General features: G+C 41.2%; 2 protein-coding genes across 2 annotated transcripts; both read left to right on the top strand.

Annotated features, from left to right (window-relative positions):
• Nucleotides 1-6,799: 6,799 nt before the first annotated feature.
• On the top strand, nt 6,800-11,781 carry dusp6 (dual specificity phosphatase 6). The gene is made up of 3 exons (XM_037107812.1): nt 6,800-7,821; nt 8,169-8,606; nt 10,117-11,781. The coding sequence occupies exons 1-3, from the start codon at nt 7,419-7,421 to the stop codon at nt 10,428-10,430; spliced, it is 1,155 nt and encodes a 384-aa protein (XP_036963707.1). The 5' UTR covers nt 6,800-7,418; the 3' UTR covers nt 10,431-11,781.
• A 62,621-nt stretch (nt 11,782-74,402) lies between these two features.
• Nucleotides 74,403-120,414, top strand: si:dkey-106n21.1 (solute carrier family 23 member 1). Its single transcript, XM_037105796.1, has 14 exons — nt 74,403-74,947; nt 83,878-83,930; nt 84,076-84,257; nt 91,981-92,133; nt 97,884-98,041; nt 99,639-99,822; nt 100,782-100,963; nt 103,875-103,992; nt 106,011-106,167; nt 107,418-107,671; nt 110,670-110,834; nt 112,767-112,875; nt 117,801-117,896; nt 117,983-120,414. Exons 1-14 carry the CDS (start codon nt 74,877-74,879, stop codon nt 118,165-118,167), a joined length of 2,067 nt encoding a protein of 688 aa, XP_036961691.1. The 5' UTR covers nt 74,403-74,876; the 3' UTR covers nt 118,168-120,414.
• The last annotated feature ends 23,765 nt before the right edge of the window (nt 120,415-144,179 follow it).

The raw sequence follows: 144,179 nt of genomic DNA, 5'->3' as shown, positions 1-144,179 counted from the left end.
GGTGGGACGTGGGGGGCGGGGGGGTGAAAAAAGATGGAGTTTAACAGCATCAAATGGCTTCGGCTCCTGGCTTCACGATCCTCCGTCTGATCTGAGTTTGAAAGCAAGTTGGGTCCCGCTAACATTCTTTGGGACAGCAATTCTACTGAATACAGTGTTACAGATGTTTTAGCGTGCACACCGGAGTACTCAAACACAGAAACCTCAGTGTTTTTTGGTTCCATGTAGACACAGTTTCTATGAACAAGCAGGTTTCAACCAGAGCTAATGGAAAAAGTGGCTGTGACCTTTAAACTCCCTGCTTTTGGTCATCTGGTAATTGAAGCTCATTCTGCTCACTCATCTTCAATCACTCAGTCAATCATTAGGTCTGTCAATAGGGAAATGTGGACCGATTGAAATGTAAATGTATGCAAAGAAGGGTGAGACAGGGGGGAAAATGAAACGGTGAATCTTTCAGAAGCTGAGGAATCACAGGAGGAAGTTTTTGTTATTGTCCTTTAAACCAACCACCCACACACACACACACACACACACACACACACACATTCAGGTGACATCTCCAACTTTTTTGGTAATAAAAATATCACAATACAGAAAAAGAAAAAAAAAACATCAGCAACACCAAGAACAGCAACACAACAAAAATGGATGTGACATCCATACGGCTGTATGGCTGTGAGGTATGTATGGAGGGAAAACAAAGAGAGGAAGAAAGTCAGGGGTTTTCCAGGAGGAGGATACAAAGACGCTGAGACCAAACAAGGCAATAGCAAACATGTCAACAGACGATGGGACCAGAGAAGTTAACAAAAGGTTTTGGTGACGTGCTCGGACTGGTTTGTGAAACTTTTTAAAAAAGTTTTGACAACAGCCATATGAAGTCGCTGTGTTGTCAGTGAAATATGTGAAGTCGGTCGTGTCTGAGGCCTTCCAGTCACTTTTTTCTCACAATACTGAAATTGTCATCCACCTACAGAAACAGTCCCGATGGAAACTCCATAACTGTGTCATCGACTATGCTGTCACACGACACAAACGATCGCAGGGAGGGTCAGAGGTGACATCTCTGCTATGTAGAAGTGCGTCAGCCATGTTTTGTGAGACGCTGACAATTTAACCATTGGGGGAAAAGTGATGAATGACTGGCTGGAACGCACTCCTTTCACATATTTTGCTGAAAATGTCAACATCTCAGAAACATGGCTGACGCACTTCAGTATAGCAGTGATGTCACCTCTGACCCTCCCTGTGATCGTTTGAGTTGTACATCAGCTAGTTAATCAGAATAAAGAATTGGCTTCATTGACAAAGTACACATAGAATACATTTTACTCTGGTTTAGACAGAAATAGACCTACAGCTTGAAACAAGGTCAGCAAACAAATTTGACCAGATGAGGTAAAAGATGATCAAATAAAGTAAAGAATAAGGCCTGCGAGTGCTCAGCACTGTACAGTACAGTAAGTAAATAATGATGGGCAATAGATTGTTCTATTGTTCAGCCATTTCAGAGCGGACCAGAGTTTTTCTGAAAGTGACCGGGAGGATGCAGGTCGTTCTCAGGCGTGAACTTTGTTTTCAGATTCATGCGGACACATTAGGGCCCTTGACGCCTCCGTCGGCCTGATCGGAGCAGATTTCGCACCGGCATGTCGGGACATGCGGCGATTCCATGCGAACAAATGATTTTCTGACTTGTTTTAATGCATGGACACTGATCGCAGATTTCATGAGAGAATGGGACAAAGAGAAAGAATGAAGCCGAAAGGGTGAGAGAGGAGGGGAAAGAGGGGGCCAAAGGCAAAGGGGGGGGGGAGAGAGGCAGAAGAAAAGCTTGAGCAGCAGGGAGGGAGGGAGGGTGGCGTTTGCTGGTGAAAGAGAGCAGAATTCATTTGAAGGTGAATAGAAACAGCTTGGCTCCTTTCACAGGGACTTCTGTCACGCTGGGGGGGGGGGGGCGTTCCACAGGGGCCAGAGGGCCAGTGTTAACACCGGGGCCGCCACACACTTCATATGCTAACAGAGCACAGAGACACACAGACATGCAGGTAGTAACTGATGACACTGGCTGCCGGGTGGGAGGGAGTCGTCTGTTGAGAGCGAGGTGGAGATAAATGCAGACATGTTTATATTTGGTAGACAGCGAAACAGCCTAATATTTCAAAGTAATTCACAGACCTCGAGGTAAAACTGGTTGACAACTGCGCGGTGATGGCACCATGATGATTTCCTTCCCGATCACAACGACATAAAAAAAAACCCAACTGCTGTCGACACTATCAAATGATCTGTTTCATTAAAGGGTAGTCATGTGCAACATTTTGCAAAGTTGCACATGAGTTTATAGTCGACTTTTACCCTGTCTATTCTCTTGGCGTGAGAATGGGAAATTTTAAGATGGGTGTGTTCTACGTTAGTGAAATGAGACGACTCTGCTCAAAGTGTTTTTGAGAACGTCCTCAGTTCCCTGATAAACTCCTTCTGCATGCCGATCCTATCTGGTTACAGAGCTGCTGGTGTCCGAGGTGTGAGCCAGACGTCATCTTGACTGCAGAACAATCGAGAGGTTTAACAAGAAATCCACACCCAGTCATCGCAGTGTATATTGTTTACAGGAAGCTACTACGGAATCTAAGCTTGCTGTCAATGAAGGGTGTGGGCTTGAGCTACCTTGGGAAACCACGCATGACTCATTCAGAAATTTGAATAATTTGAGTGTAAATGTTCTTAATGTTGAAAAACAGAACATTTAGAACCTTAAAGTAGCCTACTTTATTGTGCTTTTTTCTCCATTTTTACAAGAATATTATACAAAAGTAGATTTTCTGTGCGTTCATGTCTTTCTTTCGGGCATTGTACTAAATTAGAAATGTGAGTCACCATAGGCTACTTGTCAGTGGTGACATAAGTAAACAAGTATTTTACTTGTAACAAGCAATACTACGGTTCAAAAACAAGATGACGATTTAACCCCTTCATGCATATGAGTTAGTCGGACCTGAACTGGCCTCAGGATTCTGTGCGTGCACTGCAGTCCCCACGCTGGAAGCTGTTCATGGCCTAAATCTGTAGCAGGAAGCCGGGAAAAACAGAAGAAGAAGATGACGACGAGGGTATCAACACGAGGGATAGAGTGAATCTCATTTTTACTTAAAGTGTGCGTATGAAATGTACAGTGCCGAAAAATCATCCATGTTTCCCCCGTTCGCTGTGTGGCCCATTTCCAGTGTCTTAACTTGTTTGGCATGTGGCGTAATGGCTCAACCGGATGAATGTCAAGTAGCAAATAGCTGAAATATGCATATCACCACCTACCGTGGTGAAGTCGGACATACTTCCGTCAATAAATCGATTCTCCCCTGGTCCTTGCATACAGGGACTAATAGCAGTAGCTGAAATAAATGGCCTATGGACATGGAAACGTGCAAGTGTTGAGCACAATACAAGTAGACGGAGCCTAGTTTTAAAATGGGAACATTCAACCTTAAAAACGTTTTCTGGACTGAGGAACTGTTACTTAATCTCTGTTGTCATGTGGATGAAGATATAATGAATGGATGATTTTTTCGTTCTTGGTTGAACTGTTCCTTTAAGTTAAAATACAGAAGAATCAGCACACTTAAAGTAACTGTAGCACTGTTGTACTTAGTTACATCCAATTACTGCTTCTTAATTTTTTTTTTTTTTTGCGTTTTTGGCACATTTTCTACTTCTACAGGCTATTTCAGGGTTAAACTGACTCATGGTGTCTTACTTACACACACGTTAGATCATGAAACAGGCCTAATAAACATATTAAAACACTCTCATTTGACATTATTACCCTTTTCCATGATGTAACACCTGTGATGTGCCATTAAGCACCAACTTCCACCTCATGATCACAGCCAATGCTTGGCTCTAATCTGATGAAGGTGTTTACAGCTGTCCTACAGTCTGGAGCTAATTACACCTCCTGAGTCTGGACATATTAAATCAACAGGTCACCAATTTAAAAAAAAAAAGCCTTTGTATGCGTTTGGCTGTGATTAAAAAAAAAACACAACCACTGGAGAAAACGCTCCTCTTGTTTACTGTGCAAACACATTTAGTTTGGGCGTGGAGGCCATTAACGGGGCCGATGGGAAGCAATCAGCGGCCCGTGATCACTCCGTCCGGTCCGTCCATGTTAAAAGGGCGTGAAAGACGCAGAGATGCCGGAGATCCGGGTGACTCATGTGAAATGATCCTGACACTCTGTTCGTGTACATGTCCTAATGAGAAAGTACATGAGAGTTATAGAAATGTATCTCAACGCCACAGAGGCATCAGCTGCAGATGTTGGAGTGAGAAACTGAAGGTGATCTCTCCTGCAGTTCTTCTGAAGGTTTGTCTAGTTATTACTGAGAGAGAGAGAGACAGATAGAGAGGGAGAAAGAGAGGGTGACACATTGATATATACCACCACCCACACAAACGACCCTCTTCAGTCCACTGAAGGCTGCACAGACAGAAATAGCTCTGCTGCTGCTGCTGCTGCTGCTGTCTGCTCTCAATGTCACACAGCAGTGTTATTCAGCTGGGTTTATTTCTGATGGTGTGGATTAGAAAGGTGAACAAAAAACACTGAACACACACAGAGGGACATGAAATAACACCGTAATATGATCCATGATGTGTACACAGTCTGTTTGGAGTATGAAGTTTTTGAGAATCAGGGCGTGCGATTTCACAATGAGCTCTGAATTGAGCTTGTTTTGCTCAGAAAGCGCAGTCAAGCGTGCACCAAAAGGCACTATAGCCCGCAGCGATGGAGTGTGACTGAGTACATTTACTCCAGTACTGTACTTTTGTCAAATATTGAGGCACTTGCACTTGAGTTTTTTCAGAGTATGTGCTGCATCTGAGCCGAATGAGTGTGGGTTAATTGTTTTTGATACCATTTATATGAGACACTTGAAAGTTTTTACTTCAGTGCTATTTGGTAAAAGTGAAAGTCACTGATACAAAGCAATATTCTAACATGATATCTTTACTTTTAATCGTGTATGACTATTAGTCCATTACTCCATACAACACTGCTAGGTAGTAAAAGTGCCTCTTGGAGGGTTGAGTACTGACATGTATATAATACAAATCCAGTGTCTGATGTCAGAATGACTGGTACAAGTGAAAGTCTATTGAGAGTGCTTGAGTAGAAATCTGATCTTTTATTATTAAATACATTTATGAAATATTAAATTATAATACTTTGGCAGTATACATTACTAGAGTAACTAGTAACTAGAGTTATTAAATAAGTGTATTGTAAAAAGTATGATATCTGCCTCCAAAATGTAGTGGAGTGGAAGTATGAAGTAGCAAAAGATGAAATACTCAAGTAAAGTACAAATACCTTGAAACTGTACTCAAGTACAGTAACTGAGTAACAGTACTCAGTTATGTTCCATCACAGATAAACGTGCAGTATAGCGTGTGTGACAGTCTCTATATATGTAATCCTAATCCATGCAGGGCCAGATCAGATGGACTGATCTGTGGGGCCCCCTATATACATATGTTTTATTATATTGGTAAACAAACAAAATTAACTGAATACCAAATGATTAATATTATATTTGGTTAGGCATATATTTTAACTGATCTCTTCATGTTTTGGTATTCATATGAAAATCGCTCGCTCACATAAGAAAAGTAGAGCTAACATGCATCTTCAAAAATAAACAAACACATGAAAAAATACAAAAATATAGCGTTTTTTTTTTTATCTTTACATCTCTGAAATATTTTGACGTTCAATGTGTATGTAAACAAGTGTGTTACACATTATTTAAGGTGGGCAGACCTTCTCTCCTCTGACTGGGCCCCCTAGTGGCAATAAGGCATGTGTCCCCCGATCCTGTCCAGCAAGAGTCTCATAACAACAGGAAGTTATGGGGACAAAATGACAGGAAGGTGTTATTGCTTGACTTTAACGACAGGCAGATGAAATGATAATACGTACGTCCTATTGAGAGACGGAGTCTGAGCACTGATCGGCACCTGTTGTTGCTTGTCTGACGTCTGACCTTCCAAGTGGAAGGAGGGTTTCGCCATCGGCAGGGTGTCAGCTTTTTGAATGTCGTGAAGATGTCCGTCTCCTTCATGCACTGTTGTTTCCAGCAAAGAAACCGGTCACACGTACTGATTTATTTTTATTTGGTCAGCATAAGATTGATAAGAAGTCACAAATCTTCATTGTTTGATTTTCATCGTTGAAAATACATTTTCATGTTGTTATTTTGTTAGGATCTGTGGGATCCTTCTCAGTAGCCACTTTTCTCGCTTGAAACAGTGTTCTTATCACTTATCCCCCCCAATCCCAGGCTAGTTTATCCACTTATTATGAAATTAAAAAAAATATTTTTTTTTTCTTTTCAAAACTGCACAGTGCACCTTTTAACTTTCTGAAAGTTCAGACAAACTGAAGAATGTAAAGCGCGTTATTCCAGGCCTGTATCAGTATTATTATTATTATCATCTTTTTTTTTTTTTTTTTATTGCCCAACATCTCCTCTTTCCCCTTTTCTCTCTCAGTCTGAGTGGAGGCCTCTCTCCCTCCCCCTGCCTCCCTCTCTTCCTTCCTTCTCCCCGCAGTCCTTCTGTTTGTTTGCACTCACTTGATCCGGAGCGGAAATTCCTCTCCGTTTTTGTGAATGACAAACTCATTAACAATTCATCAACACGGGCCGCTCCATCCGGCCCCCGTTTCCAAGGCGACCGCCGCTGGGCCTCCTCTGATTGGTCGGCCGACATAATGTATCCAATGAAACGCCTCCCGAGTGTAGCCATTCAGCAGCCTGGCGCCGCAGAGAGCACGTCGAGCCAGAGCCTGCAGAGCGTCTATTCACACCGCAGAGCAGGACGAGGGAGCAGGACAGGCGGCATCCGCAGGCACGAGTACACGCGCTTGACACCCACTGACACCCCGTTTTCACTCCACCTGCCTGCTGTGCAGCGGCACGAAGGGAAGACCGACGAGGGAGAGGAGCTGCGCTTTCGGAGCCGTGGAGTTATATAAGAGCAGAGGAAGCGCCAGCCGCGTCGCAGGGCCGGTGTGACTCATTGATAAATAACACGGGCTCTCCGGACAGATGCATGAATGACTGCCTGTGTGAGCGACCCGCAGTCAAGGAAATCTGTGAAGGATCTCCGATCCGGCTCGTCCTAAAGCGCACGGGACTCTGACGCACATTTGGAGCGAGAATTTACTGTCTGTTTTTGCATTTTTGATCATTTTTATTCTTTTTTTGCCGACGGCCCTCCGAGCGGCGGACTGAAACAGAGAGATTTTTATTATCTCTCTCTCTATATATATATTTTTGGTTGCAGCCAGAAAAGTCTCCAGCTGCCCGACAACCTCGCTTTCTTCACACAACTTTAACTCCTGCCTATAAATGCTCGACAAGCTCAAGCCCGTCGTCCAGCTCGACTCGGTAATGGCGATCAGCAAGACGGTGGGCTGGCTCCGGGAGCAGCTGGAGACGCGCAGGGACGGCCTGCTTGTGATGGACTGCCGGGCCCAGGAGCTCTACGAGTCGTCGCACGTCGACACGGCCATCAACGTGGCCATACCGAGCCTCATGCTCCGCCGGCTCAAGAAGGGCAACCTGCCCGTGCGGTCGCTGCTCTCCGACGGCGAGGACCGGGAGAAGTTCGTGCGCCGCTGCAAGACGGACACCATCGTGCTGTACGACGAGTACAGCCGCGAGTGGAACGAGAACGTGGACGGGGGCTCCGTGCTGGGTTTACTGCTGAGGAGGATGAAGGACGAGGGCTACAAGGCCTACTATCTGGAGGGTGAGTGCGGTTCATTCACATTTCAGGGCCCCCGCTGCCGTTCATTCACAGCCGCACATTATTGCGCAGGGACGGAAGGGAGGCGCTTTAGCGAGAGTCTGATGTGAAGTCATATTTATAACCATGTTGGCTTTGAATGTTAAAAGGCAGCATCGTCAGAATGATTACGTTGCTGTAGGATGGTATTGTGGAAATGTAATCTAAGGCGTTGTTTGCAGATGTTTTTTTTTTTTTTTTTTTTGTCAAATAGAAAACGCTGCCAGATGTGTCTGAGTTCCAAGTTGAGATATTGCTCTGCAGTGTGCCTGCGGCCTTGTGTTCATTAGACTGTCTGTCACATCCTCCAGGTGGCTTCAGTAAATTCCAAGCCGAGTATCCTGCTCTGTGCGAAACCAACCTGGACGGCTCCTCCAACAGCAGCAGCTCCCCCACCGCCCAGGTGCTGGGCCTCGGCGGGCTGCGCATCAGCTCCGACTCCTCGGACATCGAGTCCGACATCGACCGGGACCCGAGCAGCGCCACGGACTCGGACGGCAGCCCGCTGTCCAACCCGCAGCCCTCCTTCCCGGTGGAGATCCTGCCGCACCTCTACCTGGGCTGCGCCAAGGACTCCACCAACCTGGACGTGCTGGAGGAGTACGGCATCAAGTACATCCTCAACGTGACTCCCAACCTGCCCAACCTCTTCGAGAACGCGGGGGAGTTCAAGTACAAGCAGATCCCCATCTCGGACCACTGGAGCCAGAATCTCTCGCAGTTCTTCCCCGAGGCCATCAGCTTCATTGGTGAGTAGAGCTGTAGAGCCGACACCACGCTGCAGCTTCACTCAGGTCTCTGAGTTCATTGTGCGCTCACTCATGCTGCAAATAACAATCACTGAAATTATGAAATAGACTTTGTTTCTTTTCATTTATGAGTAATTTATTTGTACATCAGTGAAAATGACCCAGTCTGACTTCATAAACGTCTTGTTTTGTCTGACAGACAGCCCACAACTCAAACACTGGAGGTTACAGTGACACTTCCAAGAGAAAGGCAGATAATTCTCACATTTGAAAAACACAGGAAACCGACTTGTAAATTGATTATCCGACTAATCATTTCACCGCTCTTCGCTTACATCCTTCGCTTGACGACCTTATGTGATTGTTTTGGGTACATGTGAAGCACAGCGAAGGGGCAGGAGCAGATAGTCGAGGGGGCCGTAATCTTGTTAATATGATATGTCTTATCACTGCCAGGAAGTTCTTATTGTGAAATTGAGATTAGATGAGGTGTCCCTGGCTGTGATCTTATCAGTCAATCAGGCGGGGACACGCAGAGCGGGCAGATTAAGGCCATTGTGTTGAGGCAGAGGAATACAAGTCTGCCTCTAATGGCGCACAGGCTAAAATGCACCGCGTACAAAGGATTTGACTTCAATGGAGGACATCCTGGCCTATCTCTTGTCCCGGGGCTTGTGTAATTGCAGCACAAAGGGCGACGTTGAAACGGGAGAATGGGGAGAGTGAACAAGGGGAGGGCAGTAATTCGAGCGCAACAGGAAGGAAGTGGCATTGAAAGTAATCTAGGACATGGCGTTGCCCCCTCCCTCCTCCTCCACCTCCCATCTCCCCCCCAACATCACAAAAGGAGCCATTTACAGGCCCTGTTGACATCCTGTTCGCCTTGACAGGGTGCCCTCATGACTCCTACGTTTACACGCCCAAATGGCACCATTGTCGGAGTAACCCTGGCGAGCGGAAGAATGGTTTAATAGACCGTAATAGTCAATTTCCCAGCCGGCTACTCTAGGCCAAAAAAACCAAAGAATGTCGCCTCTGTTTAGGCGCGCTGCCGCCGCAGCCCCCGTTTGTTGACTGACACGCCTGGGAGAAAGCCGGGATAATAACTTCCGCCGCTCTCGCTCTCCCTGGACCGGCTCCAACTTCCAGCACAGCTCGACTTAAATGTCACAGATGTTTATCACAAGTTTTGTCCTGTCCACAGAGAAACGGGCTGCTCTTTAGTCCTCGTACAAAGACGAGTGCGCCCGATATGTGCAAATAATGCCCCCCTAACCTGCTGAAAATGCACCGTTTCCACATGGACGCAGCTTTTCTTTTCGGTGTCATTGTACATTTTGGGGGTTTGGACTGTTGGTTGGACAAAGCAGGCAAAATTAAGATGGAGTTTTCTTAACATTTAGCACACATGTTACTTAATCTAGTCTTTGCTACATTCCACATGTTGCTCTCAACCTGTTTACATCTGGAAGAGGTCTGTAACGGTCCCAACCTTTTCTCTTTCTACCAGATGAAGCCCGAGGCCAGAAGTGTGGCGTCCTGGTCCACTGCCTGGCCGGCATCAGCCGCTCAGTGACGGTGACGGTGGCCTACCTGATGCAGAAGCTCAACCTGTCCATGAACGACGCCTACGACATCGTCAAGATGAAGAAGTCAAACATCTCGCCCAACTTCAACTTCATGGGCCAGCTCCTGGACTTTGAGCGCACCCTGGGCCTGAAGAGCCCGTGTGACAATCGCATCGCGCCGCCGAGCCAGCAGCTCTACTTCACCACCCCGACCAACCACAACGTCTTCCAGCTGGACCCCCTGCAGTCCACGTGAGGGCTGCTGTTGCCACGCCTCTCCTTGCTGGGGGTTTAACGGGCCTCCTGTTGGAAACGCTGCAAAAAGCTTCTCTTTTTTCCGTCGCCTGGCGTGGGACAGTCGACTGCTGCTGGACGTGGTTACCGGAGGGCCAAAGCTGTATGGCCAAGACGCAGCTGCTGCTGACTTGAATGAGGAGAGACAGTAAAAGAGACGGACAAGAGAGTCATTTAAAGAGTGCAGATTCTTACTTCAATCTTATATCACTGTTGGACTCCTGAGGTCTTTCTCTCTCTTTGTGTCATTGTGTCTGAGGCAACAGCTGTTCGTTATGCTTCAAAGCTCCTGGGCTGGTGTGCCAAAGAGACGTGATTGTTCGGACTGGACAGATCTATGAAAGAAACCCTTTTTTTAAATGTTTGTTTTGGGGTCCAGCGCTGGTTCCCCCGAGACGCCAAGGCGCATTGTCTCCTCCGTCTTCTATGAAGACTTGCCTGTGTGGGGTTGAAGCACCCCAGCTTTAAAATGGCACACTATATACTGGACTCGATTTTACATTTGTGGAGTCTTTTCAAACATTTATACATTGTGTATATATCTTAATATAAGAGACAATACAGTAAAAAGCCTTGCTCTAGTATATACCCTTTGCAACAAGTGGGTACTGAAGATTCTTCGTTTCATATTCTACTTTTGTGTAAGCAGACAAATTGCATATTGATCAGTATGTTAAAGTTGATTATGCCAAAAATCAAGTAGGCTTTCTAAGAATTGTGCAAAAATGTGTACATGTGTAATATATTTGATAATCGCTTTACGTGTGAATACAGCCAACCGGCCTTGTTTTTGCACCCACCCACTCACAAATCAAAGTCACCTTGGTTGTTTGCCTTACTTTTGCGCTCAGAGGGTTCTTATTGCGCATTGGCCTTCAGAGAAATTCATCAATTTTTCTCAACTCTGCAGCATCCCAGAGATTTGCTTTTAATTTTGCACAAATGAAAATCGACTATTCATCAGATTTTTATCTAATTTGGCACCACGTAAAAGATGGAGTCAGGATGGCCAGCGTGTGTCTCTGAAGGTGAATGTGGGTAATCCTGGTCTGTGCACAACGGTTAAAAAGTCTCTGACGTGTGGACAAAGTAGGAGGCTTTGTTCACCTCGCCTCTTCAGGGAAAAACTCTGTGAAATGCAGTTTTTATTTGTCAAGATGAGAGAAAAAGTGTTGTGTTGCCCCCCTCCACAGAGAAGGCCTCTTTCCAGAGGAAGCCATCTTGGCAACCCTCTGCCAACCCCCTCCACACTCCTCTCTTACGAATGTAAAGAAAAGATAAGTTATTAATAAATTGCTATTTTGTCTACACTCTTTGCTCTCCATGCCTGTTTTTCCGTCGACATACTTGTTGTGTCTGCGTCCACTGTAACACGTTTATGTAAGTGTCTCCTCACCCGCAGTACAGTCGAGTGTTGACCAGCAGGACAAGTCACGACAACCAAAACAGACGCCGTGAATCATGAGGCTCTCCACAAAGCTCTCGCTATTCATTAACTGCGGCCCTCGACACATCTCCCACTCCAGTTTCCAGTTCAGAATTAGCGTGTCCTGTCACATGATGCTTGTGTAACAAAGCGCCGCGCACACTGTGTTCCCTTTGACAATCATTCACAAACTGCAAAACGCCATCCGACAGGTACAAAGTGATTCCAGTCACGCTGTAAACAGCCCGACTGGTTTTTCCAGGTGCTGCTTTGTGGTGAGGGCTTTGGGTTCACATAAACACTCCCCTCTGGCGCTTCCTGAAGGCGGGGCCTCTGCGCTGAGCCATCAAAGGTAGCTGAAAGCACCTGAATGTGTTATTTGATAGCGAGCTCAGCGGCGTGTACCTGTAAAGACCCGGAGAAGACGATCCCCACGGCGAGGGAGAGGGAGGGGGGAGCGCTGTGTTCTCACGCGAGCAGCAACTCGCCTCACGGCTCAGCGGAGCTCTGCGGAGAAAGGAGCCAGCAATGCGCCTCCTTGCATCAAAGTTAACAGACAAATGGGAATCAGCTGATTCTAATGAGGGGCTTTCCAGGACTGACTACCATCCAGCCTCTTTGCGTCCGCTAAGCCCTCGATGTGTGCAGCATGTGCGTGCCTGTCAAGGAGCAAAGTCCTCAAATCGAATCTAAGAGTTTGTCGCCTCAAACAGCACCGTCACTGTGATTAACTGCTTTAAAGATTTGCTTTAACCGGAGTAGATGGGGACAAAAAATAAAAAAGGAACTCTATAAAAAAATAAATAAATAAAAATGAATCGTCTTTTCCCACGTAATCCAGGCCTCGGAGCTTCACTGTAGCTGCTAAGCTAAAACTGTTAACATGCACCCTGTCTGTGGGGTTGCACATAATATTATTTTTAAATCAATTTGTAATCTTGGGGCTTCAAGAGACTTAGATTATGCCTGATGAGCTGTTTAGCCAACATCTACTGTTTTGCTGTGAATTTCCAGAGGTGTTATGTTTCATTTGAATCTGTGGGCAACACTGACACAACAACTTCAGAGTTCAGTGTAGGATTTTGATAAAACATGAGTGAGACATGACCAACAGTAGTTCACTTATATCAATGTAGACAATGTAAAATATAAGTGAACAGTACTTTTATTGATTGATTGATTTTTATTTATTATTATTAAGAAAACTATCTGAAGAGAAAATGAGATGTAGTCGACAAGTTGAAATTTTGCATGAAAATGTCCCACAACTGCTGAGATAATAAAATAATGTCCTTCCCAACATGTCTTTTTTAGGTTTATACAGGAAATATCTGGCACGCTGTCGAACAAAGTGAGTGAATCATTGGCTACGTAACAAAGGACCAAACCTGCACACTCATGTCCTGACGTAAATGATTTATAAAAAGACCGCTGCATTTCAGGAGGTGCCAGCACTCTCCCCTTTGCCCACTTTCCAATGCAAGTGATATTTTCCATTTCCTGGGCAATCATTTTTATAATAATACAACTCCTCCAGTCCGACTCTGACAGGAAAGTACACACAGTAATAAGCGACATGTGCTCTAACTCACTGGGTGAACTTTTGTCAGGGATCTTAATTTTCCATGTTGCCCGCAACGCGTAACCAAGGGCGAACAAACAGAAACAGACAGTAGTGTGGCGTTGCTAGAAATCCCCATTTATGTTAACAGTACAGTTTAACCAAGGTTTATGATGTGTACAGTGGTACTCATTGTCCCCATCCATACTAAGTATTTCTCCAGGCTGATTCCTCTGAGATTGTTGCACTGATATTTATTTAGTTTAATCATCATTCATTCCTATTTTCTTCCCGTCTAAACTGTTTTTAGGGTCATGGGGTCTGCTTAATGCATGAAGTTTATCACAGGGCTAATGCAGATATACTGTGAAGGCAATGAGTGATGACATTCCTACTGTCCTCGGTCTAATCCGGTATCCAGTCCCTCTAAATGGTAGAAGGGAAGCTCTGGGGAGCACATGCAAACTCCACGTTGAAAGGATCTTGGCTGGGAATCAAACCTGGGTTTTGCATCGTGCTATGCTCTGAGTCACCAGCCACATTTACCAGTGACCACCATCATCCTCTGGGGACCATGAACATCTTTACACAAACACAATCCATCCATTAATCATTCATATTTGACTTGGTACGCACCTCATTGCAGAAAAAATGGTCTCTGTGACCGTTACCTCACCTTTAGATTAACAGAACTCCTGCATAATTTTATAGGACTGAAACAAATGTATTTTCATTCTGGACTAAGTGGCTGATTACTGTCTTAATTAATCAGCTGTTTTGTCCAACCAATGTACAAACCACAATTTGAAATTCAATGATTAAATGGAAAAAAAAAACAAAAACTTGTATGTACCACTGAGAGACAGATGAGTAACGATGACAGGATAAATTTCCCAAGATGTTAAATTTCATTAGTTTCATGGAATCGTGAACAGAGGTGTGACACCTGATAAAACCTCAAAACTGGATTATATTTCACCTCCTCAGCTCTACCTGCAGCAGCACCTGAATGCAGAGTCTTACTTTTTTTTTTTTTTTCTTTAATGCGGTGCTATTTTTAGCATGAACGCCTGCTTATCTCCTCACTACTGTACATTTCACTCTGGGCATATCAGTCATCCGACCACATGTTCACATGCCGACCCCCCTTGACGGCACTCACTATGACCCAGCCATACGTGTTTTCCAGATCCCTGTAAGGCCTGCCCTGTCGCAGCCGCTATGCTGTTGTGATGAAGGTGCTGACGGGGTCTGCCAAGCCCATCTACATGCCAGTCTAAAATTAGGTCTGGTAGTTTCCTGTGCCCTTTAATCCTGGGCTTTAAAACCACTAAAGGCCAAGCTGCAGACAGGAAGAGCGGCCATGAGAGCCCCGGGGGGCGCTTGGCATGCCACGCATACCCCCCGACCCTATCAGTCAAGCCCGGCGCTGCCATGACATCACAGCGGCCCGTTCTAAGAATAAGAGCTTCCCAGGCCTGGCTATAGTTGGGTTAAGGTTTGATGGACGATATCCGGGTGGCTGTAAGGACCTGTACCTTCGTCCGCAGGTTCACAGGTTTGATCCCCCGCAGCAGCCAGTCCGTCCAGTATCTGTTACAGTGTCCTTGAGCAAGACATTAAATTTCATGCTGTGCAGAGGGCACCACTCCTTCAAGTGCATCTACTCAAGTGCTGCCACTTTGTATTCCTGCTCAGCTGCACTTCAGGGGGAAGAGATATTGCACTTTTTAATTCACTCCATTTACCTGACAGCTTCAGTGACAAGTTATTTTATTTTTATTTTTTGCATAGAACACATGAAGTGGTTGGCTGATTCATAGATTAAAAGAAAAACGACTGGAAACTAATTTAATCACGTACATTTATATACAATTTCATGGTTGCAGCTTCTTAACTGTGCGGATTTGCTGATGTTACTGTAACAGACTGCAATAAAACAGCATTTTTAGGGTTTAAGATCGTCATCTGTGAAGTGCTGTGAGCTAAATGTCATAGATGAAGCTTTCTAACACTCTGATTAATGTATGGGAACTGCAGTCACAGATGGCTGCATGCGAAGGAAGACATGAACCCTGAGCATGAGTGCCGTTCGGTTCCTCAGATGATTCATATTAGAAAGACATCTTGTCCCCGAATTTTCAAGCTAATAAAAGACATGACAGACGGAAAAGTCATGCAAAGAAACTAATTACAGCTGCAGTGGAATATACACTATAGTGATTAATAAGTGACGCATTACTTCTCTGAGCTGATAACACAAGTAAATTCAACTCTGACCTTTTTTGTTACAAGTAGGAGTTGCGGCAACATTGATAGAACTTTTTTTTTTCCCTCCCACACACACACACATTGTTTCACAGTTGATTAGAATAAAACAGCCAATTACAAGTGAGATCCAGATATTGTCATGCTAAATACTGGAATAATAACAGCTCAGCTGCTATTTTGGTTGGAGAATGAGATTGTTCAGTTTTTTTCACAGAGATGGCTCACGACTCCAGGTGCTTGGTAATAACGCCATCCTCCAGTTGGAGCAAAGAAGTTGCCAAAGCGTGGGGAGCCTCAGTTCCAAAAAACAGAACAAGGGCCAAAAAGTAACTTTTTGAAAGTCTGGAATCAGCACCTGGATGAGTAATTGCTAAGTTCCTGGCACCGATCAAAGACCGAATCAATCAACTTTGTGCCAAAGAGTATCAAAAGCCGTGTTTATTTATCCTAACGCATGCTGCAAAGTAACATCCTGAAGTGTTGAAAATGCCACATCCGTTTTGTGATTGAGTATGGATATGACATCCAGCTGTGGGCCCGGCTGCCCCAGTTCCCACTGGCCTTTTTGGCCATGAAAATAAAGGCAAGAGGTTTCAGGGCTAAACTTGGCGCGCCTGCTAATCCTCTGCTAACGGTTCCTGTCCCTCTTACCCTCGAGCGACAGCGTGTTGACAGCAACCTCCACCCCCTTCATCTCTTCCCTCCGCCATCCATCCCTCCATCAGCTCCCCCCTCTGCGCCCCCCACCCACCTGTCTCATGTCACATTGCTTCCCCCTCATCCACTCCAGCAATTTCCTGTTGCCCTCACAGATCGAGTTACAAGTTCCAAAATTGCAAAGGCAGACAGACACACACATAGACGCGCGCAGGCACGCATGCACGCACACACACACGCCTACGGACTCACTCTCATCACACACAGACTTAAAGGGCCGCAAACACTCTCTCACCCACAAACACGCACACACTTGCTCTTGCATGCCAGCTATGCTATCATTTTCACTGCCAATCCTCACGATCTCATCACTTACACCATCACACTTTCCAACTCTCTCTCTCTCTCTCTCTCCCTCTCTCTCTCACACACACACACACACACACACACACACACACACACACACACACACACACACTGTCTCTCTCCAACCAGATTATTAATCCGGTTTAGGGAACGGGCTGTGACCAAAACCTCGTCGGAAGCAACAGATGGACCAGCTCGCGAAAAAAAACAACAAAAAAAAACCCAACAAAAACCCCAAAACACTTCCTGTCGGCGGATTTGCACACATGCAGCTCACACACACCCTCACACATGGCGACACACGAACCTGTCAGCCCATAACGCTGCTCATGAATGGGGTTGCTGAGGTTAAGATTAGCAAATGTGTGATTGTGTGTGTGTGAAACCTACTCCTCCAACAAAGATGGCACTTTTTTGGTGCGTTACAAGGGTTTTTCTTTTTATGAGAGATTTGGTGCAGTCGGAATCGTGTGTTGAGATGTCTGTGCCTGTGTCTCTGTGATTTTGAGGACATTTGAGGGGTGTGGTATTGGTGTGTGTGTGTGTGTGTGTGTGTGTGTGTGTGTGTTTGTGTGTGAGAGAGAGTGTGGCTGTGGTGTGTGTCTGTCAGAGAGGAATCATTTTCAAGGATGTGAGCTGGCAAGTTGTACATTTTCTTCTAACTGAGCAGCAGGCAGTTTGCTAATTAAAAGTCACGTTAGAGCTGCTTTCCACAGATGAGAGCAGCCCGTGTGCGGCATATTAAACACAAGTGTATCAAAAAGTGCCTGATATCTGTTAGGAAATCACATGTGTTTATTATTTTGGTCCACATGTGTCAGAAATAGGTGTGTGACGGTCTAGTCATTAGTTGGACTGAAACATCAGGAGGTACTATGTATGTAAAAGACAGTAAATAATAATCTATATAAAATATGCAGTCATGCCAGTCAGTAAACCTCAGGAAGGGACCATACTCAGCCACAGACATTCTTCCCTTTAAGTTAAAGATATAATATGTAACATTTCTGCATTAAAGTGTCTGAAAATGAGAACTTTGTTGTATATCTAGTATCCCGAATGTTTCCAACGGCGTTCAGACCAAAGAAATTTGTCATTTTATTCGAGGTAATGGTGCGTCTCGTGTCTTCGCCTGTCGCCATAACTTCCTGCAGAGTGACAAAGGAGGTTCAAGTGTGACTGAATAACTTTATTAACACTTGAGAACCTTGTCTTGATTGGACCGACGGTGGTTTTCTCTGCACTCCTTCAGCTTCCCGCTCAGGTGTTTCCTGATTGACACCTGGTTACCTGTTGCCAGCTCGTTTATGTGATGCTCTCTGCCTGTTATTTCCTGCCTTCATCTTCATCTGCCAAAATTCTCTTATCCGTTTATTGACCACATGCCACGCCGTTTGCCAGCATGTTTTTTTTTTGTTGCTGTTTTTGTTTGGGTCCAGTCTTGCTGCCAGTTATTCAAGCTAAAACTGAAATGGGGCCTAATCATATATTAGTTGAGCAGATTTGTCTGAGCAGCTCTCTGAACGCTCACTGGAGCTGTATGTCTGTCGAAGGATGCCGAACGCCAGATGGAGGTGCGCAGGTCAACAATGACACTTGGTATCTTTATAGTCTCGGGACTCATAAAGGCACGCTTCCTCTGACAGCGTCAGCGAGTCGAGCCTGTGGCAGCAGCGTGGCGTCTCAGGCAGGACTGCTGTCACACTCAGCTATCATCACCATCACCTCTCCTTCACTCCAAACCTCCCACATCTGCAGCCCAACACTCCCATCACTGACAGCTGATGTCCTCCCCTCCCACTTTTGGGTCCCACTTTTATTGCATTATCTCAGTAGCTTGATACGTATTGAATAAGAAAGTTGAAAGATGAACCCTGCATTTCTGTCAGTTTTACAAAAAGATATTTACACTTTCAAATACTTGAGTAAAACAGCTGTTTTAAGACTTGGTAGTGGGTTTAGATTTAGCTGAAGGTTGGGCTCAGGGGCCGGAGAGTGCTTCACGTCACTGAGGGGTCCTCACAAGTGCACGAGTACAAACATGTGTGTGGGTTTCATTAACACGCTTCCCCACTGTTAAAATCATCACTTGGGTCACTGGGACCTCTGACCCCGCCCACGCCCTCTGGAATGCTGGGAAGGAATGTCTGGAGTGTGTGTGTGTGTGTGTGTGTGTGTGTGTGTGTGTGTGTGTGTGTGTGTGTGTGGCACATACAATGTTCTCTGTCACGGCCATTCAGCCCATGCTATTCCACAGTAAGACAGTGTGATCACAACTCTACCTAGGCTTTGCTACACGACAGTCAGACATGTAAGTGTATTTAACCTTGTCCAGCTCAACTGTGACACTTGTTCTTAAAGCTTTCATCCACGCTCTCTTTGTGAGTATAGTGAAGCTTGTTATGGTCTGGTCCTTTCGATGACACACACTGAACCACAGACACTTTCCCTGTTCCGACTACCACCAACACTGAACACATGACCTTCAGCTCCTCACATTTTGTACAAATATACTCAATCTTCATTGAGTTCCTCCTCTTGGCCACTTCTAAACTTAGGATAATTATTTAACCATTTCTTTTATGGATTGAAATACTATGTCAACTAACATGTAAAACAGGTTCTTTCAGTATATTTTGTCCTGTGTCCCTGGGGAAACTGCTTTTCAATTGCATCAACAGGACCAACAGTAACATCCAAGTCAGCCAGTGTCTGCACTGCTGCACATAATGAAGCTGTGCTTGGTGAGTGAGTCTGAACTCTGACCTGTATATGGAAAGGAAGAAAACTTAACTCTGGGAAAAGCTGTGTATTTACTGTCATTCCCAGAAAACATTCAGTATTACTGCATGCGGCGAAACATTTTCCAATTTAAGCTCAGGTGCAACGAGACGGCAGCTGCCGCCAAAATCAACAGAAGGGCGGAATCAAAACCGTCAAGCTGTGCAGCTCAAAAATAGTTCCAATGTTCAAATTGCTGGGTTTGTCTCTGTGCGTTGTGAACAGAGCTGCAGATGTGCCCTCAATTTTCTCAGACACCCCCAAACCCACCAAAACGTCACCCGGCTTTGCTGCCGGTGGTAAAAATAGTTGGGCCGCTCACATCTCCTCTTTATAAGTTAGAGGACACGCGTGCATCTCTTCATAACGCCCACCTTCCTCTCCCTCCTGCAGCCCCCTCCTCCTCGCCCATGTGCGGATCTGATGGATTTGCAGGGTGCTGATGTAGCTGGCTGTCAAGCTCTGCACGTGCCACTGTGAGCTGTCCCAGATACGAGCACAGCAATGTGGGAAACATCTGATTTTCATGGTTTATACCATAATAGGCTTTTACCATTATAGGCATCCGGGCAGAACCGGCTTGGATGGTCGGAGCAGCGGGTGTTTGATTGGAAAACTGTTGGTCCCAGTTCTGTTTATCGAGTGGAGTCTTTTTCAGGGACAAACAACGGACTGTTTTGTCACATTTCAACCGAGACAGCCAGCCATGTTATTTCAAGGCTTAGCCTATGTAGATACGATGCAGCTAAAACATCATCAACACCTCGATCAAGCAGTGAGAATGTAACAACATTGCTTGTGCCCTCAAAACAGTGATTTTTGATTCATAAATGAACATTTTAAAAGAGGCTGTGTTTTCTCCTTAGCTTTGATAGAACAATCACTACTAGTCTGCTGATGTCTCGGTAGCTAACAAGCTAGCTAGCTAATGTTAAGTTGTTATTGCTGATTTGAGCATGACAGTACTGCATTTTGTACAGTTTCTACTACTCTTCTAATATCAGCGCAGACTGGCAAGGTTGGAGACACAGGTTGCTAACAAAGCACTGCTAGTTGCTTTTTGATGACTTGCTTCATAGAGTTAAGTTGTGATAATACAAGGATTGCCACAGAAACGCATGAGAAACCACCACGGATGAAGACGGCATATGGGACATGTCTGGTAGCGTCTGTTTACATAAACAGCATCAGCGACAACTGATGGTGTATGAGGGCCTTGAAGGGCTCTCTCATTTCATAGGGGAACTCTTAACCACTACACCATGAACTGTCAATCTGTCAAGAGCCAAAGGTGCACTCGAAAATAAGGCGTCAACTCCAATAGAGAGTTGTTCAACAACTGCTTACAAACTGGCCCAGCACCAAATGACAACCCATTAGCAACGTTAGCGACTTGCCATCCCTTGCAAAACTGTGTCAATGCCTCATGTAGTTTTTGCACAGTAGATGAGGCTGTGTTGAGTCAACTTCTATTGTAGTGGTTGAGGTAATGTTAGTGTAACCAGTGGGTTTACCGTGTTGTTGTCCTTCACCCCTTTTTCTTGTCTGTAATGCTGTCTATCAACAACAAAAGATACTGTGTGCCGTGCTGCATGTGGGACGCCTCGAGGTACATTTTATTATAATAATACTAAAGAAAATGATGCTGCTTTTGGTTCATGACAATAGCATTTTAGCTGAGGAATATGTCTCAAATACAAAAGCTTCATTCTTCTATTTTATGTTTAATCTCTCATCAACCATTTATGTGATGTGAAGTGGAAATTATGTGAAGCATATAAAAGCTTTTTCTGATTGAACTCAAACCAAAGAAACACACTGACATGATTGGTCAGGCCAGCACTGCAACTAACAGTAACCTTTTTTTTTTAGTTTATTTTCAATGAATCGTGAGTCAGACTGGAGACTTATGAAAGCTTTTCGTTCATAAACTATCTTTGGCTCCTTTGTAAACCTTGAGTCAACGTGTCCTTCCGCCCACACAGCCTCTACCTGAAGTGACTACAAGATCTTTCTATTATTGCTCGGCTGGAGAAAAGAGACGGAGGGAGTGAGATGTAGAGATAGAGGGAGATGAACAAAAAGAGAAAGACAGCCACGGGAGAGAGAAGCGGCGGTTGACAAAAGACGATCTCCAACGGTTGTGAATCATCAGTCTCCATCAGGCCCACGCAGCCAACTCTCAAGGAGTATAAATAGTCGTTATCATTTAAAAGCTGTTTTAAAAATGCCAAAATGAGAGAAACAAGGCTAGCAAACATCACAGCCCGCCCACACAGACGGACCTGCCATCAGTCCTACTTAACTGATGCTGCTTCTTTTTTTTTTTTTTTTGTTAATTCGCTGTTTGTCTGTTGGTCTCATTATTTACACTTTCAGCAAAGTGTCAGTTGTGTCCAACACCTGTCTGGTGTCAGTCTCACTGTGATGCACAATTCATCAACAAATCGCCCTCACTGAGTGATCGAGCAAAAAATGTTTTTTGATCTCTGCGTTCATCTTGCCTTTTTGACTGGTCTTGACTGGTCTCAGTAGCTCCAACTGGAAGATTAAATAGAACAGAGTGCTGGAGGAATTCATTTTGAAGCTTTCATCACGCCCCAACAGTCATCTGCTTCTTGTAAATGACTCAAACTCAAACTTTCCAGCTCTTAGATTAAGATATTCATAAGGTGGTGAATATAGTACAGTGTAGAGGGAAGCTCAGAGGTGGTGACTTTGAAGTCATGTGACTGTGGTGTCATTCGCTTATAGTATGTTATAGTATGTAGTATGTATGTTAGCTTTTTACTCTTGACGGTTGCAGTGATGATTTTTGGATACAGTCTTGCCGATTAAAGAGTCATTTTCTGCAATATTACAAAATCCAACTAAGAAATCCCATGACCTTGTTTAGCCACGTGCTACCTTTAAAGCTGACCTTCAGAAACACATCATCCTTGCAGCACTCAGTTCTGCATGATGGAAAATCTCACCCGTATGATTTTTATGGATACATAAAAGCACTTGGGCAGGAATGTTTTACCCATGTAGGTATTTAGTAAACAACTAAGTTGAGACAATTCAGTTGTGAACATTAAACAAGCATTTTGAGAAATGATTACCAAACGACTGGCTGGGAGTCATGACTCTCTTGACAGTATTGGTGTAAAATGTTGTTGACACTGAGAGTCTATTTTAAACCTCACTACGTAATGTCAGAAATATCGACAGCTGCACGTGCACTTTTTGGGATTACTTTCCTAACACAGCCAAACATCGAGCAAGTTGCAACACAGATGCCAGTGAACGTTGCATTTCTAGTCCAAGAGGGAGAAAACCAGACGGATCTGCAGCCTTTTATTTTGTGCAGGTCTCGGGAAAGAACGGTGTCTCTGTCATTCGCACTCTATTACAAGTCAGCGTAGCAAAAAAAGGATTCTAAGCCCATAATTTAAGGTAAAACAGTTATATAGTGTTGCTTCAACAGATCAGCCAAATTCTTAAAATGACAGATTTAGATTTAGATTTTTTAGATTTTTTTTTTTTTTTTAAAGTTGGAGCAATCCTTGACAGTTTATCAAAGAAAAAAAATTCTAGCTGTGAGGTTTGGACAGTGGATCCTCCTTCTCCCATTCTGGTGCTCACTTCCCCTGAAGACGGACTCAGGAGAGCAAACGAACATCTTTTATATGAATCAGTAAACCAGCATTCCTCTCAATGTGTGTGTTCTCTCAGCGAGGTGACTTCAGACATCCGCACTTTCCTTCCCAGTCTCCTGCCCCTATATTAGTGAAACTATAATAACATCCCAGCCGAGCGCTCCCTCCTGTTTCTCCCCGGTTCGGCTGCGTTGTTTCCCGTCATCAGTGTCCGCCCACGGCAGGTTGTTGGCACGTCGAGGAACAGGAAGTGGAAGTGGGTGATTAAGGCAGCTCCAGTCCCGCCTGCCCAGTTTATCCAGCCCAGGTATGAGTAATGCTGCTGACACAACTGTGCCACTTCAGCGACAGAACAAGGGGAAAGAGAGCTAATAAGGGAGACAGTGGGAGGAAATGGCACTTCATCACTTCAGCGTCCCAGCACACTTCACCAACTATTGGGTAATAAACAGAATACCTCACAGGATTGCTGAAATCTACCAAAATAGACACAATATGTAACTCATACATGATGCTATCATGCATGAAAGCCGATCATAATGTGGCAGTAACTGGACTGGATATTTCTGGTTTATTACAACTCAGGTAAGCAAGGTATGAAGACATGAAATACAAAATGAAACACTGTGGCAGCTGTAATTTGTCTTTTGTTTTGCCAGTGTTACGTTAGTGATGCTTTAGGCGAAACTCTCGCCAAAATGCAACCTAGGCTTGAGTCAAACCTTCATGTTAAAGCATAATTATGATGAAAGAGGCACTTTTAAGACTTACTGTATTTTTTTGTTTTTGGCTCAAACTCATTTTCAATGGCAGTGCTACGGGCACTTTTACAATAGCATTAAAATCACTATTTTTAAAACACTAAGAAGGCTCGACACAACATGAAACTTTGCTTGTAGTATCACCAGGGTCTCTACACATGAACACGAGCATTGAGAACATTGTTTTTGTACACAGAGTTTACTAAAAAGAAGGTTTTATAACTACTCATGTTAGCAGATGCTTGTTCCGCAAGCCACCGTCCTGCCAGCCAGAAGTATCAATCTACAAATGCGAAGTAACATGGAGGCCAGTTAAGATGGACCGCTCCTAAAGCTTAGCTCCATATAAATGCATGGATAATTCATTCGGAAATGGACAATTCTCCACTGGCAAGATGGCAACTATCGGAACAAGCATCTGCTAACGTGAGTAGTTCATGTGTAGAGACCCTGGTGATACTACGAGCAAAGTTTCATGTTTTGTCGAGCCTTCTTAGTGTTTTGAAAATAGCAATTTTGATGCTAGTGTAAAACTGCCCGTTGCACTCCCACTGAAAATGAGTTTGAACCGAAAACAAAAATGCGATAAATCTTAAAAGTGCCTCTTTCGTAATTATGTTCTTAAACAAAGGTTTGACTCAGGTACATTCACAAAAGAGGCCTAGGTTGCATTTTGGTGAGACTTTTGCTTTAATGCAGCTAAACTTGGAGACTTGCATATACTCAATTCAGAAGGGTTTGACAAATTGGAATTTTTCTTTTCACAACATCAATAATCACTTGCAATTTTTTTCCTGGGTTTGATTTTTCTGTTGTTACAGTTTGGGATTACGAGGGCGATCCTGCGTTATGTTGCGTTACGTGATATCACGCGTTAAACATGACATTGCAGGGTGCTGTGGTGAAGTGGTGCCAGAAGAGGAGAAAGCGTGTTGATTTTTACAACAGTCTGAAACATTTTCATGTCATTGTGGTTTGTTGACTGTCACATCGCGGTGAGGTTGTCTCGTCTTCGGGATCTGTCTTGTGAATTCTTGTTTTATTTTGAAAGTAACTCTCCTCTCGTTTCAGATCACGTGCCCTTCCTCCCGTGTTCCTGGTCTGACGTCATCCCTAATCCCTGATTGTTTGCACCTGTGTTCCCCTCCCTCATGTGTATAAAGTCTGTGTCTTCCCCTGTCTGCGTCGCCTAAGTATTTCGTCGTCTCGTCGTGTACCCAAGCCTTGACTCACAGCCCTTGAATTCATGTATTGTTAAGTATTGTCTTGTTTTATTTTTCTGAACTCTTGAGAGAGTGATTTTGAGTTTGTACATTTTCTGGTCAGAATTTGTGTTTCAGTTTAGACCGTTTTGTAGCTGTTTCTTTTCCTCCCTCGGGAGCGCTTTTTGTTGTAATTTTGTTATTTGATAGAATAGAGAATTTTTCATAGCCTTGTGCCATCCTCTTCGGAGTGACTTTTCTTTTGTAAGTTTCATATAGAAACAGATATTTAGAATAGTGTAGGTTTTCCTCCTTCGGGAGCGCCTTTTGTTTCTAAGTGTTCTGTGTTTGTTCGTCTTGTCTGTCCTCATAGAGTTTCATAGCTTTTCATTTATCACCTCCTCTGAAGAGTCGCGAATCAGAAAAATAAAAGCTTGATTCTACTTCTGCCCAAACTGCATCTGAGTCCTCTCTCTTGTCCCAAGTCTGACATTGACTAAGATAGCACAGGTTGTACAGACTTTAGGAACATGAAGACAAAGAAGATAATCCAATAAATGACATCACAATAAGCAAAAACACCAATGTAGGCGATGGTGGACCATCTCTGTTGCAGGGTTAAATACATTTTTGGGGTCAAAATGTTTCTTTGGTTGCATTTCTTTTTCATTGCTATGCTATTAGACATATGAACTGAATATGAACTGAAACAGAAACAATCCAGCACCATCGGATTCTGCTCTGGTTTGCACATCTTATTTCAGTCAGGAACACTCTTGTCATCGATTATTAAACCATGTATTGCAAGATCCCCGGATTTGACAAGCATCATGCTAAGTCAATCCGGGCAACGCGATGCATTTGTGCTATGCCTCATTATGTGATTTGGAGCATTTTTATCAAAAATCCATTTGTAAAAATTCTAAATTTGGTTCTCAGTTGGAACTAAAGAGGCAAATGCTCTCATCTTGGAAATATGTACATATGAATATGTATATGAATACAAAGGTTCTGCTCATGGACTGGCCTCGGTAGATCGCACCAAGTTTCCAAGAATCTTCGATGGAACTTGCACAAGAACTGGAGCTAATTTGTTAGAAAAGGCCCCTTTATGTTCTCAGCCACAGCATCTCCATCATCAGTGTCTTTCATTACACAGATGTATGAAACACATTCTTGATACTCTTGGGATTGTCACATGGCATACAGGGAAATAAAAGAAACCATTACCTCAAATAAAACTCACCAAGGCAGGGTGAGGGAGAGGATAAGCATAAATATTAGATTTCATCACTTCATCAACAATGGCTGCTGGAGTCGTGTGAGCTCCACAGACTGATGACATGGAGCCGAGTGTTAACGAAGTGTAGATACGAGTGTGCGCGGATTCTTCTGTTAATGAGACACTTAAGGGGAGATGGCAGATAAACTGTGAAGCTGGGCACATCTTGCTGCTTCTTTAAGGCACCTTTGATTCTTTGTTTTCTCTCATTGCCTTTAGGGAAAATTGTTCACATAGTGATTGGTGCCTTGCCCAAGAGCATGCTGACTTGAGCTCTCATGGCACGGTTTTCCATGTATGTGAACGGACACATATCCATTGACAGACCCTTTCTTGCTCACCTTCTGTTAGTGTTTCTCATGTTGAAAGAAGGTAAATATAGACACTGTTCATCTCTTTTTGTATGTCCTCTTTCAATCACCTTGTGTCTCTGTCATGCAGTCCAGATAAATGAGTAGACATCATATTCAACCATTAACCAGCAGAGTTTTAAAATGGAAAGCGAGGCGCCTGGGTTTAGACAAACACAGCCCGTCCTTAGTCTGAATGAACCTGTGAATGGGAGAAACAGGCTGAATGGGAGCTGTAAGTAGCTTGTCATTTTCAGTTTGTTTGTTTTTTGTTTTTTTGGAGCTGCATATAGGTCAGCTGTATTCCAGTGCAGTGATGTGCTGCTTTTTTATCGCTCTGTACTGAGCTGCTGATTTCTTCTCCTCTGGAAAACCTCTGGAAACAAACTCTCCTCAATGAGAAATGTGCAATGCATGTTCCTTAATCATCCTCTCCTTTTTCCCTACCTTTTTTTGTTTTTAGTGGTTACAGAAGTTCACAAGTCTGAATTTCTCCAATTTATGTTGGCTCTGATGTATGGCCACCAGGCCTGTCAGGGTTTGGGTTTCTGATTTATAGCGGTTTCCTGTTTAATTCTGTCGTTATATCCTCAGGTGTCTTGTTGTGACTTTCCACCTCCTGTCTTCGTGTTCTATCCCACATTCCCCTACTAGTTTCACCCGTCTCTTATTAGGGGCCATCCACATGCTTTCGTGTGTAAACGCACGTTTCGCATCATTTTGGTCGATCGTCCAAATGGATGAGTTCTCCCTTGCATTCTCATTTGAATCTGCATACTTTGCGTTTTGATGACGCCATCGCCCCACCTTTCAACCTCTAGCCTTCGATCTCGAAACAACAATGGCGGACTACATGCTTGTGTTCATGCTGCAGAAGATATTGAGCCTATTGGGGTTACTAGGGCAAAATATTATGCTCCTCTTCCACTCCACTGAGCAAAAAAAGGATTATGGAACACCGCATATGCCACATAATTTGTGTTCGATATTTCCTTCTACTGTCTGTTTGTATACAGCGTGCAAGTTTTATGCGCATGCTCCACTTCTCTTTCTCTGGTTTTTGGTGAATTTCAAGCGCCACTTATTCATAGGTCTGGAATATGAGCTAAAGCATGTTGAGTCGTTTACGGATGGATCCGTTTGGACGCAAATATTCCTGAAACGATGCCAAGGAAGATGGGGAGGAAAAAGATTGTTTTGGTACATTTGGACATGTTCTTAGTCTTCCCTCCCTTGTGTACTTAAGTAGGTGTCCTTCTTTCACTCTTAAGTCAGTTGGTCTGGTCTCCCAATGTCGGACCTCATGTGAACTGACTTGAATAGTTTTAGTAGGACTAAAGTTATGTGTTGGAAATTCATTCTGCACACACACTGTCCACGTATTAAGAGGACTTAAATAGTAGGGAAGAAGCACCAGATCACCAGCTGCTTCTGAGATCTTCACACCTATGGAAAAAACTTGAGTTTTAACACCTATACTGAGGCACATTGAGCTTCCCTCCCCCTGTTTACATCTAAAAATAACAAAGGCAAAGACATCACCTCCCTACATGGCATTAACGTAGTTTAAATGCTTTCTTTACACTGTGAAATAGATAAACGTTCACTTATTCATCTAATCCACTTCTGCGGTTTCCTTTAATGGCTTAGCTGCACAGACTTTTCTTCCAAACAATTCTGCACAATGTCCACAGAACACACACAAAAAAAGTGATTTAGTGAATCAAGCAGCCATTGAGCCCTCATTATTTCCAAACCAGCCTTCAATGAAACACCTAACCTGTTACGCTCCCCATATACTCTCACTCTCAAAAGGCCTTGAGCGTATAAACACAGCAGCCATCCCTCTGTTAGCACAGAGGAGGAAGTCCATTAACAAACAGCAGGGGCCACACCGGATGGCAGAGCCCTGGCACTTGATGAAGGCTGGAGGCTCAGGAGCCGACAGAGGCTTGTAAATATTTTAGTGTGTCTAATGTAATGTTTTTCCTGGCTGCCGTCCCCAAGAGGAGCTCATGACTCAACTTCACTCCTCACAACATTTTTATAATGTCTGATTACTGATTCCTGGAGGAGAAAGTCAAAGGTGAGGGTCGGATGATCAACAGAGCTCCTGGAGCTGGTCAGAGGGTCACTGTCTAGCTCAAGGGCATGTCAGCAAGGATGAACATCAGCAACAGAGGCTTTAAAGGATGATTCCACATAGTCAAACCCATTGAATGAAAGTAGAGCAGAGCTTCACTGAAATTTCCTCAGTGTTTATTTAAATGACAGAGAAAAAAAAAAACATAAAAAACTGCAAGCTTGTGTCTACAGCATGGATTCTGTGTTGTCTATGTGTTTAATGTCAGCAGCAGGACCTGCATACAGATGAACACAACAGTGTGAGGAGAAACTAATATACAAAGATCTGTGCATTTCAAACAAGCTCTAACTCACAATGTTTAAGGCAGTAGGAAGAAGTTCTTGCATTCGTAACTTTTTCCCGATCCGTGCCGAACAGTAATGAGGGCTATTCTGGGCCGAGACCCATCCTCCATCCAAGTTTCGTGCAAATCTGTTCAGCAGTTTTTATGTAATCCTGCTGACAAACCAACCCACAAACAGACGTGAGTGAAAACACAACCTCCTTGGCAGAGGTAATAAATGTAGAGGATGTGATTATTTCTAAGGAAGTTCTTATTCCCAAAAATGGAGAGCAACAATGTAAAGAGGTTAATTATGGGCTTATTTGTTGTATTCATTTGGATATTTACCGCGGCCACTGAAAACTCTATTCTGAATTCTTTCGCAGGCACTCATTTGTTCGAGCGTCACTTCTGACACAGGTGTTTGTTCACAGTTCTAACAGTGAGGATTATCTAAGCTTGGAACTGGTGTTACTTTTACACATTAGCAGAGCTGACAGAAAGTCTTACTGGGAAGAAGACTTAACATTTACCAGGACTACATTTCACACTTTTTCCAAAACAGGAATATAACTGAGGCCCAAGATATATTTCAGCCATGATTGATCTACATGGACTTACTGATGAAGTTCAGCTGACACAATACACAGTCCTTCAAATGGTGTCACATTATTTCACTGATCAACAGGTGGAGGTATCACACCTGGACAAGCTCCAATGACTCATCAATAGCAGGGAAGAAGAAGAGGACTGCAAGCTAGTTAATATATTGTAGACAAAGCTGAATTTTAAAACTTGCCTTTGCAAATGTTTGTTTGCAAGAAATCTCCACAAAGCCCCTCCAAGAGATTCCTGTGCTGAAAATCTACATGGGCCAGACATGCTGGCTCCAGGATTTCAGCCGAGAAGAAACCGCTCAACCTCTGACCTGCCGCCTTTTCTATCTGAGGCAAAGTCTGACGCTGAGCTCTGACACCGAGCCTGTGGGCCCCCGTCAGACGGGCTCACACTTAGGTGAAAGGTAAGAAGAGGAAATGTGCTGAAATCAATATCGTCTTTGTGTCAACAGCACGCCTCTGCAGCCGGAATCCAGACATGTTAAACATCCGAACGAAGAGGGAAAGGCTTTTTGAATCACAAGTTCTCAAAAAACAGTCAAAAAAATAAAAAAATAAAGACACAGTGGAGAAGTATGTTAGGGGAAATTAATGCATTGAATTTCTGCTTCCTGGCTGGTCCAGGCTGTGCAGACAGTTCAGGGTTAGTTCAGTTTCATCCAGCACTCCGTCAAGTAAAGAAGAAAGAAGGCTGCTGGGCCTTAAATCCAGCATACTGGATGGTGCCTCTGACCTTTAGTGCTGTGCCATCAATCCAACTTGGTGGCCCAAAATCCTGTTGCTGGATTATTACTGACGATGAAACCCCCAAAACACATCTTAAACCACTAATAAAGCCATTACTTACGTTTATAAAGCAAGCCACATTATACTATCCACCTATTCATCCATCTAATATCTGAAAAACATCTGGCCAGCAGGAAACTGAGAAAACTGAGTGCGATGCAGACACATAGCCGTTACATGACAATATAATAAATGTCCTGTAAAGCGGAAGCACGTGGGTAGAGCCGCCTGTTACATAAATAAAGAGCACCGGCTCAGACAAAATGTGTTTGCAACATTCAAGATCACAGAGTCGGAGATTGAGTCCACTTTGTGGTGAAAGTGAACGCTCCACCTGTAGTTTTCTCGCTGAGACACATCATCTGGTGACATCGTGGGAGGAAAATTGCAATAGCGGGAGAAAAGCCACTGTCATGACAACAGACAAGCAAATAAACTGGAGCCCATGTTGATGCTGGTAGTGTGTGCGTGTGTGTTTACCTGCAAGTGTGTGTTCATACTTGCTCATAATTGGCCTTGTGATTACCATGAAACCCTAGGAGGCTGGTTGTTGCATTACTTCCTTCCTTCCCTGTTCCAAGAGACCAACAGTAATGACCGACATTTACTAAATTACACACACACACACACACACACACACACACACGCACACACAAGCACACACACACACACACTCAAATTGTGGACACATAAGAACAGAGAGACAGGAAGTGCATACACACTGCAGTACAATTGTACAAATGTATGAGTACATCCAAATGGAAAAAGCCGCAGAGTGTTTGTTTGACTCCTATACTTGTGAGAGCACCCTCTGTCATAAATCATCCTCTTTCTTCAGCTACTAAATATTTAGCCCTCACTGTTAAACTAAGGCTTACAGAATAAAAGCCATCTCCCACCAGTGCATGTAGCAGTACAGAAAATCCACACAGGATATTTTACGCATGACAGCTACGCTCACCGGGTCTGGTGCAAATTATCCACGGTGCCGTGTTCCATTTTTGCCCCCCCCCCGCCGTTTCTGGAAACGTTCGCCTCATGGTTGGAATTTGGTCAAGGAGTTCCCTCTGGACCCCGACCAAACTGATAGGGCTTTCTACAACTTTGACCTGGCCATCAGCTGAAACAAAGGATTATATTTGTCACACAGATATCTGGAAAGCTGCTGACACCGAGGTCTGTCAGAATATAGTAATTTCTAGGGATCAATACATTTAGTGTTCCAGAGAGTATTCCCTGTGGCAGAGAGATCTATTGAATTGATGCAAAATCAACCACAACGCTCTGAACGTGCCATCCAGTGCAACAGTGTGGTTTTAAATAGTTTCTGGACAACAGTTACGCTCTATAACACAAGGGAAAAAGATCTGTGGCGCAAGCAATACTTGTCTGAAAAATATAGAATATTTTCATGTTTTCAACCCTCATCACTGTTTAAACAGGAGACAGAACTTGGTCTCACGGCCTTAAACTCAAAACACTCCTCACAAGATGGAAGTACAAGGGCACACACGCACAAAAACTCCAACAAAACAATGCACTTTATGATGCCACTGACCAGTGGCAGTGTTCTGCTTCCTGTCATCCCTCCCTCCTCCACAAAGGAATGCAGACGGCCCTCGCAGAACTGACCGCCACCTGCCTGGCCCTGACCCTCCCTCTCCTGTTTTACAATGCAGGAGGAGTGTTAAATTGCCTTGACCCCGCGTTCAACTCAGCCAAATTGATCCTGAGGAGTGAGATGGATAGGATGGCGGGCGAGCCGACAGACAAACGGGGGAACAGAGATCAGTTGACGTGGTGGTTTCCTCCTGGTCGAGGTAAAGCTGCTGGTTAGTGGAGTGAATATCAGCCGTGTCAGCCTGCTGTTACCACAGAGGACATAAAGACTCTGTGCTGGACACACTGACTTGTCATGTCAGTTAGCATCAGCTCTCAATGTTGGGGAGTTTTCTTGAGAAAAGACACATTAAAACTTCCATGGAAGTCTCTTAAATGACTCCTGTCAGACAACCCACATCTCCACTGTTCACCCATAGGACCAGTGTGTTCCAAATAGTCATATTCTCCTGCTAAACAGATCAAATATGGTGGTTCTGAGGTTGGAGGACAGCTATAGCATAATCAGAATACAGTATATGATGGTTTGGCATAAGTCTTTCCATAATGTTATGTCATTTCTGTTGAAACTATATGGTGCAAGATGCCAGGACAAAACACTGAGTGAAGAAGAAGATGAAGAAGAAGATTAAGGAGAAGAAAGGCCTGGGGTTTAATGCCTTGCTCACAGGAGCCTTGAACTGACCACCCTACTGAGCGGTGTTCCTGATAAGGCTGAAATTAAGGACTCAATGTGCCCAGTATTGATCTCAGGTATTGTAAAGGCACCAATAACCAGCCATACTCGTATGTCATGTATAGGAACATTGTAGGATGAAAAAGGTAGTATATGTTGTCAAACTTTTCTCTTTAATGGAAAACTTATTTATACCACTGCAAGTGGAGAATGAAACTGAAGCATGATATGACCGATTTACTGTCTAACCCCAGGAGTACTGGTTCTTCCACAGTTTTCTTTCACAGTAATTGTGTAGGACTCCTTTCTGGCATGTTTTAAATCCTTTTCAAGGGGAAGTGTAGGAGAGTAGGGCAGAAAAGAAGCAGGGTAACACCTGTTCAAGTAATTCACAGCTACACCCACGGCTTCCCAGAAATGCTAAAATATCATCCCTTACTTTCCTTTCTTTTTTTTTCCGCTCCTTTCCTCCTCTGCCCCTGCCCTGCCCCTTGGGCTGGATAATAGAGAGCTGAGAGCGACAGCTGCACTTTAACTGCCCCAGGAGGGGGCATCGAGAGGGCGGGGCCGCTGGAAGAGGAGGCAATGAAAAGGAAATAAGGAACTGAAAATGAATTCTTTCCAAATGAGAAGGAGGGGAAATCGGGTGAGTCAAAAGGTCACCGGGCTCACACCTCACCTGCAAAGTCACCCCACCCAAAGACGTGAGAAGAGCAGGGTGGTGTTAAACACGGTGTGAGGAATGGACACATTTAACATTTCTCTAAGCCTATAAAAATGTCTTACATATCTTCTATCTAATTTGGCATACATCATTAGTAAATGGAAATCTTTTCTTTGTGAAAACAAAAAAGTTATACTCTTTTATAAAAGTGAAAGTCTCCCATACAAATGGTGAGGTGAACAATGTAAATTATCTGCAACATCATACATATTTTTTCATGAAAGTGAATTACACATCTTCACGTGCATTTTCTCTCTTTCAGATAATCAAAATCAGTGCACCTTTTGTGTGATTGTTGATCAAATTAATTAATTTTTAAATACAAAATCTTGACTCTGGTGCTGCAGGTAATCTGCAAAATAGCTCATAACTGAAGTTACATGAGGTGGAGTAAAACATCGAATGTCTGCCTACAAAATGTGGTGTGGAAGTATAAAGTCATGGAATGTTAAAGTTAATTATTTAGTCTTAATATTAATATTATCATTATTGTATTGTAACAGTGACTATTCTGTATAATTACATTTTTTTTTATCAATGGTCAGTCATTTCTTTAAACAGCTGAGCATTGTAGTTGTTTTTTTTGTTTTTTTTTTTCCAGAAATGATTTGAGGGTTATGAGCGAGTTAGCCACACGGGAAGCTTCACTCTAACAGAAGATTTGATGAATAAAACCTGTAAAAGAAATCTTGCATCAGTGAGTACGGTGCACTCTGTATAACCCTACTTCCAGGCTAGCCACAGGCCATCGATCTGCACAAAAGCCTTATGGGGCCCCAGAGGAGGGTGGAGCCATGGAGAATGGATGAAAGCGAGGAGGAAGGAGAAGCGGGGGTGTAACAGACGAGAGCCCCCCAACCTCCAATGGAGGGCGGATTTCATGCTGTCTGACAAGCGGGGTGGACGGAGCGAGGAAACACATTGCATCTGTGAGCCTGCGACTGTGGGCTTCCATGTTGTGTGCGTTTGTGTAACCCTGAGTGTGTGGGAGTAACTGGAAGTGTTGGGCTGAGCCACTGAAAGGTGTCAAATGTTTTTTTGTGTGGAGTAGAGGAGGGATTAACAGCAGGACAATGAGGGGCAGTAATCCCTGTTTTTCCATTCCCTCCTCCCTCGCTCTCCTTCCCTGCTCCCTGGCAAGACTCCTTTTTATTCGGCTGCCGTTTTTGCATTTACAACTGTGAGAGAAAGTTGAATCACAATGAGCGAGAAACTGACTTAGACTGGAGGAGGTTATCAGAGGGTATAGGGGGCATTTGTAAGTGAAAAGATAACAAGATGCTTAACTGTTAAGATTCGAGGCGGCCGCAGACCGAGGACTGCTGTTGAGAATCTTTGACCCTTCGCCTGTCATCTTTTGTCTGTCTGGCACCACTGGCACAAGTCACCGCTCGTCAGTGTCCGTTAAAGGCATTCAAGCATGACAAATCTGCACCAGCGAGTCTGAGAAAAAAAAAAAGAGAAAGACTGTTTGTTTAGTCTACAAAATGCACAATTTCACCCACTGGCTGTGGTTTCGATTTTGTTTTTCCAGACCAGACCAAATCAAAGCCCAAACGTCAGAGAGCCAGCTGCCAATATATTCACAGCAGTTGGCAAGTTAGGTTTGGTGATCTTATGAATTCTGCCATCTTGTTTGCCAGATCTTTAAAGCAAAACATATTTCATCCATCGTGTCTGTAGGCACCAGTTGTTTGAAGCTGGCTTGAGATGCAGGACCCTCCAGAGAGAACATCTGGTAACCTGTAGGGTCAGAGGTTAGCCACTGTGTGTTTAAGCAATAATCTCACTTTATTGAGGTGTTGGGACCACACCTACAGTATGTGCTTACACTGCTGGCACTTTAGTGCCCAAAGGTCGTGAGTGACAGTACATTGTGTTCAAACAGCGCTCGTGACAACAGCAGTTGTTGTGGGCGGATATGTGCTTGTCAGCTAATCATGTCACTAACAGTAAAGTCAAGAGATAAGTGCACAAAAGAAATTAATGCAAATACGTCAGCTTACAATATGCATTCAGTTAGGCATGTTACCCACTGACCCAATGGTAAAACGGTAAAATACTTTTTTCTTCCAACGATGCCACTCACACAGGTCTATTGTAAGCAGAAAGATGACATGGCTGTTTTAATTTTCTGTGACACTTCAATGCCAATTTCAATGTTTTGAAAGCCAGCTCCCTTTATCAAATCACCTGACTTGTCCTAAAATACAACCACATAATGCGCTGCAGTAATTCAAAATCTAAACCCAGGATCAGCTTTGAAACTTCTATATAAATCAGTGGTTTTGGATCATTTGTCGGACAAATCCAGCAATTTGTAGTTGGGCACAACATGGGCTCCGGAAAAAATGTCTCAGGCACTTACCTCTATTCCTAAACTTTTTGCTGACTGAACAATTCTTCAATTAGTTGAAATATATCAACAGATTGTCGGGTTAACTGTTTGTTAAATGTTGGTGGCAGTCTTACACATCTTCCCATGAAAGAGATTATGCGAGGGACACAGGTGAGTGACAGCAGTTTGACACAGATTTGATGAAGCCCACCCCTAAAAACAAAAAAGCTGGGGTGAAGTGTTGGATCCACACGGGGGAATTTTCCAGAAAACCCCAGAGTTTTGTGGTCAGCCTCACTGGTACTGAATTACTCATGTAAGATGGCATCATCTGTCGCCCCGCGGCTCCACTGTGAACTTGCAAACGCACTCAGCCCATTTGCAATGTAACCACTCAAACTGAGGGGTATGTGTAAGCAGAGAACTGATGAAAGTGCCAGGTCAAACGGTCTGGAAAAGCGTCACCTCACAGTTTGAAAAAAAAAAACAAAAACAAAAAAAAAACCCTTGAAGGGGGGTGCTGGGGTTAAAGGTCAGGAGCTTCCTGCAGGCTGTAAGGTGGCATTTTTCCTGTGGTTCATTCAGTCCGCCACTGGTGGGGGCATCAGGGGTCGCTCTGGGGTCAAAGAGGTCAGCTTTTGAGTTGATAGAAAGAAAGAATTTGACAGGGAAATGGGCAGATAAAGGCAGGAGCTCAAAGGAGTCTGGTCTAGTTCTAGTTAATTTGAAAGGGTTATAAATGCTCAAACTTAAGAGGATTTAAGTGGCACGGGCATGTTTGCAGAGATGTACTGGGACAGAATAAGCAATGTTCCTGAGTTTATTCTTGAAGAAACACCAATTTTAAAAAAAACAACAACACTTGTGTCCTTCTTATTGTGAAGTAGATGAGAAGCTCAATATCAACATCATTGGAAATTCAGCAATGTTTGTTTTAAAATGTTTTTTTTGTTTAGCTGGCTGCAAAGGAAACTGTAAGATGAAATATAGCATCCAGTAGCAAAAGTTTTTTTTACACCAGCACATCCATCAAATGTTGTGCCGGCACCGTCTGCTGTAGTTAATCACGGTCTGAGGTGATTTATTTGTCATTATACAACACAGAGTTACACAAACTAAATGAAAGTTTGAAAGTTGCTCATGCTTAAAGTTTGACATCAGGCAAACAACTGTCAATTAACTTTGTGTGAGAGCACCAAGCATCAAAGACATCAACACAGAGTCCACCTTTCTACGTCCAGTCCGCCTGTCAAGTGCAACAGCTTGATCCGAGATGTTGTGGTGAAGACGGGTCTCTGTAAAGACGTAGGCACAACAGACACTGATTCGCATTTTTTGGCCAGCTGAAGTCCAATTCTGTCCACCTTATTTTGCTGTAGAAATATTCTGTATTGGTCATTTTACCGTGATGTTCATCGAACCAAAGTCCAGATTTGGATCTCTGAACAGCAACAACCAACAAACAAGAGAGTCCTGCATGGTCTCTGCAGCCCACCTACTGGTAAAGTGGTGCTCCTACAGGCTATTCAGATTCATCTCCTTTCGTTACGTTATGAAAGGAGGGTTTTCATAGACAGGCCTCCACTGCGCGGAGATAGGAGATATCCAAGAGGGGGGCGTTCATCCCCAAGGTGAAGTTCGGTATGTCCAGTGGTTAGAAATCAGTGTTTCACAATGTCGTCGCTAAGAGCTAGAGCAAATTACTCTGTTGTTGGTTGTAAAAATCAACATAAGTGCCTATATTCTGTCCCAGCTACAGAACAACATAAGAGACAGTGGTTGCGTTTCATTTTTTAACGACAACGTGCCGGCTACGGTACATTTAAGTTTGTATGTGTGTGCTAACCACTTCACATCGGACTACTTCAGTAATGAGGGTCAGTACAAAGCTGGCTTTGCCTCGACACTGACCCTCGTAAAAGGATCAGTCCCAACCATACCAGACCCAGCAACTGCACCCGAGCCACAGGTAAGTGTCGCAGAGGTTTGATAGTATTTACAGTTGCCTGAGTATGGTGAAGTCAGCTGGAAACTGGCGAACTAGTTAGCTCTTGTCCGCTATGCAATGGCATTTGAAGCAAGTTTAATGTTAATAATATTTTGAGGGAACTTGATTGTCACAGTAACAAGTCTGGAAATGTGTAGACTGGAGACAGAGACGATGCAAACAGTGTCCAAGTGTTTGGAGATTGTGTCGGAGACAAACACAGCTTTCGCTAGCTGTTAGTCATTAGCTACATAGTAGTAACTGTAACAACACATACGAACAAACGAACAATATTCAGACACACTAACCATTCTGAAACGTCCTGCTACAGCCACAGAGTCTGTACTTCTTCAGGAGCCTCTCCTTCTGGGTTAAATTCTGGGTCAAACTGGTATGCACATCCACCATAACATTAGCGCAAGTTACCACTAGCGTAAGAGGAATTATCTCCCTGAGAGGGGCGTTTAGCAGGCAAGGCAGGCATTGACAGGAGGAGCTCATTAGCATTTAAAGGTGCAGGTACAGAAACAGACTGCTCTCAGTAGAGCTCACTTGAGAGACTTTTAGACAGCTGAAATTCAGGACCACAGATGGGTTGGACCTCTGACAGGCAATCTATAGGCTCATGACAGCATCTTGCTGCTTTAAACCACATAAGAATTATTAATATGTGCTCCCTTAACTATTTGCATGACATGTGGAAGGTAACCTCATATCTGTTTTGCAGCCAGGCATTTGAGACCTTATGTCAGCAGCTCGGTTCAACCTGGATGCTCCAAGCTTGCAGTGACTGAATAAACTCTGCAGAACCTCGTTTCTTGTTTGGAGTTTGCATTTCGTGACTGCAAGTACATTCCCTCCTGCTGTTAATACATCTGTCTACATTCTTACCCAGATTAGCCACAGGCTGTAGCCTCCCCATTGTGTAACACATAGAAGAGTAAGATGAATGTTGTGAGAGCGTGTCAAAACAGACGACCAGGCTGCAGTAAAGAAAGGTTAAGGCTGTGGTCAATGTACTTTTCATCCTATGCACTGTGCTCTTACAAAACATGACCATGTCATGTCATAGCTTGTTTTTTTTTTTTTTTGATATACAACATATATCTCTGAGATAAGACTTGCAATTATTACTTGTACTATAACTGATAACTATAACACTGCTGTCCACTACTGAGAACATTGCATAACCTATATTGTTGTTGTCAAAGTAGTTCCCTCTGCTCTGACGTAAATTGTGGTTTTGTCAGCTTTATGCAACCTGAACTTCTCTCAGAGGGAACTCACAGTTCTGAAATACAGTCTGAAGTGGCTCCACACCACAGACAAAAAGCCAAGAGAGAGACCGTTAATAAAACAAAAATACATTTCTTTCCTACTTAATGAGCTTGTTTCAAGAATTTTCTTAAAGCGGCAATTGATCAGTGGTGTTTTGTCTTGTTAACAGGAAATCTGTTCTGAGAGCAAATAAGTAATACAGAAATCCAACAAGATGCTCTGAAATGAGAAAATAATGTATGATGTGTCTAAAGTGTTTAAATCCCTACATTGGGACGCAATACATAAACATTTTTGCATTTGTCCCATCGCTACTTTTCCAATGATCTGATATTGCGTGTTGGTGTTGTTCCTAAAACATTGGGATAAATGTTACTCCAGGCCCATGGAGTGTGGTGGAGCCGCAAAGGAGCGGAGCCAGCCCAGACACGTATCTGGTGGAATCTAGCTGTCATACTTCTCAGTGTTGAAAACTGAATGCAGAGTTCAGAGATCAAACACAAGTCAGGATTGTTTCATATCAAACAGTATCCGCTGCTTTAATCATTCTGTATAGAGCAGATGGTCCAGGTGGGCTGAAAAAAAACCAAAACAAAACAAAACAAAAAAAACAATCTTTACATCAACAGCAAGACCTTTCCTGTCAGAACTGCACCCCCACTTGTGATATACACAGTATACAGTTCATGTCGGCGGCCCCAACAGTTGTGTTCATTATTTTTCCAAGCTGTGTGGAAGAGCAGGGGTTGAGGAAGAAGAATTGGTTCTGGGTGGAACAATGTGCAGGTGGACAGGTTGGTGACGTGCCGCCGAGAGGTCCGCCAGCTGCCATCTCACTCCCAGGTTCACGGCGCGGGCACGGGGGAGAGGTGTTGATGAGTGCAGCACACACACTCTCTCACGTCCACATGTCCAGCTAAATCTGAAAATGCGACTTTTAGTCCTCTATCCAAAATAAACTGGTATTTTCCAGCATCCAATAGGGGTTAATAAATTCAAACAAAACACAGATGTGGTCTTTATCCTGTTGTCGCTGCTGTTCCTTTAAACGCATATGTACTCTTTCTGCTGGAATATGTCCTCTTGTTCACATTCACTTTGCAAAAGGGAAAAAATAAAACACCCACACATAAGAGAAGGTGCAAGTCAAGCAGCTCTTCATCAGAGCTCCATCCACTTGAAAATGGCTCCAGAGAACCCACGCTGTGAAACAAAGTGAAAACAATAAATGAACACAATGGCCACAGCCACGGATCATAAAAACCATTAGTGCCTTATGGACATACACACACACACACACACACACACACACACACAAAATCACACACTGAGAAACAGGATACCAAAGGTCCCTGGGCCTCAGCCAAAGTTAGAAGGTCTCAATGGTTCAGGGATCCTAAAATCAATAATAAAATGCTCAAAAGTTGGCCGTACGGCGACCTAATCACCAGAATAAATCTCAGGGTTTGCAGAAATGTAATGCTGCCAAGGTTGTTTCTTTACTGGGCAGTTTTGAGTCTTTTTTCGTTGGTTCAATTTCATGTGGTGTTTCAATTGCTGTACCTATATTGCTGGTTAGGTTTAGGCGCAACAAACTTAGGGTGGGGAGACGATCATGATTTGGCTTAAAATGCTTGTTTCAGTTGTCAGGAACACAGCTGAAAATATTCTGAGGCTCATTAAAACCACTCGATTGTGTTGGCACCAACGTGCCTGGAAATTGTCCCAAGGTCTCCTTAAAAATATCCAGCGGTGTCAAGCTCACAGATGCTGAAGTTCAGTCTTGTACTGCAGTCACTGGTTTGACAGCCTTTCTCACTTGTTACGCCACCACTATTCCCCTCCACCTCCTGACATGAGAGTCAGGTCATAAACATGTGATGGGATGTGACACGTTTTGTAAAAATGTCAATATGGTACGTAACCACATGTCAGTTATCCGCAACTATTTCATCCTGGCGACTGGGCAGCGATGCTTAAATCTTTTATGGATCGTACTGTATCTTTAACTGCGATTTAATTATAGGCAGAGACAGTCTTGTCATTATTCACACTTACAGACTGATTGTGCACTTAAGTGCGCAAACACAGCAGAGGACACTCGTATCGTCTAAATGTGGAAGCATGAAGAGCGCTTGGAAAAAGTTGAGCAGTCCAGCATCGTGCCGGTGATTCAGGGGTTGAAGAGAGGAGTCAAGCAACAGTGTCATCCGCACTCAACAACAACTTTTGTGTTCTCTTCAGCGTACATCTGTGACGGGACGACCCCACTGTGACCCCGCTGGAGAGGAAGCGGTGTGGAACCAGGCGATGAATGCATCATAAACTAACCTCCAGCTGAGCGCTGAGGTGTAATGTGTCACACTTGGGTGTCATGTGAGGAGTAGTCAACCTATGTGTGCGTGTGTGTTTTTTTTACAGATGTGAATATGGATTTACTTGTCTTGGTTGGATTTCCGTAGCCATGATTCGGAGCAGGTCTGCGCTGACCTCATCGACATCAACTCTACTTGACGTCTCAGCTTATACGGCTTCTTAAAAAAAGATGCTCCCATTGTTTTCACTTCGCAAATGTTCTATACTTTTCACCTCTGAAATCAACATCAAAGCAGCTCAACGTCTGATCTCTCCAATCAGCCGATATCTGTGTTAAATCTACATGAAGAGTTCTGGAGTGGCAGCGGAGACGGCGCGCACCGACATCCCCTCACATGCAAACAAGAACCTGGCTGACCTCAACTTGATCCTGCTGTCTGGAGCAACAACAAACCGGAGGAATAATAAGGAATAGAGCTCTTTTTACTGCCACCCTCACAGGAAGTCGCTAAATGAGGGAGAGGGAGGGGAGCAGTAAAGCCAGAGGCAATCTGTCTGTTTACAGCCCCTCGTATAAAAACAAGAAAGGCAGGAACAGCATATTGGATGCAAGATAGCTGAGGGGTAGGCTAATGCTTTCTGATTTGGAAACAGATGTCACTCCGGTGCAGCTCGCGCATTCTTACTGGTTTTTGTTTTTTTTAATGGTGACCTCACGACTCAAAACTTCAGCTCTCTGGCCACGCTGTGGTAAATTAAATGGGACAACAAACCCAGCTGCTCAGTAAAGGTACGGGTGCGTAGAGGCAGGGCCAGTCATGTTGCACGCAGTTTTCCTTGGAGGGGTTTTGTAAGCGGCACAACCAACGTGGTCTCATCAGTCTGCATTCAAATAACACAGCTTTCAACTTTCAGATTGCATCCAGTGTATATATCAAAATGATTATGTATACAGGTGACTCCCATTAACTTCTCTGGAGAGCCGATCCACAGTTAGGTTCCCTTAGACATCGTGCTGACAGGAATAAACTCTTAAATGGTCATATTTTTGTCCGATTTAGGCAGCAGAACTCTTTGGCTAGGTTTAGGAAAAGATGACGTTACAACACGGCGCAAATTAAATATGTAAACTTGCAGACGTAGGTCAATGAAAAGACTTTTGGTTTCACATAGAAAATAAACACTGGAATGCATTTGTTTTCCAAAGAACTTAACAGGAGGCATCTCTCTGGCAAATTCTATGCACACAAAATTGAAATTCTAGAGTCGTGTTATCTGTACGCAGTGTCCAGGGACAACACCATCTCCCCATTTCCCCTCAAATTAAAGTGACAAAAACACATGATTTTGTACGGCTCTGTGTTGATTGGATGGCAGCTACAAACATTGTTCTGGGAACACTATTGTGCCACTATTGGGTATACTGCACGCGAAACAAACATGAAGAAGTGTGCTAGCTAAATCATGGTGGTAGAGTTGTTCTATCTCTGGGAATTTCACACTGTCAAGGCGTGTGTAGCTTATATAACATATACGAGAGCTGTGTATAGGAATCTGTTTCATGTTGGTTTTCCATTTTCTGGTGTGTTGGCCGACAATTTGACCACAAATTAAAACTGATGAAACTGGAAATTACAGCACAACATAATCAGATCAATGGTTTCCATTCTAATGTGCATGTACAGGCATAACTGCAGGTTTAGACAACTGGAAGGACTTAGTGATCATTAATGTTGATGTGAGAACATCATTGCTCACATGGGCTCAAACTGTCACAGTTTGGAGTTTTTAGTTCAGTTTTTTTCCCTGTTTTATTCTGTAGCTGCTCTCCTCATGTCTCATGTTTTGCTTGACAATTTTTGTCTTTGTCTTTTCCATGTCCTTCTTTCCTGTGTCTCATTGGTTGATTAGTCCTTGTGTATTTAAGTTTGTGTTTTCCTTCAGTCTTTGTTGTGTCATTTCCTCCTTACATATTCTCCATGTTCCAGCTGCTGTTCCCTGTGGCTTCGTGGTTTGTTCTTAGGTCCGATTTCTCTGTTTTTGTTTTTTTTTTGGATTCCCTTTCACCAGCCTTTGTGTTGTCAGTCCTCTTGCATGTGGGTCCTTTTTGTACGCAAACAGAGATTACATAGACTTGATATTCGTTAGCTGGCAGGTAAAGGCCACTTAATGTCCCAACCGATTGATTTGGGCAATTGTTCGTATATACAGCTCCTCCAGGAACTAAAATTTCAGGGCAAGTAGGGAATGTGCCAAAGGGGCTTTTGACTGCAACATGTGCTCGCTCGTGTCTAAGAAGATCATGTTGCTCAGAAGTGCGTCATCTGCACCAGTGTTTTTGCTGCTGATTTGTTCAACTAAAACCGTTCTATCCTTCTGTCTTTGAAAAAGCATTAAAACTTTTACACAGAGGTTGATGACTGAACCTTCTCCCTGTATACTGATTATTCGACATTTGCAGAAGATTTCTTTTGTAAACTGAATCTAATATTTTTTTCACACATGATTAACGGTATCACAAATACTAAAAGACGTTACATTCATGTGACTTATGATAACTCGAGTTATACTTGTAACTATCAAAGGATTTTTTTTTTTTTTTTTTTTTTTTTAGTGTTCTGCACATTTATATCTCTCTGAACCATCATCTGCACTTAATGTTGAGGTGTGTTCACTGGGGACTATTTGCCTTTACAGTTCCTCTTGTGAGGCCTAATGAGCCAGTGAGGGGTGTGCAGGAATAAGGTTTAGGGATGTTTAGGTCAATAAAAGCCAGCAGCTGACAGCTAATTAAAGAAGCTGGAACGGGAGGGGGTGGGGGTCGGTTCAGGAAGCACCACGGCTACGTTAGCCTGCTGTTCCCTTTCCGATTATGGCAGCAGTGGTAGGCTGGTAATGAAGTAGCTCTGGCACAGCAGATGGGAGGCAGGCTAATGGTGGAGAGCTGCGGGGGACGACTTCAAAAGAGCTGCTGAGGAGAGTAGAGTAGTGCGATGTGGAGGCTGTGTGTGCTGAGAGGAGGGGATAGGCTCCGCTCCTGGCTTTTATGGCCAAACAAGAATGTTTGTGTAGTCTGCCTTGTTTAGTCTTGTCAGATAACAAGGAGCATTTACAATGGCCCTGTTGGGACGAGGTCGGTTTGATGTGTGGTCTGGTGCAGGAAACGTGAACAGAGGTCATACTTTGGGAAGATAAAACATGATTTTGTTGATTCAAGTTGCTCAGAAGCCGACTGTTCCTGTGTGTCCAGCAAACACATTTGTCTGACTACACTTGTTAGAAGATTTCATTCACTCTCCAAACCACATTAACCCCAACCCTGCCAGCCAGACCCTTACTGTTAACCCTGATCTAATGTAAAACCAGTTCTAATTTGCACCAGCTCTTTGCAAATCCACTGATTACTACTGTTTACTAAGTGGTGATTTAAGCATTTTATTTATTTTTTTTTTAATATTTACACATTAAAAACTGGTTGTAACTTTTGCAAAAAGCAGACTGAACCTACTGAAATAACGAGCGGGTGAATGGTCCTCAAGGACGCAGCCATCCTCCCCTAAGGTTCTCCTGCTTCCTGAGCGAGACGTCTCACTTATTAGAAACTTCTGTTGTCAGCTATGGAAAAAATGCTGTGTCTAATTCAGAATATTATTGATTTAGACTTTTTAAAACAAGGTTAACTGAATGAATTCTGATGAGGAATATGATCTGCTGCTTACTTTTTCCTGTTGCGTTTGTGATGATGATGAACGGGGCACAGAAAGGGAAATAAAAGAAAGGTAAACTCGTCCACTGGCAATGTGAAAGGAGTTAAGTGCCGATTAGTTGCAGGTTTACCTACGTTCTGCGTATGCTGTGTAAAAGTGGTTTTACGTACACATAGGCCTACGCTGGGAGCATTTCACAAGTCTCTCCCTGTGTTCTTACTCTCCAACAACTCCTGAGGGAAATATCTGCCTGATTTGCGTCTAAATGCCGCATTTAATCACCAGCTAGAACATGAATCTGTCCATCTTTGTCAGTTTGTTTTTAGTTCCCCTTTTTGCTGAAAACTTTCTTTTGAATTACTCCAAACAAAGAGAGGGCTAACCTGGTTAGCCGTGCTTCAAGTGGTTCGAGTCTGTTCTGAGTGCCAGAAGGCTGTTGGTGTTTGCACTGGTAGTACAGAAGGTTTAGCTGGTTAGCATGCTAACTACAGACAACACAATACAACACATAGATGTCATGACGTCAACATGTATATTTTCTGAAATACTTTTGATCCTTTTAATCAATTTTCTTTCAGTCAGGAATTCTCTCGTCATAGGTTTAACCATTTATTGCAACACGTAGAATGCAGTAATGTTTGGCGCTGAGGGATTCGCTCTTGAAACGCTCCCTGAATTGACCAAGCAGCAAGCCAAAATAAGGAGCGGCTATGAGTGAGGAGGGAGCCATATTCAAATAGAACGCCTTGTGGTGAGAACAGCTGTGATTGGTGTGAAACTGGTTGGCAACAATGATTGGATCAGCAGGCTGTCAGCTGATTACAGCTGGGCCGTTTGACTTCGGTCTCCTGCATGAACTTTCTTCTTTTCTTCATCTTTTTTTTTTTTTGCACAGATCATTTTCAAATATAACTCAGCGCACCTTTAACCCATACCCTGCTCCATCAGGTTACATCATCATAATCCTAATTCAAAACCCGACCTGAAACATTACCAACCAGAGCAGCAGTGAATTACTCTTATACTGTCTCCTCTTGTAAGTTTAGACAGACACACTGTGGCTAAGACACAAACAAACACACAAGTGCAGACACACTCTAATGCATCCACTTAACATAAAACAAACACTCTGCTTCCTCCTCTTCTTTCGCTCTCTTCCTGACACACACACACACACGCACACGCGCACACACACACACACACACACACACACACACACACACACACACACACACACACAGAGCCTCCGGGCCAGCCTAAGCAGGACAGTTGCTGAGGTAATGGTCCTTGGGGAGAGGCAGCCGTTCTCCCCTGAGCTCCTCCTGCATTATTGAAAGGCCAGTTCATTCATGTCAACAGGAACTTCCTGCCTGCCTGAGCAAGTGTAAGGGATACACACAAGGACCTGTCCGCCTGCACACTCAGTAACCGGAGAATGCCAAGGGCCGGCTAAGAGGAGCCACCACATCCGCTGCACTGGACGGGCCGAGTCGGGTTTTTTGTGGGTTGCGTAACCCACAGGGACCTGACACAGACGGTGGCAACAATGGAGTGTTTGAAATGTCCTCTGCTGTGTGAGCGATCAGAAAGCTGAGAAAACTGAAAGGAGGGTTTAGTTCATGGGGCCTTTCAGGGAGCTTGTGAATGGATAGTTGGTGGTTCACCACTTAATGAACAGAACTATGAAGAGGGATTACACGCTTTCAGCAAAGGACAATAGCTGGTGCAACCCAATCCCGAACCTTGACCCCCAAGTCCTGGAGCTCGTTAGCCCACATTCTAATCAAAATATCACATAATTTGGATCTTAATATTAACATCAAGCCCAGACCTAAAAGATTTCTCTCTTGGAAGCATAAGATCAATATCCAGCCTTGACATGTTTTAATAGATTTTAATATAGGTTTTTCCCCCCTTAGTTACTGTGCAAAGATTGCATTTCTTAAGATACTTCTTATCTTTGTTTCCTTTTACATGTTATTAACCTAAATAAAGTTGTCCTGTACACTGACCACTACCAGTGCTGTGGAGCGAGGAGGGTTTCTGGGAGATTTAATCAAACATAATTCGATCATTAGCTCACACGCCTGATCTTCGGTTCCTGCTCCAAGTGAAGAAAACTTCCTCTTTTCAGATTTATCACTTCCATTTTTTTTTTCTACACATCGGCTTTGGCTCAACTACTGCTGTGTGTTACTGCCATCTTTTGTCTACACTTTGGTTTGGGGCGAACAAAATAGGCTGCACAGTTGATAAGGTGCCTCATTTTTAATTTATTTTTTGCAGTATTTCAAAAGTTCTCTTCAAATTTCCATGCAAACAAGATCGAAACACAGCTTCTGTTAAGCTGGATTCGGAAATGTGGTACTGAATTGCTCGTGGGTGAACAGTTAAAATGTTTCACTAAGATGTAACCAAAAAACTCAAATCGTTAATGTGCATAACTTTGTGTATTTGTGTGCATGCATACTACATGGATACATCTGCTGCATGCGCCAGTGTCATGTGAGCAGATCTCAGTGGCTTAGCATTCATGCTGTTATCAGGACACTTTGCATGTTGACTCAGAGGTTAGCGAGCAGGCAGCCCTCACATCCTGACACTGATGGGTGTCAATATGTGGATCCCGCTCCGGATGTTGGAGTGCCGCCTTCAGCCTGGCATTAACATGAGACACTGCCGTCTTTAGTTTGTCCTCGATCAGAAAGATATTTATGTTTATCGGTGAACTTGTGGTGCAATATTTTTTTCCTCGGCCCCTCCCTCCGGTCCCCAACTGCCTGCCCTCAAAGGATGTCATGGGATGCAGAGAGAAAGCCAAGTTTAACCACTACAGTTCACATGACCACTCAACAAACGCTGCCATTCAGGAACAAGTATCACTAAAGCAAAGCATGTTTCACTGTGCATGTGCATCCTGTGTACTAATTTCTCAAGAGCATTTTTTATTTATTTTGTTGCCAGGAAAGAGATATTTTTAACACAGTGAGGGCTGACAACAGTTAGCTTTTATTTGCCAGTCCTCAGGTTAAATAGATAAAGGATAAGACATAAAATAAGCAACACTTCATTATGAAATGCAACTCAGCATCACCAATATCTGTGACCTGCCCGAACTTGAACTTGTCCTTGTACAAGATTATGAATGACTGTGAATCATACATGTGATAAAGGGAAACACCTGTTTTTTTTGGGGGGGGGGGGTTTGTGTGTAGTAACGCGCTATCAATGTCTTGACAAACTGCAGTTTACCCACCCACTGACTGCGTCTGTTCTCCAAATACAGTTGGTGAACACAGGTGTTGTTACATGCAGACACGACGATACCGAACCTGGCTACCTCCCAGTGACAGCAAAACTTCGGCTAACTGCCCTTTGCAGAGAAAACTCTCCCAACAAAAGCCAAAGCATGTTAACATATTGGATTTACCACATGAAATACATAGAATGATATCTGAGAAAAAAAAATAGGAGAATGAGTTGTTTTTGTATATGCTCCCTGTAAGAATTATGAAAGGTGAAGACAAGGAAGTCAGGGGATGTTGCCCAGCGAGAAGCAAAATGTCACAACTTTAACAAGGCGGACCTCAGTTTGCTTCCCTTTTGCAAGGTTGACAGTAAATATTGTGTGGTCTTTTGGTCTTTTTATGTTAATGTTAACCCAAAAAGTAGGCTTCCCCATCTTCAGCTTGTAGGGTAACCAGGTAGTGTTTCAACCTTACCTAACCTTTCTAGCGGCTTTGGACACAGACAAGTGATGTCGTTCTGGTGAAATGTACATAAGATCCGAAAACACTTCACTTTGGATGAAACCAGGTAAGTAAGTGTGATAAGTCAATGACTTTAGTTGGCATTTAGAACTGACCAGCTGGAGTTGTTTATCAAATTAACATTTAAAAGGGTCAGTGTGCCTAACTTCATGGCACCTAATGGTCTGGTTGCAGTTTGCAACCAACTGAACACCCCTCGCCTCATCCTCCCCTACGGTGGCAACTAAAATGTGAAAGTCCGTCACTTTAGCCAGTGTTTGGTTTGTCTGTTCTGGGCGACTGTTGCCTACAAACAAAGCCGTGCAACACAGCGATCAGCATGGAGGAGGACCTGCTTCCTCTGTAGATACAGAAAGGCTCATTCATGGTAACAGAAACACAACGATTCTTACTTTTGGGTGACTATACAACTCATTACATAACTTGTATTCCATTTCTGTCTCTAAATCGCTCCAAATCCTGCAAATTTAAACTATTACTGAAACAACTAATTAATATGTTAAGCTGTTGTATGTGAACCTCAGCCAATCAAGTCAATTCCGCACAAGAAATATCTTTCTACAAATCATTCTGACGAAAAAAACAACAAAAAAACAAAACACAACACTACAACAAAATAATAAGAGATTTATTGGTATCATCAGTTCCTAAATTGCACCATAGACATTCATTCAAAAGCCAATAAACTGAAAATAGTTGTGAATTTATTGCCTTATTTTATTGGCCACCAGGACAAAACAAATACAGCATAACATTTTCAAAATAAAGTCTATAAACCCTGTCTACAGAACAAAGTGCTTTAAAAGCTGACATTCTTGTTCCTCATGCGCCACCATTAAGCTTTATTTACTTGACCTATGAGCCCTGGGTCACATGCTTGGCCCTTTAAGGCAGAACAGCCCTCATTTGAAGTGGGCCACTTGTGGAATTCCCAGCAGACCTTTCATGTTGTAAAAATTCCTGTGTATCCCGGTAAACATCGAGGAGTTTGACCTCATCCTAACAGGAAGTTCAAGAGGTCGCCCCACATTGAAGGGTGGAGCCTCCTCACACACACCTGATAAGCAGCAGGCTCATCCTTCAGGGGAAATCTCAGTGACCTTTGAACTCTTTTACCAGCGACCACACAGCAGCAAAGGAAAGATGCGTGACGAGGGTCGTATGACCGAAAAGCACAATTCATGTGCATAAATTAGTAACTTGTTCCCTTAAATTAATAATTTAGTATTCATCCAATGAATCCCATTAAGTAATTTGAGGGTGTAAATTATTAATTCATGGATATAAATGATCAAGACTTTCAATCTGTGTCATGGTTACCACATAGTGACAGCAGAAGATGGCTGCAGCAGCCGATGAATATGTTCACCAACAGGGTCATAAAACAAGCTCAGTTTTAACACCTGGGGGGCGAGCCCTCACTTGACAGTGGAAAACTGTGCTTCAAGGCCGTAACTTTAACTCCAGCTTCCTGCGGCCTTTAAATAGGACCGTCATAAATCACAGGAGGGATTCTGTTGCTTGGGTGACTGAATCTGAAAATGCTTTTCCTTTCTGTCATGACCCTCCATCCACACTACACCTTCACAGCCCCATATTTTCATGTTTTAAAGAGAACAGAGCTAGAAGAAGAGCATTGTCTCTCGAATGGAGGCCTAATTTGTTCCGTTCCTGCCTTCACTGGCCTACTGTAACCCCTCCCCCTCCCCTCGCAAAATGATCTAAGACTTCTAAAGTCAAACATCTGACTCAACATGGCATCACTGCTGAGCGGAAGCAGAGGCTTGTGAGAGGCTAAAATATTGATGCTGTGAACGGAGGCGTGAGTTCCCAGATTTAACTTTTCTCGGCTACAGAACAGGGAGATGATGCATTTTCCACCAACCAGCTACGTAGTATGTTAATATCTTAGTAGAGGGGCTCAGATCTAAGACTTTACGTATTCGTTTGTGAGATAGTAACTTTTGTATCACGAATGCTTTACCGCTTTAATGCTTTACTCATATATTTTTTGAAAATGTTTTTTTTTTTTTTTTTTTTTATTCAGCGTTGGATGAAGCTCTCTTTAACTCCACAAACACAATGATCTGCTGTTTTTTTTGTTTTTGTTTTTCCTTTTTACATGTTTTTTTAAGAGCAGCAACTATAAAGTGCAAAGCTATGCATTTATGTCCAGGACAAAGGCCATGGTACATTTGCCAAGATGGCTCATTGCTACCACATTATGCTTGATTAATAGTTACACACTTGGTCTTTTCACTGGCAACTGGAAAGTGTACATGATCATCTCATAATGGAAAATAAAGAGTCTGGAGCCAGGGAGGTGTTGGTTGGGTTTGGTGAGTTTTGGTTGGAAAAATGACAGAGAATTTGTTTTCTCCCCCATATAATTTATTTGTTTGTTGCCTGTTGCCTCTTTTAAAGCAAGTGTTTGATGCCTGACTGGCCATGTTGAAGCTGAGGTAACCAACATGTTGGCCACTCAACTCATGACACCATGTGGCTGCTGCATGCAACTGTTTCACAGGTGTTTCTCTTTCAGCAGCAAATCAGAGGCACCACAGTGTGTCTCTGAAAAGGTGATTACAAGCCTGGGATAAAAAAGGAACTTAACACAATCATTAATAAAAAGAAACAGACCTACTTCATAGGGGATCACGAGGAGATGAAGATGGCCTCTCGGGAAGTGTGGAAAGAAATAAGGAAAGCTAAAGCAAAATATAGGGAAAAAATAGAGTTGCAGTACACTGGCAGCAATCTTCAGGCAGCCTGGCATGGTATTAAAACCGTGGCATCTATTAATCAGTATGCTAATGATGAAAATGATTTTTTCTCTCGTTTTGTCAACATAAGGAAATCTGCAGGCCTCTGTGCCATCTGCGGACGCACACTGCGTTACTGTGCCGAACAGCTAAGTGAGGCTTTTCCCAAACTCTTTCAATTGTGTGCTGAACGCTGCCAGATGGAAAACCTCCACTATTGTGCATATTGCCAAATGTAGAAATGCCAGGGGAGCTAAGTGACTTCACACCAGTTGCACTTACATACATTATCATGAAGATTTTTGAAAAGGTTATAAAAGATAATATGGTCTCTCTCACAGATGGTAAATTAGACCCCTTACCAATTGCTTATTAAGCTGGTAAGGGTGTCGATGATGCAAAACTCTTCATCCTAGATAAAGTGTACAAGCACCCAGAGAAACCAAAACCCCATGCATGGATTCTATTTGCTGATTTTTCTTCTGCTTTTAATAAGATGCAGCCTCATATTTTAATTGACCACCTTGCATCTTATTTTAAGCTACCAGATCAGTTTTTATTGTTGCTTTTAGACTTTCTTACAAACAGAATCCAGCAGGTTTTGGTGAATGGACACATGTCCAGGATCAGGCAATCAAACACAGGCTCACCCCAGGGTTTCATCCAGTCACCCTTACTCTTCATCATGTACACAGACAGCTGTAGAATGTCACATGAGGGCAGCTACTTTGTAAAGTTCTCGGATGACACTGCCCTTCTGACTCTTCTCCAGGGCCAAGATTCAGGTCATGGTCAAGCCCTACCTGCTTTTACTAAATGGTGCAGTGATCGTCTCTTGGATCTTAATGTGTCAAAAACTAAGGAACTGATCATTAACTTTAAGAACCTCTTAAACACCATTGTTAAGGTATGTTCCAAGATTACTGGCATTCAGCAGAGGAATTTGGGCACTATCTGGGAAAAACAAGCAGCTGAGAAAGCAAAAATAATTATCAGCCAACCAGACCATATCATGTCGACTGAGTTTTTACTGTTGCCCTCTCCTCGAGCAAATCAAACTGATACGCAAAGTCTTTTATTCCATCTGCCATTAAACTCCTAAACACAGAACCCACAAATTTTAGAAGAGTTTAACCTATTTGTTTATTTACTGATTTATTTATTTATCACATACCCATGTGCCTCTTAAATTGTTTTCTGAATGACTGAATGATCGTTGTAATGATTTTACGTTTTTTTTTTTTTATGTTTGACGTCTGGAAATGCTGCAACTGAATTTCCCATTTTGGATGCATAAAGTGGTCTGAATCTGAATCTGAATCTGAACCACAGAGCCTGGGGAGAAAAAAAAAACGATCTGCAATTTGATTATAGCTCTGTTTTTGCTTTCTATGGCTACATGAAGGAAAACAAATAGATCCGTTCACACGGAGGATTGGAATGAGATTATAGTTAAGGCTTTCTCGGAGATCATGGGCTTATGGGAAGTTGCGTAATGTATGAATGAGTCAGAGTGGCTTCAGTGAAAGAGTTGATTAAAACAGTGTGTGTACTGTGCGCATGTAGAGTTAACATGTGTGCTGAGTGAGAGTTTGTGTGTGCACGGAAGAGAGACTGTGTGCCTCTGTGTAATGTAATGACCGGCAGCAGAACGAATTTCATGTTCTCTGCATGCGTGTGTTGTTGCCAGTAGAAGTCTTCATGCATGTGAGGCCTGAGCGGTGCATGGCAAATGGCTCACAAAGGGACTGCAGGTCTCATGTTTGGAGTCCCCGCAGAGCTCCTCACGCAGTTTCCTCACAGCTCCACCATGACTCATCTCATAAGTAATGCAACGCCGCAACGCCTTCAGCTGTCATACATGTTCCATCTGTCCATCCGTGTTCCCCCCGCTGCACTGCTGCAGATAACTGCACATTATGCAACAGGTAGCTCCGAACAAACAGTCCGGTTGGTCATGGAGGAAGTACACCGTGTCCTGTTTTTGAGTACACCATGGCACGTTATACTGTGACACTGCTGTAGATTTTTTACTTCTGCATCCATCTGTTATTTTCATTCCATATATTTGAATCACGCCTTTCTTCTGTTAATTCCTCTTTTGTGTGTATTTGTTTTCCAGCTCGCTCTGTTTTTTTTCCTTTATTGTTGCCATCAATCTCTTTAATTCTCTTTCCCCTTACAAGACCATTTATAAAGCTTGATTTGAGTCTGTGGTGTGGTGAGCTATGCTAGCTATGCTGCTCATTCAAAATAAAGGACACCAGAGTGTTTGGGCCAACCTAATCTCCAGAATAAATGTTGGCCAAGTATGTTTCTGCAATACTGCAGACGAGTCAAACCGAATGCTTATTTGGGTGAAATTTTCTATTCATCTTCTGTCTGAATGCTGTGGATTAGGCACAAAAACCACCCTGTTAGGGTTAGGGAAGCATCATGGTTTGGCTTAAAATACCTGTTTTGGTCACCACACTTGGGATGGAGACGGTCTGACTTTCTGTGAAAAAAACTAGACGATTTGAGTTGCTAGAAATGTCTGCAGGACTCCGTAATAAACTCCCGCTTTTGATGCTTCCAAAATGGCTGGAAGTGTCTCCAGGTGTGTGCGACTCAAACTGCTGATGCCCATTTGGCAGCCTCGTCGGCTTGTTATAACGTCACCACCTTCCCCTCCATGTCCTGCTGCGACAGGTGGCTAATAAGATTACAGTGTGAACGTGATATGCCACGGATGTTAGGATGGTTTGCAGAAATGTTACACACTATTATAATATCCTGGCAACTGGGCTGATCTGGGCCCTGATGCACATATATCCTGCACTATTAGCACTAGTCAGCTCCTTGTCGGTGGCTTCTTGGCTGATCAAGCATGTGAAATCGCTGATCATTTCTCGGTGAGAGTCATCAGTCTGATTGGTTGTTCAGCTGTAAAAGAAAGGGGGAATTATGAATTATACATGATTCATATATATGATTCATCCCATCTAGTACAGTTTGCACTTATTTTTTGCCTTTTCACCAGTGCTGTTTTCAACTTTATGTTGACATATTCTTAAGTAGAAGTGGCTCTTTTAGCTCTCTATATAGCTCTCTCTATATATATACCAGGGTATAGAGTACCATTTTTTTGCACTACTGTCCCTATATATATATATATATATATATATATATATATATATATATATTTCTCGTGTTTTAGCCTTGAGAGACGGTTTGCCCTTTTCTATCACATCGTTTGTTTCTTCTAAGATGCAGACATTAATGTCTGACTAACACTGAATTGGAACACCTTGAGTAGCACGGGCACTAATGTCACAATGCAGCAGCTGAAGTGTAAACCACAACAACAAAGCCAGCGTTCATCCAGGCCTGTATGGGTGTGAAAGCTTCATAACAGAGTCCACCCACTGTACCCAGCAGTCTTTTCCACTCTTCTAATTATAGTGCATGTAAATGTGGATTTGACTGTGATCTGAGGGAGCTTTGGAACAATGAATTATATCAGATTTTGCAAAGACACAACGGAAAAACAACAATTTGAAGATGGAAAGAGTGAATCACTGCACACACAGCTGTACACACGTCAGGTGAGTCACTTCCTTTATGATATGCCGGTAATCACCATCATCATAAAATTATGTTGTGCACACACCTCCTGCGACCTGCAGGTTGTAGCGTTGATCACTGGTGGTGAGTCATAGTGGAGAAGTTACACCCACCCCCCCCATATCACTAGAAAAACTGTGTCGTGAGTCACTGTTGTTACTTCTGACAAAATACCTCAGAAGTACTCTCTAACAGCCAGAAAGGAAACACGCTGCATGGCATTTATGACTTGTTAAAGAGCCTTGAAAACATTACTGAAGTATTCGATCGTGACCACCACACAAAGATGCACCAGAAGAGGCTAAGTCCAGTGCAGTAAAAAGTCTGGAGGAGCCCAACATTGTTCTGCTGATATTGTAAACATAACGCAAATTTTGTTCTCACTTTCCACACACTAACACTAACTCTAACTTTTGTATTTTGGATTGACCCTGACTGACCCTGATTGGTCAAATCTGGGTCCCAAACTGAACACCTAACACTAGACCCACTAAGGTCATATCCTCCATCATGCAAACGAGTAGACCGCCATCCAATCTGGTGCATGGGTTCATGTTCATGCAGGACCGCACTCCTCCTGTACTCACAATCGTACCCTTCCTTGTCTGCAGCTGGTGATAAATGTGACTCAAACGATGGTTCATTGTTGCATGTGTCTGTCCTCCGATTTGTCCTTTCTGGTAATTTCTTTCTTTTTTTTCATGGTTTACCAGAGGACTCTCGAGAAAGATTCTTGGGTCTCCAGGTGCTCAAAGGACTCTTTAATTCTCCCTTTACACATTCCGGCAGCTCTATTGATGGGCATGGCATTAACAAAAAAACCTTTTTCTAAAAGTCTGGAAGTCACCAACTCCACCACGCTTATTTCAGTTGTGCACATGGAGAAACTGTGATTTAAAAATGTCAACATTAATGGGAAGAGTCCTTAGGATCCTGAGCTGCAACATTTGGACTCGCTCATTTATTTGCAGCCAATCAGACTGATTACTCTCAACGACGGGCAGCGCTGCCAATTCAAGATGCTCAATTGGACAAAAAGCCACCGATAAGGCCCAGCCACACTGCAGGACACGCCACAACAACTTGGACCACATCGGCCCATCAACGGCCACGATGTTGGCTGATGTGAGCACTTAGCGCAAAGCATTGCATATGCCTAACTACTGATGCACAGAGTCACTAGCGTAGCTTTAAACTCATAGTCTTGTTGCTTTATTCTACATTCACACAGCATGCGAGTATTTTCATTGCAGCCTCACAGTACAGCACAGAGCTGGAATCACCAGTGACGTGGGCTCCCTCCAGAGGACTCTCATGAATGATGTCATCTCAAGGTGCCATACATAATTTAGCCTCCTGGCTTACAGTGAGGTGAGGTCTGCAGCGCTTTGCTCTAACAACCATTTATAAAAAAAAAGAAAAAAAAAGAAAAGAAAAGGGGGGCGGCGGAAATTGCTCATGGTTTTTTAATGATCTGCTGCTTTGGTTAGTGCCAAGGTGCTGAGGTAACACGCTGGGTTGGCTTTTCACTGCTGTGCTGTAAAGTGTATGTGTGTCTGTGTGAGCGTGTGTGTGTGTGTGTTTGAAGACACTACCTGCTTTGATGCACCTAAAGTCAACAGTAAGACTAGGAAATGAGCATGTGTCAGCTGCTGTGCAGTCTGACTAATCTAAGGTAAGATTTGCTAATCTGATCACTGTTGTTTGTGTGTGTGTGCGTGTCTGTATGTGCCTGACTCAAACGCTGGATGTTACCCGCTGTCATCATCCGGTCTTTTGGAAGCAATTTCAGGACAATTAGTGGCCTCAGACTTCCTGCCAGTTTCTTTTGTCGGATCATATGCGCACACACTCTGCGAGCACCTGTAATTATCTAAATGTCTCTTCTTCCACGTAATCTCTTTGTTTTCTCACAAACGACTAAATTGAGACTTGCAGGATGTTTGTGAGCCAAGTCTCTACAGCATGTGCATATTAACTTAACATTTTAAGGATTAGTAAAATGATCACTATCATTTTGGCTTTGGGATGCTCACTGAAACCACCTGATGCATCTGCTAAGCCATCTTTTTTAAAAAAAAAAACCCATCAGATCAGGCTTTACGGGGACAATGACCACACAGAACCACACAACACCCTGGCAGGATAGCTCTCACCTGCAGCTGTCCAGCCTGTAACTGTTGCTTTAGGCTACCTGACATCTCACTCCAGGATGTGTTTTTTATATTTTATTTTCCTGCCTGGAGTGCATACGTTGTCCCAAGTGAAATTACCTTCTTTCAATCTAAGCTATCAGTATTTCTGTGACAAAGATGCTGAACCATGTAGCTGATCAAAAATCTCAGGCAGTGCTTTGTATATGAGAGGACAATTATAATTCAGTCCCCGGAGTAGCTTTTTTCCCACAGGTTTCAACCTTCAATGTGCATTTTATACCGCCCCATGATTTTTGTGGGGGAGAAGGAATTGCATTTAATCTCAATTGCATTATTGAGATTGAGCAAAGTGAGCAGGTTCTCATTCCTGATGAAGCCATTGGACGCATTAACTGAGGAAACTCGTTGCTCTGATGAAGTCTAAGAATAGTCTGTGGAAAACAAGCAAGTATGTTTCATATTATTATAAAGAGATGCAAGCACATTTTTTTACTTTTAAAGCTACGACAAGGAACATTCATTTTTGGTTGATTCTGGTGGCTGCTTTGGACAGAAGATGACAAAGGTGAAACAAACCTAACTTTGTTTTCAGTGTTCAGTGTGCCGTCCCACCAGACTAAAGAGCAGCTTTTTCCTCAGGCTGAAAAAAAAACTGACCAGGATTGATTTTATTACTCATCAAACTTGGATAACTCACATTCAAACCGGTTAACAGGCATATTGTTAATCATAGAGAGGGATCAGTATTACATTTCATTTTCTATTTCATAACCAGTCATAAGTTCTTTTTAGTGCCTTTAAAATTCTGAGAATCGGATTCAAGAAATACTATCTGCATTTTAAAAAAAAGTGTTCTTTAAATACAGCAAAACATTTAAAATCAGTGTAAACCAAAAATGATGGACCTTATACAACATCTGAATGGCAACCACTGTAATAACACAATTAGACTTTTCAGAATATCAATGAACTGTTTAATGCCAAAAAGGATAACGCATCTGTTACCAAACACTGATCATGGATTGGAAATTTTGTACGAAACGGAGAAAGGATTAAGAGACGAGGGCGATAAAGACAAATTAGAGCAAAGTGAGCACATGAGAAAGGAGTGACTCAGTGGTGTCGGGATGACTGTGCAGTCCAAGAATAATGTGACGAGAATAGTGTGGACAAGGAACAGGAGACACATTCCACACACACAATTTCAGTTTTGGGCAAAAATAATCCCACAATGTTCAGTGCCAAACAAGGACTTAGAGCTGTTAGTAGCCAAAATACACAACATTAACAATCTGCTGCACATTCCATGTTTCATCCAACGCATCAGTAAGAGACTAACTGCATTTGTTTTTGCCAAACTGCTACATATAATAGTCCAAATTATTTACAGAATAGAAACAAACTAGATTATTTGATTTTCCCAGGGTTGTCATCACCGTGTAGACCGTGTTTTCTGATGGGAAGCTGCAGGCCTTTGAGCACCTCATTACAGACACGCCAGATGTCTTTGGCCTTTGGTGTGGCATCAGGACTTAATGTAGAATGAGTGGGCTGTGGTTTTGCAGGAAAACGCCTTCGCTGTACCACATCAAAGCCCGCGGCAAAAGATGTCGAAGCATGTGAGAACGCACCATCAAATTCAAACTCCTGCATGGGTCATCATTTGCCCGTTCAGACCGATGGAGGCTCAGAGCTGTTTGGTTGTGGTCACACAGGCAAACAGTGTGGCTTAGGTTCACATGAGAAAATGTGACAAGCTTTATGAATGGTGGAAGTCATAAAAATGACACATATGTATGATGTTGTATATTATGCGAACATTTTTATTTCATTTTCGTGTATTTGTTATATTTCAAACCCAAATGTTTTTTTTTTTTTTTTTTTTCAAGCACCTGTCAACTTCACAGTGAGATCAGTTGATCCAATAATAAAAAACTTTTCTTTTGTTTTATGAATGCAAACTGGTTATTTATAATACACAATTTTATGTGTTCTTGCTTCCCTTTTACAGATTTCATGTCATTAAAAAACAACAGTGAGGGAAAATAGACAAAAACACAAATGCATGCTGCCAAACTGACGCCATTAGAAGAAACTTTACCTAATGAGAAGCTTTAAGATTGATTCATAAACAGAACATCGGTCTGAGTTCATGAATGCTTACCTGAATGTGTGCAGTGGAGGATGTCTGCTGGTTTGTAGTCCTTTTGTGGGATCAAGTGCACGCACACACACACAGCTTCGCTATTGGTTGTTGCTGAAATTTTGCCAGTTAGAATTCACCTAAGGCCTTGTCCACACGTACTAAAACGATGTCTTTTTTCCTCCGTCTTCCTTGGCATCGTTTCAAGAATATTTGCGTGCACATGGATCCACTGAAAACGACTCAAATCCTGTAGTTCATATTCCAGGCCTATAGGTAGTGCTTGAAATTCACCAAGGGCGGAGAAGAAGACGGAGCGTTCACGTTAAGCTTGCGCTCTATATACAAACAGACAATAGATGGTAAATCCGAACACAACAAGAAGAAGACGAAAATGGCTAGTGCAAGGAAACCAGAAGCATTTGCGTGGACCGTTAATGAGGTCGAACTGCTGCTGCGATTCACACTCAACTACAAGGCGAGTAAGTTGCAAGAAAGGCTCAATATCTTCTGCGGCACGAACGCAAGTATGTAGTCCGCCATTGTTGTTGTTGTCGTTATGAGATGCGCAGGGTTTAGAGGTTGGAGGCAAGAGGTCGAGGGGTGGGGCGATGGCGTCATCGTTTCGGAGAGTATGCAGATTCGCTGTCCACACGAGAACGGTAGGGCTGTGTTTTTGGATTTTTCCACCCTGAGACCCGTTTTCAAAAAAGTGTGTTTTCAGGCGCTACGTTTTCAGGATCCATGTGGACGGTCAGCCAAAACGACGCAATACATGTACGTTTTCACAAAAGAGCGTTTTTCATGTAGACGACCTCTAAGATGATCCGCCCACAAAGCCGCTGTTGCTTTGCCGACAGATGCAAAAGTGTTTTTACTACATTTTTTCTTACATGGAATGGGAGTTAAAAGAAGGCGAACAGTGATTTTGCATACGTGTGAAGGCTTCCTAAAAAAAAAAAAGAAAGCTCTGATCACAACGGAAGTTTTGTCCCAATGAGGGAATTTAAAAAAAAAAAAAAAGGCCAGGGTTTCACCAAAATTCTTATCATACATCCTGAGAAGATCCTTCTCTTCTACTTTACTTGGTAGGATTCAGACTGTTGGGACCAAAAGTATCTGTCTATGTGATTTATGACAATCGATCAAACATTTGTCAAGTTGTCTCAGTCCGAACCAAAGCAGTGCACCGACCCGAACCACTCGTGTTGGTACAAGACTGTTTCTTCAACCGTTCACGATGTCGTTTCAAGCGGTAGGGAATGCCACACTTTTCCGGAGATATTGGTTTATCCGTGGACGGCAATTACTTAGAACTACAAAAATGTTGGACTCATTAAATTGGCATTAACATTTGCTTCTGAGACAGTTATCCTAAATTGTACTATTAAAAGGCTGAGCAGTTAGCGTCGTGACATATTCGTTCCCAGAATGCTCATAATGAATTAATGTTTTCTGTCGGCCATCCGCCCCCAGGCTGTGCGTTCAGTATGAATGAGCGTATGAATGTAATGGCTCTGAATATGCAGTCGTGACTTCATAGAAGTATATGTAAGACTAAAGAATGAGCAAACAACATGTCAAATTATTCATGAGCTTGCCTTGGTTTGTTGCTGTTTATGCTGTGCCCAACTTTCGATATCAATATTTATCTCCTCTGGCTCCAGTTTATTTACCTGCAAACGATGAGAAAAAGGAAGTCGGTACAAATTGATGAGGATGAAGATGATGAGTCTTGAGAGGCAGACATCAGTCCCACATGCCACATGTGTTTGGGAGCGTAGTGAATTCCTCTCACAAAGCCAGCACCTTCACCTGTAGATGTGATTTCTGGTAAGAGCTCACGAGATTGAGTAGTGTGTGTGTTACTGCGGTCAGGGTGTAAGTTGGTTACTGTCATGGGATGTACAAAACTGAAAGATGGGAATGTAGTGATGGGGAGCAAACTGTTTTGTGTTTTGAAGATTGTTTTGATGTTGCGTTTAAATACCTTTATCTCTTTTGAGAGAGCAGCTCTGCCTTGCTCAAGTGACCCTGGCTTCTCTCAGACTGGAATGACTCGGCCTCATTTTGCATTGTTTTGCCTTGTTCACTGAACATAACATTGTGGATACATCCTTCCTTATCATGTTTAATACCAAGTAATAAGTAAAGTAATATTAATCATTCCTAATGGAGTTGTGGAGTAACTTGTTAGACTTGATAAGAGACTTTCCCAACACTGGTTAAGAACTTCTGCAGCACTAAGTAAACACAGGTATAGTCGATCAAAGAAGCCAAGGGAAAAAACTGCAAATCCTTCCTTTAGATTTACAGGAAAGCCTTCTGTCCGTGCCAATAGCACACGAAGGCTAAAGACAAACGCCTCATCCCTTCAGAACAAAACCAAGCCAGAGACAGACCACATCAGAAGCCAGCTCGGCTTCCTGATGCCGGTAAACAGGACCGGTCCGGGCCAGGGACTGCATCACCTGTGTTTACCTGCACCTGGCTGCCATGTTTACCTGGCGATGAGCATGCAGACTGGTGTGACACAGCACTGCTCCGGTTCATCAGTTGCCAAAAGAGCTATTTCTCGGTACATGAGGTATCCAAACATGGAGCTGCACTCTTTGTGATGAAATGCACTCACTCAGCACAAGCTTTCACAGTCTACGTGTGGATCCACTTGGCCTTTGATAATTATTGAAAATAGTTTCAATTGCGATAATGCAAAGAGTTGTAGTGAATGTGTGTGATGCTTTGTGCACTAAGCTTTCACTGTGAGTTTACTGGATAAAAGTGCAGAAGTAAAGGATTTCAGAAGGGTTACTTTAAGGTACTCGTTGCAGACCAACATGATAGCTGAGACAATATCAGCGGACACAAATTAAACTACATATTTTTTTGGACAGATTTAGTAGTAATCATTTTGTAGCTTGGGATTTCGGTATTGTTTTGGTCTGGATATCTTTAAGTGCACTCGTAAATTCCCCAGGGCACGTCTACATTGCATTACGGCCACAACATGTCAGCCGGAGCTGTTGGCAACCATTCTAGACAGTTTCACCAGGCTCACCAAAGCATGTTGTAGAAGCATCCCAGAAGCGACTCTGCTCCGGAGAATACACAGCGAGCCGAATTTTGACAGAAGGGACCAGAGGACGCGTCAGACAGGAAATCATACACGGGAAAGACACAAATAAGGTGAAAATATAAAACAGATAAAACAAACCCACTGCAGAAGCACACAAATTGAGAACAAAATCACAAAATGATCACAATATGAAATCTAACAGGCATGTCTTGAACACTCCCGGTGGGACGGGAAGCCGCATGGAGGAAGGAACAAAACCATGTCGTACACCCAACGTCGGGAACGAGCCAAGTAGAATCAAGGCATTAAGCTGACCAAGTGTAAAGATTATAACACATATTAGTTTTTGCGCTTTACTAAAGACTAATGCTTTTCAACTTTTGAAGATGAAGTCGAGAAGAACATCTGGAATACCCTGGTTAACATTCTGCCACAGTGATCCAACCTGTGAAAAAGAAGAAAAAAGGATGGATGAATGTTTCATGATGTTTGGCTTCTTATAGACATTATAATGGGGAAAAGAAATCATTCTTCCTAATTAATTGACAGGCTACATTGCAAGAGACTCAAGTTATTTAATCTTAAATTGGGGGGGGGATGATTCATTCACTCCCATAGGCTATTTATTTTGGTTGGATAGAACAGCGAAATCCACGGGGGAGGTTTGGATGACGTAGAAGGGAAGTCTGTGTTTGGGAGGGTGATGGAGGGGGAGTCACAAACGCAAGTAGGCCATCGCTTAGAAATAAGAGAAATCGGAGGATAGAACTACCGCACAGCTTAAAAACAAAAAAAAAAAAAACTGCAGCACACAGCCTGATATAACCTCATATCTGCTTACCCCACAGGAAGCACATGTACAGTATATAACATGAAACTGATGCAGATAAAAACTGATGTAGAAGTTGTTCTTTGGCGTCAGTGACGTTTATTTCTGTACGTGGTTATTTGCATTTTTTATTGATTCAGCCTGCAGACTTGAAGTAGTTATCCTCTATCTCCTTGCATAAACAAGGACATGCTCTTTACATACTCTAAGCTGTATATGCAGCTCTCATTTATAACTCTCCCTCACAGTCATGTGTTCCTGCATGATGGCCCAGTTCTAAACGGGCCTCACACTGTACTTCCTGTTCATGTGGGACAGGGACTGTACTCGCTGAACTCACAGCACACAGTTTGGACACACATACACTTACTATAGTCTAAAGTGTGTTTTTTTTAATGATTTTGTTAATTGTTCTTGTGTGAAACTGCATACAACTTGAATGTATGCAAGTATTGTTTTTGATAAAGTAGTCTGACATTTGATTGATGCAACTTTTCTTTTTCTTTTCAAAAGATGTGCCTACATTGCCCACAATGCAACTTGACCACTGTCTGTATGCAGTTTTCAGATTTACTATGCTCATAGTGGCTAATGTAGCCTCAAGCCAGATAAGGGAGCTGAACTCGTAAGTGATAAGCTCATTTCTGACACAATTAATCAACTTTCACAAAAGACTTTGTACAACTTGTTTCACGTGTGGGAGTACTCTTCACAAACTGTCATTGTTGGCTTACGTCCAGTAAGTTGTCAAACGACAGATATATTAGTTACTTACATTTTTTTTTTTTTCACTTCTACTGAATACAAAGAAATAAACATTTGTAACTGTCATCACTTAGCTAGTGGTTAGCTGACATTTGTTAGTGAGCCACAGTAACATTACCCAGTCTTTGTAGTATCAAATGTATCAATGCAGATTTGTGTCTGTGTTTGACTGAAATGGCCCCATGGCTCTTAATGAGCTCAGGGAATATGATGTCTTACAAAACTCTGTCATCTACATCCAACTGATTCCATTCCCATGTGCCAGTTTGGCTGCAGACCTGCCAATGTTTACCTATGTGGTAACACATGGTGTTAGTGTGTCTGTAGGACTGGGTTTTGAGGACGGCACAGTGGGAGGCTTGCAAAACCTTTTTTGTGGGCGCTCACTGACAAGCAAGGAAGGATTCTCAGACTGGGTTATGCAAGACGTTAGTCATCATGCCATGATTCATTCTATCTGTCTCTTGTTTCTTTTATCCTGTCTTTCCTCTCCCCACTCATGATCTCCCTTTCTGTTTCATATATTTTCAGTGGTGGGGGGTGCCAAAGGTGACACAGACTGAGGCACTGGCATCTCTTTTCTTTTTTAACTTTTTACTGTAAGGGGAAAAATTAAAAAAAATTAAAAAAAAATCGCCAAGCACGATCAGGCAAGAAACAAGAGGATTTGTGAAGTTGCAGATGCCGTTACAGAGGGTGGGGGACGATTGAGCTAGGCAATAACATGTAAATGTATGACTACTGCTACAACAAAGAAACTACTAATGTATTTTCTCTTACACAATATACATTCTCCCTTGTTGTGTCAGTTGCCTGGCTCCAGACCTCTGAATCATCACCACATCTAATTCTGTCTGTGATTCAAAAAAGTCTTGTGTCACTCTCATGAATGGCTCTTCTCTCTGGTTGGAGGAACGCTGCCAGTTAGAGCCTTTATTAGTAAGACCCGTATTGGGCAACAGTATTGTATTACTGTAATGAGTAGTGTGGCACTCTAATGTGTTTCTTATAGGATTTCTGTAATATTATTTCAGTTACTCAGTCAAGTAACATGATACCATATTTAAGTATTCATTGATGTTTTTATAAGATCCTAGTTCCACCAAAAATATCCTTTGAAGAAGATATACTCCCATTACTTTGAGATTACCAGAGAAAAGGACAAAAACTAAATAATCGAGTGCAATGTATGTATTGGAAAGCCAAAGAACTCTCTAAAGCGAGAAATAGCCCAAACATATAAGTATTTTCAAGCCTGCCCATCCCTGGGTCCAAGGCTGTTCATTCGTTTAAAAATGTTGAGGCTATTTAGGTGTTCTCTTCCATTGCATTTTGAAAGTGACTCACCCAACATGGGTAAGACTAACTCAGATTGGTGGAGTGTCAAAGTCGCACGTGGCATCGGTTATGTACATCAACGTTGCACACGATTTAATCGTGTCCTAAAGGTGTGTTCAGCTGGATGTTTATTCTGACAGGATAGCAAGTTCATATTCCATCTTTGAATGGCAAGGTCATCCACTGTAACCATTGCCAGTATTCTCTGCTGGCCTCAACCCGTTTAACTGTGAGGCTCTGAAACTGCACTTAGTCCAGTGGTTTCATTTCAGTGGACACATTTGATTTCACCATTGTGTTATGTGACAGTTAGTATTGTATTGTTGCGTTTGTCCACCGTCTTCTTTGCAGTATCTGTTATTAACATAGTACAATATCTTTGTTCCTTTTGAGCGCAAACTTTTGAACACAATTCATATTGCAGGTCAGACGTGTGCACAAAGGATGTGGTGTGTTTTTTCCTCTCCAGCATTCGTCCTTCATCTCTTTTCTGAAGTCTGCAGAAGGATTCATGTTGCGTCTCTGCATAGTTGGCTGTAAGTCCTTGTTCGCTGTTCCCACGCGCTCGACGACTCTCTCTGCACCTCAGTTTCACTTGTACTGTACGCTGCACCACGATGTGCATGATCCTCTGCACCTCTTGCTGTGCTTCCCTTCACCTGATTACGAGGTGTGGTGCTGTCATCGTTGACGCGTTTGTTCTGCAAGTTAGATCCTTTGTGTTTAATTATACCAGGGAAATACAGCAAATCAATTTAATAACATTTACAGCAGAGTACTTTATATCTGGACAGGGGCACATCCTCCGGCTCTTTGTCTCAGGCAGGACGGATGCAGTCGGGGATTCTTTTTTTTTTTTTTTTTGATGAAGCGCAGTGCACCACCAAACCGACGACATCGCCTGTGCTGTATGCACCACTTCCCCCCCTGCAGCTCTGTAACCATTGTGACGTCATCAGTTTCCATCATCACCATCATCATCATCATAAAACTACATAAATAACATACTGCTAGTGCTGCTCATGTGATCGCTCCAGCAGTAAAAGGATGGGATGAACGCAGTTGACTGTATGGATCGCTCGTCTGTTTTTTCCTCTTCTTCTCCATCTCCGCCCTCCTTCACCTGACCTCACCCTGTGTCAACCCCCCGTACTCCCGCCCCCTCTCCTTTCTTTATCCCCTCTCACACACTTACGTAACAGGGTGATCCACTGGGCAGACGGGCGTTCTGAATGAACAGGAAATTGTGAATGAATAAGCAGCCATCCTTAATCTTGTCTCCCTCTCCCCCGCTGCCTTCCCATCCTCTGTCCCTGGGTCTCTGTCGAGCTCCCTGTGTGTCTCCCCGTAACATTTTCTTGCCTTCCTCTCTTGTGCCCTCTCTCCTTGCACTTCCCCTCTGTCTTCCTCCCTTTGCTTCCTTTTTTTCTCTCGTTTTCCCTTCCTCCTTCCTCTGTCTCTCACCCATCAGCTCGGTGTTGCGGCGGCGTGGGGGCTGTTGCCATGCAGATTAAGTGCTGTAATCCTGATTCGGTGCATGCGTGTGAATGCTCCTGTGTGTGCACACATTCACGGTTGTCTGCAGAGGACTGGATGTTTCTGGCTGCCTTATAACATGGCAACAGTGCCGTTTTTTTTTGGCTGCCGCACCGTCTCGCCCACCCCCCAGCCCATCTTCATCAGCACCGCCATCATTATCATCGTCGCCCCATCTTTCGGGCTTGGGAGGGGGAGGGGGTGCACAGCAGCTGAGCCAATGGTGAGGTCATGGGATGGCTTCGGTGCTCATTCAGGAAAACAGCAGCTGGATGAAAGAGGGGGGAGGGGGAGAGAGGACTAAAGAGCGCGAGCGGGAGGGGAAAGCATGCCGTCATCAGAGAGGAAATATCATTCAGAAAAAGCTGGCTGCGACGGAGAGAAAGACTGAATGACAGAAAGAGAGGGATAGAAAGATGGGCTTACGGGAACAGCTAGCTTGACATCAGCGTAATATCCGAATGGACCTGTAGTTGCATGTGTGCATTGTAGGGAAATAGAAGGATGGAGAAATGTGGAAAACAAGGATTTTCAGCCAAAAATAAATAGATAAAAAATGATAAAAGCAGAGGAACAGGAGATAAAAGGAGACCGTCATGTACAAAAGAAGAAGCAGTGGATTATACCAGTGCAGTGCAGAAGCCAATGAAAACGTTACATGGTGTGCAGAGCAAACAATGCAATGAATTTATAGTCACTGAGCCCTGGGAGAAGTCGTGCTTCAATGCAGTGAACTGAAGAGGGAGACAGAAACTGAGAACGGCTGGTGAGGTGAACGGCTGGTGTTAGGATAGGTTTTCTGCTCTCCTCAGCCAACATGAAAATACTGAGAGGATGAGAAATAACAGGAAAGGAGGGCGACACAGAGCATTCCCAGCTGTAGTGGAAACAAGGCAGGCCCAAAGACTCAGCAGCAGAGTGGGAAGGGTCCACGTGCCTAGACAAAAAGATCCAAACCAAAAAAATACATATATTTGAATGCTGAAATGTTATTTAGCACAATGTTAACAAACAACAAAAAGTATTGAGCACATACTGTATGGATGATTAAACCTGCCCAAATCATAAATACATAATAAATGAATAACTAAACCATATGCACCAACATTTAAAAAATAAGTGTAGGTGTATCAAAATGTGACATAAATTGATAATTATGTTTCAATGTTCTTCTGTATTTCAATGAAGCAACACAAATAATCACATCATTTATTTTCTATTTTATCTATTCATGTTTTAATTTTTACTCACTTAAGCAACATTATGTCAAAATTTGCTTCCCCACCGTGTCTGAACACTAATGTTACACTTTGTCAGATGTGATGTGGGTGCACGACATCATAACAATGTGTCGTATTTTCTTTTTTACACTTTATGCATGTCTGCTCCGTTACATATCAGGATGGATATGAACAGATACAAAATGAGTGTTTTTGTTTTGTTGGCTGAGGGCATGGATCCATAGATTGTGTGTAGGTTAAGGGACAGGTTAAGGGTTTGTGATTTTCTTTTCTCAGTTGGTTAAAATGATTTGATTAAATTCAGTAAATGGTGTATAGGTATATGACTATTTGGGCTTACAAAAGCAGTCAGCTGTGTCATTTTTTCCCCCTGTTGCCTGCTGAAATAAAATCTCATCTGATGCTGATGGCTGAGGGATTGAAATTCACTCTGAGGCGCTAAGTTCACTGTGTCCGGAGTGAGCCAGTGTTTTGCTAAATGCATCTATGTAAACTGGGTCAGTCAAACTCACCGAGGCCTGAAGCTATTTGTGTAGACCAGCACTTGGTCACACTCACTCACACTCACACACACACACACACACACACACACACACACACACACACACACACACACACACACACACACACACACACACGTATGGTTGTGGTCGGGGTTAAATTGATCTTTCCCTATTGTCCATGTGTTTGTTTGTTTGTTTCACTATTAAGTTTGGCTGTGAGAAGGAGATGCAGGGAGGATATTTTAACAACACCAGCATCTGTAAGAGATAACAGATGGAGGTATTATGCCAAGAGCACTGACTGTTTCATGATTGTTTGTGTGTTTTTGTGAGAGTTTCTCTGCTGGCTTCCTAGCTGTCCATTTGCACCGACAATACCACAACAGAAAATAATGTGATTGAGGGTTTGCGCTGCATTTGTCTGTGTGTGTGTGTGTTTGAGGGAAAGAGACAGAGAACAAACTGTGGACTAATGGAGAACAAGCAACAAAGGGGAACACACACACACATTCATGCACATCCTCGATACCAGTACTCATGCACAAACACGGACACACACTAAACCCAAAGGGCTGCCATCACCTCATGTACTTCCTGTGCCAGTGGAAAATAAGAGCACTGCTGACTGACGTAAACACACACACACACACACACTCACAAATATACTTTACATGCTCACACAAATACAGAGACACAGAGTTACAATAGGCTTGCTTCCTCTCTCATACACACACACACACACACACACACACACACACACACACACACACACACACAATAGTATACACATTCAATAAACCTGCAGTGACACACAAACACACTTTCATGTGGCCGGCCAACCTCTGTCAGCCGCAAGACGCTAATTAGCCCCTCGCTCCCGCCTCGTGGGCCTGTGAACTTACATAAATGCTGAGCCATTAGAGGACCGGTCCTGCCTCAAATGCTAATTAGCAGCAGTGTGTGATCGCTGTGTCCCTCCTGTCTACTTGACTGAGGAGTAAATTAAAGTTTATGCGCTGCCCATTTTCTGTCCACATTCACTGCTCAAAAAGGTGTAACCAGTTTTCCGTGTGTCTGTTTGTCATTATTAACGGTTGTGCTGTGGCAACAGCTGAGACAAGATACCATGCAAAGTGTATCAACATACTCACTTCATACTTACAACACAGAAACAAGGGCAAAACACAGAAATGTTTGTAGTAGGAGGTAATGTATATGATGTGTGTCTTCAATTTGGTGTTCAAGGGGCCGTCCACATGGAAACGCTTTTGTGTGTAAACGCACGTTTTGCATAGTTTTGGCCGATCGTCCAAATCTATCCTGTAAATGCACTTATTTGAAACCCCTCAGGATGGAAAAATCCGAAAACTCTGCCCTTGCGTTCTCGTTTGCACAGTCCGCATACTTTGTGTATCGATGACGCCATCGCCCCACCCCTCAACCTCTCGCCTTCCACCTCTTACCCCCGCGACCTCTCATAACAACAACAATGGCGGACTACATGCTTGGGTTCATACTGCAGAAAATATTGAGCCTCCTTGTCAGTTTGTCCTTCTACTGTCTGTTTGAATAGAGCGCGCAAGCTTTATGTGCATGCTCTGTCTCTTCTTCTCCATTTTTGGTGAATTTCAAGCACCACCTATAGGATAGAATATGAACTATAGCGTGTTGAGTCATTTACAATGGATCCATTTGGACACAAATATTCTTGAAACGATACCAAGGAAGACGGGGGGTGGGGGTGGGGGATAGTTTTGGTACGTGTGGACATGGCTCAGAACTGTGGGTTTAACTGTTAATGTTTTCATCTCATACTGTACAATATATAATATTTATTGCATCCTATGAACCAAGTAATCTTTTACATGCAACTGAGAGCATCCTTACCAGCAGCCTCTCAGTCTGGTACGGCAGCTGCCCTGTTGCTGACCAGAAGGCCCTACAAAGGGTGGTGAGGACAGCAGAGAAGATCAATAGATCACGTTGTGCAGATGGTGGGAAGAAACAGTCGAAGTACAGCAGAGAGGATGTGTCCACCTCCCCAGTAATAATAACATTGCACATCTAGTCATGGAAGTAGGACAGTGGGGTTGGGGTGACCTGACACGCTTCAATCGAAAATGAAGAAAAAATAATAATAATAATAAATGCAGTGCAATGATTGTTTTGCTGCACATCACGTCAGTGGTGTGTGTCACCCTAAATGCACTTTGAAATTTCATCATGCATGTGTTGAGCATGATTGTGAACTTCATCTGTGCTATTTTGGTCTGTTATAGCAAAACTATGCTAGTTTGGTTAGCACACGGATGTCAAGTGCCCAGTGCAGATCAACTGTGAGCAGAAGCAAAATACAAGTTGGCAACTGTTCACTGTCCAATGAACATGCTTCTGGCCTCTGTGCATCTCTGAAACTCTGCAGTCATTTGGGTCATTGCTGCAGACATCATACGTTTTTTTTAAGAATGGTTTAATTCATGGATGGTCAAAATCCAGGGGGTCTCAGTGTAGGATTACCTCAAATAATCTTGCGCCGCAGAGAGCTGTAATGACCTCAAGGGGTTATGGCTACAGATTAGGATTTCTAAAGATTGTCCAATGAATGTACCTTTGTAAACGTTGACCTACGCATGAATGGGCTGTATGTTCTCAATAAAAGGAAAGGGATTATGAAGGACCTATACATACAGGGACATTGCATACAATGCAACAATCAAATCTCTTTAAGTACTGCTGGAGAAGTAGGTAAATGATTTTTGCTGAAGTGAGTATGGATTGGATTTAGGGAACATTTAGTGTAGAGGATAAAGACCTTGTAAACTGTGGGGTGGAGTTTATTGCAAGTAATTAAACCACTGCCCATGGTGAAGTTGGGAGGAGCCATGCAGGGAATATTTAGCCAAACTTGATGCACTAAAATCACACTGAAATTCAAAAACAGATGGCTAAAGAAACGATAACTTGGAGATGCTTTATTATTATTATTATTATTATTATTATTATTATTATTATTATTATTATTATTATTATTTTTTTATTTTTTTTTAAAAGGAGGATCTTCAAAAATAAAATATTATAGTAATATAAATCCATTTCTTGTATGATGATGTTGAGTTCAGACATATCAAAGTTGGTCAAACATGTTGAAAAGTTCATGTTAACACCTGGATTTTTTCCCAAAGCTCCAATATCTGTCTTGGCTTAATAATAAAGTACTGCCTGAAGAAGCTAACAATAATGTACAACTCACAGCCACCACAGCCTGCTCAAGGTAAACAAACTCAAATATACTAGTACTAACAAGCCAGTGTCACTCAACTATCTTCAGCTATTGTCCATGAGGGCTTCAAGTTGTGAGATGAACTCTTCCATTAATGCTCCATTCTGAAGCATTTTGAACGGTGTCTGTCCATTTTTTTTAAATGTTACTCTTTAACGGTGCAGATTTTGAATGTATGGAGGACCCATGTGCAGCAACAAGATAAGCATGCAATCTTGAGCATTTTAAAACCTCTGCACATACAGATGACACAGGTGATGCCAATTATAGTCTGGATTCACCTGCTACCTGAGACGATTTCTAATCGGGCAAGATGAGTGAAAACACCTGAGGGCTGTTTGTACTTCAACTGCTTTTTTCCCCTCTAATGGGCAGAGTTTTTGTGAATCTGTGTGCTGAGCAGTTCAGTCAGTGTCAAGCAGAAGGTTGTCACATCCTGGCTTAGGACGGACTGCCATCTTGTGGACAAAAGCGACTTTACACCATTTTAAGTGTCTCAGCTTTTTGTGTGTTGTGTGGGAGATATACATTATGTTGAAAGGTTATTTCACAAAGACGCAATTTCAACCAACACAATCCAGCGCACAGACCGATTCTGGGGTTTTGACGCAATGTGAGTGTAATAATGTGCTTCCTTTGAATTGATTATAATAGTTTCATGATGCAATTGAGGAAACATTGTGCCAGATAGTGGAATTATTTTTGTCTCCATTGAAGAGAATATCAGATGGAGCTTTTTGTGCACTATTAAATTAAAAGGCCCTCACTGAGGTTTAAAAATGTTCCGCTCAAAAACATGTACTGCTCTACTGTCTTTGACTTTCTTCTCTTTCCTGTCCTGATCATCCAGGGTGGCCCAGAAAGTCTGGGGTCTGAAAATAAATTGACGGATGATTTAGAACAATGTACTGTACTTCTACTTTTTTTTTTTTTTTTAATCTAAAGGCTTCCTGGCTTCCTGCCTCCCTCATCCAGACGATTACAGATCAGCACATCAGCAGAGCTTATACCTGACACACCTATGGGTGCAAACCATTGCAGTGATATTTGCCATCTCTTTTAACTGACTGTCATAATCCCTCTGGATCTGGATTGATTCCAGTAGATTCAGGTCACCTGTTGTGCAGGGTGTGGACACTGGCTGCCAATTAACAATTTAGAGCAGCTCGGGCATTCCCCTCATAGCCAGTCATGGTATGACAATGCCCTTTTGTGAGGGCTTAAGAGGGGAGTAAAACAGCACACCCAGGTGATTCTTGTTCTTTCCTTGACGCAGCGCAGACCTCGTCCCACTTTATATGCGTCTCACTCCCCCAAGCAGTTGTTTAAACACAGTTTTTCAAATGATTTCACCATTTACACTAAATTTATAGTAGCATTTTATAGATAAAGCAAGCAGTAACTAATACAGGCTACTTATTTGTCACCAGTAGAGAAGCTCCCCAGACACCCTAGAAATTGCACAATTTGTAGTTACTGCATCAGAATAAACTTGGGGGCAGGGGTGGTGAGAGTATATTTCACTATATTTTCTGTTTTTCAGGCAGGTTAGTCAGAATTTCTTTTAAAAAACAGTGGCTTTTATAGTTACTCTTTCAAAAAGACAAACTGTTACATGAAGACACTATCTAATAAACAAACATTGCCTATCTCTGCAATCCTTATTGCTACAGGTGTGACCTATACAACTACTTTGTGTTTTCTGGCTCTGCACCATTAAGACACATAAAGGTTCTCCTCTCAGTTAAACCTCAAAGACAATATTTCTGTTCGAACGCTTCCATGGGATTAACTCTGCTTTGACACGATCAATACAGCAGAGTGTGTACAAGGAAGACTCATCAGAGCAATCAATGATCCAGTCTACAAAGACAATTAGTGCTGCTCGAATTACACCAAACTTTTGTAGCCTAAAGTGTCTCCATAAATCATGAAACAGAGAAAGAGATAATCTTTGGCAGTTGAGGTCAAGCTGGACTGCCACATGTGCTTCACAATGCAGTGAAAACTAACAGTGATTACTTGACCAGAAAAAAAAAAAAAAAAATCCTTCCTGTCTTTATTAAAATTCCAAACAACATAATTTGTTACCATGGCAAAAAGATCAGAACAACTAGTTTCTGGTCTCACCAGGAAAATCTCCTTCCCCCCTCTCTCTCTCTCTCTCGCTGCATTCTCTCTAGAGATAAACTCTCAGAAACAAAATGATGCTGTGCTCAGTCCGAATAGACTATCATGTCTCCTTAAAATTAGAATTACATTATTCATTGCAACGCTGTTTTTAATGAATGTATCTGCAAAGTTGGAAAATCCCAGTATCTGCAAAATATCCACTGACAGAATGTTTTTTTTTGTTTTCATATGTGCACATGGAAACAGAGTCACAATGAGGCTGTCATGGTGACATTTAGGGAATAACTAAGCATTTAGTTACGGTTAGGAGAAAAATATTTGAAACACAAGACAGGGTGCATTGACTTTTGAATATGTAAAGAGAACCACAATCTTTCTGTAATCTTACAGTTGAAAGGATTACCAGTTTACCATTTTGGGAAATGCTTGCAGTCTTTTTGTGCTAGCCGAGAATCGTGTAATGTATGCAAGAAAGCAAATGAGTACACTTCCTAAAAACTATCCCTTTGACCAAAATGTTTTTGTTCTCCGACCTGATCTGCACCCACTCACAGGATGCAGGAAATGAATCACGCCTCTCTTCTCGGTTCGTACATCCTCGACTTCTTCCCTTGCCTCCTCTCTTCTCAGTCTCTCCCACATGAGATGACACAAAGAGAGAGGCGTCCAGGCAACAGGCGCTTGAGAAAATAGGACATTTTTTGCTTCTAAGCTTAATTTTAAGTGATGACGATTAACTAGACAGTGAGGCAAAGCTGCCTAACCTGACTATTGCTTTGTTATTGTCTACTGCCGTGTTCTATCTCTGTCTCTTGTTAATTCAGTCCACAATGTGGCATAATGTGACACAAGTAATATCAAGGGGAAAATCCTTTGGGAATGCAGTTAGAAGAGCACCTTATAAAAAAGGCTACATCATTTTACATAAATATACAATGTTTAGTCCTAGTCACATGACTGTTGACACATTCTGACTATCTTTTATATTACGTGTATAGAAAATATAAACAGCAGTGCATCCTCACTCATAGCTCCTCTGGTATAGGGTTATTTTTGTGACTTTATTATGCAATCAAACACAATAGATTTTTTGCCTGTAGCCAATTAGTTAACTTTTGTCACTTTCTCATTTTAATGTTAAGTGTCGTGCTAGCTGAGCTCTCTGGATTTCCATCTACCTGTATTCAACTTAAATAACAGCAGCTGACAAAAACACAAGACCTATGAGGAGAGAGAGGGGAGTAGAAGAGGCATGAAATTAAAGAAATAGGAGCCTTGATCTGACCTGTGGTGCAAGCATGTAAAATGTGTCGACAGGAAAAAAGTGTCCTAATACGGCATCTTCTCAGGTCTGATCCATCCATCGCTAATTCAAATAACCAGGGGGGAATCAGCTTGATGCCATAAAACAATGTCTGGAAAGGACAAAACACCGGAAACCACTGTAAAAACAAGGTCAGCCAGTACGTCACATGGAATGCCCATTGTTGTCATTACACCTCACTGTGCGCCCTGAGCCACGTATCATTTATCCCAAGCCATATTTTTGAGTCTCTGTTGGTTTTTTAAATCAAACAGTGAAACTACTCATTATGTTACTCAAGATGCAATAATGTAAATCTGACATTACATTATGAGTGGCTATGTGCAGGAGAGAAGACGTTAATGGATTCATCAGCCTGGTCAAAAGGCTCATGACTACATGTGATTTTTGCAGTCATGCTCTATTCCGAGATCCATGTTAGTTATTTTTCTGCTTGGAACAGGGTTTGAGGATCACATGAAAAGTTGGACAATGGACAATGGATAGCAGGACATGTCCCATTATTGTCATGTTTGCTAGTCAACCCATAATGAATTCTCTTTTCTTAATGGTGCTGAAAATATGCACACTGTGGCGACAAAGACTTGAGACAAACTATGTCAAAGAGTGGAAATGAGGGAAGACGGATTAATATTTCTCTGATATAATTTCCAATAAAACCACAACCCTTGAGTCAGTTGTGTTCTCAATGGACCAACCCTTTTGACCTTATAATTGAACATGATTGTGCAGAGAAATTCCCCATTTCGTTTTGAATCCCACGTTTTTTAAAGTTATTCAACAGCAGTCTGACTTTAGACATCTTTCATTATTGTTCCAAACATGTAGGATTTTATCCGTTTGACTTTTACTCAACAGAGAAGAATTTCCTTTTTTCCAAGGTGCTCAATACAGTCAGCTGGTGAATTTAGCTGCGGGGGTTCCGCAAGGGTCCATTATTGTCATGGTCCTGCCCCTTTGTTGGCCCAGACAAAATCTCAAGAACACCTTGAGGGAATCTGGCACAAATTTCTAGTTTTGAAGATCCTCCATTCCATTGCTGTGAACAGAGCAGTGAGGATTTCCACTCTTTGCTCACAAAGCTGTTAGTTCACCCCGGAACCCTGCTCCAGGCTGTTCCAATCGTTATCACCCTACCACTCAGATTTCACCCAACTCCACTCAAATTGCTCTCAGCTTGGTCCAAAAAACATACAAAAATACAATACATACAAAAAAAGGAGCAGTTTATTTTTTGTTGAAACTGTAAAAAAAAAAAAAAAAAAAAATGAGCGTGATGGAATGGGAGACAAGGTGATGCCCTACTTTAAAAAAAAATAAATAAATACTCTGCACTCGATCCAAAAGTCTCCCCACTCACCTACACTCCGCTCACATTTACTGATCTTGAGCCTGTGTGAATATGTCTAATCTCTGAGTCGATCCAAGTTGACTCATGATGAGCTCTGGTCATGTGCTGCATTCTAGAGTGAACTGTTGATTGCCGGGGGGAAATGAAGTGTTTTACAACTCTTTTGACAGCTGCTGTTTTGAAGTTCTGTTGCAGATCATGCTGTTGCAATGTTGTATTCACACAGGTTCTGGTAGGTTTGCCACAGTTTATCTACATTACACAACAAACCCCATTGGATCCTTTTCATGATGTCCTATGGATAGACAACAATGACACATGACATCACACATCAGAATAACGTGTTTTCTCAAGACCTTGCAACAGCAGCTACTTCTTAATATTAGTAGAAAACCGTGGTTGCAAGAAAACAATAAAAAAAAGCAATAAACCTGCTAAGCGAAGGCTGAGGAAAGTGTGTCAACCTACTCCTTTCTCTTTCAATGTGTACCAGCCAACTTGGCCTTCTTCTTGCCCCACAGTCAGTCATCATGGTACTTTGTCATTGTAGGCTAACTAATGCTTTCTGTCTTCAGAGGACGGTATGATGATGACCACTTCCTTGCACGCAGTGCAGCAGCTACTGTACTGTGTGAGCTCCTTTTGTTCAAAATGTCACAGTGTCACAAGGGTCCATGGTTCATCAAACCCTGAAAAAGGAACCCCTGATCAATTCTTCTACTCAAATGTTTCATTCGACACTGTCTAATGGATCGGTCTGATTGTTAGGAGTGATGTGTCACTTCAATTTCTGTGCTTACTTTGGTTACCAACCCAACTAAGGACAGTAAACCGTCAGAAATGTAAGTTTGTGTTAGAAGTCACTTCTAACTGTGCTTGCAGTGACGGAATAGAATAGAATGGAATAGAACTGAGGTTAGCTTTCTCAGGATGGAAATGTTCCCACCTCTTTGGCTTCATCCTGTGAAAAACTCACCACGACTCTGATGGGAACTGTGGCAGGCTGAAGGTACAAAGAGTCTTTTCAGTACAAGTAGAACCATGACAAATTAATTCACACCTGCAAAGAAATCTCAACGGCATCAGCAAAATCTTTCAGCTGCATTTAACAGGCAAGAATCGAGGGAAAGAAGGGATTTGAGTATGGCCTTGTGTATTTTGAATTATTAGAGAAGTGGTGGTGTTTCATCACTTTTTACAATTTCAAAGCTCTTGGGGAAATAACATGACCAAAGGGCTTCTTTGTGGTGATGATCTATGTACAAGGAGAAAATCATAAATAAGACTATCAAAGGGAGGCTGAACACTTAACACCTTTTGATGTTCATCACGTTGGCTCAGTGATTTATCCTCACACCAGGCAGCATTTCTAAAGTGAACAATCACAGATTGTTGTATGTTCTCAGGCTCTCTATGCCTCTGCATGGTGCAGTGATACACAAGTCTCAGCGGTGCACCAAACAAAGCTGAGTTTCTTAGTTTCTTCTTGTCAAGCAAGTACAGACTTTTCTCAGTGGAGACTGATGCAGGACATGACATATGTAGCCGTTTTATCCAATGTAAAACATCCCCACAAAAGGCAAGTAGTGTATGTCAAAATTTCTTTTGCCTTTCACAACAAAATCCACGACTTGCTCAGTGCAGCCCATTCGCAGCAATAAATGTTGGCACATAATGTTTCTGCTAACTTACATGTTCGCATGTGTGCTTGTCATAGAAATCATAACATACTGACATTTCTACAAAACTTGCCACATCAAGTTCACATTAGGAGGGGATGGATGGCAAGGAGGTTGTCACACTGTCTCAAACTAAGTGTGACCCACTGGACATTCTGAAGGAGTCCAGAGTCCTCCTGATGACCAACGAGCACTGAGCATTTATTCATGCACAAATGTAATGATGTCAGAGTGAAAGATGAAACATGTTTCTGCAAAACTGTGGAAAACAAAGGAAAGTGCAGGTTCAAGTTCCCGTTTTTTTGTGGGTTTTTTTTTCAAGCTTTTCCGAACACAAGACAGGCCATCCAATAAACTTCAGACACTGTTGTTTGTACACGCTAGACATGACACAGGTCACGGCAATTGGCAAGGTGTGATGGGTAGGGATGTATACCGCACTGGTACTTTTTGGCACCGACTCCTAATTGGGTTGGTACCAGGTTACCGTTAAGATTCTGGACAAACGGTACTGTTATCGGTACTTTTTTTTACGTTTTTTTTGATGATTTTTTAATCAGTTTTTGACATGGATGGTTTTCGAATGTCTACCCAACCGTAATGACTACAAACTTAACAACTAACTATGTGACTTGACGTTGCAGAAATGAAACCGGGTGCCACTGTTTCAGCGCTGCAGTCTTTAGCATTAGCCGGGTTGCTAGCCGGACTGCTAACTTTTCTCGCTTTGTTATAGCAATCAAACACACTGCACTCCTTTAGCTTCATACTATGTGCGCGCTCCAAGTATTTGGTGATGTTGCTTACCCCGAATTTCCACTGGATACTGTCCACTGCGTTAAGGCTTCGATCCGATTTTGCTCTGCTGTCCGCCACCGGTTGCATTTTGAGTCCACCACAGCACAGCAGGGCAGACAGCTGGCGTCAAGAGGCCGAAGAGTTTCCGCGATAATCACATAATCACTCATGACCGCATTTACAGGGATGTGTCATAAAAACAACAACAGGATGTGTTCCCGATCGAAGGGTTAGTAGAAGAGCTTGTGTTTGTCTCTTTTTTGAGATTTGTGTGCTGGTGTAAACACAGAGTGTTTTATTTTTGAAAGTAACCAGATGTTATATTGTTGTTTCGGTGCTTGACTTCCTGTCTACTTGGTGTTAAATTCAGCTGACTTGCTGCGTCGTGCTCCAGCATCCGCCAGATATAAAAGTCCTGGTGATCTGTTCCAGAGTATTTGTAATTGCATAGCTTCTTTTCTGTTGAAGCTTTATTATTACCTTGTGGTAATGAAACAAAGGTTTAATCTTTTAACATCATATAAAGTCTTTATTTTTTTATACAAAATTACATGTTGTATATTGATAAGAGTATCGATAAATATTGGTACGTATGGTCTGTTGTGTCTCTTGGTAAAGGAAGGACTTCATCCTTCTCATCACCTTCTCTGACTCAGTTATCAAACAAATATATCATGCAGCCTGAACAACACAAGGTGTAAATTAGATTTCAAAGCTGTGTGACAAGATTGGTCTAAAAATTGCGTGCATATCTGCATTTTCTAATATTTCTTAATTATGCAATGTAGTGATAAATTCACTTTATAAGTTTATCCATAAACACATTTGGCTGACTGTGGTCTTATGATATAAATATTGTATAGCAGAAGGACAATAAATACATTAAATATGTGTGGCTTTTATCAGGAAGAATCCTGGCAGGTGTCCACAGGTTTGGTTCCATTGTAAAGTAAACTATGAGGACTCTATAGCAGTTTAGTCATAAAGAAATACGTTCATGTTGTGTAATCTGCAAATAATTAAAATTTGATAACTGAGAACCACATAGCCTACTCTTTTTTTTTAAAGCATTCAAGCATTTATTAATGCCATTTCCCATTAACATGCTTGATAAATGCTAACTGTCAAACTGTAAATCAAATAATCTGTTGATCAGTAAACAACAAAAAATAAGGTGACTGATTATGAGTTTTAATGGAATGTCTAACCCTTTGAATATCATTCTTTGTTTCTCATGGAAAAGGAACTCTGAATTTGTCATACTTAGACCTTTAGTGATAAGGTTAGTATGTTCATATTCAGTTGATAAGATGTGAAGAAAAACTTTAACAGAAAATTGATTTTAACTCAATTTAGTAGCTAGAACCATCATTAATTTTTACCCAGCACAAGCGTGACATAACTTGTATGGAACATTATTTTCTTACTCATGGTCCAAGATGAAGCCTTAATTTATTGGATGCAAAGTCTGGTCAACTTCCTCACTTCTGTGACATGTGAGCTTCTGTAAAAAATGACTACCAAGCTTAGAAGACCAACAGTCCTCAGCTGCTCCAAGCTGTTTTTTCGGTGGCTCTTTCATGACAAGTCTTGCAAATATACCATAACTTAGGAGTGAATTGATTTCTCTGTCCCTGAGCAAGAAAACTGATTCCCATTTGGCATGCGGGACAGTACTGTTAAATATATTTTCCATATTTGTTTTTACATGCCATGCACAAGTGTGTCCAGTTCCTGAGCATCTGTGATCACAGGAACAGTGAAGTTAAGTGGTTTTGGGTCAGATGAGTTTTCAATTGTGGAGATACAGATTGTAGAGTCTCAGGAAAGTTTTAGAAACAGTTAACATCCATACCCTAGACAATTTTAAATAGTTCAGACTATGACATTATAGTCACATTTTGCAAACAGACCATAAAATTGATAAGTAGGAACATCAGAGCATTATAAATATGTTCTTAATTTTTATTTATCATATATTCATCTCAGTATATCCTTTAAATTGTAAACCCTAACCCTGAAGGTAGAGAGTCGAGTATAGGAAATTTGGCTCCTTTTCAATATAAGCTTGTGTATTTAATTATTAATACACCTTGAAACACTAGCCTTGAAAAGTGTTGTTGAAACAGTTAATGTTTCCTTTCATTATATTTTCACTGCAAGGTATCATTAATGCATTCAATATATATTCAAGTCAAGCTGTTTTGGCATTGTAGAGAAATTCTGGCCAGCACAGCCAGCACTTCCCCTGCATGACCTCCCCTTTATGTCTGTGTAAAAGAAGGGGACAGACTGAAAAATGCTATTTACAAGCAAGTGAAGTATTATTCGTGATCAGAATTGATTGGTCTTACTTCCATCCAAATTTGGGGGATTATATGAACTGACCATAATTTCTGCAGAAGAAACATTGGAACAAAAATGCATTTACGGTGTGTGTTGTTCGGACAGCTCCACTGCAGTATATGGAAGCCCCCTCCTTGACAGGTATACTTTGCTGAAGGATACAATTCCCTTCTAGGCAATTAAATAATTAAAAACATTTAAAGTAATATTATAGGAAAATACATTTACTTTTTTTTAAAATCTATTTTTGTTTTATTAGAGAGACCATAAACAAAGGTCACCTCTTAGTGATTGTAGAGCAGTAGTCCACATTTAGATATATTTTTGTGTGTGTGTGTGGTGAAGTGGTCTGAATGGATATGATCAGTAAAAGACAGCTGCATTAAAATATATCTTGTTATGTAATAAAAAGTGGAAATCATCCAAATCCAAACATTAAAATTATTTTTGCTATTCAATTCAAACAGAATCTACAGATCTAGCATTTCAGAACAATTGGTTCCATTCAGCACTTAAGTTCTGGGTTTCTGGGTCACATTTTTGTCTGACTTCTGCTGCTGTCAGGTTGGGGTAAAAAATGGAAGACTATGGAAGCGAAGGTGGACCCAAATGCAGTTACACAGGAAGGCAAGGATCACAGGGAACAAAAGTCGAGCTTTATTTTAACAAAAGCTGAATGCAAAAAAACAAGGCAGACAAAAGGAGGGCAAGAAGCAAAGTAGCAACAAAAACAAGGCAAAGTAGCAACTTAAAGGCAAGACAAAGCACAAATCAAAAATCAAAGTTCAACTAAAACATGGAAACCTCAAAACCAAATCACAACAGGGGACAGGAGCATGGACAGGCAAAGACAATCCAAGACAAACAGAAAACAATGACCGGACAGGGAGGGAAGGGAACACAGAGACTCAATACACAGACACTGATTACAAGACGAGGAACAGGTGAGGAGAGAGAGGAGGAAGGAAGCCAGGTGTGTTAACGAGGGGGAGGAGCACAGGGGGAACAAGGCTGACAGACAGAGGGAGACAGAGGGCAGACCACAGGAAAGACTTAAAGGACAAGAGACACAAGAGGGCATGGGAAAAAGGAAACATGACACAAGACATGATACATCGACATAAATCAAATACAAGACACCAAAAATCAGATACAAAAACACAACTCAAACAGGAATCATGACAGCTGCTGATGGTTTGATGTGTTGCTCCCAATTGCATCAATTTATATATTTCCATTATTCTGTCTGTTATGATGTGTTTCTGTCTTGTAAATCTCAGGATAGACAGACACAACTAAAAGATGCTTCTCCTCCATTTTCTTGGTTATCAGGGTGATGGATGACAATTACCATATGATGACAAATGATTGCTTGCTTAAACAAAAGGGCCAGTAATGACCCCAGTGCCTGTCTGAAAAGTTCAATGATATTCAACAAGACATGCCTGGAGCGGCCGCACAGAAAAGGCAGTGCGATTTTCTCTAGGTGGCCGAATGCTGCCACAGAAACACAAAGAATAACTGATAATAGAAGCTGCTGCTCAGAAGAAAAAACGTTTGTGGTGACATTAATTGAAACAGTCTACACAGATATGGCACTCGGCTTCCTGTGAAAAATATCACCACAAATATGGCTGGAGAGCTCCCCAGTTCTTCTATAAACATATTCAGTTGTGCCACGCTTACAAATGCTGCCACTCAAACCTGAAGCTGTGGTTCGTACAAATATCAGTATGTAGCCTATGACACATACAATCTTGCACATATCTGTGGTTTGCAGAAATGTTAACCGCTAACATATATCTAACTAGGCTGACCATTATATGACACATAAAAAAATGACACCTGTCGTAGTACAGGTGAACTTACGTCTCACTATGTTGGTGAAGCTGCCACGGACCAAATCGTAAAATACAAATAACAAACTTCTAGCACTATACGTTATAGGAATAAGAGAAGAGCATCTTAACGAGTATGACAAATTGAAGATTTTCATCTTTGTCTGTCTCCTCTCATAGGATCCATCGTCACACAACATCACACAACAGCAGGCACATGACCGCAAGTCAGAGTAAATAAAGCCTACATTCGGTTTAGCACACCAGAAACCATTCAGCCCCAGAGAGGAGATTACAAAACTACTGAGCCGCTCTCTCTCGACTGTGATACTCAGTAACCCTGGTGACATGAGGCAGTTGTTCATGTTGTCCTCGTAGGTCTTTGGTCATTCAGAGTTTTGCTCCCGCCGCGTGCCTTTGTTGATTTGTGTGGAGTCCACTTTGGTCCTCAGAAGCAGCCGTGCACCACTTTGCCTCATTTTACCAGAATGCGTCTTGCCACAGAGGAGAAAATAGAGCTGGGACCGACGGAGCAGGGGACAGTCAATCCTGTGTTTGGGGTAAGTGTAGTGTCTTATTAATTCTCTTAACTGTTTAGTTTGGCTTTGTGACACCAGCAACATCAAAGTGTCAGAGACTGAGTAAGTAGAGGGAGAGGAATCGAAGTCACATGCAAATCTTTTCAACAGGAAAAAATTATGATCTGAAAATAAGTTTTTAAATTATGATCTTTCCTTTGGTTGCTTAACGAGAGAGAGAGAGAGAGAGAGAGAGAGAGAGAAATGCAGTGCTTTTATCTTACATTTCAGCACTGGGAGCTAAATGTAAGCCACTGTGGAATGTGAAATTACTAAAGTGTGCATGAGTGCATGAATTTCATGTTTGTTTCCAAGTATGTGGCGAGGATCAGTGCTGTGTATTTGAAATGATTCGAAGAGCTCCAAGCTAATCTTACAAATGCTCTTTTAATAAAACATCTACCACGACAGACAGACTGAAAGAGGCACATTAAAGTGGGGGACATGTGGTTTGTGTATGATAAAAGGTCTGACTGCATGTGGTGTGCAAGTGTACACAGCTGAGCCCAGGGTTGATGTTTTCCTTTTCCTTTTTTTCCCCTTGCATTCCAATTAAGTGAAGAATTTAGAAAAAAAACTGTCATCACAAGAAAAATGGGAACACCAAACAAACAGCACAGCTTCCACTACAGGTGGGCGAGCATGTCAGTCTGTCAACAAGGCACAGGGCCTCATTCATTATTATTATCCCTGTATTGTACACTCCTACACAATGGACCATGCAATTAATTAATCAGTGTTTAGGCAGGATTTATACACTGAGAAAATCAGTCAAGTTTTATTTGGACTTTGGAATTAAGGTGAAGTTTTCATCATTTTTTTTTTACTTTGTGTTTGTCAATATGTTTTACAAGAACGTGTTTTAGAACTGTCGGCCCTGCTTTCAATGTTGGTTGAATCAGTTTGCTACAGTGAAACCAAAGTGTAATTATTGGAGTTGCTGAGTTATTTTAGGCTATTTTGAGACAAAAGCACCCAGCTTACAGAGCCATCCGTTTATAGCTATAGTCGTTTATGTTTGTATAAGAGCTTCATTTTTTCATGAAAAGTCAGATAAATGCGGTGATACGTGAATGTTGGAACTTAAATCTGTGTAGAAGACGAGATGCATAATTCCACATTCTTATACCTCATGAAGGGTTTTCTGCAGCGTTTAGAGCTGAAAACATCAAACACACACAGCATGTGAGAAATCCCAGCTGCTGAGACCAAACAACGTCAGCAAGTGCAGCAATAGGGATTTGGATGCTTTTATTTGAAAGTTGGACAAGAGTTTGTGAAGATAGAAGGAGTTCCTATGTGCCTGTATGGCGATGAAGCACGTAGTTAACAGTGCACCATCCTTGTCTCCATGATGTTCACTTGACAGATGCAACGATGGTGTTTTTTTTTGTTTTTTTTTCTCTCTGTAAATCAAAATAACACTCTAATACACAGTGTATCTGGCACACCTTTCCACTTGGTTTCAGGTTATTTAGCTATAACCCATCAGTGCAAAGCTAAAAAACAGGAAACTACATGTGTTTTTGGCATGTCTCTCATCATTCCCACAAGTAAGCTTTTGTTTTTCAGTCCAGCTTTGAGTCCAGGGAGAGCCCATTTAGGGTTTCAGGTATCAACATTGGGTAGAGACTCAACTGCAAAAACAAAGGCTGACTTCATGTGAGAAATCTCTGATTACCTTATGATGGACTTAAGTGTGCTCCGGATAGTGGAGCGCTGTCATGGTACAGTAATTCTGACCCTTGAGCTCCTTCCTGGTGGTTGTTTCTCATGTTGGTAATGGCACTAAGTATTATTAGTCTGTCTTGTTTTTTACTCTTGAAATGACTGGATGTAAGTGACATCCCTTTGTTGCAGACTCAAATGATTGCTCAAGCATAGGCAGGGCTGGACAAAAGACCAAGCAGCAAAAATGAAAATTGTTGTTGGTGTCCAATATAGAGACACTGGTTTGACTTATCAAGGTGAGGCCTGGAAACACGAAGTCACAGCACCTACAATTATTAAATACATTGTTAAAAAAAATGGTGAGTGGATGTTGCTGCTTTGTGGATTCATGAGCGTCTGAGCACACTTGCTGGGCTGGCAGGTGGAGCAGTGTGAGCGTTCGGATGTGAACTTAGCTGTTTGAGGAGGACTTCCTGACAAGCAGTACACTCCCTTTCTCCAGAAAAAAACAGATTCTGCATGTCATAATGTGTGGTTAGAGCTGGACTGGATAACTGGCACACATGTAAATATTACCTTGGACTGCTTCCCCCTTTTTCCTTAAATCGCTGTTTTAGTTATGATGACTGTTTGCTTTGCTAAATCATAAAACACAAACACCTCTTACTTAATGATCAGCACGTCATTAAAAGTTATCAGATACTGCCAACAGCAAACTAAAACACTAACAGCGTCACTGAAGCAGCTCAGTTCCCCTCATTGTTCTTTACAGTCAATGACTTGAAGAGCCTCTTGAAGATCATCTATGCAGCCAGCAAACTGATTGGTCTTCCCTCCCACAACTTATCTGTCCTCATCGTCACAGCTGTGGCATGGTAGGCACACATCTCGGCACATGATGCCGTGCTCACAATGCTCACGATGACTACCATTAGTGATGCTTTACCACACTTTGAGCACATCACTGTCTGTCTGTCTGCATATACGATTCACATACTAGTACTCCTGGAACTTTTTTTTTTGTACTCTAGTTTTGCTTCATTTTAAAGGAGGGAATCTGGCTTTTACACCACAATTATTGTCTGACAGTTGTAGCAGCTACTGTTGAGTTTGTTGCACTGTTGAACGTAGTTGCCAAGATGCACCCTATCGATCTGCTTAAAGCAACTAAAGCATTACGCTGAAAAAGTCAGGAGTGGCTTGAAACATGAGTTTACGCTAATAAAATGCAACTAAAATGATCTCTCCATAATGCTGAATGTTCTCAGTCATCCAGGTCATGGTAATTCTGCGTGCTATCATAGGCAATGGGACTCTCAGTTTCTTGAAGATGTCTCACCTCTTCAGTTCTATCTTTTCATAACCCAAACACAGATGAGACTACTGTGGACCCCAGTCACTAGCTATCAGCGTTCAGAGGTTTGTTCATTTTTTTGCACTTAGCCACGAATGAACCCTTCCTTGCACTGACAAAATGGTGCAGGTGAATATAATCCAGTTATGATTCCTGTCAACATATCACAATTTGTAGAAGAAACCCCTGTCTTTTCCAGGTATGTTTAGATACTACCAGTGGAGAGATAGGGATTCACATCGTGAGTCAGTAAACACTTTGTTTAAGGTTGGGTAAAGCCACAGTCTTGGTTTAATGTTAATAAAGTAAACTGGTCCTGTCTCATTTATCCAATCCCTTTTGTCTCACAGCTTTTGGACGACATGCAACAAATGTCTCCAAGTGTAATGAAACCAAGGAATCAGTGGTTTCGTGGTCGATGTCTTACAACCTCAGGATACTGAAATAATCCCCCTCTCGAATGCCACTCGAATACAATCCAGCTGGATAGACAGATGTCCATTTTTTTGCCCAGTGAATTCACAAATACACTGGCAAAAGTTTTCACAGACTCACCACTGTATCAGCAACAGGGATAAAACACCATGTCTTAACCATTCAGAGTGTCCACTTACAACTTAAGTAAGTGACTTAACATGTTTTTGGTGGCTATTTAGGCAAATGTATTCTTTGTATCAGGAGAGTAATAGAAATGGCACTTCCACCATCGGTCATGTGGACCCCTCCTTCAGTCTCATTGAGTCCTTTTCTGTGGTTACTGGAGTGCGGGTAGATAACCAGTAGATGGAAGCAAACGTCCACGTAATGGCTGAGGCGAATGGCCTCGTAATCACTGAGGCAAATGTCGGCGGGCAGTACCTGCTGAGAACTTTGTAATGTGAGACTAAATCAAGGACACAGACGCAATGTGATGCAGATGAGTCCGCATTCTCACGGTCCATCTGTATCTGTCATGTGGCTCTCATGTGAAATGGATGTGGTGGTGGGGTGTGCACAACAAGGTGTTTTGTTTGACCGAACGCCAGCTTCGGAGCAAAGGCTTGAGCATGTGGATCAAATACAGTGTGGATTTGATCTAGTCCTGTAATATCTGAGACATCTAGTGAGATGTACATTGTAATAGTCCAGACACTTTGAGTTAACACTGGTCTGGGACAGGTGTATCATTATTTTTTTTTTCTTTTAAATGCTGACACAACACACACAACATTTCAAATCAAGGTTGAGGGGGTGCGGCTGTGGTTACCTGCAAATATTAGGATCTGGGAGAAAATGAGCTTAACTATCGAATGCATTTACACTCATATCTCTGGTGTCATATGAGGAACCAGACCTATTTTATCTATAAGTTTTCACTGAAATCAATTTTTTTCCACTGTGTTCTGTCTTTCACAAGCACACATGCTTTGATGTGTGGAGGGATGTCCAACTGAGAGAACTACCCAGTATGAGGGATCAGCCCTTGCTCAAGGGCTAATCGGCAGCGCTCAGGAGGAACTACTACTCCTCCTCAGGCAACCCTCCAGTCCCCAAGCCAAATTCCTACAGAGTGAGCTGGTGCAATGCAAATATGCACTGCTTGAGGAAAATACTTTCAATTGTACTTTAAAATATGCACATACAATTAAAGCTTCTATTAGGGTTTTATTTGTAGATGTGTGTAACTATACCTATATCTTCAATACTTCGGTCCCAATGGGTATTACCAGTTAAAACAAAGGATAAATAAATGTAGATAAACTGAGACGTAGCTCCCTACAAACATGCCAGGACATATGGAAAAGTATGCAGAACATGGCTTTTTTGAAATGCATTTATTTGTTACACCTAATCTTGTATGTCTTCACATAATCTTCCACCTCTTCCAGGTTTAAAACACCCCCCTTAATAACTCTACTGACCCTCTTACCCTTCAGACACATTCTCAGAAGAGTTTGAGCAAACCCTTCGGGAACTGATTGGTCTCATGTGGACTATTTTAAGAGGGAACTGACCTCTTTGCATTTGAAGAAGGGTCAAATCATAAGATTCAAAATATTCAATACAAAAAACAGAAGGCAGAAGGTTTGTGGTTCCAAACAGATTGTAATGAAGGATGTTTTTGACATACGAGGTTTGTGCGTTACATTGCAGCATGAAGTGTATATAACCACCGGACCAGATATTCTTACACTTCAAACAGGCGCATCCTCAAAGGTGTTTGTACAAGCCCGCAGGAAATGGATCCATCCCATGTGGCCTGTTTTTTAAGGAGTTGACCTCTTTACATCGGTCTCACATATCACGTTGCCTTTAAAGATCACGCTGTATGAATAATCATTGATACAAGTCCCATAAATACATCACAGTTACACACTTCACAAAACCTTCCCAATCATAACCAAAAATAGTCTTTGGCCCATGGAGAAATAATCCTCAGGATCAGTGACAGATGTGTTTCTAGATGGATTCTTTAAAAGTGATCACACTTCTATCTCACAATCCACTGACAAATGCCACCAAACAAATGTCAAGGATTTTACATGTTTTGAACTTTAGGTTAATCAATCAAGTCTAACGTTCGGAGTTGAAATCCCTCCTCTGCATGTTTTTTCACCACACTACTAGGAGTTATTAACTGGTTATAACACGGTCCCAGTTCAACACTAATGCCTCTATTTTGCGGGTTAGATAAGTCCTCAGGATGAGTCTCACAGCCTGAGGAAAGAAGCTGCTCCAAGATTACTTTCTAAATCATCAGATATATCTGTAAATCTTCTATATTGGTATCTCATTTGTCTCTCTTAGTGAGATGTATTTCTCTTCATACTAAACCTACTAAGTCTTTCTTTGGGTAGTCAGAACTTTCAGTGTTGCAAACCTGAAGACCAGACCACACTTGATACACATCTCTCGATGATTCATTGTGTGCTTGATCTCTCCCAAATGAATGATATGGAAAATAAGAAAGTGTGTTTCCAGGGACAAGGGCTCAGGTTTCAAGGTTTCACCAGAACTTGTCAGAGTAAATCAAGGTGAATCTACCGAAGGTTAACTGCTTGGCCTCTGACAACATGTACAGTAAAGGAGTTGCATGTCACATAACTTGTAAGGAATTTTACATCAAAGTGTCGACTAAATGATAAACCGCCACCGCACAAATGTATGTCACCCCAATGGGAACAGAACCTCTGGTGCTGTTGGTGCCCTGTCCCAGACATTTGAAAAGCGGTAAGGTCCAGACCTCAGTACAACATATCCCTGCATTTTCCCTGCTTGTTAATAAAACTTTACCCCCGCAAAGATTTACTTTTCATATTAGGGGTAGCTGCTGCATCAGGCTGCATTTGGTTGCTTTATTAATTTCACATCACCCTGACAATCATTACTAGATGGATACAGAAATTGCTTTTTACTTCAGCTTTGTGTCAGGACAGTTGGTGTCTCACAGGCACAGAAGGCACCCTTTGCATTTGAGATGCACCTGGCAATATCAGGTCAGGGTCGAGTGCTGTGTTACACCAACCTGTCTCACTCCCAGCTCATCAACTACAGCAACTTGTTCAGTGGCCTTATGCTCTATATTATGACACTTTACCTCCCCCCTAGCATCAATTTGGCACATGTAGGGCTCCGTGAACAAGTTAGCAATTATACCTACTGTGCAACTTCTGGTCGGTCACACTTTCCAAATAATTCACGTGTTATGACATAATGACTTTTGTACTGTTAATAATGTTTCAAAACAGTCAGGGTTTGGTAAGGTTCAGGCACCAAAACTACTCTGTTAGGTTTCAGAGAAGATCATTCTTTGGGTTTAAATAACTGCATTTAGTCTTGTAACTGTAACTATGTAAATGGCATTTAGCAGGGCACCCACATAGCCAGAGTAACATCACTTATGCACCAACTTACTAACTAAATTCTAAAAACAAATCACTCTTGACTCTTGGTCACAAACAGGATGTTAATTCTGGTCATTGGAGAGAAAGTCCAGCGTGTGACCCATCCATCAACCCCCAGCTCAGGTTTTTTTTATGCCACCAGAGGATCACTTAAAGAAGTGATGATAGAGGGTTACACACAGGACATTCACCCAGGAGATTGGTGTTTGTGTTCAATGTGAAACAAAATGTCTTTTTCTTTCTTAAACCTAACAAAGTAACAAACTTCTGTTTCCAGCCCAGTTACGCCGATAAACTACTGAGAGGTTACGTTTCTGAAAAACCACCATACGTTCACATTTATGGGAATTTCATCGCGCAACATACGTCATTGTCTTTACAAAAACACACACAAGACTTCAAATTGTCTGGACCACCAGAGCAGTTCAGTTTTAGGCACCTTCATCTAAGCATCTTGACAGGCTTTTGAAATGATGGCCTGTATCGCTGTAACATTAATTCCATTGTGTGTGCTCAGTATTTATGATCATCTAAACTAAACTGAACCAGCAACTTTAGATATAAGATGTCTTTCCCAGAACCACACTTAGTTTTCATGGGAAACCATCAATAAACCCCTTGGCTCTATGATAATCTCTGGCATGTGCAATTCAACAGCGAGTGACTGGTCAAAGTTCTGTTTTCTGGAAGTTGGTGTCAAAATAGTCTAGATGGAATTCGACCTTAGTCATGAGAGAATGTTGTTTTTTGTTTGATGTTGTGTGCATAGATGACTAATTGCTGTCTTCCTTGAAAGGGCAAAGACAGTGATGAACAGCCACAGCTGACAGTTGACATTGGCGAGCCACAGACAGAGGCCCTGGAGGAGACGGTGGACAAAGGTGTAGATCTGGTTTACTCCCTCAATGACAGGCCGCCGTGGTACCTCTGCATTCTGCTCGGCTTCCAGGTAAAGTAATTATCTTTTGTTATTATCTACTGTGAGAGTAAATGTTGTAGAGGCCATTTTGGTATCCTCCCTAAACTGAAGATCACCGCAGGAATCGTTATTTAAAGCTGCTTTAGCTGCTTTATTTTAAACAAAACAAAGCCAAAACAAACACAACAGACAGAACAGAAAAAAAAGCCCTGACAGATTGTTGGTATATTAAGTTGCTGCAACATAAGCATTCAATTTTAGTCATGTCTCTGTCCATCATTACCGGCAATAAAATCTTACATTGTCACATCCCTTCTGAACAAGCTGGGTGGAGGATAGCGCCTGAATACCATGGAGCTGACGGAAACATAAGAAAGTGGGAGCAGTGCCTGATGTGGTATTTCTCTGACTTCGAACCTTATTTTACCCACCAGCATTTCCGCAGTGATGTTTTTTAATCCATTTTGAAAGATTTAGCTTTGTTTGCTCCAAAAGAACAGGACTGCATTTGTTCCCGAAAAGTGATCCAGCAAACTTGTATAAATCTAATCAAGTGGCTCTTGTTGCCAAATGAGGGGCGGAAGCTAACATTTTCTCCTCTCAGCAAAGGGCCTGCTCCCTCACAGCGATTACCCACGCGCAGCTACATTTATGGGTTCTGAAGTGTCAAGTTATGTGATCATCCATATTCGAATGTCAGCATGTTTAACACTTGTAACAACTTAAACATGCTGCAGCACTTGAAATGTTTGTCATTAAAACCCCCCTGATGTTGAAAGGTTTTTAAGCAGCTGTCACTCACACTACAGTCAGTAATGCACAAGGATTTGATGCTGACATTAAACCTGACAGGCTCTGATCAAGCAAGAAGTTATACTTGCAAATCTCACAACGGAGGGGGGATTTTTTTTTTTATTAAATATGGGCAATATACAGGTCAGTGCACAGGGAAGAAAAAAGGATATGGATGAGAATAAGTCTTAAGTCTTACCCGTGGGTGCTTGAGCTTACGTAAGGAAATCAGAAGACCACGAGGTCATGAGTTTTGTTTCAGAGCAGAGCAGCCATGACATTTGAATCATGCAGTAAAATTAGTCACAAAGGAGTTCTGCAAAATGGATAAACTCTGAATTGCTGGTCATGATTCTGCAATTTAGATATTTTTTGGGTGTAGTATTTTCAGTATTCCAGAAAAAAACAAAAAAAAGGTTTGAGGATGAGCAAAGAGCACACTGTGTTTCAAGGGTATATTCCCTCCATCTGGGAATATGAAATGAGGCTGATGACAGACAGCTGAGATGATTAATCTCACTGCTTGGTTTTCCTTCATTTTTTTGTTGTTATTTATGCTCATTTCTTTTATGAATACAGACAGTTATTTGCAGTAACATAAGAATGTTTCATGTTATTCATTAGCACGTGGTGTGACACAACATCTGGATATATGTAGAGATGAAACAATACTTGGCTCTGGAACAAGTTTTTTCGGGAGCATCATGGTGTTGATGATTAAAAGATCAGCTTGTGAACACGCTCGGTTCTAGTTTAATACACAAAGCTGCTAAAAATGGAGAAGAGGAGCAAGGTTAACTGTTGGTTCCATCATTTTTACAGCTGTTGCAACCTCTTTTTCCACAGGTCCTATTACTTTTCCACAACCTTTCAGTTTTTACCGCCCCAGCACATCTTTTTGTCACGTCGCTGTTTTTACTTGAGCACGAACTGTTTCCTAGAAATCAGTGTCATGACCTCCTGGAAAGTAACCATGTCATTTTTCAGGAAAGTAGCCCAAGCTGCTGAGGGTTCAGGCATCCCAAATGTGAATATCTGCTGTTTCTGCTTACTTTTTTATGACTGTAAACTATCTTCATTATGGAGAAACGCTTTACACTATTTACTGACGTTTTGTTGTTCTAAAGCAATCAACAAACAAGTTAGGGATTCGTCAATAATTAAAATAAAATGTTCGACTCAACTTTTTTATGAAAGAATAACATGTTATTTATTGCTGACTGGAGCTACTTACAGCCACCAGCTGCCATTAAGTTAAAAATGAGCCATTGCCATGCCACTTACATCATGCTTTCCTCTTATCTGATGCTGTTATCGTGTCTTGACAAAGTTGCGGCACTGTTTTTGTTGCAAAGAAGAATAATGACCAAAGCATCTGACTTAAAACTCAGCAGATGACAGCAGTCATAGGGTCAGGGTCTACAAACAAAGGTTAGCACTTGTTAACGTCTGGGGAGGCACGTTTCACTGGGCACTTGTGAAACCGTCCCTTTGAAACGGTAAAAACATGAGAGGAAAAGTCTGATGGTTGACTGACAGGCCACATGTGTCCACGTTACTTGGGTCAGCTCAGTGCTGAAACAACAGCCTGGACATCTGACATGACACAGTTTTTTTTTTCTTTTTACTTAATCACATCAGTGAGTAGCACAGGATAAATCTGCAGGATTGCTCGATTGCTCCACACAATTTACTCAGCACCTACTCCGAATGTTATTGGGCATGCCACCAGAGTTACCAGGTTGTGTTCTTCCTGTGTTTGATTTATATTTGACCCTGATACCTCTAGAAGGCTCAGTTGCTGTTTCCTGCATCTGACCACACTATAGACTTGAAACTATAGACTAACACTATTGCTTGAAAGCATTAATCTGTAAGTTCTTAATTGCCTTTGGTTTAGACAAACCACAGCAATGATGTAAAGGGCATGTATTTTTAGCTGCGGTCACACTTTTTATTTTTTTATTTTATTTTATTTTTTTATGACTAGTAGTCCAGATAGAAATGCCCTCTCTCAATTCTATTTGGGAAGACTTAATTCCATTTAAAAAGGGTGATTTATAATTGAATCATATCATTTAACCATAATCCAGAAATGTGCTCTATTCATTTTGAAAATATCAACAAACTCTCTGCCCAAGGAATCAAGCACAATGACTTGGACATACCGGGACTTGATATGGCAAAATTCTGTGATGATTTTAATAAAACATTGCCAATGTTGGCCAATAAGCGAGCCATCTTGACAAGGATGACATTGAGGCCACAGAAAGCTAGACAGTTCGATCAGAACACAAGAGTCAGTGTCCTGTTAGCAACTGAGCTCAGCTACACGTGGTTGATAACTGAACACCTCGTTATCTTGGAGAGCTTCAATTCCCTTTAAATAATTGAAGGGTGTACACAGAACTTTGAGGAGTAAAGCTTTGGGAGTTATTGCAGTTAATGCAGAAGCAAGAGGCTTGGCAGTAGTGTAATGGTGATGATTAATTTTTAAAAACCCCAAGGACAAGTACCTGTTTGATTATTGTCAAGCACATTGGTAACATTAAAGGGATAGTTCGTGTTTTTTGAAGTGGGGTCATATAAAATACATATCTATAGTCGGTCCAGCCCAGACGTTCAGCTTCGTACTGCAGTGGACGGAGTCCAGATGCAAAGCAAATTTTAACCACCTAAAAAAAGGCCCACTTAAAAAAAAATCTATATCAGTTCAAGTGTACGTTTTATAGAGAAAATTCACAGCACTTTACATCGCCGTCAGACCGCCATTTCTTTTGGCACTACATTTCCTCAACCGTAGAACCCCAGTATCCCTTCGCTGAAACTCTGGCCCAAACAGGTGATCTGCGAGCGGCAAAGTACAGTGCGAGGGCCATTTAGGCTAATGTGTAGGGATACGGATACGGTAGGGAACATAGATACATACTTTATATGACCCAACTTCAAAAAAACCTGAACTATCCCTTTAAGAAGGAATAGAAATTGGTCCAGTGTCACAATCATTAAAAGGAGATAAGATATATTTTTTTCAGTGAAAGGTTTTGATTAATATTAAGAACATCATGTTATTTGGAACGAGGTCACATCTGCTATTTTATAAGCTTGTTCTGTGTCTGAGTCATGCCTCCCTTCATTATTTGTTAGATTTAGGGAAAATATTACTTTTTGCCACAGTCGGGTTGTACGACATACTTAAAATACATGTTTGTATAAATATGTCTGTGACCGTTGGAGAGTACCAGCAACTGGACCTTCCTTGTGATGTCAGAGGTAGCCACCCAATCATAAATATGGCTCTGAATAAGCTGTTTGCACAGATGACCTATAGGTCTAAGGTCATTTTTCAGGGGAGGATTGGCTGTCAAAACAAGGTGAGAAATAATACATATAATGTGACAGGGCTTCTGTCAATTTAAGAGAAATATGCACTTCAGTCTGTTTCCAGAGGGAGTCTCCCCTTCATTTTCCACGGTCATTAAACTGACCGTAACCATATTCCTCAGACTTACGGGAGTTGCAAGTTCAAGAATACCACAATAAATCATGTGAGGTCCTATCAACATCTGCCTTCCATTTATTTTTTTTTCTTTTAGTCAACATTCTTTAAAATCAGTGCTAATCCCTATTATCCCCCAACCCATCAGCACACACGTACACACACATGGGTGGAGCGTGCCGGACACTTAAACCGTGCATTTGAGCACTATAAGGTCAAGATGTTCAAGAATATCTTAAACAATCCCCTGTTTACAAAGTGGTGTTGGCAGATTTATTATCAAATACATACAAATGTAAGAGCTAAATACTTTCAATCATTTCTCATCATACAGCCTGTGCTGTGTCAAGTAAGAGTGTCATAATAATTTCAAGCGGAAAAAATTGAGGATTTGTTATGTAAAAACTAAAAAAGTTTATACTGTTTGATGATTTATTTATTTATTATTTTTGAGTGAGTGAGAGACGAACAGAGAAATAAAGAAGTGAAGGGGAATGCAGACATCCTGCAAAGATGACGTCCTGTTTTTCTCAGAAAGTTATAAAAAAAAGCTGCGTGTATGTCTGTTAGACAAGCGCAGGGCTGAGACTCTGCAGGGGCAATAAATGAATGAATACCTTAACGGATGATTAGTTTTTGCCAGAGGGGGAAATTATTCTGCATTCTTTCCCAAAATGAAATGTAGATGACGTTTGAAGTATTCATTCATAAAAAAATGCAGCTGTAGCGTAATAATTTTGTCACTGACATTCTTTAAAACGCACCAGAAGGCAGGAAATAATGTCAAAACTCAAATTATTGAGGTCTCAAGGTTGGCAAGTAAGCAGTCATGACAATCACTGTCAAGTTAACTGTGGCTTTGGTTTTCCAATCCCAATTAAAACTAAACAACAGCAAATGAAACATGACATTATATGTATTATTCTCGTAAAGGAACAGTGTTGTGGGGAAAGGGGTGCTGTCTTAAAGGGAATGACTCACAAACTGTTTGGCCGTTTATGGTTGGAGGACACTCTTGGAGAACGAGTTTATATTCATGTCGACACAGAATTGAGATCATGCTCAAATTTGAGACCACACGCACTCTATCAGCCACTATGATCTGGCATGATCTCCTGTGCCAAGTTTTTATGACAGATGCCAAAACCTTTCCTCCTAAACTGACCTACAAACAGTTGGTTCTGGTTACTGAGTTTGGGCAACACTCCCACTTTGATTCTGGCTCAGAACCTTTGTTGCATGTCATCCTTCTCATGTTTCCTCATTATCCCTTCTGTCACTGTTGCTTCAAGATTCCAATGTGGCGAAAATATTTGTGAATTTAAAAAAAAAAACAAACAAAAAAAACACCTGATTTGCTGCATTAAAGAAATTCTGTGCTGTTCTGTTCTATTAAGAACAGCTCATTTCATAGGAAAAGAAGAGGTCGACATCAAATTGATGTGAGTAAAAAACATTCATTTTACCCGTCCACTCTCTGCCTCCACAGCATTATATCCTCGCATTCGGCGGCATCATCGCAGTCCCGCTGATCCTGGCCGAGCCGCTCTGCATAAAGGACAACAACGTCGCCAAAAGCCAGCTCATCTCCACCATATTCTTCGTGTCGGGGTTATGCACACTGCTGCAGACCACTGTCGGTTCCAGGTAACAACCCCCTGATTCTGCCCCCCAGTGAACCATGAAGTGCCATGCCACATAGAGATACTGACTTAAAAGTTGTCTAATCTTATATGTGTGGAAAAACATCCTGCTAGCATGTGAACTTGTGAGGTTCTCTAGGGTTAGGGTTTTGCAAGCTCATGCAGCGATGCAGTGGTTCACGTGGACTCAAATCTGTCAGTCAGTCCAACTCTGGGCTCCACATGACCTAGTGGAAATGAGTTTTACCCTTCAGGATCAGTCCTGAATTAGTTGACTCAGCTTCATTTGCGGCTTTCCTTTTACAGTAGAGATGTGACATTCTAGGAGCTGTTTGGCAGTTTGAGAAGAAAATCCTTGTGAAACTAATGCATCAATCTTTATGCTTCACCACGGAGCAGCTGCCTCCCACGCACACGGCACAGAACAATACAGCGAAGGGCTTCACACACACATTCCTGCCCCTTCAGCGCTGCTGTAAGACCGAGCAAATAGCTAATTCTTTTGTTTGAGTTCTCCGCCCACGCAGCTTGGCTTAAAGGGACAAAAGAGGGATCCCAGCAAAGATTTTGACATTGAATAATAAGGATGGTAAGCTGTATTTTTATTGGACTTTTCAAACTGTGAAATGAAGGGGCTTTGTGAAACAAGAGGATATATAAGACTAACTAGAATCACAGCCTTGTGGTTTTATGCCTCTGTGTACCAGTTGAGCTGCTGTTCCTGAGCTATGGCATTGTATCACGGCCAGAACATTTGGCAGAGGTCACAGTGACCTTTGACCATCAAATTCTGATCAGTTCAGCCTGGAGTCCAAGTTGACATTTGTGCCACATTTAAAGAATGTTCCCTCAAGATGCTCCTGCAGTGTGGTGCTCTTGGGAATGGCACTCCATGAGGTCACAGCAACCTCGACTCATAGGCAGACCGAAAGGTTAAGCTGACCAAAGCAACAACATTTTGTCAACATAGAACCAAGCTAAATTCTGACTGCCAGGTCTTTTTTTTTTTTTTTTTTTTTTTTTTTTTTTTTTTTGGCAAATCCCGATTGTAGCCAGATCAACTGAATCCTAATCCAAACCACTTTCTGAAGAGGTTTGAAGAGGTTTTCAAATTAGATGTCTATAGATGCATTTCAGTCAGGACAGTCTTCATAATTAAAAAGTTGCTCACTGTGATTCATTATGAGGTGAACTTTTTAAACTGGTTTGAGCTTACCTGTAGCACAATCAGTGAAACTCACTAACTCTAACTAAAATTATGAGGGTTAGTCATTTATTTCAGTTCCTCCCATAATATGTACTCTTTCCCTTCCCAACATGTGTTATTGTTTTTTTTAAATGCTCCTCAGAAGAAGAACTACTGTATCTGAATGGTAACTTCCCTGCTAAATGAAGCAACAAAAAAAAACAAAAATAGCACTAGTTGTTCTATTGTTTTGCTTCCTGGCTGGACAAAAGCAACCTGCTCATTAAAATCCTCAGCGCACCCTTGAGGCTCATTTTGAGCAGATCCGAGTCAACCTCGTCTGCAGAGACCTGACCTCATTTGCTCCAGTGAACTCTAACCTAATCTGACCTTTAATCCCGTCACTGACTTGCAGGTTACCAATCCTCCAGGGTGGGACTTTCAGTTTCATCACTCCAACTCTGGCCATTCTCGCTCTGCCAAAGTGGCAATGTCCGGCCCCGAATGCACCCGTGATGCTGTCCATGCAGCTTCAAAATGGCACCAGTCCACTACAGGTGGAAAATTCTGATGAAGTCTGGATGTCACGGATGCGCGAGGTATGTTCAAAATTCAGCCAGGAGATGATTCTCAGTACCCTGTACCTCTACGGGGAATCCAATCGGCCCCCTTAGCAGCGTTAATGGATTTAAGGGGAATGATGAAGACCTGTATCAGTCTGTCACACCTTAATGTCTGTATGCTGACAGAGATATGACATTCACAACATTGTGCTTATCTCTCTCTATGTGTGCATTCAGAAAGCTCACACAAATCGCATGCCTCGGTTCACGTCCAGTGGCCAAACCAAAGCTATCTGCATTTGATTTGAAACTCAGTAATCAAGTATCTTTCTCTACAATTGACAGCTTCAGCGTTAAGAGACTGGGTGTGGGTCAGGAATCAACTTTAAAAATTGATTTTGTGAATTAAAGTGTATATTTTTTGTTAATTGAAAATTGTGTTTAAACGTTAAGATTTGGGGTAAAACTCAGAGATGCAAGGGTAGCTTTTAAAAAACATAAAATAAATAAAAGTAACAAAGGACCATTAAAATTTTAATATGCAGAAATGCATGGTTAAAACACCTACACGCTTTTCACTTCTCTGCAATCAGGGAAATTTAACAACAGTATTCCAGTTCACAGACAAAGACAAAAGGAGAGACCAACTGAAATAGGTTGGTCAGACCACATGGACTCATGAGAAGTGAGTGTTTAGACCTCTGCTCTGAAAAAAACCCTGAAAAAATTGAAACATAGGTGAAACTGTGGGACCAAACAACACTCAAAAAAAAAAAACTGTGCTCAAATGTACCACTTTCTCATGCACAAAACAAAATATGTTGGACAAGAATGACAAACCCATCTGTCGTGGTGGATTTATGATGGTTAAAGCTGTTTTCCTCACATTTTTTTCCTTGCACGTTTTTATCTTCCTCGTCACTGCGATGTTCAGTTGAGTACAAAGAAATGGCTTATGTGTCTGAGTTGTGTCCCGCTTCACTTGTCGTCCACAGATCCAGGGAGCCATCCTTGTGTCCTCTCTTCTCCAGATTGTCCTGGGCTTCTCTGGCCTGGTGGGCCTCGTGCTGAAATACATCGGCCCGCTGGCTATCGCTCCCACCATCAACCTCATAGGCCTGTCTCTGTTCATTGAAGCTGGGAAGAAGTGTGGAGGTCACTGGGGAATAGCTGCTCTGTAAGTGGATGGTGTTTTACACCAGTGTGTTGCACAGTGACAGTAGGTGTGTGTATGTAAGGGATAATGCCCAACAAGGTGTCCATAATCAGGAATTAATGGACGACGCGGAGGCAACTGTCCGACACGCAGCAGAGGTCCATTAATTCCTGATTATGGACACCTCGTCGGCCATTATCCCGCTTATACTATGGTCACTTGCCAAAAAAAAGAAATTTAGACCATTAATTTATATTTTCATGCGTTTTACAATCAAAATATAAAGTTTTTCACAAGCCATAACTAACTTCCCCTGGTAACGCATGAGGGTTTGACTAATACCTGGAACAATCATTACCATCCCCTAAGGTTCTTATGCAACAGAAACATTGTTCACTCCTCCAGTAAAGAGGACGGACCTTAGATACGACTTGGCATATTCTAGTCTGCTCAGCGATGAGCCAGAAAGCTAACGCTATGCTAGCAAGATTCAAAGTCAATAACATTGCGTATGGTTGACAAACAGTAAGTATAATTTGACGGTTTAACAACAAGACTAGCTAGCTAACCAGTCATGTCATTGTCCCCAAATCAATATCAAGATTTTCACGAACAAATGATTGGTTATCGGTTAGCTTATTCGGAAGTGTAATTTCTGCAGTTTGTGTGTTACAGTCGCCACCCTGTGGTGTTCAGAGGATAAGGCACTGAAGGACTGACGGATTGCACTCAGTGTTGGAAATAAAATATTCAGATTTTTTTTCATGTGGATAGGCCAACTAGTGCATTAATTTAGAGCAGTAAACAGACAGTTTGACTGGAACTACTTAGTAGGTGTCCATATATCAGGGGTTAATGGACACCCTGCAGCCAATCAGAATTGAGTATTCCCCCAGACCATGGTATAAACTATGATAATATCTACATTAATGATCATTTTGTGATGTAAAGCCATTTCCCTTAATAAATCAAACATTTAGTCAGTCTGACACTGACCTTACATTACTTTTATAATATACACCTTTACCTGAAGTGATCCTCGATTGTCCTCAAGCCTAAAGGAACAATTCACCCAAAATTGAAAATTCAGTCAATGTCTACTCAGCCCGATGCAGATGGAAAGTCAGGTGAAGTAGCGTAGTCCATATTTTTTAAACTTTCTTTCTTTTTTTTTTTTTTTTTTCTCCAGATCTACTTCAGTGGTTTCGGAGAATGGTGTAACGCTGTTTTGCTGTGATGTTCCAAAACTGTTTGACTGAATGTTCATTTTATCCTTTAAAAATGTTAAAATATGTCAATAGATGTTTTTCCTGATCACACCAATCATGCTTTGGAAATGGACTGCTTCATTTCCCCGCACTCTCCATGTCTTCTATCAGACTGGCAGAGGCTCAGAATCTGTTGTTTGATGGCAGAGTTGAATTACAGCCACAAGATGTTTGCGTCTCAGCTCCTGTAAGCTGCCGGTTATCCTGAACAGAGACTGCTGGGGAGGAGCAGGGCACTGAGGCTAAGACGGATATGACTGATTACCATCCATATATGGCACCGGGAGGTGGATGTGCTGAGCCCTTTTAAAACCCGCAAGGATCACTCTATGTAATGACTTTAGTCTGCATTATCTAGAGATGGCGGCGGTAAATTAAGACAGATTTCATGGGGCTGGGGCAAAGGTAAATGAAAGGAGAGGTCATGTGGAACAGTGAGTTGCAGTAGTTGTGGAGATTAGGTGGATTTAGAGAGTGGACGTGACTGCTTTGGTTGAGAGACAAAGAGGGTGGAAAACAGACAAGGACCAAATGAATGATCATGCAATTAGATTTTGTTGGAGTACGTCAGCAGGATGGGTGGAATGTATGGGACTTCTCTTTTTGGCTATAACTTGACCTTGTGTTCCTGTATCTTATCTATATCCTACAAAGTATCCCCAATAATCTTATTAAATCAATCGAGTATTGTGATTTTGTCGTTGCTTTTAATCCCATTAAGCTGTGGGAGAGTTATGCAGTCCAGTACTCACACACTGTATTCTGTCCACAGTACAGTTCAACAGAACCACAAGCTGCAGCCTTCGAAATGACTGTAGAGTTAATGTTGGCAAGAACGTTTCTGCAAACCACAAATATGCTAAAACTTCACATTTCTTTATGTTGCTACTTTATGTTTATTCTGTTTCAGGTTTTTTTTTTTATTTCATCTTATGACAATGCTGCACTTTTGCTCTGGTTAGGTTTAGGTACAGAAACCACTAGGCTAGGGTGAGGTATGATATGATATGATTTACACAATTTTCAAACTCAGCAAACCATTCAGTGACCCCTCATGCTCTCTGCATGGGGCACAAGGGTAGAGACCAAGCCAAACAGGACTGAAAAAAAAAACAAATCTGATCATGATCACTATTTCAACTACAATGCAAGTTTTTGAATTTAAATTTAAGTGACTTGCTTATTATGTGGAACACATTAGCGCGGTGGGACACAGAGGGTAACTCATTATTAAAGGCTTAAAGAGACCTTTCCATGTATTGACCAGGCTGCAGGCTTTCCCACTGAAGTAACATGCACCATGACACTCACCTGAATAATATGTCACGCACAGGATGCAGTGTTTTCATGCACAGTGTGAAGTGCTTCATGTGCAGAATGAAATGCCATTGAAAGGCAGAGAATTGAGTAAAGGGTTTACAACATTTAAATGACCACTTTTCATACACTTTAACTGTCACTCATAATCCTTTCCACGATGGCTTGCCTCATGTGGGCATGCCAGTTGTGTAAAGTGGCATGTGCACACTTGCTGTGAACCTCCTAACTGTGATGTATGGAAGCCGCCATGCTTAAGCACAATTATATAAATAACTGTGTTGGGGCCGGGCCCTGAGGGAACAAGCTGTGAGTGACATATTGCCCTTTCTTGTGTTTTCCCACAGCACTGTCTGTCTGATCCTACTGTTCTCGCAGTACCTCAGCAAAGTTGATGTTCCAATGATTGCTTACAAGGATAAGAAGTGGACGGTCTTCCAGTATCCGCTCTTCAAGCTCTTTTCCGTGAGTTGCCAACATTATCTAGGTGTCATTAGTTCTACCTGTCATAACATTTTGAAGTTAGAAACGCGTGCTTCTTAAAACCTGCATATAACATCTTTTCCTAGCTTCAAAATTACCGTAAACATTTGAATGAAACACTTTGATAAGTCACCCTGCCAATCCAGTTTGCAAAATCAAAGATAGATTTTTAATTAAGACATGTAATTGAGTCAGATGGTCTAGCAATGTGTCGGATAACCCTTATTTGTTCAAAAGAAGGGCAACTACATTTTTAGTTCAGTTCAGTGTTTTAATGTAAAAAAGAAGATTTAAAAGAACTGTAAAAAGAACAGATGTGTACATGTGTCAGGTGTTCCTATCTCTGTTTCTTGAGCCTTGGTGATATTGTTGCTTTCATCTTATATCCGTGAGACACAACTGTTTAGTTGATCAGCATGGACTGGACAAGTTGTTTAAAAGAAAACAGGTTTATTTGGCCTTTAACAGTAATATCCTCATGGAATCCTGCACATGTGGAGTGCCCCTTTTTCTGTTCTATTAACACACAAACACCAGCCGATGTGGCTAAAATAAATGAATACTGATTTGTGAGAAAATTACAGGATAACATCCTTTTTCTATTTCATGTTTAGTTGTCTTTTCTGGGCTTGTGCATGACTTCAAAAAACACAACCTCTTTCAAAGTCTTGTTGGAGATTATGTGAGCCCCATTTTCTAAATCCTTCAACTATGACTGATTACAGTTATTACCTGTCAGGTGGACACCGCCTGTGGTGAGGGGAACATTTATAAATTGCTGTTTTTCAAAGGATGGGCTTCAGTCATGCACACATGATCTTTTTAACATCTGCCCTCCACATTGATGCTGTTACATACCAGCCATGATCCCCTACTGGTCACTGTCAATCACAATACATGGCTATGCTAAATGACATGATATACTGTTTAAAGATAATTATTTACATTGTGCACTTCAATCACTTCTAGAAAAATTGTTTATAAAAAAAAAAAAATGTTTTTGCTAAGTTCAACAACAGCCAGAATTGATATTGTTTGCAGGAGCCCAGAGTTTATACATGCCAATGAAATGCCAACTCACTGGATAAAGATTTTAAAAAATGAAACTGAATACAGGTGCTCCTTTTGACAGGAGACTTTTAAGTCCTTTTGGCTTCAGGGTTCAGTTTTGGAATGTTTTTGTATGGCAGCAAAACATTTTCAGAGAAGGGCTTCACATCTGGGGAAAGTTTTGAAAAGAACTAACACTAATAACCTTTAAGGTCTTTGGATCCTATGGTAAACCATGTTATCATTAGTTTATATTATCCATCATAAAATTAAGCCATGCAAAGCATAAAAAGCTGCACGTGGGATTACAAATTGGCATGAAAAGAACCCACCTATATGAGGTTAGTCCAATTCGTTATTAAATGGCCATATAATGCATTGGCATATTGTAATCTGGCACATAAATCATATTGTTTGTGTAATTTGTAGTTTTTCTTGCTTTTATGGATCTCACTCAGTTTATCTTCCTCGTGTGTCAATATGACATCAAAGCAGAAATCAAGTAACTCAGTAACACTGTTTTCTGGCATGTTTTTCTGCCCTTGAGCAACTCCAAGGGCCCTGCATATGATAAAAGCATTCTTGTCCCCAACTCTTTGCGTCCACGTAATCCTCGTACGAATGCAATCAAAAGTGCACGCAGGTGTGTTGAGTGACGCATGCAAGCTGAGTTTGACAGTACAGTAATAGAATGAATTACAACTTTTCAAGCCTCAACAAATATGATCTCCATAAATCAGATAACTGGCAGGTATTGTTGCCTCTGTGGCCTATATGAGGCAAGGTATGTAAGTTAGCATCATACTTAATGTCTCAAATGTCTTCGAAACATGCAGTAATAATGCCTCACCAAGGAGCTGTTTACAGATTTCGGCAATGTATGTTGTAGTTATGTGTTGATGTTGAGCTAATATGTACTGAGACACTCTACATCTGATAACACACTCTAGGCTCTACTCGGGATGTGCGGTGGCTGGCTGGTCTGCTTCTTGCTGACCATCTTTGACGTCTTTCCATCAAAGTCCGATGAGTACGGCTTCTCAGCCAGGACCGACATCAACATGAATGCTGTGACGAACTCCCCCTGGTTTCATGTGCCTTACCCAGGTGAGCGCACAGGTGTCATTTTTTAAATTGGCTCAAACTATACTTTTAAGTTTGTTTCAACATCTAATTATGAAGTACATGTTAATTGTGCATTGTAATGGCTATAGAATAATGGAATCATATGTGCATAGAATGGTTCACTGTAAACCTTGCTTTCACTATGTTGTTTTGTCTGCCAATAGGCAGGAAATCCAGCGATCCAGTCTGTCTGCTTTCACTTATCAATTATATATTCAACAAACAAATAAAGTCTTTTTATCCTTTGCTGTTGGTGGTAGTTGTAGGTAGTACAATGGAAATGATCCAGTGGTAATAATACTTGGGGGAGAGGAGGTGCCAACTCCAACTCCTTTGAAGTATATATTACTTAAAAGGAGTAATTACGCCACATAAAATAACGTGATGTGTAACCTCTCAATCTGTCAATTATTGCTGTGAAAAATAAATAAGAAATATTAACAAAGGACCCTAGCTGCCAAAAGTTGGTTGGAAACTTGTGAGTATCATTTTTCCTACCATTTACTGAAGTTGTTTTCCCAGACACTTAATTTAATGTTTGGCAAACATCCAAAAACTGGATACAAGATATTTTGTAGTTTAGCTGAGGGGTTGCACAACTGCTCTTTAATGATCTGCCAAAATGCTGAATGAAAATGATCTGCTCTGCTTTAACTGGTACTTATTAAACAACACATCTATATTTAAACGGTGGTTGGAACAAGACCACAACAATTTACTCTATACTCACAAAAAGGCCATGAAATGATGGAAATATTGTGTCAAAAAAGAAACAAACTGATCTGCCAAGGAACAGACCTGGAGGATTTTGATTGCCAGTAAATCTCACAGATATCTGAAAAGTACTTTTGACTGGATACAAAGACAATATTTAAGTGCTTTAATGTGCTTATATTTAGCAAACAATACCTTGATTTTGATATAAAGCTGTGTGTTTAGCAATTATATGTCAAACTCAGACCAGCTGACATTTAAAATGTTCACATTTTGATTTGATTTCACTTAAAACGCTTTTTTTAATTATTTTTTTTGGATCATCATTAACGTCAGCTGATGCTTACACAACAAAGCTGTCCAAGATAACTCACTGGTATCAGTCATGCAACAAAACATGATCAGTGGATACCCACTCACCTCTAATATAAATCTGGTTTGATGCTATCCATGTGTCAACATTTGCTTGGTATCTGTTCATGTATGTTAACTAAACCATACCCAATCTGTACCCATAGGTCAATGGGGTTTGCCCACAGTGAGTGTATCTTCAGTGTTGGGTATGATGGCAGGCGTGTTGGCATCTACCATGGAATCAATTGGTGACTACTACGCTTGTGCTCGCTTGTCCGGTGCCCCTCCCCCACCAACTCATGCCATCAACCGAGGTATCGCCGTGGAGGGCATTGGCTGTATCCTGGCTGCACTGTGGGGAACTGGAAATGGCACCACCTCCTACAGCCAGAACATCGCTGCACTTGGCATTACCAAGGTACACATCTGCTCTTGTGCTTTACAAGCCAACGTTTAAGCATTTTCGGTTTGTAAGTCCAGTTTGCACTCCGCCTTTAGCTCTGTTTTTGTCTGCACCAACTAACAGGAAAAATATATTGCCAATTGAGCTGCTTAATATTCCACTTTCTTCACTAGGGTAATTGCTCTCATCAGCCCGATTTCCAACAGAAGTTGTTTTAAGAGAACCATACAAACCCAGTGCAGTCAAATGGCAAACATTACATTACAACAAGTAAAAAAAAAAAAAAAAAAAAAAATTTCTCAGATGGTGCATTGCTTCAGCACCCTTTTTCACATTGTGTCTTGAACGCTCCATTTTTGCTACAGAATGTGACATCTCGCCTCTCCTCAGTCTTTGGTGAGAGCTGCACATAAACATTACTTGAAAAGCAGTATATAGCCAATCAGAGGCAGAGTAGGGCGGGTCAAGGTAGTGTGATCTAAAATAATGTATCCGACAGCAGCAGCAACTGTATGCTGCTGATGTGTCTTATAATACATGTATAAATATATATATTAACGTAACACCTATTACATAGTGACACACATAAGTTATGGAAGTAAAAGCTTGACTCCAAACCAGGCATTTCAAGCAGTGCAGGATCAGTGTAACTCCCTTTGGTGTGGGCTTTTTCACTTTGAAGAACCTGTTGAATGCACAAAAATGCTGCATAACACAATTAAGGAAACACAAAACTAAAAGGCATAATATGAGCTCTTTAGTGGTTAGAAGAGGGCCACTCTACTGTAAGATGCTTGTCACTTCCTGCATGTGTCAGTAAAGGCCTTTAAAGTCTAGCAGAGCGCTGTGATTCACTTGTTGTCTTTAGTTCTGGTACATTGCAATGAAAACTCCAGTGGACTCAGTGAGTTCAACCCTGTAAGAGGGTCACAGAATGCTTTGTGATCTTTATTATAAGCTCTGTGCATACGGAAGATCGTTTTAAATTATCTCATAATTCTCATTTTCATTTTTGTCGTGTCAAATCCAGACTTCAGCCACAGTCACACTGTAAAAGCTCACTCATGTGACATACTCGGACATTATGCACACAGTTATGTATTACTTAGTTCCAAGTGGAGGGCAGACTGACTGACTTTGGAATGCACAAATAATGATGATTCATGGGGGATTATCTGTATGTCTTAGAGCATTGCGGGCGCTCCTCTGTTAACATTAAGTTCATGTCGATGGCTTAGAATCTACTTGTAATCCCCTGACTGCAGGCATCTTCTAGGCATTTTTTTTTTTTTTTTGTAAATTACAAAGTTATTATGAGTTGCAATGTTTACATTAATTGTCAGTCAGACTTTTTGTGTATTGCCTTCAGTTTAATAATTACATGGGATGTAAGGCAACCCTTCAAAAAAAATAAATCATTTTGAGAACTAAAAAGGGGAAAATACCACTGTTTAGCTTAAAGCAGTTTTTTTCTTGGACACTGTGTGTTTAATTGTCTTCTGTCGTTTTATTACTGCTAGCTCCTTTTTACTCAGTGAATAATGGTTGGTTTGGCCAGGACCCTCAATTATATCTCAAGAGGCAGTCTCAGTTAGATAAAGATTAAACACGAGAAAAAATGTACATCAATACACAAGCACAACGACAAGTACTTTATCATAGATTAAATTGTCTTTGAAACTCAGTGGGCTGTAGCACCTCCTTAGATAGTTAGATAGTAAGCAGGCCAAGAGAGGTCATTTATGATTTTTCTTGACTTTTTAATTATGTTCTTGTAATACAATACATAGGAAAACCCCATAATTTCAGATGATTTATTGATTGTGCCCTGCAGTTGTCTGTGAGCCTTACTGCCCGAGCTGTGGACCAGACTGATAATTCAAATCATTGTCATACATTTCTGGGGAAGGACGAGCTGTTTCAATTTAAATTTATTTGTGGGGCCTGTTTTGGGGGCGGGCATGTGGTCAAAGTTCCGTTTTAGGGAGTTGCTGATGTAAAATGATCATAAATTAGATTCAATTTGTGACTGTAATAAGGTCAAATTTATGATGTGTGTCCTCTCATCTGGGTCACAACAACAAGATTTAACTCTGATAAAACTGCCCCATATAGTAACTCCTTGGAGAGGTAAATAAAAGCACATTGTTGTAGGAATACACAAATGTATTGTATAATTCAATGTATAATGTATATCAGGTTCAGATCAAATTTAAACCACCTGGTTAATCAATCGATGAATGATACTTTGTTTATACAGCACACCTAAAACAATTAAGATACAAGGTATTAACAGGCATACATTGTAAAAATTGACAGACTACTGCACATCAAGACAACCAAAAAGGATAGAAAATAAAGCCAATAAACTAACAAAACACAGTTGGACCCTGAACTTCTTATGAACAGGTCAACGGAGCAGTACCAGGCTGTTGTGAACACCACTTCACATGTCAACCTTCCATTTTATCTCGTTGAATTATTCACTCCTGCGAAAAGTATTGCAGTATCTTCACATTCCAGGAAAATTGCATGAAAAAAAAGTCTGCACATAAGAAACATTGATATGGAATAAGTGTGAGGAACCACATTTAGAAACAAACTGCATGCGAAAACATCAGTATCACACCCATAGTAAACGCCTTTCTGTTGAAGTGGTTGAAGTAAGAGACTTTGCAGGTATTTATTTGCATATCCATGCAGTATTTCACTGGAGCAGTAAGTAAGGAGTATGAAGCACACAGTGTCAGTTTGTACTCCAGAACAGCTTCAGATAAAAAGCATGTGCTGCTGAATGTTTTATGGGATCTGCAGGATTGACCTGAGCATTCTTTAACTCAAGCAGCTTTCTCTGTTCTCTCACATCTACATCCAACTCAAAATCATTGCAAATGAGATTGAGCTATTAAAACTTGTTTTTTTTTTTATCCGTAGAAGCTGGCATGGTGAGAATAATGGATTAACCCATGTTGTACACACTGAATAAGGAGTCTATGCTCTTGTTTTATGTCAGGTTGGCAGCAGACTGGTCATCCAGACGACTGGGATCCTGATGATCTTACTGGGGATCTTTGGGAAATTTGGAGCAGTTTTTATTACCATCCCCGACCCGGTCATTGGAGGCATGTTTCTCGTCATGTTTGGAATGATAGCAGCAGTGGGGATATCCAATCTCCAGGTGAACATATTTCACTGTTGTAACATGTCATATTTTATTAATGCATCTGTTGTATGGAGTATACTAAGACACCCCCCTCATAACAAAATCAAGACACAAAACACCCAACCTTGTATGCAAGAGGACTTGAGCAAAATACTGAGTCTAGTTGTCTCCAGGGATGCTGCTCTGGCACTGACCCTGAGAACTGAAATACAACCCAAAACAGAAGAATCCTTTGGGGATCGATTAAAAATACCTACCTTAAATCCTTCCCCCTGGGGTACTTGCAGACTGCAGAGGTCTAATTTTTGTCATATCTCACAATTGCTTTTTTCTACAATTTCACTTTTTCATGACTTTGTCAACCAGTTTTTCCTTATTACTTCATGTCGTTGTTTTCTGTGTCTGTTTTAATTTGTCCTTTTAAAAGATCCCAGTTGTGCCTATACAGTTTTAATAAAACTAATTTTATTTTAGTTCATGTTTACCATGGATCTTAATTTAAAGTATAACTGACTACAAGGAGGGATTGTACACTGTTTCTGTTGTTTAGAAAGAGACAGACACAGAAACAGCAGACACAAGAAAAAAAGTGTTGACATCTGACTGAATCTAGGTTTATTTCAATTATTATATATTGGTATCAACATGGTCAAATTGGTACTATGGTTTGTACTTGAGATAAAATGTGCAATTTAAAGAATTCAGAGATAAGAATATGTAAATGAACTGTAACTTTCCCAAAAAAATGGTTGTTTGTTTTTTTTCCCCCAGTGAAATTAATTACATTGCTAATAAGGGCTTAAGGAGGAAATAATTTTGTGATGGTTGTGAGAAAAATAACATACTGAATACTAAAACACCATAGAACTGATCCGTCTGTATGCATATTTAGCATGGCAGTTACTGGGCCTTGAAAGCTTGAGTCCACGATGCACGCATGCCCTCTAAAGGTAGTGAAAACCTTTAAGTGGTTAGTGTAATGTGGAAGCAGTCCAAGAGACAGGTGACTGAGTGAGCTAAGGTCAGCTGTAATGCTGTTTCCTGGCATGAGATTTTTCTGCATGATTATAGAGTCCCACTGCAGGTCTTAAGCACTGTTGCCCATTAAAACCACCCACAAACTCTGCAAACTCTTGTGTTTGAAAAATCTCAAACTATTCCTTTAATGTGTTATTTAAAAGTATTTGGATGTTTTTTGATTCCAATCATTGGGAATTTGAGGGACTTTTTGCCCATAATAGTGACTCAAAATCAATATTTTTTTTCTTAGTCTTACCTGATTTGTAATCTCTTATCCATAAGAATAAGAGCTGCATCCCACCCTGATGATGTATTTTTCCTGTAAGCGTTTCTTTACCCATCGGCCTTTGTTAAACAGATGAAACATGATGCTAGGGTTCGCACCAAGCAATTACAGCTCCCTTGGGTCTTAGTCATGGGTGTCAAACCCTCATGGGAGCTACAGTATAATATATATATATATATATATATATATATATATATATATATATATAAAAAATAATTGGTTGCAATGACATGGTGCTCAGATTTAGCGAAGAATATCGACAGAAAGTGCCCGTATCACATTTCAGTGTCTCTGAAAGTCTTGTGAAAGAAGTCCAGGAAAATGTATTAACTCAGAAGTGGGACAGGTGTTGTTCACAGCCATGTTGTGTAATAATATAATAATATAAATAAATAGACTAGTGTGTCCCCAGTCTGACCTATCATTACCAAATGAAAGTAAATCCTGAACCAGAATTGAACTCTTTGAACTGTTTGAAGTTTCCAATTATTCCTAATGACATTTGAATCAACGTTCAAAATACAGAGAAGGGAGCCAGCAGAGCAGAACAATATAACAAAGTCTCTGTCTCTCTCTCTCTCTCTCTCTCTCTCTCTCTCTCTCTCTCTCTCTCTCTCTCTCTCTCTTTTCTCCCTCTCCAGTATGTGGACCTCAACTCGTCACGTAACCTCCTCATCCTTGGCTTCTCCACCTTCAGCGGCCTTGTTTTGCCTACCTGGTTTCACTCCAACCCGGGCGTCATTGATACAGGTGACTTGCAACCAGATATACACTCACTCATGCACATGCACTTTAAAGGACATTTGTGCTCACCGACTCAGTCCCTTCAACTGGGCACAACCTTTATATTCATAAAAATAAAAGGAAATCTACACTTTTTCCAACCACATTATGCAAGTGTATTTAGTTTTGGAGATCAAGTAGGAGCATTATTGTCCAACTGAGGACAAGGCATTGTACTTAGATATAAATGTAACTAAGTATATTTACAATACTTTAGGAAAAAAAAAATAGGGAATTGCACTTAATGGGTATTCCCATTTTTTGCTACTTTATTCCACTCCACAACATTTTGGAGCAAGATTTTGCTCTTTTAACTCCAACACATATATTTGATGACTTCAGTTACTTAACAGATTGTGTGCCGCAGTGAAATATTTTGAAATTAATTGTAATGGCAAAACACTGTGATTCCAATAATATGAAAAATGCTGACTATCTGATCAGCAAATCATACGGGCTGATAATAGGTCGAAATATAGTGTGCAATATATGCAAGTAATTTACTTTTACTTGAGGTACTTAAGGACATTTAATACCTGAAATGTTAAGACTTTTACCCAAGCATCACCTGACTTTCACAAAGTCATATTTCAACTTGATATCATCTACTTTCACTCAAATGTGACTTTTGGGTCTTTTTTACAACTAAGATGGCTTTATATAAATAAACTTGACTTCTTGCTTAAATCCAGCAAAAAACTTGGACAGCAAAGGCGAAGAAACAGAATGAAAACATTGCAATGAGATAATATGATGAATGGAGAGAAGGGTTGTACTGCACTGTTTTGGCAAATGATAAAGTCAGTTATGCAAAATAATTCTCACACGTTCTCACATGTTGGGTATTATTATATTTTCTGTTTTGTAATGCGAACAAACCCTGTCAGCTAACTGTATCAAAACATCTGCACCACTTTTGCCACAAACCACTATAACAGGCCTTAACCTGTACACACCACTGGTTTATTTCTCGGCATTGACGTGTGTTATTCTTCCAAAAGATAATCTACCATGATCAATATCTTCTAGCTACTGTACCATGACTAGTTCTTATTCTGTACCCGCATCAGGTTTAACAAGGTTGTTTTCAATTCCACTTGCTATGGGATCAGACTAGCTGCCAAGCCTATTCATAAGTGGCCAAAGAACTGTAACACACAAAAACATTAACACATACTTGTTTCACAGTTTTGGTGTAGTTATACTATATGCAAAAGATTATATTTTTGTCTGAAATAATTGGAAAACACATGCAATGTTATATCTGCGTTTAATGTTGACTCAGTAAACAATAAATCAGTAAACAACACCAGAAGTTGACACGGATGATAAGTCTTATCAGAGAAGCAACAGTGTCCTCTGAAAGTGGCTTTATATCCCCACTGCTTCACCTACAGATTACACTTGAAACGATGGCAGCGATTTTGCCATAAGCTTGTCAGGCCAACACGTTCCTTAAATCCCAAAGGCCCAGATGGCAGACAAATGGCTACCTTTGGTCTTTAGCCTAGATTTGAAAATAGCAAGATGAATTTACCTTGCCCTGTTTTGTTTTTTTTGTTTTTTTTCTTGTATGTGCTTTGTTTGTTTTAGCCCAAACACATTGTCTGAAGATATGTAAGCTGGTTTGTATCTCAGTTGGTCCAGCAGTCCAGTCAAACCATATGGGTCCAGTTGTATGTAAGTCGCTGTTCAGTCAGTAGGGGGCACTGGTGGGGCTGTCACGCTATTGAGCTTGGTCTTTACATATTCACGCATGACGTCCTGCTTGGGGAAATGAGGCTGAGGGTGTCAGATTTATCAAACGTTTTAAGTAATTAATGTTGCCAGAACTTTTTTAAAAGTGTGGCTGTAAGAGTGATTCAGGCAGCCTCCTCTTGATTATACATGAGTTTCTTGCACCAGGGGTGTGTTGGTAATTGTCAAAAAGGTAAGTAGACAACAACCTGGGTACACTGGATGAGTTAACTGTCATATTTTTGATAAACATAAGCATTACACACTCATTTTTAGATGGCATAGTTTTTCTGCTCATTTGGGCATGTTGCTCATTACAGATACCACTTATTGACTTTCCATCATTTCCTACATCAGGTTGCTATTGGTCTATTTTGCAAATAATTCTTGATTTCTTTTGGGTGTAGAACAAAGTTAATGTTCATGAAAAAACTATTTGAATTCCTTGCCATGGCCTGAAAAGCTGTGCTGTGGTAATCCCCATCTGCTACGTCAGACGCATAAGAAACATGACAAGTCTTGAAAAAAGTGGGAGAAAGGGTGAAAATGACGGTACTTGAGGGATCAAAGCAAAATTCTCAAAACATCAGCACCTGGGTTAAATTGGGTTAAACTGGGTTTAATGGTGCCATTGGGCTGTTTGCTGTTTGTACACAATGGGAGTGGTTGTGGGTGTAAAGTCGAAGGATTATGTCTGTATCGCTTCATTAGTGTCACTACTGGTTTGTTGGGCAGTTAGGAAACCTGTAGGGAACTGAGAACATGACACCAAACAGAATGAAAATAAGGAAAACAAATGAAACAGTGTTTTTTCTATGACAGGAACATTCTCCATTTTAAATGACATAAACATAAAACACACATGCACCCATACACAAACACACAAAAGGTAGAACCCAATTACGGTTATCCAGTCATGAAACATTAATCCAACAGATGCAATTAGACAATGTAGAGCTCTTACAAAAACAGGTCTGGTCAATCAGAGACCTTAGAACCAATCAGCGATCAGTCAAAGTCCATCAGTTGATGATTCCCTCCTTTTGATGACACATCAGTTGCTGCGGAATGGGTTTGTGGCCTCCTCCTATGAAGCGCCATCAAAAGAGCAATCCTCAAGATTAAACAGCTCTGCTCTGCAGACATAACACCTTGATCCCATGAGTCATGTGATGCAAGTGTCCCCCAGGAAAGTGCTAATCCAGAGTTCAACACTGGGCATGAGGGCTTGTCTGGTTTTCTCAGGTCTAGGCTGCTTACCTCCCAATCCTCTTGGCTATGCGCCCTGTCACCAGCTGTAATCTGCCCGGTTCAGATAAAGCACTCTTGCCCCCAAGTTTTTCCCCGAAGCCAACACTTAGCTGATAGCACCACACAAGAGGGGGCTTGTCAGCACTCTTTGTAAACAAACTGCTGCTCACCCAGACGTCTTTAGATGTGGGACTTATAATCAACTCAGCGGGTGTCTTGAACTTTTGACTGCTGCCTCCCCAGGAAGGAAACGCTTGTGCCTGATTGTGTTTCTCTTTTCGGATGGGTCCTTTGAACAAGAGTGTGTTCTGAATCAAACTACGTCAGCACTGATAGCAATTCTTGATTCAATTCAATGCAACTTAATCAGGCAGTTTATCACCTGAGGGGCATTATGAAAGGAGGGAATAGGACATGCAGGCATCCACATATTCAATGGCGCCCTGTGTTCAACCGTTAACTGGTGGTAGCACATGCCACATGAAAGGCCAACTGTGACTCAGGATATATTAGTGCCATGGCGGCCCAATGATTACAGTGGCTGCCCAATCAGCCACAAATCAACAAGTCGAAATATCTTGACTCTTCCTGAACCTGCAGACATCACAGTACCCTCCTCAGAAGTCCTGCTGACTTAATACGCTCCATTATCATGACTCCTTAAACCTGCCAGGCTGTCATGTGGAATTTAAGGGGAGCTTGAAAAGTGCTGTAAATACTTAAGACAGGAGGATATATCAGCAGATATATTATGTATAAATGTTTTGTTTTTTCTCACATAACAAATAAATAGATATCAAACAAAATTCAAATTGTTCGCAGGGAAATCTGGACAAATATAGGGGCTGATGAAACAGAATCCAGGAAGTCTGGAATGAGTAAAAAAAAGTCTGAAGGGTTATCTGATTATCTGGATGTCACTGGAGCTGGTCATTGTTGGTGGTTGGGTTTTACATCCTGATGCATTCTTTGCATTCAATCGGTCACCAGAATAAATGTTGGCAATGCACTTCTGGAAACCACAGATATGTTGAAACTTTATATTTCATCATGTTGCAACTTTTCTTGAGCCTCAGTTTTGCAGGAAAACATCTTGTGTGGGAAAAGGGGAAAATATATGGCACCTCATTAAAAAATATCCTGTGTTTTTACTCCTAAAAATGTTGAAATGCAGTTTTAGACTTCAGTTACCAGCTTGGCAGCCTTCTTACCAATTGCAGTTACACCACCTACCACCCGACTTGAAAGTCAGCTCATGTACATGTAATGTGAAAGTGACATGACACATTTTACAGAAATGTTGACATGTTCCATGTGACACATGCACTTTAACGTAGCAGTCCTAACTGAGAGACAGATATAAAAATCAAACCGTCTTCCTGGCTATATTCAGGGTAAGTAGGAATCCATCACTGTTCACTTAAGATGACGTATTTATGAAGCAAAGATTAAGAAGTGTTATAATTCTTTGTCACTGAAGCTATTCAAAAAGTCTTGCACCTGGCAATATAAAATTAAAGCTAAAACTGTCACTTTGGGACATGTGGAAAAAATTCAACTTCAAGGTAAATGGCTCAAGTCATTGAACACATAGAGATCTGGGTGGTCTGGCCAAGAATGCCCTTCTGACCAGGTATGTCGTCCATCGAACAGATGGATCTAGACAAACCTTGTTTGGATTGGCTGTTACCCTGTCCTGCAGGATTTCCTGTCAGGCCCCAGTTGCTGTTGATTTTGGTAGCTTGTATTCCTTTTAGTTTTATTAAGTTGACCTTAGAACTCACCTCTGACCTTGTTGTGGAGAAGGGAAGGGGCAGAAATATTCTCCCTATTAGATTTATACTTATTTTAAAAGCCGCTGAAGAGTAACACATGACTTTATATATTACGTTCTCTGTTCAAAGGAATCAAAGAATTGGACCAAGTGATTGTTGTGCTCTTCACCACACACATGTTCATCGGCGGATTCTTTGGCTTTATCCTGGACAACACAATTCCTGGTATGACAGAATACTTGCTGATAATCATGAATTATAGCACGAGCCGGAACATAACTATCAGGCAACATGGTCTTCTCTTTTTTTAGGCACCGACAGAGAGCGAGGCATCAAGAGCTGGCGGGACAAGGTGCAAGAGGGAAGCAAAAACATCTGTGACCAATCGTGCTATGATATCCCCTTCTGCAATGGCATTTTGAAGCAGTTTAGATGTTTCCAGTACATGCCCTTCCTTCCTTCCTACAAGACCAGCCAACAGCGGACATCCCAGTAAAGGACTGTAAACTTACAAGGTAGCATTGATGCCAGCAGATGAGCCCTATGAAAACAAACAATAGCTGTTTAGCTGTAGAGGAATAACTATTCTCACTTAAAAATGATTGGCACAAAGGTGGACAGGACAGTAAGTTGTTTAATTGCTCCTACATGACAGTGTGAGGAGATAGTTTTTCAATACTGAACCACTGTTAACACCTTTCCTCTCACGGTCCAAACATATGCAGGTTTGCGGAGTGCATAAAACTAATTCTAAAACACATTTTCATCTTTAAAACAGAGGCAAAACAGTTACTGTTTGCCTCTAAAGGGTAGTGTACATGACATCTTTAGGCAGCCTGTGGCTTAAACCTTTCAGTGGTTGTAGTGTGTGTGTGTGTGTCTGAAACCACCTTTCAGATAGGACTGCCACTGTGGATGCAAGGGTAGTGATGTGGGAACAGCCTGCCCCCCTTTACTATTACTAACATACAACTCTCAGTGAATATAAAATACTGCAATGCGCAGTGGATAGGTTTTTGTGAAATAAATACCAATTCACATCAAGGTTAGATCTTTTTGGCACTTTGGCAAAATTATATATTTTTTCCTTACAAAAACACTGAATTTATATTGTGTTTACTGATACACCTGAGCTGCTATTTCTCCATTGGACAGTTGGACTTCAACAGAATAAACCCCTCCCACAAAATCTTTAGGGTTATTTTGCTCAGTCTTACTGGGTTAATAAAACAAATACAGTGCCTGAACCAATACATCCTCATACATAAACAAGTGAATGGGTGGATTGCCAGTGACTCCAAAGACAACAAAGCTCCATTTCCAAAACAACAGCACCATTGCAAAGTGCCAGCAACAGGTGTACCAAACCTTTTCCTTTTGTGAAGGAAAACATCTTGGTTTTGCTCGAAATGACTCTGTTGCTTATGTGACTTCAGTTACAAATGTATGTACGTTACAGTACATATGTAACTATAGTTTCATTATGTATGTGACTTAACTTACCTACATGAGATGTCAAAATAACTCACTGTTCATTTTAGTTTCACACTGGAGTGTAGCAGTGGTCTCTGAGACATAAGTCTTCTGCCTGTTTGACCCTACTGCCCAACACAATCTCTTCCTTATGCACACATTGTTGATCTTTACTCTACTTTACCTGACTTTCTCCTTTGCAGCTGTAATAATTACTTTGTCAACGAGAAGTTGCCACTTAACATCAAACATCAGTTTGGGTTGTAAATGAATTCCTAATCACTAATCACTAATCACCTTCATCAAATACAATGAACTTCAGCAGAAATAATATGAGATACAGATACAACTTGGGGCAGGATTTGTGAAAAAATAAACATGCATTTTTTGTAATACAAATGGGTGATGAAGCGTTCCAAACCAAAAAGAATGAGCCCACCCACGTATCTCTCCATTGCTTTGAACAGGTTGTGTGCTGCATGAAGTACTGCAATTTGTGGACTGTGCATTTTTCATGGTCCTTTAGTCTGAAACAGAATAGTTAGAGATATGTCCCTTTATATATGGAACCGAAAGCACCAGTTTGGCTGATGGCTGCAGTTACCCTAATGGCCGTCGTGTCACTATTGAGTCTCATTTCTTGATCCTGCTCCAAGTTCCTTTGAATCTATGACAGAAGGTGTGTCGATATTCTGCTGCCCTGATATCACAGTTGGGCAGTAAAGAGTAGAGTAGCTTTGTTGAGCAGTACCATAGGGCCCTTTGTACTGAAGCAGTAGCAAGACAAGAAGAACAAGTGCCATGTCTTCCATCAGACCTCATGAAGAGTTTGCAAAGACATTATTTAGACACATCCCTTTATGAGATACTAAATTAAAAAGTATATACATTTTTAAACACCTCTTGGGTGTCTTTTTGAGGCAAAATGTTGCTTATCTTTAATCAATCGACACTGAGTGACTTTCATGTATTAAAAAAATTGTTGTATCCTCAAAAAATGATGCAATGTTCCAATGCAGAGTCAAAAATGACTTTAAAGCTAGTGTAAGGACCAACTCTGTATTCAACTAATGTATCATGAGGCTACTGAACCTACTGTTTACAATCACAAATGTGTTTTTACCTGTATGTTTCCAGTAGGATCATTACTACCTCACTGAGAACAGTAATTTGCAGGAACAGATCATTGGATAGTGGAAGGCTTTTTCATAAAAAAATAAATAAATAAGAATAATATGTCATGTCATTAAAATATCTGTTTTCATTAATGTTATTAATGTTTCTGATTTATACATTTAATTTTGTTTTGTCACTGTATAGAAGAACATTGTTATTTTTAAATATTGATGCTTTTACATTTCAGAATATACATGCAATTGTACTAATTTTTGTATTATAATTGTAGTAATTAATATATTAATATTTATTCATATTCATGTTTTTTATGAATCTGTCCTCAACTGTGACAGTTAAGTTGTTGAATATATACTGAAGTTAATCAAGGCTTTCACTGTCTTTCTCATACTCATTTCATCTTGAGATATGAGTGTGTGTTTGTGTGTGTGTGTGTGTGTGTTTGTGTGTGTCTGTGGGGATATCTGTCCCCAGATTTACACCTGCTAGTTGCCAACTGTATGCAGGCCCACAGAGTATCAGAACTTTATGTGATATTTTATGTGATGCCGAAACAGTTTTGTAGAAGGGGATACTTTCATAGCTTGTGGAAAATGAGTAGCATGATGGGTGGATCTGATTTCTGTAAACTACTATTATGGGTGAGCACACCACAACACGCGCACCAAAATCATTTACCTGCCTATGAGGGACACACAGACAAATTGTGGTAATCATGTGATTAACATTCAGTGACTACGATTACATTATACATCACATATATTATAAATCTGAAACAAATATTTTGTTCACCACCACAACTTACAGAATGGGGCATGATGTTTGTGTAGGTGCACCTTCATTAATGTAATACAACACACCTGGAGAACTGGTTTTGAGCAGCTGATAAATTGCCACAAAGCCTTGTGTAACGACATGAAGCTAGGAGACCCTCTGAAGTACAGTTTGCATACGGGTGTCTGAGTGCGTATGCTTCCTCATGTTTTGGCATTTTCGAATTATTGTCTTTTAAAATAAGCTTTGAAGTTTATTTTTGATGTTGATCTTTATATTTTACAGACACTGAAAATCTTGAAAATCCCTTCCTTTTGTGGGATTAGAGTCTATGGTATATCGACCAGTGAAGATTAGGCTCTCCGGGGCCTCTCTAACAGAGCTAAAGACATTTTGGCTGATTAAAAGGTATCTGCAGTCTTTAGTCTCCTGATCGGGCGCATCGTGCAATGAAGGCCACAGGTATAATCCCCTTTGGTATTTACTGTCTATCTGTAGGTGCCAAGTGCCTTTATAGTATGAAGACAAACTATGCAAAACACTGATATATGTTCAGACTCTTTGTGATTACAATCAAACCGATGTTGCGCAAGGTATGCACCCGCAGAGAACTGAGGTTAAAATGATGTTCCTATGTAAAAAGAAAAATAATAATAATCACAGATTTAACACATTAATGTCAACACATATTTTTGAGAAAGTGACTCTCCAGGAGATCAACCGTTCGGGTGAATCAGGTGCTTAAAAGGTTTAGATTTCATCACATGTCATGTTGATTCAAACGTGGTACTACTGAATGATTTAATCATAAAAATAAACTTCAAGGCATGCTTTGTATCGGGCGAAGAAATCTGACCACGCCCTGAGAAGCCCATCCATTAAAACAGCACATGATTTGCCATTGCAGGGAAGGATTTAGGAACACTTAACCAAAAGTGTGCCAAAAGTTCCGTGAAAGGCTGTCATGGCCATGAATGCATGATAGAGGGCAACAATCTGCACAGCCGTCTGTGCTTGGCTCAACATCTTTGCCTCAGCAAGTGAGCTGTAATGGAGGAATCGGAGATCCAACCAGAAACCCCTGGTCTCCCTCCTGCACTTCACATCTGTCACAGGAGTGGGGCCTGGATAAGGGAATGGCTGAGTACCCAAGTGTCAGCATCTCAACACCTTGAGCTGCCCTTTGATGCAGATATAAGAAAATGTCATATTAAACTTGTGTTTCAACAAATGTGTTTGACTTCTACCGTGTTTTTGTGGTATCCAATTGCTTCTGTCTTTTCTTCTCGAGTTCAAACTCCTTTTCTTCCTTCTCTTTGAACTGGTTTTATTGTTGCTGAATAGTCTCTTCATTTTTTCTTCTCCTCTTGCTGGGAGTTGTCAGCATTGTGACCCTGGAACAGAAGGAGCAGAGTGAATGTGCAGGGCCTGTCTCCTCTGGCTCTGACTCCCTTGCGGTGTCTTTTAGGTTTAAAGGCCTCGTCGAGTCCCTCTTCCCCAGGGCCTCAACCATTAATCTGTTTATTAAACTGCAATTGAGACACCCATAGCTATTTATGATCTGCATATTAAAGCAATATTGGAAGCTGGTATGAAGCATATACCTTCACTACATGTAGATGATGGAGTACAGATAGTCTACATGATATCTATACTGCTACTAGATCTCGAGAACTACGGGTCGGATATCAGATTCTGAGGAAAACACGCAGGAAAGTAAATCAATGCTAGCCCAATTCACAGCCCTGTCTCTCAGATTAACATCCAATCATCAATCTCATTGTTAAGTATGAATAAGTCTACACCTTAATGAAAGACATCTCTTTGTGACTCAAAAAAGACTTCAGGTCTCCATTGGGCTGTCTAGTTTCCTACTTTAAATCATGCAGCCAACTTAAAGCACAAGCAAATGCTTTGAGTGAGAGACCATAGCGACAACTAACCAGGGTGACTGCAAATACAATGCCCTCATGGAGTACTACTTGTTCTGAATTATATGTAATTAGGTTTGCTGCCAACCTTGTGCACTGGCTGGTTAAGTTCCATGTCAATGTGGTAGATATATTACATTACACTATTTAAGCTGACGCCTTCAGTGACTTAAAATAATGTGTTTGACATACACACTGAATAATTCAGTGTAACACAAATTAGCAACAGTCTCTGTGGCACAGCAGGTAAAAATGGGCCTCACACAGTGAGAGCCATATGTGAAAGCCATGTGGCTGGGCCAGGTGCCAAATTTGACACTAAGACCATCACCTGGTCAAGGAGATGCACAGCTATATATTTAAGATGATTGTCTAGCCTTGAAAGTCGGTTGGCACAAATCTAACTGGATTTCTAAATCCTAATCAGGATTGGTTTATATCGACAGATGCAGTTGTTCATTAAGTGAAGAGGCACCTTCAGCCCCAATGTTCTGAACGTGAGGTATTAGAGAAAGTCTGTCAGGGCATTACCTGCCCTGGGTTTTATCATCCACTGGAAACGTGACTCATTTGGACTTGTGCCACCTCTCAGCTGAAGGCTCAGGATTCCTGGTCAGAGAAGTCAGCAGTGTCAAAAACTAAAGTAAGCCTGTCAAACTAACTCATAGAATCGAATTAATACTAATTAAGAAAACCAGATTCTGTTGTCTCATTTGATGTAATTAATATCAATCATGAGAACGTCTCATTTTATTTTTAAGAACAGTCTCAAGTAAATAATCAAAATCCAAAGTAAAAACATATGTTTTCACGTAAAGAAGGAGAGTAAAAGAAATCCATCTCCAAATGCTACCAGGACCAACAGATCAGGGATTAGAGCAAAAGATGGTGCAGGTTTGTTTCCCTTTGCTTAAGCTACTTTATGCAGCTTTACTCCAAGGTACACTATATTGAATTAGTTCATGTGGTCCAGAAGGTCTGAAGCTGTTATTTATTTGTGTTAATTGGGTCACGATGAAATCGGAAAGTGTCCAAGTTGGTCAGGATGGAAAAGGTCATGGAAATGTTGGGGTAAATTTGTTCACTTGCTGATTTTTACCCAAATTTGTCAGTACTCGCTGTCTCAAGCACTTTGTCCTAATAAATCACTGAAATACTTACCACTGCTTCCTAAAAAATGTCAGTGTACGATTTCAAATGTATTTTATAGTCTTAGGTGTTGTACATGTGTAACCCTGTCACTCGTGGAGAAGCTGCATTGGCAGAGGAAATATGATGCTCTCTCCAATGTCCCAATACAGTAGAGTCATCTGATTTTCTTCGAACAGGTCATCGGGTTGATGTCTCATGTTTTGGGCCAGTGCTGCAATGACGTTGACTCTGCGCCGCCTGACTGCATGTCAATATGTCATCCTGTCCAGTTGTGCTTGTGATTATTGATTTTCATGGCCACTATTGTCTACGGTGCTAACAAGTTGATATGGTCAGCCTACGAAAGGCAATCTGTCTAATGTTTGACTATAACTAATAACTCTGACTAATTTGTATACAGCCAGAAGGTCTAAGCAACATCATACTCACCTACAACATGGTAGAGTCACGATCCCTCTGTTCTTCAGCCCTTTGCTACACTAAACAAGTGATCTTTAATCACAGAATATGTTACAATCTGTATCCAGTTTCCTGTTAAGACATTATCAGTAGGCATGAGAATGCCGCTTGGGATAGCCAGCCAATGTCAGGTTTACACCCACATTCCACATCCAGTGAGTCAGATTAGATGGGTTCACAAGTTACACCGTACGGTCGTGACAGTGCTGTTTCCATCCCTCTTATCTGCTCTCGGTCTTTCTGTTTGACTGAGAGCAAAATATAGAAGAGGCGTGCACTTCAGGTGTGTTCACACATCACACAACAGCAATGACAAATTTTGCATATGATGCCTTTGTTTAATTTAGCATATTATGCTTAGTGCAATGCACTTTTGCAGTGAATACATAACCCCTCTATAATGGTAACCCTGTTCCAGTGGGGCTGATACTTTGATATCATTTCATAAAGTCTTTTGTGACATTGTTTTCCTCCAGTTCAAACGAACTTGAGAGAAAACAAGCAACCTGTAATTGATAACGTTCACCATTACAAAAGCATATTACAACATACACTTAATTTACACAGAATCCTGGAAGTCGCTCTCGCCAAAATCCAAAATGCTGAGCTGATGCCAGTAACTAGGGAGTGAGTGCGAAAGAGGAGTGACTTCTCTATTCTCACGAAAACTCTCTACGTGTCAGTTTATGTTTTTTTATGAAACCACTCCCATCTGTTCCTGGCTTTTCTTTCACAAACAGATTCCCAAAAAAATCTTACACAATAACGTTTCCAGATAGGTTTGTCAGGTTGTCTGCCACTGATATCATATTTCACCATAGAGATACCAAGAGCAAAATTATTTTGGCACCTGTCGGCCCGCAGGTGAAGACTGAGGTTTAACAAAATCCGAATCAGGTTATGTGATGAAGGTCTTTGTACAGAAACATTGTTGTTAAAAATATATAATCTTGATCAAAGTTTTTTGTCCTGATGATTCTGAGCGACCATTTTGTTGAAGCTGCAATATGTAAGATTTTAAGTTTGAAACTCCCAAATGACTTAAAATTATCAGCAGAATGTTAAGAGACAACGGTGCTGACGTCGTGTTAAACATGTCTATGTTTTGTGTTGCAGATATCTAGTAAAGTTAACATAGTAAATCAGCCTGTCCTGTCTCATACTGCCACTTCGTAACTCAAGGGATGATAGGCCAGTCTTTCCGCCAGTGTTCTATGCTCCAAAGCTCCCTACCTTACTCGGTACACAACACCAACACAACCCTGTCACTCCGAGTCCAAGGAGGTTCAGTTAATGGCACTAGCAGCATGGTTGACAAAAATATTTTGGGTAATCATCATTGACCATCACAAGCACAGTGGCAGCAGACAGTAATCCAATAATGTGTGATCCATGTGACTTGTAAACACTGACTGACTACTGTCGGAGCACGACCACATTAACACATAACTAAGTAATGCCAATTTCACAAAAATGTATTGTGTGGCTGAACTTAATTTAAACTTCAGAAATGAAATGGATAATCATATTTGGTTTATTTTGCTTCTTAAGTTTGGATTGGTCGACCAGACTGTATCTCATGAGCTCTGTTTTCATCTGGGCATTTAAACAGCTGATTCAGACTGTTCAGATATGTTGGGATGACAATGTGACTGACAACACTTTTCAAATTCCCAAAGCTTAAGGACAACTAAAATTTAGTGTCAAGATGCGCAACTGCATCTTAGCTGGCATGTCCAATGTATTCTGAGATTGATTTTCTCTGGATACAAGAATTTCACAAACACTTAAGACTGAACAAATACTATACACAAAGTTTCTGTGTTTAGCACTCATTTATGTATGAGTTTTTCCTCACACTAATGGAGGGTCTAAGGAGAGAGGAGGTCGTCCACTGTACAGAGTAGTTTTGTACCAGTTTGATTTTGATTTGTAAACCCACCAACTGTGGCAGCTGTGAGCATGTTAATAATAGCTTTTCTAATAAAGAAAAACAAGAAATTGTATATCATATACACACATTATGAAATAGATTAGTCTGACAGCTCGTGAGCAGAAGTACTGGACATTTTTCAAATGAAGCTGAGACAGAGATTCAGTGTGGAGATCACAAAAAACAAAAAAGAAAATGTTGACAAGCTGCACTTTTTCAAACAACATGCTTCATATTACCCAATTAATTCTTGAATGAGTAAACAGCTGGCCCAGTTCGTGACTAGAATTGAATCCATATTGCTCCTTAATCTGAGATGTGACATTTGAGCCATCATAAATCTGGCCCCAGATTGCGGTTGGCAGACAACTTTCTCAGAACATTATGAGAGTGCCTGGATAAATTGTGAGAGACATTTGCCATACATATATTCCAGTGTCTGACTGCAAGGGCCTCAGTAGACCATTAATGGTTTAGTGAAAGTCACACTTATGTCTGTTTGCAACAGACCTCTGAAGAACTATTTAAATATTAAGTGACTCAAATACAGTTGACATATTCATCAAGTGCTGTTTCCCAGCTGAGTCAAGGCCATCAAGCTGGGTGGTATTATGAAAGGGAATACAGTCATTGTACAGGTGCCAGTGAGCATGGATGACACGGCTGTGCAAGTCAACCAAAATGCTGTGTAGCACACTTGGATACACAAAAGAACCTCCAGCCATGCATAAATTGAAATAAATCCATTTACTGTTCTCTCAGGCTGGAAATACAGGAAGACAGGCACATCAACACAACATAGCTACATGGCATGCAGGCTTATACTGTGGAGTGAGCAACATGGGCTATAAACGTCCACATTTCCTCTAACATACAGAAAATGTATGCTTTTTAATATGATGCACAAAACATACACACTGATAATATTCTGCACCCTCACACAGCCAATATTTTAGCGCACTATGGGTGGTAACTATGGGACTGTTGAAGAGTGCTAGCATCAGGAGAAACAGACGGTTCCTTTCTCATACAAATACTCGCAATTTGTTTAGGTTTAGCTAACAAACCCCTTTGGTTAGGTTTAGGAAAATATCATAGCTTGGTTAAAATAAGTAAACAATGTCAGGAACATCAAAAATACAACACAGACATTACTCAGTTTAATTACATTACCTAAGTTATACTTACGGCTTTTGGTTTTACATGGGACATGATCAGCAGCCTCCTCAGTGCAAATCCTGTGACTGTTTGTCCCAACCATCGACCCCGTCCTGCTCCACGTGCTGACTGTCGCTCTTAGACTACATCACCTGATTTCCTCCTTTGAATCCCTCATAATTAATTTCCCAGCTAGGATCTTTGCCCAACATACGCCTGTCAGAAAAAAAAACGTCCACTTACATCTACTAAAAGAAGCTCATTACAACCCACATTTACATGCACTGTTAGTCACCTTATACTACCCGTGGTAGTATAAAGAGTAAGGAAGTCCACATAGGGACAGGTCAGGAATGGACGGGTCAAATAAGTGCAAGACTTTCACTCAGGAGACAGCTGTTTGTGTCCAGTGTGGAAGTGAAGTGAGGGTTTATCTTACTAGAACTGTGAATTTACCTGACGAAGTTACATGCGCAACATAGGTAAATTCGAACATCAAGTTATACAATAAACAGGTTCACACCACAATGTTTTCTAAACCTGACCAAGTAGTTTTAGTGACTGAACTTAACTAAACTTCAAGTCTATGACAAAGGTCAAGAACACCTGTTGTTCACTTGTAATCAACCTATTCAGTTGTTTAGGGATGAGAATGTGTTGACATAAATATAGGTTGTATTATGATTGATGTGTCAGTCCCTACTGATTGTTCACGGCACTGGTGGAATCGGGAGGGTGGGATCAGAATGCCTTCCAGTGGACAACACATTTTGAAGTGCCCCAAAACACACCTTTCTGGGTGCTGGTGCCCCACCACATACACTGGTGCCATTTTTTATTTTTTCGCCACAGTCCCTCGAACATCCTGAATCTGCCAATGGATCAGGGCAAGAGAGAACCCTTCCTAAAAAAAACACATGTAACATGGACATAGCGACTGAGAGAAAGTGAAAATGAAATGAAATATAAAAATACTCACAGCATTTCAGTATTTAGTCCAATTCCTATTAATCTTATTCACGTGATCAGAAGATCCAGAACTGTTACGCTTTAGTTCATATCTATATTCATATTAGATCTTATGAGACATTCAGGCTTTAACTAGATGATGTGTTGATAATTGTGGAACATATGAAAAGACAAGAAAAACCTCCACCCTTGTTTACCAGTCCACAACATGGCAGTAAAATGCGTATCTTAGCAGTGTAAATAATACTTTCTATTTTTTGAAATTCTGAGAAAGAACCCTGAAATTATACATCAGTTATGAAAGAGATAAGATTAATAAGAGCTCCTGAGAGGAGGAAATGTGGCAAAATGTTGAACTCATGACTGGAAAACTGAGGAAGAGGTTTTCTTGGTATAACACAAAAATCCTTTTTTTCTATGAAACCAAAAAAAAAATAGATTTTAGTCACTGAACAAAACAGAATCTACTTACACTGTCCTCTTTTGAAATTGTTGTATACTTTTCTGAAGATACTATGGTCCAATGAAAAAAAATAATCTGGGGAAAAGTCAAAGCAGAAAGTTTAGTTTTAATCTTTAGACTTGTTCACTTTACACAGTCTTTAATTGGCTTCCACTCGGGCGGAGGTTTTCCATCCCTCTTTTCTTGTCCATTAGTTATCAGCTTTTTAAACATAATGCAATTTGGTTCATAATGAATGTGACAGGTGTTGTCCCCTGGTTTCCAGCTTCCTCTTCATGCCCCTCTCAGTATAGTTTTGTTGCCAGTGACAACATTTTACTGTTCAGTTCAGTTCTTTATTCACATAGCGATATGATTAAACATAAACATACCCCCCCCCAAAAAAAACATGTATAAAACATATATATTTATATATATTTCAATATATATATTTACACACACACACACCCATATATACACATATATACATACATATATATACGTACATATATATGCATATATATGTATATATGTATATGATGATAGATAGATAGATAGATAGATAGATAGATAGATAGATAGATAGATAGATAGATAGATAGATAGATAGATAGATAGATAGATAGATAGATAGATAGATAGATAGACACACATACATACATATTTACATTTTTTGTTGTCCTTTAAAAATATGAAAATTCTTTACAAGATTCTACAAGTCAGTCTCCCAGATGCATAAGAATGTGATTCAATGGGAAACTGGTAGAACTACTAGCAAAGGCATTGTAGTCAGTTCTCTGGAGCCAGGACTGATCAGATAAAGTGGCCCGCTGGAATTTCCATGGAACAACCCTTTAAGAGTGCTATCAATTGCATTATGATAATTGATTGTAGTCTTTGTTTGTACCAAAGATCACTCACGTTGGATGCCAAAAAACTTATCAGGATGTTAAAGTTATCAGTAAAACAATGTTGTAAAGGTGAACATTCATAGGTGGACGAGCACAGATTTTTCTATGATAAAGTCTCGGAGAAAGTACTGCACAGTGTATGCATGAGTTATGATTTTAACAGGAGTGAGACTGACCCTGGCAAGTTAAAACATCCTCTTAAATGTAGGAGGATAAGCTGTCTCGTCTCATCGTTATCTGTGGTACTGAAAAAACTATTATTTGGAGCGACCAAGGGGTTTCCATCGGAAGCACCCCACTCACACCATCAGGTCCAGTTAAATGTTTTGATCGGTCTGGATTACGTCAAAGTTTCATGAGACAACTAAAATGACTTGCATTCATTTATCACTCTGTGTACGTTACTGCTGTTACAATAAGTGAATGTGTTCCATTGCATTTTATATTAGACGTATTAGGAATGTCTGTGGAACTGGCCTGTTGTGTCATAGGCCCCGTTCACTTCTATCTGTTTCTCCCCAAATTGCAAATGCAATATGTTCCCCAAGTTGAAAAAGCTTGGTGGCTTATCTCCGGAAAAACAAAGGACGAAGCCCATGATTTATGGCCCCATATGCAATGCACAGTCTAATCTCTGACTGAAAGGTCACAAAGCGTTTGCTAAGGGACTCAGCATTAGTTGTCTGGTTTTACTTTGAGTAGGGAATTTGGCCCATATTTGGAATTCAGAACAGGCAGAAAATCCCAGTTTGGATAAACTGGAGGAAACCAGGCAAAGCAGCCGACATACACCTGTCACCTGTCAACACAAAACACAACAAAACAACAGAATAATAAAAATTAGGTGTACAAACTTGAACTTTGTAATATCACAAAAGTCCTTTTCTAATGTTATTGCTGCATCTTGAGGTAACTGTGCTCTGACTTTAATTTTGGTTGAGCATGAAAGTGGGAGGTCATGGTGCTGTTTTACTGAAACAGTTTACACTTAACTGTTGGGCAGCTGCCAAAAAGCCTCACTATGTGTAACTCACCTGGTGTTTTTTAACATGCATGCATGTTATACCTACATAATGACAGTTTAAAAGTCTCGGGGCAACAGTGTGCCTAAAGACACAATGTGTGGTACAGTTTGTTTAACAGAAATATTGCTACAGCACAGGCAGCTTTAGAAGTTCACTCTTCAACTGCACTGTAAGAGCTGTAACAGCAGTGGCTGAGAGAGCAGAACACCCTTGTTGTCTTTTAAGCTTGCAGTAGGTCCTGTCACGGCTGTCACAAAAGTGCTCATCCATGCAAGCTACACTGTAATGTCCAAGGGATCACACAAAATAAATGAATATGATTGATGATATAATCATGTGATTCCAACATGTCTCTGAATCAGGCTTCTTTAAGCTCAACATCGATTGCAACGTGTGATAGTGCCTAACACTGTTATCGCTGCATGTCATGACAACCCGTTTCAGAAAAAGTAAACACTATGACACAATTGCTCTCTCTCACACACACACACACACACACACACACACACACACACAGTGCCAACAGCAACTTAGGGAAGTTCAGTTAGTTAGTCATCAGTGTGTTGATTTAGTTGTCACTAAGTGTGTCTGAAAGAGAAACATTAGAAAAAGAAAAGGGGTGGATCTGAGAAGCCGACAAAATCATGTCAACAAGAACCCTAACCCAAACCAATTTCAAGTAAAGTTATCACTATTAAGCCTCAAATCTGTGTCCGTGTTCTGTTTAAGAGTGTGGCAAGTTTTAGAAAAGATCTGTGTATGATTTAATCATTTGTATGGCATGAAAATAGTAGATCTTACATCCCTGTTGCTTTGGGGTAAAGGGAAGCATATGTCAACAATTAAATTCAGTGTTCTGGTCATGTCAGAGGCCAACATGCAGAATGACATCAGTTGGAGTTAGATATACAACCTGAGTTATTTTGCCAGATTAGACTCTGAACTGTGTTAAAAGCAGTGTGAGTAAAAGTGGATGAAAGCAAACAGTCTACGTTAATAGGCAATACAGAAGGTATATATATATATATATATAAACAATAGAGACCAGGAAACGTGAAACCTTGTTGATAGTAGGGATCAGTTGGCTCAGAAACAACTGGCACTGTCAAAACACACACACACATAAATCAGGTAGCTAGAGCTATAACTCTTTGACAGTCATTTGAGAAATTCAAATGAAGTATGAATATAATGAAGTACAATATAATATATTCAAATATTATCTATTTGGCTGCGGATTTGCGACAGACTGTACTGTATGTTTACACTTGTTTTTGTCTCGATAATGCTCCTTGTGCATATAATAACTCTCTCTTCTCTCTCATGTTTCTGGCATACATCTGTAATTATGGACACTGTGTGGAAGTGAGGCCCTACTCAAAAGAATTGAACAATGTCACAGCTATGTAAATACGTAAGCACCTCTACAACAGGTTTATGCTGCTTTCCATTGAGTAGACTTGGTAACACTGCCTCCGAGCACCAGGATGTGCCAAAGTAGAAATCTTTCCTATAAAAACACCAGTACTGCATGGATCTGATATTTTCTAGCACAAAGATGAATAAACATTAAGGGAATGAATGGAGAAAGAGAGTACTGATGTAGTCAGCTGAAAACTGTTCTACAGCCTGTATTCATTGCTACAGTAAATTGCTGTACAGGAAAAAAGTAACTTTAAATCAAATAAATCAAATCAAGATCTTTTGAATATGCAATGTAATCAGTAAGTACCATGTGAAAACACATGAAGATCAACCTCTGAGAATTAAACTTTCAATCTAGGCCAAATGCTGTTTTGAATAAGTCAAACCAAACCAGTCTGTATAAAGTACAGCTGAACAAACTTTGACATGCCTGTGGGCCTCCTTTTACATAGTAGGGTGACCAGGTGATATTAATGCTCTAAAAACTGACAGCATGAGGTCTTGTGTTTGTTTCTCTCTTTTTCAACAAGTCTGCATATTGTTTAATGTCAGCCATTACAGATTTAAGCTTCCAGCCCCCTCACAGAATACAACAGTTTGGAGGACCCATCTTAAGAATTTTTCTTTTGAAAATGAACAGAATCCCCTGTTGCCTTGTGACCTAACAGAGAAAAGTAGGGAGTGCTGAAATGAAAAATGGCAGTAAGCAACAGATAAATCCATTTGTAACCAAGGAGTCTGTGCAAGTTACCCATGCCACGGGCACTAACACACCCCCATACCATCGCAGATGCTGGCTTTTGAACTTGCTGATAACAGTCTGGCTGGTCCTTTTCTTAATTGGCCGAGAGGACACGACATCCCTGATTTCCAAAAACAATTTGACATGTGGACTCGTCAGACCACATCACACTTTTCCACTTTTCCACTTGTGTCAGTTCATCTCAGATAAACTCGGGCCCAGAAAAGACGGCCACATTTCTGGATGTTGTTTATATAGGGCTTTCGCTTTGCATCGTTTTATCTTGCAACCTGCTGGAGCTCCAGAGGTTCTGTAAAGAGGAATGGCAGAAACTGGCCAAAGATAGGTGTACCAAGCTTGTAGCTTCAAATGCCAAAAGACTTGAGGCTGTAATTGATGCCAAAGGTGCCGCAACAAAGTATTATGTACATATTATATTTTCATTCTTTATTTCTAATAAATTTGCAAACATTTTGAAAAACCTTTTTTCATGTTGTCATTTTGGGGTATTGTGTGTAGAATTTTGATGGGAAAAACTGATATATATTAATGTACATTCACAAAACAAAATCCACGGTTCGGTTCATATCAGAGTTTTGTGGTCACGGTTTTGGTTTGGTATACGCCGATTGTTAGGAAAATCAATTAAGTCTTGCATTGTCAGGTTAAAACTTAAAGAATGAAGCAGTCTGCCATTTGATACATCATTGTGACAGTCGGGTTAAAAGTTGGTAGATTCTGGCACTGCAAGAAAGGTGATATTGCTACTTCCAACATGCTTTTCATTTATTGGCAAAGAAAGTTATCTTTAACAAATGCTAAGAACAAATAGTTATTCACTGTCACTAATGTCATGTAATGGGCAGTCACAGTCAGGAAACTTTCAGTAGCTCGTCACTAGTAAGCACTACATAGGCTATGTCAGAGAGCTCTTTAACAACCCTTCATCGGGTCTCTTCATAAAGTGCGGGAATTACCGTCTCATGGCTTGAGTGTTTTAATCATACAAAAAAAATCCTGCACCCTCCACCACGTTAAAGGCTGCATATCTTACCCCATTCCTTTCGTTATACATGTTGCCCCGTCTGACTTGCCACTGTGCAGCTGTTTAAAAGCTGTGGGGAGCAGAAGTTGTCCAGTCTACTCTCTCTCTTTCCTCCTTGCACTGCCAGTTGTCTCACCGGGATGATGTCTTCATAGGTGAGCTGACATGTTAGTCGTGTTACTGTTGGCATGAACAACACGTGTGGCACAATGCTTGCACACTGTCGCATTTTTGTCAAAAACTTTCACACCACCGTCATCGTAGGTCACTCTAAATGCAAAGTGGTCCCATACAGCAGACCTATACAGTGCTACATATATATATATATATATATATATATATATATATATATATATATATATATATATATATATATATATATATATATATAGATAGAGAGAGAGAGAGAGAGAGAGAGAGAGAGAGAGAGAGAGAGAGAGAGAGAGAGAGCTGTTTGTCACAGTGAAAGCTCCTATTGCAGGAAGTAAGACACGGTATGTTGAGCATCTGGTGCAACTGTTCCGGCATTATATACAATACTGGTGATACCTGATATCTCCAAATTCCTTTTACATGTACAAATAAAAAAAAATATAATAATAATAGACTATGGCGGACTACTTTGAATTGATTCCAGCATTCAGCTGAATTAGATTCCTCAACTGATGTGAACATCAGATTACAGAAGTAGGAGTAAACACAAGTAATTAGGTCTGGTGGTTCCGCATACAGGTGCGGGGGTATGTTTATGAGCTCTTTGCTGGAATGATGTTGAAATGTTTTCTTTTTAAAGGTGATGTGTCCATTAGACCCAAGTTTTCAAGTGTTTTTTTGTTGTTGTTGTTGTCTTTAATGTATCATTATGAGGTAAATGTTGAATGCAAAATGTAATGTCTATAGAACAATGACACTCCTCATGTCTAATCAGATTAATGACACATGGGATAACTGAACGCACTTTTTCCAGCTCAAAACAGGTTTGGTTTAATCACATGAGAGATTTGAGTCTTTGTATTTTATTTCCTCACTGGTTTGATGTGACAGACTTTGAGTAAGAAAAGAAATGATGTCTTATACATCTGCCTGAGACAATGGCATTATTCTAAACAGAATGTGACGGCAGTTGCACTGTGGTTTGCTTATTCTTGGCAGTCAAATTGGATCAAAACACCCCCACCCCCACAGTCCTTCTGATTTAATCGGAATCCTGCCTTTTAAATGGCTTTTAGGCATCAGCATGCTTCAAACACAGAAATCTGTTACTTTTTTTACTGCATGAGCAGTAAGGAGGAGAGACATGGTTGACTGACAAAGCCCTCTACAGCAGTAATATAGGGCTATTTTATGTATATATTTTTTTTATTTAGAACATATATCACTCACAGCAGCTTTAAAAATAGGCAATATTTCAGTAAACTCAGTGAACTCTTTCTGGAATAAACACATGCAATAAGTGTCATACATTAGAGACAGAAGTAATAGTTTCAAAATGCAAATATGACAATAACAGGTGAATGAAGCACAAAAATATTAAGTGTAATAAGTGTTTTGAATGAAGTGACTACATTTCATTACCCACCAGACTGCATGTCAAGACTCTGTGTAACATCAACATTCCAGAAGCAACAGCAACTTGTTACAAGATGACACTAACAATTGATTTTGGGAAATTTCTTAGATCATAGACAAACTTTGTAATTACTACAAATCATTAGAGGCTCCCAGGTGATACTAGCTGCATCCGTATAGGGACCCCAAAACCTCCATGTGCTATGAAAACCTGTGAAACAGACATACAGCATATACACAAGGGATTACATTAGAGGAAAAGGTCAAGGACCAGTCACACAAAGGAGAAGGAGACGAGAAATACAAAGACAGAGAGAGGCAGCACATTGCAGTACAGTGAGGCAGTACATTGCAATTTGGGACGACTTATCATTGATATAATGAGACCAAAATCGTTGTTCATCTTATTTGTCCATCCAGATTACAAAAAAAATTGAAATCATGTTTGTAGAAAGCACACATCTCAATGTGGGGGTCATGGTACTGCATATTTCTCCTCCAGAAAGCCTTGAAAAAGGTCTGGATAAGACATGGGAACATAAAACCCATAGTGCTATCCTGAGTCTGAAGGTAAAACTTGTCTTCAGGTTCCATTTTTTCCCACTCCCAATAGGTATCATGTTTCTTAAAGAACCCTTTTCTGGATTTATTGTACTTCCCTGACCAGCATCTGTTATTTGACAATTATTACCCTTCCAATTATAAAAGGTGTATGTGTCTTGTACCTCTGTTGAGTACTGACGATGAACTGAGGCGTTTAAGTGTCTGCTACAGTGTCTGCAATTGTATTTGTTTTACAATACATTATCATCTACTGGGTTACAAGGAAATACAAACACAGTAAAGCAGCAAGATAAGTCAGTGTTAAATGAGGATGGGCAAGTAAAGAATGTGGGACAAATTAAAAAAGTTTTGTTATTTCACAAGGTGCTGTAGTGCCAGAGCTGCCTAAGTGCGTCATCAAGGCAAAATGTGGTTCTGGAGACATATTTGTGTAGCAGGAAGTACCACAGATGTGGTTTTATGTATTTTGCCAGGTGTTTGTGCTGTCAGTCTGTCTGTCTTTGGACATATTTTATTAGCACAACTGCAGCACAACAGTGCAAGATGCAGTCACAAAAGGTGTGTATGTGGGAGAGATCTAAGAGAAGGCCGGTTTAGAAATAGGCATGTGTCCAACCCATGTACTTAATTTTGAATTTATATACACACCCAGTGATATAACAAAGAAAGGAAAAAAAAACAATATCAACCTGTAGTAACATGTCCATACAAATGTATCCAGAGCAGCTCTGACCCGTCAAGGCATGGTTATGAGACCTCCAGGGGTGTTCTGTGGCGTCTCTTGCACTGGGGCTGTTGTATTGGATCTTTTGGGTCCTATGATTCGGATTGATTCCGGCATATTCCACAGATGCTGAATCAAATTGGGACTGGGCATTTTCTTGTGTTCTCCAAGCAAATCCTGAGCAGTTCTTGTGGTGAGGCAGGGCCCGTTGTCATGCTGGGGGGCCCACTGCCATTCCATGGCACCATTGCCATGAGGGGGTACACATGTATGGGTGGTGCATGTGAAGTGGAATCCATATGGACCCAAGGTTTCCCAGCAGAACATTGCCTTGTTACAAGATGATCAATGTTACCCTGTATCATTAGTGCATCCTCCCGACCCATGTGGGACAATTTAACTCAACAGCATTTTATGTGGCTTCTAATGAGTGTTACTTGGTGTCACAAAGAGCACATGAAGAAATAACAAATTATCATCAGAGATTTCAGTTTTTCTGTTTTGTCTGTGCTCCTTTTGTATAACAAAGCACATACAACAATTTCCCAATATAAGAAAAATCACACAAGTCTCAAGACTTTGATAAACAGAGTAAGTTAAAAGTGGGGCATCTGCAACACTTCATAAAATCAGCAAATGTTTTTTGGCAGTTAACAGAAACCAAGCAGAAATCTTGTCACCTGCAGTGCTCTGCATTGCTGTGGTCCTAACAAATCAGGATCAGATGTTATTAAAAGTAAAAAACAAACCTAAAAAAGTGTAAGCCTGCAGACTTTCAAAAAGTGCATTTCAATTGAGTATATAATCAGGAAATACGATTTGATTTTGTGACAAATGACTCTTTACCTAACTTCTAAACCTGCAGAAAATATTTTGACTGCTTCTGTTACTCATGCAGTATAAACAGAATCTGAATGACAACTAAACAATGAATCTGAACAACACAAATCGTGGAACCAGAAGCACTAGCAGCAGCAATTATCATTCATGAAAGGGGAAAAACCATTCCAGCTTGTTTTCATGCCTTGAACTGATTACAATCACACCTGCCAAAACCAAGTCTCTTGTGAGATGTGAGTCTTGGTCCTGGCAACCCAACTCAGCGTTGGGGATGAATCGGAATCTCCCTTTGTCACAGCCTAATGTGATGGAGTTCAACCCAGGATGCAGCACTGGTGCACCTGCAAAGTAGTGTCAGGGGAAACTTGTTTTGCATGTGAGGAAGTGAGCCCTGACATTAAAATGGATAAATCCCAGCAAAACAAGACAAGGTAACTGCTAGCTTGTTTATGTCCATCCCATTAGTGACTAGGGTAGTACTTGGGTGACTTTCAGTTTTTTTTCTCTGGCTTGCTAGCATGGAGGTAGTTGTTGTTTTTTTCTGAAGCCATGCGAATTTTCAAACTAACATGCAGATAGTGGATGGGAGGAGAATTAATCTGATCATTGAAATCAACAACACCCAATAACTCCTTGACGCAGAGTAAGAACCTTCACTGTGACACTGTCACTATTAACTACAAGGGTCTCATTGTTATAATAATGTGTAATTACTGAGCAGATGTCTCGTAAATTAGACAGTATACTCCCCCTGTCATCCAGTTGGTCTTGCAGACAATAGATAGTGTTAGTCATTCACCTGTCCAAGCTGGCTTTTCCAAAAGCATTCCAAGACTTTAAAATACCAACCTCTCAGTTAAGTGCCTAACCTCCCTCGAGGTAGGGAAGTTAAGTTGATAGCAGCCTTGAGCAAGAACTGTTTAACCATTGTAATACAACCACAGTAGTTTATTGATTCATGCAAATTATCCCCAAACTTTATTCTGCCAATAATGCTCGGAATCTTTTTTTAGTTTGGGGGAGTTGTACATAATTCTCCAATGCTCCACCTAAACCTCTGGGGGCTGTTATGGGTTTTCACACTAATGCTGAGTTGGGATTTCAGATCCTACCTCTGGCCTCAAGGCGGTGTAGTCTATTTTCGGGTTAATCCTCCTGCTTGTCTGGTATTGGCCTCACTGGCAGTTCCAGTTCCTGTTGACAAGAGAAAGTGGGTCATAATCTGGCATAATTATAGACATTTAATTGTAGGGCACCAGTCCATCTTTCCTCTTTTACATTCTATTTTTACATGCACTATGCTACATTGTGAATAATGCACAAAATGTTACTTAAAGAAAGGTATACGAATAAATTGTAGGGTGATAGTTCACTGGAAGACAAAATTGCACGGTCTAATTCCTACTTGGCTGTCCTTTCTACCCCAGCCCGTGGCTTCTTACGTTTTAGACTTGTCTGGCCTTTGTATCTTTTCTTGGCACCTAGTCCTACAATAAAACACTTGGACTTTGGGTGAACCAGAGCAGGAACCTCTGAGGAAGCAGCAAATGGTGGTGGTTCAGTAAATGAGGTGTAATCATGCTCTGTTTCATTACTGTCTTAATGTTCTGTATTTTTTCAGATCTGCCTTGAATTTGATTAATCTTTAGTGTCGGAGCAATTGAGATTGCCTGAAGTAGCATATACTGCAGCTCTGTGCATGTGTGTATCATGTTCCCAGCTGCTGGTAAGAATTATCTAGATTCTAATTGGCCATATTATTTTTGACAGAAGCCTGCAGCTCCTGTATCCGCTTGTCAAACTCTTCCTGGGATACAGCTAGAGGGCCTCATTTCATTTCATAAGGTGAGTTTTTACCTGGGAAATACAACATGTAACAAGTTTTTTAATGACAGATTATATGAAAGGCTTATAGAACTCCTGAAGTCAGAAACTAGCTCCTCTGTGGAATTCAATTTGGCTCTGAAACCGGGTATAAAACTCAAAAGCAAGATGGACCATCTGTTCCATCAGGCAGAAGTTGTTCACAGATAGCATCCTGCCAAAACCGACCCTGAAAAAGTCACTGCGTTCCGACTGGCTGCATGGCTCAAGGGCTGCTGTTCTGTAGTTGCCGTCATCAGTTTTATTTTGACTTCACTGAGTTGTGGTGTGGCAATTTAAAAACTCAAGGCACTCCAGCACATTTATGTTCCAAAAACTCAGTTATAATTTCACTGCTGTCTCAACATACAGTGATACCGTGTGTTTCTTGAATGTTATTCTTTGCACATACAAGTCAACAAATATCTGCCATTTGCATGCAAAGGGTACCAATAAATGTTTCTCCTCTGTTCTATACAGAGTGTTCACAGATGGGTGTAGTAAAAATTGTTTAGGTTAATGACTAACCTTTAGGCTTATACTACTATGCACACTGGGTTCCCATAAAAATAGAAAAGTCTGTATTATGTGTATTACGTGACGTTATCCAATACAGCTGTCATTGCAACTCCTGCACCTTTTGTGGCCTTTTCTCTGCCAATCTAATATATATCTAGCCTGGCATCAGCTATATCACAACTGGAAAGTATCTTTAATTAAAGTTTTTTTGGATTGCATAAATACTAAAATCAAAAGTCGTACACAATTATAAAAACCTTACACTCAAGGAGCAAAACTCCGGACCAGATTAGCACAACTATAAGCACAATGTCAGCTTCACACTTTTTGCAAATGACTGCACACAGTAAATTGCAAAACACTAAACACACTTGTATATATTACACACAGATGCATATCATGATGTCACTTCCTTGCAAATTCCAAAGCACTGACTTTCAAATGACCACACAACACTCAGGTGCACCAACACATGATTGCTTAATTGTAGACACACCAATCAGTAAGTAAGAGAAAGAATGAGAGGAGGAATTCAAGGGGGGGCCTTTTTTCACACAAGAACAAGAAAGAGCAATCATAAACATGGTTCTGGCCAATAATGCAATAACTCTGAGAGAAATTCAGGGCAGTTCTTCCCTCGTTTTGCTAATGAAGAAATCGCCTGTGATGTCGACGAAATTCTCTGGCCTGATCCAGCTCGGCGAAGAGATAATCCCTAATATTTTCCCTGCTGGATTTTCTTTTCTTTTTTTGTCAGTCGCCCCCCCCCCCCCCCCATCTTTTTTTTTTTTTTTTTGATTGGGTGTGTATTTATTTATTTATTTATTTATTCATGTATTTATTTTTTGGTGTTATGCACAGTACTGTTGTAGCATAGACATCTTTTGTTGAAATTTTGACTGATTTAGATAAATAAATTATATTTTCATCACTCTTCAGAATTGGTCTTGTGTTTTTTGGTGTATTTGGTGAATTTTTAGTATTGTATATTTGCACTTTCTCTGTGTACTTCACTTACATTACTCAAATAACTGAGGAGTAGAATTGCTAAAAGTGTTTTAGGTTAAGCGCAGCAGTGTGTAACTGGTTCAGAAAGAATTAAGTCATATGAAACGTGTGTTTTCATATGGTAACAAAATATTATTTTTATAAAGTAGTGTATAATTTTTACAAGAGTGTTTCATTTTTCAAAGGATGTGAGGTGTTCTGCTAATTGTGTGTATGGTTGTGCTAATTGTGTGTAGTGTTTTGAAAAGCCAGGCCCTCTATTCGAAATCGTGCTTAAGCAATTGAAAAAAACTGTAATGGAAGAGCAAATAAATGGCTCTGAAGTCTTTACTTGATAGGAGAGATGTTATTCTCCCATCTTGCTTTGGTAAGACTTTGATTCACTACAACAATAGTGTGATTGGTTGGAGTTAAGGATTTGGAGATTGGTTGCAGCGTGTTGTTATGTAAAAAAAATGACATACATATTGAGCTAGCCCATTTTATACGGTGATAGAAAGATGGTGTCTTAGACCCTCGACAAGACCGGTTTTAAAGGTGGTAGATTCTGATCTTGGGTGCTAAAACAGTAGTCTTCACTTATGCCTGATCTCCTCAACCACTTGCACACCTGTCCTGAATTCCATCATCAGCTCTACCTTTTTTGTCCTCTGCCAGATGAACTGTTAAGCCGTCCGAGGCTTAAGGTGCTGTCAGACCAGATTTTGCCTGGCAAAATTTACTTGTGTGGTAGGAGAGCAGGTAGGACAGGAAAAAGCATAGTTAGTCATCTCATTAAGTTGTAAATTAGATGGCTTCTCCAGTGACTTAACTGTTATTTGCCTCTTTCACTGTTCTTGCATCCCCCTTCATTACTGTTGGGATAATATCAACGTGCAGTTACATAAGCTAGGATACAAACATTCATTGTTTCCTGAATGAGAGGGCAGTCCCTCCCCTTCTCTCAAATTAACCAGCTTGCACAACCAGCTGTCCGACCGGGTCAGAAGTGTATATATGTGCACAGAATGGCCACACTTGACGGTGGAACTAAAAGCTTGCTGTCATAGTCTCCTCCTGGCTGCATCACAGTTCCTCACCCATTTTCTTTCCAGGAGCTCTGTATTTTGCAGGTCTCTGTTGTCTTAGTGGAATTAAAGGTCCCATATTATGAAAAACAGATTTTCTCTGGTCTCTACATATATAAACTGGTCCTCCCTGAGCCTGTCAACTCCCAGAATGAGGAAAACAAGCGATTCCTGCATGGTCTCTGCAGCCCACCCACTGGTAAAATAGAGCTCCTACAGGCTGTTCAGATTCAGTTCCTTTTGTTACGTAACAAAATGTGAAATCAGCTTGAAACTGGCTAACTATTTAGCTCCGCTTCAGTCTGCTATGCAATGGCATTTGAAGCGAGTTTAATGTTAATAATATTACGAGGGAGCTTGATTGTCAGTAAAAAAAAAAGTCTGGAAACGTGCAGACTGGAGACAGAGACGATGCCAACAGTGTCCAAGAGTTTGGAGACAGTGGTGGGGACAAACACAGCTTTCACTAGCTGTTAGCCATAAGCTACATGGTAGTAACGTTAACTGTAACAACACATATGAACAAGATTCAAGATTCAAGATTCAAGAAAACTTTATTTATCCCGAGGGAAATTGTTGTGCAACAGTAGTAAAGCAAAGTGAGAAAGGAATACCAAAGTAATAAATAGTAGTAAAGTAATAAATAAGCAAAATAAACAGTTACTAAGTACACAGAATGTAAACCAACAGCGAGCAGCATAAAACTGAAATAAAAAGTACACAATAAGATTGAATAAAGTGACAAGTGGTATAAGGAGATAAAAATAGTAAATTTAGCAGCAGCAAACTAACAAACTAACATTATTCAGACACACTAACCATTCTGAAATGTCCTGCTGCAGCCACAGAGTCTGTATTTTTTCAGGAGCCTCTCCTTCTGGGTCCGATTCTGGGTCAAACTGGTATGATTGAATGACCACATCTCCGCTACCCATAGCGATACATCCACCGTAAACATTAGCGCATGGTATCGCTAGTGTAAGAGGCATTGTCTTCCAGAGAGGGAAGCATAGCAGGCAAGTAGGCGCTGACAGACAGAGCTCGTTGGCATTTAAAAGTGCAGGCACAGAAACAGACTGCTCTCAGTAGAGCTCACTTGAGTGACTTTTAGACAGCTGAAATTCAGGACCACAGATGGGTTTGGGGCAATGCATATCAAATACAGTGTTGCTGGACCTCTGACAGCTGTGTGAAATTCATGAAAAACAGTCAAATATGGGACCTTTAATATTGGCATTGAGGAGGACATTCTTTCATCAAGGGCATTCATGGTGTTGCACTTAGTTCTGAAAAAAAAGTGACTGAAACAGTTGTTTGCATGTTCTTGTAGCATCCCGCTTGGCTCTCTCCAGGTGCTCTGGCTTCCTCCCTCAGTCTGAGGGTTAGTTTGTCTCATGTGTCTGCCCTATGATGAACTGGTGACCTGTCTAGGTTATGTCCTGCCTCTCGCCCAGTGTGAGCTGGGATTGGCTCCAGCCCCCATGATCGTGCAAGGGATAAGCCTGTTGTAGATAACAGATGGATAACTGACTATAAGGAGACTCTGGTGATGAATGTGCTTAACATTTACACTTTACAAGGTGGTAGGCTGGGGATCCCCTCTGATAAATGGGGATGCTGACATAGCATTCAATGAATCTTGTTTAATCCTGCAGATGTGTCTTATCGGGGACTGGCTTGTGCATATTTATGCATGGTGCTCTCAATGCCGGGCCAAGGAAATGGGAGAGGTGAGAAGGTCAGGCGCAGGATGTAGGGAACGAACTAATGACCTATAGAAG

The sequence above is a fragment of the Acanthopagrus latus genome, chromosome 8 (genome assembly GCF_904848185.1).
Source record: "Acanthopagrus latus isolate v.2019 chromosome 8, fAcaLat1.1, whole genome shotgun sequence".
Lineage (NCBI taxonomy): Eukaryota > Metazoa > Chordata > Actinopteri > Spariformes > Sparidae > Acanthopagrus > Acanthopagrus latus.
This window is presented reverse-complemented; position numbering and strand designations above follow the sequence as displayed.

Bases quoted from the DNA above. Each gene is read 5' to 3' on its own strand.
- dusp6 (XM_037107812.1), top strand. From the start codon at position 7,419: ATGCTCGACAAGCTCAAGCCCGTCGTCCAGCTCGACTCGGTAATGGCG. The intron at 7,822-8,168 runs GTGAGTGCGGTT...CACATCCTCCAG, and splicing joins CAAGGCCTACTATCTGGAGG to GTGGCTTCAGTAAATTCCAA. The intron at 8,607-10,116 runs GTGAGTAGAGCT...TCTTTCTACCAG, and splicing joins CGAGGCCATCAGCTTCATTG to ATGAAGCCCGAGGCCAGAAG.
- si:dkey-106n21.1 (XM_037105796.1), top strand. From the start codon at position 74,877: ATGTTTTTGTTCTCCGACCTGATCTGCACCCACTCACAGGATGCAGGA. The intron at 99,823-100,781 runs GTATGTTCAAAA...TGTCGTCCACAG, and splicing joins GGATGTCACGGATGCGCGAG to ATCCAGGGAGCCATCCTTGT. The intron at 112,876-117,800 runs GTGACTTGCAAC...CTCTGTTCAAAG, and splicing joins CCCGGGCGTCATTGATACAG to GAATCAAAGAATTGGACCAA.